The following is a 136,176-nucleotide window of genomic DNA, read 5'->3' on the forward strand; positions in this document are numbered from 1 at the left end:
ACCAGCCTGGAGACAAACAGAGAGGGATGGGGGGGTGGGGGGGGGGGGGGGTGAGAGAGACCTTTGACCTTGCATAAAATCATCAGCCAACATACAGAGCAACAGCAACACCTGGAGCAGACATTCTGTGTTTCAATTCTGTGGAATAAGAAACTGGACTCAGTGGTGATGTCATTAGGCTCGGTGTGGACTGGTGTATTGACACACACTTGACACAGTTTGATAAGGAATTTGTCATTTTAAATGTCTATACCCCATATGAATGCCAGAATAATGAAGAAGACTATATTGTATTGTCTAAAGTTGTTGAACAAATTCTTCTGGAAAGAGTCAATACAGTAATTATTTCTGCAGAAAATTAATTTGGCTTCAAACCTAAGCACAGTACAGATATATGTTTTAATAGGATTATTGAGTAACTACTAAAGAAGAAGTCACTTCATGTTCACGATGATTATCTCAAACCAACAATATGACTCTGCATCTGTGACACAAGACGAGTCTGACCACATGAAAAGAAGAAGAGGAAGAGGAAGGACTGTGGCTCAGAGGAGTGTGTAGGAGTTGGCAGTGGTGCGTTGGAGATGAACTGCGCCTCGTTTGGACGGTTGGTGAGAGCAGGCGGCAGCAGCAGCAGCAGCAGCAGCAGCAGCAGCAGCAGCAGCAGCAGCAGCAGCAGCAGCAGCAGCAGCAGCAGCAGCAGCAGCAGCAGCAGTGGGCGGTGACAGAAAGCTGCAGTCAAGTCTGACAGTTTCCAGCCGCCGTCAATACAAACAGGAAGTCACAGAAGTATATATTTCTTATGCTGTACTGCAATTGTCCAATAAATAACCAATATATTTCTCAGAACAGAAGTTTGATTTTTTAGCAGTACAACATGAGATTCATATAATCTAGCATTATACAACAACACGTAGTGTTTGCAGTCCTAACTAAGAGCCAATCAGCTCGTGATCCGGGGCGTTTCCCATCATGCCCTGGGGCTGCAGGCTGTAGCAGTCGGTGGAGAGCAACTGCGGCGCCTGGCTCTAAAAGCTGCGGCGCCTTGATCTCTGAGGTTATCGTTGCAGGCGCGTGCATGACGTCAGAGCAAGTCGGGATCAAGTCGGACACAAATCTAACCGGCTGCATTGTGCGCTGGTCACGGCGATTGATTCTGCGCACGCCTGGCTCATCTCCAACGCACCTGTTAGGCTGCTGTAGTCGCACTGTGATGACATCATCAGAGTGTGACTGTTTAGCTGCTGTGTGTGGCGCAGCCCAGAGAAGACGAGTCAGCAGCTGATCTACAGTGTGATTATTCAGGTGGTCCATACCATGACATGGTGTCAGAACCTACAGACTGAACGTCCACCGGAGAAGACAAAGTTTGGACACCGGAGCAGTTTGACTGTTCACAGCCGAGCGAGTGGCCGACATGGAGGCGCCGTTTCAACCGCTTCAGAGTAGCCTCCAAGCTCCACAAGGAGAGCAGCCAGATCCAAGTCAACTCCCTCCTTTATGCCATGGGGAGGGAAGCTGAGCTGAAATGGGATCATTGTGGAACTTCTCCTTTTCAAGTTAACAATGGAGTGGAGACAGGGGAGCATCTCCTCTCCTATTTTATTACATTTTTATATGAATAGTTTGTCCAAAGAGTTAAAATGTGAAAACCTGGCTGTCTGGTTGGTCGTAGCTACAGTGGTGAACCATCTCATGTACGATGTGACTGTGTGCTACTTAGTCTGAGCTCAGCTGGTCTGCAGCAGCTCCTTAATGTGTGTTCCTTGTATGAAGAGCAACAGGACGTCAAATAGAATGATGTAAAGAGTGTTATGATATATATGGGGGGGGGGGGGGGGGCATTTAGTGATTACCTTGACTGTTGGTTGTCTTCTCTGATGTCATCATGTTGGTTGTTGTCTGGTCAACAGCTGATGTTGGTGTTGTTGTGTCTCCACCTAAAAGAAGTGAACAAAGACGAAACACGTCATGTTTCCTTCATGAGATAGAAGTGTGTGTGTGGGGGGGGGGGGGGGGGGGGCAGAGCTCATCATCATCTCACCTGTTGATCTCTGAGTCTTGAACTCAAACAGCTTCTCTGTGTTTCCATGGCGATCTCTCACTTTACACCTCAGTGACTTCGTCTTCTGATTAAATTCAGACGTTTTAATCTTGACAGAGTCAGAACAGGAAACCTGAGACGTCTCCATGTTTTTATCTTCATCATCAAACAGCCACTGAACTGAGTGTACACACTGTCCTGCATACGACCTCAGAGAGCAGGTCAACGTCACCTCATCACCACCGACCTTCTGTTCAGTCACTGATGGAGACAATGAGAGAGAAATGAGCTTCATCACTGTAATAATCAGAATGAGTGAGATGATTCAGTGTAAATACTCACTGGTGACGACAGACAGATAAACCCGAGCAGCTTCATATTGTTGTCGTCTCTCTCTGTACTGACTGCAGATGTACTGACCAGCTTCATCTACTGAGACCTTCTCTATAACCAGAGAACATTTCTCTGTGACTCTCAGTCTGTCTGACTTAGATCTGACGGCTGCATCAAATTTCCCATGTTCAAACACTGTTACTGATGAGCTGCTTCCTGAAGCAACAAAGGTCCAGACAGTATCATCACATCTCCTCTGATCACCTGTCCCAGCATAACAAGGTAACGTGACATCAGCTCCGTCTCTGACAGGGACATATGAACGGTTTAGTTGAGCTGCTGCAGCTGAGAAAAGAGAAAAGAGACAAACAGTGAGTTAGAAGACGACTTCCTGTGAGGATCATTTTACATCAAGACAAATCCACTCATTTACTGGTCGTGTTTCTTTAATGTGAGTTTTTACCTGTGAAGTGAAGCAGCAGGAAAATCCACCTGAGCTCAGCCGTCATGTTTCTGTCTCTGTCTCACTCGCTGTCAAAGTGAGTGAAGTCGTTTAGTCTGAGATCAACTCAGCCTCCACTTCCTGTGGAGAGAGAGGTGTGACTTCCTGTTGGTGCCATCACTACAGTTCCTGTTGTCTATTATTAAGTTAAAGCATTAGAAACTTTGAGTCACTTCATGCAGTCAGGCAGACGGCTGTCGACAAACCAACCGGATGTCATTTTACTTGACGAGAGAAAGACGGTAAAACGTAGGTCAGGTAAACAATACCACATCACCATGACAACATATTGTCAGGCCTGTATTGTTTTGCCTCGTGCTGGCGGACCACTTGTTTACATAGACGGTTGTTTATCCTGTTACATGCAGCGTCTGTTGTCTGTCTGACGTCTGCCCCATTTCACCTGAATGCAACAAGGTCAAAAAAATCCTGCCACATCACACCCATACTTGCCACTCTGCACTCGTTACCGCTCCCTTTCAGAATTCAGTTTTACATCTCTAAACTATACTGTATATAAGTTCCAAATGTGTTTTATATTGTTTGTGTGATTGAATGTCTTTTTTCCATACTGTGAAGCACTCTGTGTACGTGTACTATGATGGGTGCTATATAAATATACCAGATAGTTGGACCAGTCCCAGCCTGGTCAGTTGCGTACATGAACTGATGAAGCCTCTTGGATGAGAGGTGAAACGTCTTCCTAGACAAATAACTAAGTCCAGTTGCTTTCGATTTAACCTCCTTTGAAATACTATGACCTGGGCAAATGAGAATATGCACCGGCTATATAAATAAAGTTTTACTTACTTACTTACTAACATCAAGAATACGTTCCGCTATGCAACCACACCGCTATTTGGGGGTAATTCCTACACATTATACCTTTCAGTTAAAGCATGAGAAACTTTCAGTCACTTCATGTTCACGATGCTTATCTCAAACCAACAAGATGACACTGCATCTGTGACACAAGACGAGTCTGATCGCATGAAAAGAAGAAGAAGAGGAAAAAGAGGAAGGGCTGTGGCTCAGAGGAGTGTGTAGGAGTCGGCACCGTTAGGCTGCTGTAGTTGCACTGTGATGACATCATCAGAGTCAAACCTGCTGTGTGTGGAGCAGCCCAGAGCTAAGACGAGTAAGCAGCTGATCTACAGTGTGATTATTCAGGTTGAGTTCAGGATAAACACTGGGGATGACATCACCATGATGTCACAGAGTACATTCAACCACCTGCTGCAGAGACCAGGCTGGTCAGGGCCAGAGGCGGAGCCGTCAGCCCAGGCTGGAAGGTACACTGTGTTGGGAAATACCTTATCTCCAGTCAGTATAAAGGACAGAAGAATGCATTCTGGGTGACTGTGACCAGTGACCATTTGCACAATAACCTGCTGGGGAGAAGTGTTGCTAAGAGACTGGGCCTCGTGATGAGACTTGATGCAGTCAACACTGAGGTGTCCAGTGATGATCCAGTCAAGAGTGAGTTGAAGACAGGCGCTGAGCCATAAGCTCCCCACCGAGTGCCGTTTCCCCTCATGTCCAAAGTGGAAGCTGAGCTGAAACTCATGCTGGCTATGGGCATCATAGAGGAGGGGACAAAGAACAGGAACAAAGTCAGAGTGTGCGTTGATCTCAAACACCTAAATGGAGCAGTGAAGTGTGAAAGATATGCTGCCCACGCTCAAGGACATCACCCCAAGGTTAGCCGGTACTCGAGTGTTTTCTGTCTTGGATGCATCAAGTTTCTTCTGGCAGATCTCCCTTGAAGCCGGCAGCCATAAGACTACATTCATCACACCGATGGGCAGGTTTTGTTTTCGCCACCTGACTTTCGGAATATCTTCAGCTCCAGAAATCTTCCAGAGGCTGATGTCAGACCTGCTCAAGGACCATGACGGGGCCGTTGTTGTGATGGATGACATCCTAGTGTTTGGAGCGACTGGAGGAACATAACCGACACCTGAATGCAGTTTTGAGGACCATTCAGCGGTCAGGCTTGAAACTCAACAAAACAAAATATCACTTTGGAAAGACTGAGCAGCGCTACTTTGGTCACATAATAAGCACAGAGGGGGTCGGACCCGACACCAGCAAGGTGAGTCCAATCACAGAGATGCCAAGCCCGACCAGTGTCAAAGAACTGCTCTGCATGCTGGGACTGCACCAACGGTGCTGCACCAAGTCAGTCAACTGCTCAGGAAAGACAGCATGTGGTCAGGGGGGAAACCCCAAGAACAAGCACTGCAGAAGGCGAAAACCATACTTTCATCAGTACCTGCACTCACCTACTATGACCACAGCCGCCGTACCATAGTCAGCACGCAGTTATGGGTTGGAGGCTGCACTGCTGCAAGAGAATGGTGGAGAGTTGAGACCTGTGGCCTTCTGCTCTCGCACTTTAACTGAGACTGAGAAACGGTACTCGCAAATAGAGACAGAGTGCCTATAGCAGCAGTATGGTCATGTGAGAGGTTCGCCCGCTACCTCCAAGGAATGAAGAGTTTTGTCCTCCAGACAGATCATAAACCGCTCGTACCACTCATCAATGCATGTGACCGGGACAAGAGCACCAGTGAGGTGCCAGAGACTTTTGATGGGCCTCAGGCGGTTCAATGTGACAGCTATTCATGTTCCTGGAAAACAGCTGATCGTGGCTGACACTCTGTCCAGGAGGCCAAAGGGCAATGAAGCCGAGTCAGCCACAGACCGAGATGTTCAAGTTTTGTGGAAACTGTGATTGCAAACAAACCCATCACTCCTGCCAAGCTCAAAGAGATAAAGGATGCCACATACAATGACCTTGACCTCCAAACTGTCATCACCTGCATCAGGAAGGACTGGCCAAAGGGGATGGCTGAGTTCTCACCTGCACGCTCATTATGCTACCAGACGTGATCTCTCTGAGGCAGCTGGACTAGTATTGCTCAGGACCGTATAGTCATCCCTTCACGTTGGAGGGTTGATGTCCTAAAGTGGATTCACGATGGCCACCAGGGGTTGTCCAAGTGCTACAAGCAAGCAAGGATGTCTGTCTGGTGGCCTGGTATCAGTGGTGACATAAAAAAGACTGTGCTGAGCAGTGAATTCTGCATTGAGTAGGAGTATGGCTTCATTCATCTGATCAGCTGAAAGAGCAGTTCAGACTGCTAAACGGATTCTCAGACAGCCCCACCCACTCCTGGCTGTAATGAGTTATTGAATGATGCCCATCGCTGCAACAGGGGCCAGTCCTGCTCAACTGATGTTGGGGCGACAAATCCGCAAATCCCAGTCTAGAGGAGAAACTGCAGGCTGTACCGATTAGCCGCAACCACGTGCTGACAAATGACTCCAAGGCTAAGTCAGCATATGAGCACTTGTACAACTTAAGGAAATGGAGGAGTAAAGTGAAAGAGGGAGAGAGCCGGTGGAGTCTATGTGCTGGACCTGGGGGAATCAAGTGGTCAGTGTGGTGGTCACTGCCTGTTGGAGGCCACTGAAACCAGATGTTTGTGCTGTCGGTGGCCGTTGAAACCAGATGTTTGTGCTGAAACCAGATGTTTGTGCTGTCGGTGGCCGTTGAAACCAGATGTCTGTGCTGAAACCAGATGTCTTTGCTGAAACCAGATGATTGTGCTGAAACCAGATGTTTGTGCTGAAACCAGATGTTTGTGCTGCCAGTCGGCCTCGGACGTGTTTTGTCAGTGCCTGGACTCTATGCTGGACACGGAAAGTTGCTGCATAGCGTATAACTGGAGGAGAGTGGGTGAGTTGTTTTCGTCTGATTTAGCCAATAAGAATCCACCATGAACAAAAATGATAGATGGAGAGATTAATGAACCAGAGGGAACTACCATGAAAACTAAAGAGATGATGTCATGAATCAGGGACTAGTTCTCAGCTGGTGATATTTGCTCTTCAACTGTTTAAGATGTTTGTAGAAGCTTCCAGAAGCTGAATCCCATCATTAGAAATGTTTCCTCTGAACCTGTTTGACTAAAGTAAAACTGTCTCAGCTTGAAAAAGAACCTGTAAACATTAAAGTCACAGCTCAACTTTGCTCCTGAAGTCAATTTAAAGAAGTTCAACACAACATGAATTCATATAAGTTTATTTTGTGTTCAAAAATGTAAACAGGAATTCAGTCCATCAAAGCAAAGAAAAGAAAAAGCTACAGAGCTTCATATTGTTTTATCATCAGTGCAGGTGTGCAGGAGGCCACGCCCACCTCCAGGTAAAGGTCAAGAACTCTAACAAAGTCCAACCAGCTCAGAGAAGCACAGGAACACAAACACAAACACAAACACAAACACTGCATCATACAAACACTGCATCATGATGTGTTTAGAAAATGCTCTATTTCTTCACCCACGTTCAATTTTACTGTAGGTTAACTATATCATTCAACTACTTTTCTACTCTTTGTGCTTTGCTAGGGATGTCATAATATCAGAATATGACATTAGGCTACCTTAATAACAAGCCCATGACATTTATTGCAGTATTGTTAAGCATGTCATGATATCAAAATTTCACTGTATTATAATAGCACAGTACAATAATAATTCCATTATCCATAAGTCAACACAACAACAAGAACATTTGGTCAAAATTAAAATGTCGCGCGGCTCTTCTGCCATTTCACCCAAGCCTAAAGCCCGCAGGAGGGCGGTTGGTTGAGTGAAAATAGCCGAAAGCACACCGCTTACACGCAGATCTGTGTGGCACCGGAGCATGATCTTCAGTGACAACAAGTCTGGTGACAACTTGATTGAAAATTGGCGAAATACGAGATCAAACAATATTGTACCCTTTCCCTTTCCATGGACCAGTCTGCCACGCAGTTCAATGGGGGGAAACCTGGAGCTTCCTGTTGTGGTGTGTGCTACTTGCAGTGTGTGTGTTTGTGTGTTTGTGTTGTGTTGTGTTCACAGTCACTCAGTCGTCCCACGTGTTGGAATCGTCTCTGGACTCACACAGCACCCTCACCTTCCTCTTCATCAGCACCATCATCATCATCACGCACCTGTGGAAACAACAAAGGTCAAAGGTCAAAGGTCGTGGTGACCTCACAAAACATGTTTTAGTTTGAACTCAAGACTTCACACAACAACGATGAACAGATTCACACAGATGGTTCAAGTTCTCTACGACTCTGGATGAAGAGGAAGAAGCTGGAACGAGTCTGAGTGGAAGTTCATCCATTCATCCATCATCTATTCATCCATCCATCCATCCATCCATCCATCCATCCATCCATCCATCCATCCATCCATCCTTCCATCCTTCCAACCATCCATCCATCCATCCATCCATCCATCCATCCATCCATCCATCCATCCATCCATCCATCCATCCATCCATTCATCCTTTATTCATCCATCAAATCCTCCATCCATCCATCCAACCATCCTTTATCCATCCATCCATCCATCCATCCATCCATCCATCCATCCATCTATCCTTCCATCCTTCCAACCATCCATCCATCCATCCATCCATCCATCCATCCATCCATCCATCCATCCATCCATCCATTCATCCTTTATTCATCCATCAAATCCTCAATCCATCCATCCAACCATCCTTTATCCATCCATCCACCATCCATCCATCCATCCATCCATCCATCCATCCATCCATCCATCCATCCATCCATCCATGCATCCATCCAACAAACTGATAAACAGTGGTTCTGTTCTGTAGAGTTGTGTTTTCATAAAGAGCTGATGAACTCACTGTGTTTCCTTCTGTCTGCGTTTGGTTTCCTGAAAAGACACAAAGAGAAAAGAGTGGACTTCAGCTTCAAGAGGAAAACTCCAGCTTCATGGAAACAGCTTGGTCAGTGAGAGTCCTCACCTTTACGTCTCATCCAGATGGCCGCTGTTGTGAGAGCTGCTACAGCTACAACGATGAGACACAGCCACCACCAGCCTGGAGACACAAGAGCAAAGAGCAAAGACCTCACTTTTAGTTGATCTGCGTACCAGAGAAACTCTGTCCTGAGGTGTCATGTTGAACTGTCACAGTGAATAGCAGATACACTGTACTGCTGGCTCTTGTCTGGACAGCAGATTGTCCACTGATTTCGTCTCAGCGATCTCAAGCTGATCTTTCTTTGCCTTTAACTTGCACTCCTCAAGCTCTAATGCCTCTTTCTTTTTCAGGTATGCTGCTTGTGCAAGTAAGGCGGTGTGTTCTGCTTCTTCCTTCTGACGTGTAGATGAGATGGATGATCTAGAAGATCCTAGGATCTGGATGATTTAGAAGTTCTGGACGATGTAGAGGATCTTGGCGGTCTAGGAGATCTAGACGATGTAGAAGATCTGGGCCGTCTAGGAGATCTAGACGATGTAGATCTGGGCGGTCTAGGACATCTAGACGATGTAGAAGATCTTGGTGGTCTAGGAGATCTGGACGATGTAGAAGATCTGGGAGGTCTAGGACATCTAGACGATGTAGATCTGGGCGGTCTAGAATAATGGTCAGTCGCTGTGCTTTGTGCCGCATGGAGCACAGATTCATCCTCCGCTGGTGCAGCAACCACGGGTGCACTGTCATCTGGACTCACAGCGTCTTGATGCTGTTGCTGTGATGCATAGATCCATCCTTCAGTTTCATCAATAAATTGATTGAATCTTTCATTTTTTGGTTTGAACCAAAATGTTTGATCTGCATCTTTTTCTTCATCAGGCAACAGTCTGAGTACACCATCATTTGCATGACCAAACTCTCTGAAAGGTTTTGAGCATTCACGCAAATGTTCATCAACAATGTTTGGATTGTCATTGTCTTTCATTAGTCCAGTCATGTTGTTCATTTTTGCTGTTAACTGTGACAGTTTAGATTTTCTTGTATTTATAAACCTGTTCAGTAGTTCCTCCAGCGCCCTTTCGTGGGCTTTGGTGCCCTCTTGTGGTCACTCTTGCTCCCGCAGCTCTGGGTTCTTGGTCTAGTAGCGACTCCGCTGTCCACCATGTTCGCATACACAACGTCTGATCCATCCATCATCCATCCATCCTTCCATCCTTCCACCAGAAACGGTCTATAACACAAAGCACTGAGCGGCTTTCTTTATCAGTGTTATCTTCTGACGACCAAAACATGCTTGTCGTCTCATTTTTGTCTTTCATGTTCTTGTACTTTCACTTATCTGGAAGCGTATTCTTGTCTCGTTGTGTTGGGCTCTGTGGACTTCATGGTGACGGGCCGTCGTGTTGCTGACGACTGTAGCCACTACAGCTGTTGCTGTAGTGGCTATCTTACGTTCTCTTCTTTGTTCTTCATTTCTTGTTCTGTTAACCACTCATGAGAGATGACAGGAGACCGTTTCTACTCGTCGAGCTGCAGACAACGCTACGACTGTGTCGCTCCGTCTTCACTCATTTACTCAACACGTTCAACACATTCTTTACAACAGCGCTTCACTTCCTGCTCTCGCTACGGAAGCTGCACGAGCCCAAACCGTAACACAGATGGATCAAAACTCAAAGCACATTCAAAATGTATTACTAGTCAATATAAATCAGCGCAAATGACAAAACAATAATAAATGGCGCTTACACAGACTGATGTCAGATCTGAGCAAGAAAGAGAGGGGGGGCATTTAGTGATTACCTTGACTGTTGGTTGTCTTCTCTGATGTCATCATGTAGGTTGTCTGGTCAACAGCTGATGTTGGTGTTGTTGTGTCTCCACCTGAGTGAACAAAGACGAAACACGTCATGTTTCCTTCATGAGATAGAAGTGGGGGGGGGGGGGGGGCAGATCTCATCTCCTCACCTGTTGATCTCTGAGTCTTGAACTCAAACAGCTTCTCTGTGTTTCCATAGCGATCTCTCACTTTACACCTCAGTGACTTCGTCTTCTGATTAAATTCAGACGTTTTAATCTTGACAGAGTCAGAACAGGAAACCTGAGACGTCGCCATGTTTTTATCTTCATCATCAAACAGCCACAGAACTGAGTGATAACACTGTCGTCTAGACAACCTCACAGAGCAGGTCAACGTCACCTCATCATCATCATCACCGACCTTCTGTTCAGTCACTGATGGAGACAATGAGAGAGAAATGAGCTTCATCACTGTAATAATCAGAATGAGTGAGATGATTCAGTGTAAATACTCACTGGTGACGACAGATAGATAAACCAGAGCATCTTCACCTTGTTGTCGTCCCTCTCTGACCTGTATGCAGCCGTACTGACCAGCATCATCTACTGAGACCTTCTCTATAACCAGAGAACATTTCTCTGTGACTCTCAGTCTGTCTGACTTAGATCTGACGGCTGCATCAAACGTTCCATTGATAAACACTGTTACTGGTGAGCGGCTTCCTGAAGCAACAAAGGTCCATTCAGCACCATCACATCTCCTCTGATCACCTGTCCCAACATAACAAGGTAACGTGACATCAGCTCCGTCTCTGTCAGTGACATATGAATCGTTTCCTCCGGCTGCTGCAGCTGAGAAAAGAGAAAAGAGACAAACAGTGAGTTAGAAGACGACTTCCTGTGAGGATCATTTCACATCAAGACAAATCCACTCAAATCCACTCACTGGGTTGAGCAGGCTTCCACCGGTGGCACAGAAACCCGGTGAGAGCGTTGAAAGCTTTGTACATAGTTTGGCTCTGTTTTTAACCCCGAGGTGACCAGACCATGTACATATACTGTAACACAGCACGCTTTCTACAAGACCCTGATAGACCAGATCCAAAATATTCTTACTGTAGAAGCTAAAATATATTTTTGCCTGCCATTTTGCTTTAGGTTTGACGTCATTGCGTTGATGATGTCATTTGCGTTCACACATTGAGGGGGTGTGTGTGTGTGGTGGCGGGAGTTTCGAACACAAAGAGAGAGAGAACTAAGCTCATATATTTTTTGTTGACCGTCAATTCATTTTCACTTTATCATCTCACCAGTATCATTATTATTATTTATTGAAAGGGCACATATTCATTTCCCTTTTGATACAACTGCTTGTTGGCTCTTTTTGATTTTTGTCACAATAAACACTTTAAACTGATCGTGGACCCATCGTGGAGTTTTTGGACGCGTCACAAAAGAGCTTTAAGTTCCTCAGCAGCTGAAGTTTATTGAAAGACAGCCACAACATTAGTCAACAAAAATATCAACGTTGAAATAAAAGACTTTGGATCGCAGAGTTTGTTGGAATTCCGGACCACCTTGGACCTTTGGATTGGATTTTCGTTGGATTGGATTCAGCTCACCGGCATGGAAAAAAGAAATCACAGCGGAGCGCTGCGTAAAACCACGAAGGAGTGAAAGGAGAGACACAGCGGCGGCGCATCACAGCCATCAGAAGCGGTGCAGTGTGTTGAGATTCCTTCTGTGTATTGGATGAAATCTAGAACACAGTGTGGACTTGAATTGGATGCTGCTTGTCCAGATTCAGATTCAAGATTCAGATCCAAAGAGTGTATTGCCATGTCAACATGTAAAATCAAGTTAGAAATAGATGAAATGTGTCTTGGTTTTTGTTCTCACAGAAAAACAATACAGTACTCCCACCACATACACCACAATAAATAATACACACAATACCGTACAATGCAATGTACCCAACCAATCAAGATTAAAGTCACCCATCACAATCATTTCAAAGTCCAAGTATAAGGAAAGTATTTTGGCTAGACAATCAATAGAGCTTGAGTCAGCTGAAGGAGTTCTATATACACCAACAACACAAAAGTTACTATTCTTCCCCAAAGCAACCTTCAGAATGAGAAGCTCAAAACATTTTGGGATGGAGACAGATTTTAGGACTGAAACCTCAAGGTTTGATTTGACATATATTGCCACACCACCTCCTTTGCCATGTTCCCACTGGACTCTCTCTACCTATCTGGACTCTAATCTATCTGGCCTGTCTAGCCTCTACCGGGTCTTTTTATTAAACTTAACCAACTCCTTTCTTCATTGCCTAAACCCAACCAATGGTGGGACCAAAGGGCTGTGGGAACATAGGGCCTAATTTTCAGTGACAACAAAAGTTAGAAATGTGGGAACATAGGGCTGAGGGAACATAGGGCTGTGGGAACATAGGAATGACCCCCTTCGGAAATGTTCAATATACGGAGATTAGATCTCCGTGAGTGGTTCTCGAGGTCATCGCACCGGTCCAGCAGCAACTGGTTCTACTGTTAGCCGCTCAAAGTTATCACCTGCTACAGATTCTACGGAGGCAAGACGTTTCTGGAATGAGGCCACTGTGGTCTGTAGCGAGTCCAGTGAATCTTGTATTGGTCTAATGGCCTCTCGAATCAGGGTGGAAACGTCCTCCTTGAGTGAGGTTCTCTGTTTAGCAAATTGAGCAGACAGTTGGTCCATAGCCACCACCGCAGCTGCAGGTTTTTCGGGTGCCACTAGCTTGCCTGCAGCACGTGTGGCCGGAGTTTGTACGTTCACTGATTTCGCGTGTTTAGACATGCTCATTTCTACGGAATTAGTTAAACTGACTTAAACAGATAAAATGATGTCGAAATCCGTACAGAAAACTCGTTATAAAAGGAAGTTAAGAAAAGGTGAACCGGGAGCCATGTCACAACCAAAAGGATTACTTAGCACCAACAAATCCACTCTTCATCAGTACCAAAACATTGAAATTCGAAGACCTGCTCAATTTAAACACTGCTGTAATAACTTATAAAGCAATAAACAACCTACTTCCACCCTGCATACAAAAGCTGTTCTCAACTAGAGTCCCAGTACGACCTCAGGGGGACCTGCATTTTAAACAAACCAAAAGCAAGGACAAATACTAAAGCCAAATGCATTTCTGTTATTGGAGTAAAATTATGGAATAGCCTTGACAATGAATTAAAATCATGCACAACTATTACCCAATTTAAAAGGATGTTTATGTTTATGTCAATGTATTGAATAAATATTTAACACTAACATAAAGTAAGAAAATTATTATTACTAAATGGTGGTTCTGTTTGTTTCGTTTTGATACTATTCACTTTACTTACTCTCTTCGAGTGTAATTTTCCTACAAATTTTGTTTTGTTTTGTTGTTGTAATTTTTCTTCCTGTAAACAGGGTAGGCATTAATAAGCTTTGCTTCTGCCTTCGCCCTTTCGCCCATATTGATCATGAAATTTTGACTTGTTTGTGTATGTTAATGTTTTGTGGAATGGACGGATAAATCAATCAATCAATCAAAGTCAGTATCTGCCATCCCTGAACTCAGACTGATGTCAGATCTGAGGGGGGGGGGGGGGGCATTTAGTGATTACCTTGACTGTTGGTTGTCTTCTCTGATGTCATGTTGGTTGTTGTCTGGTCAACAGATGATGTTGGTGTTGGTTTTGTTGTGTCTCCACCTGAACAAAGAAGTGAACAAAGATGAAAAACGTCATGTTTCCTTCATGAGATAGAAGGTGTGTGTGGGGGGGGGGGGGCAGAGTTCATCATCATCTCACCTGTTGATCTCTGAGTCTTGAACTCAAACAGCTTCTCTGTGTTTCCATGGCGATCTCTCACTTTACACCTCAGTGACTTCGTCTTCTGATTAAATTCAGACGTTTTAATCTTGACAGAGTCAGAACAGGAAACCTGAGACGTCTCCATGTTTTTATCTTCATCATCAAACAGCCACAGAACTGAGTGATAACACTGTCGTCTAGACAACCTCACAGAGCAGGTCAACGTCACCTCATCACCACCGACCTTCTGTTCAGTCACTGATGGAGACAATGAGAGAGAAATGAGCTTCATCACTCAGTACGTTTACATGACACTTGAAAAAACCGAATTATTGCCTTAATCCGACTAGAACTGGATAACTGAAGTGCAGGTAAACACCTTAGTCCGACTGAAATCGGAGTTGAGAACTCTGATTAAGACACCCAGATAATGTGATTGGAATTAGATTTTCTCTGTCATGTAAACACCTTAGTCGGAGTATAACTGGACAACGCATGTTTGCTGCTCCACAACAGTAGAGACGGCACCAAGTGGAGCAGAGAAGCCGATCGAACCCGGCAAAGTAAAGAAAAAAAAACCAACGTCAGCGCAGATTCAATGCATTTCACACAAACACAGCGCAACCAGCCAGATTGTTTTATTAGAGAGAGAGAGAGAGAGAGAGAGAGAGAGAGAGAGAGAGAGAGGAAAAAGGAAGCCCGTATCCTATTCTCAGCGCGCATCCGGCCCAGACTGGCGCGTCTGGTCGGGAACTGCAGTTGAGAATTTATTATTAAGCTTATAAGTTAAGTATAAGTTGTTTATATTCAGCTTTTTACGAGGTGACAGAGAAGTCAACAGGACAGGCGGCGTATTAACCCGCTGAAACAACAGGTGACGGCGCATGAGGGGGCGATGGACCCCGTCAGTTATTCGATTTTCTCAGTTGCATGTAAATTGAGACAAGGACAGAAGTCCGACTTGACGCCAAAATCGAATTTTGAGCCAAGCTGGATTAAGCTCTGCATGTAAACGTACTGACTGTAATAATCAGAATGAGTGAGATGATTCAGTGTAAATACTCACTGGTGACGACAGACAGATAAACCAGAGCATCTTCACCTTGTCGTCGTCCATCTCTGAACTGTCTGCAGTCGTACACACCAGCATCATCTACTGAGACCTTCTCTATCACCAGAGAACATTTCTCTGTGACTCTCAGTCTGTCTGACTTAGATCTGACGGCTGCATCAAACGTTCCATTGATAAACACTGGTACTGGTGAGCGGCTTCCTGAAGCAACAAAGGTCCATTCAGTATCATCACATCTCCTCTGATCACCTGTCCCAACATAACAAGGTAACGTGACATCAGCTCCATCTCCGTCAGTGACATATGAATCGTTTCCTCCAGCTGCTGCAGCTGAGAAAAGAGAAAAGAGACAAACAGTGAGTTAGAAGACGACTTCCACTCATTTACTGGTCGTGTTTCTTTAATGTGAGTTTTTACCTGTGAAGTGAAGCAGCAGGAAAATCCAGCTGAGCTCAGCCGTCATGTTTCTGTCTGTCTCACTCGCTGTCAAAGTGAGTGAAGTCGTTTAGCGAGGGCCCGATCATCGCCGCTTCCGGCTTTAATTTGTCTTGCTTTTACATAGCATTATCATTTGTGAGATTAAAATGAACTGTTGTACTTCAATTATCAATGGCACAATTTACCCCAGTGTATTCTCTCTAATTGCACTTACACTTACCCCGCACTGGGGGCAAGTTGTGCCACAAAACCACATTTTTTTCTAAAGCTATATTTCTGAAACAGTTTATTTAAGATTCAAAGTGATTGTTCCCAGGGATGCACAACATCCTAAACTATATGTACATATTTTTGTTGGGGGCATTTCTATAAGCCCCTTGCTTTAAAGGCAATTTAAGTAAAAATTGGCACTACTTACCCCACTCTCCCCTACAGGTCCTGTTGTCTATTATTAAGTTAAAGCTTAAGAAACTCACAAACCACAACCAACAAGATGACACTGCATCTGTGACATGGAAAGAAGAACAAGAAAAAGAGGAAGGGCTGTGGCTCAGAGGAGTGTGTAGGAGTTGGCACCGTTAAGCTGCCATAGTCGCATTGTGACACCGCCACAGTGAGGGGGGGGGGGTACTAATCAAAGGCTGGGGTATTGACTATTGTTCATGGTTAATGATGTTATGTGAGCTTGTGTATAATGAAACATACAACAACCTGGTCATCGGGGGTACCATCTTCCCACACTAAAACATCCACAAGCTGACGTGGAAGTCACCTGATGGTCGGACCATCAACCAAATCGAATCATATTATCATCAATGGTAAATGGCGCAGGTCACTACATGACGTCAGAGCATACCGGGGTGCAGATGCCTGTAAGGACCACTATCTCATCGCTGCCACCATCAAACTCAAGCTGAGGAAGACACCCCCCCCACAAGACCATCAGCAGAAGAAACTGCTGCAAAGCAAAGCTCCAGTATCCAAAGAAAACCAAGGAATTTGTGTTGGAACTCAGAAACCGCTTCAGCGCGCTAGAGTCTGCCTCTGAAATGGAAGAAACCACCGTAACACCATAAACAACACATGGGATGCCATCAAGACCATATAGGGGAGAGTGGGGTAAGATGAGCCAGTGGGTAAGTTGACCCACCCCTTGTTTCTAGGAAACTATAGGAAAAAGTTAGCATGTGACCAAATATTAGGGAGGCAGGCATCATTTCATAGAGTCTGTGAAGATTAGAACCACGTGAGTAAAGGGGTTTAACATTTATGACCAAAAAAATCATTTTTCACTCTCGAGAGTGAATTTTGTCGATCATAAGTTTCATGAGAATTGTGTTTAGACCAAAAGAGATGATTGCAAATTTGTTTTATACATGGGTTGTGGTATCTATGAGCTACAACATGAGGTAGTAAACCTAGCATGAAACTGCACCATTTTAGCTGTGAGAGCAATAAACCCAAGCTAAGGTAGCTGTGGGGTAAGTTGATCCATTTAGCCAGGGGTAAGTTGAGCCACCTATCCTATACACTTATGAATGTATTTTGGCTGTATATGTCCAAATGATTAAATCAAGATTCTGTATGTTTGTGATTACAGTAAGTATGTTCCTATAAACAGGAAAAGTTGTTTATAGTGTGCCAAACTTTACTTTCAAAGAAAAATCTCTGGGATTCTTCCAAAGCCACGTAATTGCAAAACTCCCCAAATCTCAGTGAGTTGGTGGCTCAGCAGGAAGTCCCTGCAGTTTGTGTTCACCTGTAACCTGGACAGATGAAATATTAAGTAAAGGGGGAGGGAGGAGATGGATGGAAGGAAAGAAGGGGGGGTTGATCAATTTACCCCACTCCTATGGTCAACTTACCCCATTCATGGGGTAAGTTGAGTCACAAGACCACTTTTTTTGAACATGCTATATTTTAAAAACAGTTATATTTACACTCATCTGTTAATTTGTAGGGATGCAAAACATCCTGAAATATATGCAGATGTGTTAGTTAGCAACACAACTATAATTGTCTTGATGTAGTGATCCTGAATACAAAAAGTGGCTCAACTTACCCCACTCTCCCCTAGACTGAAACAGCACAAAAAGTCCTATAGGCTTCAAACAGAAGGGGGCTAAGGATTGGATATCAGCTAATACCTGGCAAAAAATGGAAAAGGAAGAGAGGAAACAACTGAAGGCAAAGGAACTGAACACCAAGTCCCAACGACCCCTTGAGAAAGTCAAGTCGTCCTATAGGAACAAGGACAAAGAGGTGAAGAGGAGTGCAAGGAGAGACAAGAGGGCCTTCGTAGAAAACCTGGCAAGTGAAGCAGAGAAGGCTGCAGCCTATGGAAATCTGGGTACAGTGTACAAGATCACTAAGCAACTAAATAACTAAATAAAAAGAGCAGTGTCAACTTTGTGGACTTCAGGAAGGCGTTTGACAGCATCCATCGAAACACCCTCTGGAAGATACTGCACTCCTATGGGATACCACCAAAGATCATCAAAATCGTAAAAACATTCTATGAACATTTTGAGTGCAGTGTCATCATGGGCCACACCATCTCAGAGTGGTTCCCTGTACAGTCCGGAGTGAGACTGGGGTGCATCATCGCTCCCATCCTCTTCCTGGTTGCGATAGACTGGATCACAACCAACACTACAGTAGACAGACCCAGAGGTATCTAGTGTACTCCATTCTCACAGCTGGAAGATCTTGACTTCGCTGACGACCTAGCTATCCTATCAACCAATCACAACAACATGCAGGCCAAAACTGATAGACTCAACCACTTTGCCAAACAGGTTGGACTCAACATTAACATCTCCAAAACTCAAGTGATCTGTGCAAACTCCACCCCCACAAGACCCATCCTTGTGAATGCTGAACCACTTGAGTATGTTGAAGACTTCACCTATCTGGGTAGTCTTATCAGTAAGGACAGTGGGACAGCAAAAGACATAAAATCAAGGCTGAGAAAGGCTCAGGGCGCCTTCTCCCAACTCTGTTCCATCTGGAGGTCTAAACAGATGCTTATATATAACAGCAATGTCAAATCTGTCCTGCTTTATGGTTCCGAGAGCTGGCGAGTGGTCAGAACAGACACTAGGAGACTGGAAGGGTTCCACAACACATGCCTCAGACGAATATGCCAGATCTTTTGGCCTAACAAAATCTCCAACAACGAACTATATAAGAAAACAAGGAGCCGGAGCATCACTAAGGAGATTACACACAGACGTCTGAGATGGCTAGGACATGTGCTGAGAATGGAGCAGGACCGCATCCCAAAGATAGCCCTAAGATGGACACCATCAGGCAAAAGAAAACCCGGGAGACCCAAAACTACATGGCACAGAACTGTGACACAAGAGTTGGAACAGATGAAGTAAGCAGTGGAGAGAGCTCATTGAAGCCTTATGCCCCATCGGGGACAAAGAGGAGTAAGTAAGTAAGTAAGTAAGTGTATAATGAAACATAATGTCCTATTGTATATTGAACATGTCCTGCCTTTTCCATTCTCCACTGACGCAAGTCTCAAAGTGAGACGTGTCACTTTTATTATTAAGTTAAAGCTTGAGAAACTTTCACTCAGGATTTCACAAACCAACATGATGACACTGCATCTGTGACACAAGAAGAGTCTGACCACATGTAAAAAGAAGAACAAGAAGAAAAAGAGGAAGGGCCGTGGCTCAGAGGAGTGTGTAGCAGTTGGCACCGTCAGGCCGCCGTAGTCGCATTGTGACACCGCCACAGTGAGGGGGGGGCTGGGGTACTGACTATTGTTCATGGTTAATGATGATATGTGAGCTTGTGTATAATGAAACATAATGTCCTATTGTGTATTGAACATGTCCTGCCTTTTCCATTCTTACTTCTTACTCTTACTTTGACCTTTTGGGGTTTTGATTTTTGATACCTGGTGGATTATTGATCCGTGGAATAGTTTCTTTTGGCTACGGGAAAACTGGGAGGAGACGGGATTCATTTTGCAGAGTGGATTCTTGTGGACAGTGGACTATGGACTCTTTTTTTTTTCTTTAAGTGGACAATGAATCTGACTTATGGGTTACTATTGTTTGTGTGGGTTAAGTGATAACTTACTAAACAACGAAAGTCTGGACCGGGTCAGTCTGGACCGGTCTGGACCAGACTGACCCGGTCCAGTCAGACAGCGGAGATCTATCTATCTATCTATCTATCTATCTATCTATCTATCTATCTATCTATCTATCTATCTATCTATCTATCTATCTATCGTTCTATCGTTCTATCGTTCTATCGTTCTATCTATCTATCTATCTATCTATCTATCTATCTATCTATCTATCTATCTATCTATCTATCTATCTATCTATCTATCTATCTATCTATCTATCTATCTCTATCTGTCACATGACAACAGACACACAACCCAAGTGTGTGTTTATGTTGTGTATGTAGTTACTGTAATGGTGTGTGTGTGTGTGTGTGTGTGTGTGTGTGTGTGTGTGTATTTGCAGGTGTGTGTGCTACAGTGTGTAACCAGCAGGGAGCAGCAGAGACTCACAGATGATCATTCTCATTGATTATGGATCAGACTGACCTCAGAGCAGTTTAAACTAGGGATGTGCACGGTTACCCAAGTACCCGGGTACCCGAGTAGGCAATCTGCTACTCGGTTATGAATTTATTATCCGGTTAACCTAGGATTAAAATAACGTCACGTTAGAGCAACAGTCTAGTGTCGGATCAAACTACATCATCACGCCATGGTTCGGCTTTTTGTAGTGTTAAACAGTTTCGGATCAAGCAACGTGATTTCCTGCTGTGTAAAAGCGTTTTTGGATCGAGCCTCGGACTTTCAAACCTTTTACAATAATCTGTGGTGGTTCCCTCGGAGACGACAGGTGTCATCAAGTCTGTTAGAAAATATACTTTCAGTTTACAAATATTCTGAAACCTCCCCAGTTATTTCCTGAAACGATGCGCGGCAGAGAGGACCGAAGGCACCAAAATGTAGCGTGGACTAATAAATAAGCACCGCTAATGATTTAAAAAAAAAGAAAAAAAAGTTTTCTCCTCCGAGGCAGCCGCGGCATAAATGCGCTGCGCTCAGCGCTCAGAGAGCATGCAGCGCATTTATTCCCTGGCATAAAGATGCACATATGCCCAATATGTGCATCTTAAACTCCAGTCTCTACTCTTATTATCCACCTGATATTTAGTCTGACGACGCTGTGTGTCAGTAATGTGGACTGTCTGACGGACAGAGCGCATTTATGCACCGGCTGCGCTCTGTTCGTCAGACATGACGTAATTTTATTTTTTATTACAGTATTCGGTTACCCGGGTACGACAAGGTTAGGATACTCGGTTAGAAAATTATTCGAAATGCCCATCCCTAGTTTAAACTGTTCCACCAGGTGTAATGACACTGATCAGCTGACAGGAGGCCAGTCACCAGCTGTATTGATTTATAGGTTATTGATCGGTCTGTTTCCATGTTCTCTCAGCAACAGGATCAGTTAGTTCCTTCAGTAACTTCCTCCTCATCATCCCCTTCTTCCTCCTCTTCCGTTTTTTCTCTTTTCTTCTCAACAGCTTTATTTAAAAGGAGTTGACATAAATACAGATAGTAGCTATACAGGGAACAGTAGCCAGGGCTGATGTTCACTATACAACAAGGTTATAGATATTACAAAGGTCTATGGTTTTAACAGCCTTTTCTTTGCTGATTTGGTGATTAGCTTAAAGTAAAGTTCCATTTCTTTTTGAAAAACATCAAAGCAAGGGGGTTTTCTTAGCAAATTTACTCTTATGAATATGAAATTTTGCAAGAAATAAAAACATATTTACTGAAAAGTAACATTTTCCTTCTTTCTTGGGGGTAATTATGGAAACCAAAAACAACACTTTCCCAAAGTAAAATAAAATCTATGGTGAAAGAGTCAATAATAACTTTGCTAAGGTCTGCCCATAGTTTTTTTCGTGTGAGAGCAAAGCCAGAACAAATGAACAACTGTTTCTGGATGTAAATTACAGAAAGAGCAGTTCATATTAATGTCCTTTTTACATTTTTTGCATTCTTCCTCCTCTTCCTCTCACATTTCCTCCTTCCTCCTCCTGTGACCTTTGACCTCAGCTCTGCAGCGTGTTCAATATAAACCTGATCAGACTCTGACGTGACACAAACACAAACACACAATCTTTGTGTTTTGCACCTTTCGCCTTTATTTTCCTGCAACTCTCTTTTTCTCACTCAGATCATCAGAACGTGTGTGTGTGTGTGTGTGTGTGTGTGAAGCAGCAGGAGCTGATCTGAGAGCAGCTGTACAGACAAGACGTCAGTTCTATAGATATTAACACTGAGTGGCTGTCACATGCTACAAGGCTAACAGGCTAACAGGCTCATAAAACTGCCACCGATACCACGACATTGATACCACAACATTGATACCACTTTACAGCACCTGACTGCACGGCGGGCAGCAGCCAGGAGTCATGTCAGCAGAGTGGACATACGTTCAGGTGAATGAGAGCAACAAAAACAAAGCAGAATGCTGCATTTCTCTTTATAATCTCTTCCTGTTTTCTTTCAAACAGACGGTGCTGCAACCTAGAGCTCTGTAACAGAGAGTAAGGACAGCATCGGTCCAATGGAAGCGCCTCCTGGTGGAGGAATATGGGTTTTACAAAAGAACTGACATCTCTGCATTGTTGGTGAATGAGCAGTGTGGTGTTTTCAATAATTTAAGGACATTTATAGATCACCCACGTTAATAGCATCATTGAGGATCCTTTACAGATAAACATTAACACATAGGCGTTACTCTCTTACTCCAGCGCTCTACTGCAACCCAACTACACAGCTGTTAGGTGATTGGCTGTTTGCCTGTCACTCTGAGCGTCCCGCTATGTTTCAGTGTCCCACATCCTTGAGTTTTACAGCTGCATCTCAATAAACTGGAATATCATGGAAAAGTCTATTTCCAGTAGTTCACGTCTAATAACTCCAACCAAGTATTGAGTGCATACATAAGATGCATATAGCTACTTTTTAGGCCAACATTACCACCATATTAAATGCTTTTTTAAAGGGACAACGAGGAGTTTGGGAAAAGCGAAGCGTTTTCACACTACATTTATGAGCCTCCGCGCACACCGCACATTTCTTTGACCGGCGCAAGACAGACTCATGTTTTCATTCATCAATAATTAAAGTCAGAGGTTCAAAGAGGTTCAGTTACCGTCGTAGTTCCGACCATAAACGGCGATTCTGCGGCGTTATTCTCATAACTCGCCACGAAGGAAACGCTGGTCGGCTCGACCAGCATTTCCGCCACCACTAATAATAACAAAATAACGATAGAGACAAATCGATATATTTATCGAAAATGGGCCCATTAACAAGTGCGGGTAGCGGAGATTCATCCACATTAACGTGAGACTTTTTTATAACCGAATAGAAACTCCTCGTTGTCCCTTTAAATTGGTCTTTTTTGTAATATAACCCTCTTCTTTTTGAGATACCGGTAGGCTACTGAATTTTAGATCTTCATTAAATGTAAGCCATAACCCTACTGAGGAACGTTTTTCAAATAACAGACAATATGGAAAAATGTTTTAAAAATTCAAAGTAACTTTATGTGTAATGGTGTAATTTGGTATCGGTATCGGTGAGTACTCAAATGCAAGTAGGTAGGCTACGCTACTCGTTTTGGAAAAAAGTGGTATCGTTGCACCCCTAACACTAATATAAAAAAAAGGCTAACATGCTAATACATTAAAAGTTTAACATGCTAACACATTTTTAAAAAGGCTAACATGCTTACAAGTTTAAAAAAAGGCTTCAGGCTAACACATTAAAAGGCTAATATGCTAACATACTAATACATTAAAAGGCTAACATGCTGACATGCTAACACATTAAAAGGCTAACATGCTAACACGTTTAAAAAAAGGCTTCAGGCTAACACATTAAAAGGCTAATATGCTAACATACTAATACATTAAAAGGCGGACATGCTGACATGCTAACACATTACAGTAAGAGGCTAACATGCTAACACATTAAGAGGCTAACATGCTAGCAGGCTAATGTAAACACTACAGTCCCATCTTATTCCTCTTCTCGTGGATCCATTTGACTTTGACCTTGGAGAAGAACGGAGGGCTCTGATTGGTGGACACATCGAGCAGGCGGTTCTCCTCCACGCTCTTCCTGATGGAGCGAACGTCAGCAGCTGATAGGCCGGTTTTCAGAGACAGCAGCGCCGACACGTGAACGTCACTGAGGAGAGAGGGAACAGAGTTCAATAGGCTACCTGAGTCTCAGCTGGTCACATGACCACGAGGACAGAGAGGGGAGGGGCTTCTGAGCTGGTCACGTGACCACGAGGACAGAGAGGGGAGGGGCTTCTGGAGCTGGTCACGTGACCACGAGGACAGAGAGGGGAGGGGCTTCTGAGCTGGTCACGTGACCACGAGGACAGAGAGGGGAGGGGCTTCTGAGCTGGTCACGTGACCACGAGGACAGAGAGGGGAGGGGCTTCTGAGCTGGTCACGTGACCACGAGGACAGAGAGGGGAGGGGCTTCTGGAGCTGGTCACGTGACCACGAGGACAGAGAGGGGAGGGGCTTCTGGAGCTGGTCACGTGACCACGAGGACAGAGAGGGGAGGGGCTTCAGAGCTGGTCACGTGACCACGAGGACAGAGAGGGGAGGGGCTTCTGGAGCTGGTCACGTGACCACGAGGACAGAGAGGGGAGGGGCTTCTGGAGCTGGTCACATCAGAGACTGTTTTTGAAACCACATACTACCGTACTGCCTACTACTGCGTTAGTATGTACTTGTAAATGACCTTTAATATGAGCATAGTATTTTTATAAATGTGTTTTTATGTTTACTTAGTAACATTCTATAAAGCCAGGCTTTTATTTTTTATACATTAAGCAGACGGATATTCAGTGCTTTTATTTTGAAGGCGTCTCGCCGAGACCTCGTACACATCCGGTGCTTCGGAGTTTACCGGCAGAAGGAAAAGTATGTCTGCAAGGCTAAAGGCTAAAGGCTAAAGGATTCAATGCTAAAAGCAAGCAAAGTGTGCCTAACCCACATGAAACGCCCTAGCACCTGGCTAATAAGGGGCACAAGGTTTGTTTTGTTACCATTTCATGCTATATTTATGTCCGGCTCGAGTTTGGTTGCCGTGGATATTTTCATGCATAAAACGTATTGTGGTTAGCGGTAGCTACTATTAGCATCGGCAAGCTGCCGTGTCGGTCTGTATTGAAGTGAGATGAAGCTATAAGCTAACTTGTTGGTTGTTTTATTAATGCAACAGGACGTAGGCTATTTTGTCTGTTTTATATAAGGTCTGCTAAGGTTAAAAACTGTTTATTGGGTTAAAAACGAACGGTTAAAAATGCTAATTTCATGTTAAATACTGTTTTATATTGCACTCTATGTGAGGTTGTCTTTCAGTTAAAATGTGAATTTTCCCTCATGACTGTAACATCAATCGTAGCAGTTAAAATATATATTTAAATTCATGGAGTAAAACCTGTGAGTCTACAATAAGCTTATTAGATAAAAGGTCAACTTACATGATTGTGATAAAGGCAGTTAAAGGTAATTTCAAGTAAGAGTAAAGGTAACTGTATTTTGTTTTCTTCTTTTCATAGCTCTTACGGTGTGTTTGCATTGAATACGGTCCAAGGAATAAAACACTGTGAACCATCAGTTTGAGAGTCCGACCATCATTTAGCCGGGGATGCTACAGTACTGAATACTGCATACTGGATGTAGGATTCAGTCTGCTACTTCATCAGACCGACACCGTTCTCATCGCAGTAACAGTATACAAGTTTCCCAGAATGCATTTCACAGCAACCGGTAGCAGTAGCTGTAAAACAGGTGTAAAGCTGTTTTATTTCCCGCTCTAGCGCTGTTATTACGTAACTTTATTAAGTTTTAATATGTTTTCATGTGAGAAAGTAACTGTTTAGATCCCAAATCTATGGCCAGTTGATCCAAACGACGGCTGGTTAGAAGTTTGCTCCGATGTTTTTCAGAGAAGTGAAGCTCTGCAGCGACCGGGACATCACAGAGACAGCAGCCGGTCTGCAGAGCTGCTCGGCCGGCCAACCTCCGTCCTCATCCCGGGGGAGAAAACCATCGCTAATTAACTTACCCGCAGGTTTTTAGAGGTTTACCACCGGCTGGTTAAAGTATTTCTAGGAGATAAATGTTGGTCTCAGTGATGAAATCTAACAGCTGTATCAGTAGCATTAGTTAGTGTGAATGTAAAGTGAAGCTTCCTGTGTGTATTGGACAGAAGAGCAGCGCTGCCTCGGGGCTCTGGAGCCTACGGACACAAACCACCACATTTACATCAAGAAATACATGTTTTACTATCAACACATCAGTCTGCAGTAAGGTTTATTTTATTAAACTATAGTTACGGTCCACGGCTACACTACCGTCTTTGGTTACGGTTAGACGTCAGGGGAGCATTGCATTGTGGGATACAGTACAATGTAGACTGGTCAGATACTGGAGAGATTTATGAATCACTACGACATCCGGGAACTTTTTGCATACTGCAGATTTAGCTTTTGTTCGCATACTGCATACTTTATCCTACATACTGCATTTTGGCCAAATCAGTACGTACTAGCAGTATGGTTTAGAATACAGCCAGAGTCCAGGTCCAGTGACTCTGGTTCCAGACCAGGATTCCTCTCAGACCAGGACTCTGCTCAGTGTCAGACATGTTGACACAATAAACTCAGTATTTTTCCGTGTGCGTGTGCGTGACACACCCGTGATACCTGAGCCTCGCCTGGCCACACCCGCCGTCGCCACGGCAACCAGTTTTTTTCTCTTTTCCCTCACAGCGGATCGAGGTCACAGCTCCAGTGAGTGTGTGTGAAGCCGGGGACACACTACAGACTACGAGTACTACACACTAACAGACTGGCTTCAGCAGGTTGCTATGACGAACGACTTCTCCAGATTCAGTTTCAGTTTCATTTATTTGACAAGGGACAATGTACATTAATAAAACAATGTAAAAACAAATGTAAATGCACCCGAGTTAGCTAAGTAAGCTTGTTTTCATGACCAGTCCCTCTGCCTGATGAGAAAATACAACCTTAGATGAGGGAGCGCAGACGACACCATCTGTCAAACCAACTGAAGGCACCTGAACGCACCACACTCTGGCGGGAGAGACCGTTGAAGAGAGTCGTAGTGTGTAGTTGTAGATGTGGTTAGTTGAGTTTTTAACTTGTGAGTCACTTTATTAGAGGAAGTAATTCACAGTTCACACGACCAAACATCAAACATGTCTGAACTGTTGTGACTCAGGTCGGGTGGTGTCTGTTCTCCTCACACACTAACAGAGTTCTGCTCCGACTCACCAGGCCGACTGTCGCCATGCCGACTGTCCCCAACTAGAGCCGACTGGTGCAGACTAGACCCCATCGTGGGTAAAATCAGGCAAAAAAATCGTGTAGTGTGTCTCCAGCTTCAGACAGGTGTGCACAGGTACACACACCTTCAGCTCCGTGTGTGTGTGTGTGTGAGGTCACAGTGACCTTTCATGTTTTACCTCCACAATCTAATCTAATCTAATCTAACTGGTCCAGAGGCAGAGCTGACCACTCACCTGAAACACCTGAATCAGACTAACAAGAACTCATGGTGCCTCTGTCAGTAGCTGTTCTGAACAGGAGCTTAAAATATAATAATAGATATTTTTAGGATCTATTGTGTTCTTTGTAATTCTTATTGTGTGCTCTCTATGGCGTTTTATGTGTATTCGTGTATGTGGTTGATGGGTCTGGCGGCATGGAGCCTCAGTGGGACAATAAAGTATCTATCTATCTATCTATCTATCTCTCTATCTATCTCTCTATCTCCATCTATCTATCTATCTATCTATCTATCTATCTATCTATCTATCTATCTATCTATCTATCTATCTATCTATCTATCTATCTATCTATCTATCTATCTATCTATCTATCTATCCGTACCTGAGGTCTGGGAAGCTCCGGGCCAGACTGACCATCTCCAGCTGGATGCTCCCTGGATCCTGCAGACGGTGAACCTCGACCATGCTGAGCAGAACCTGGCTGGACCACAGAGGCCCGAGGCAGCCCTGAGGACAGAACCGGTCAGAACTGGGTCAGAACCAGTCAGAACCGGTCACAACCAGTGTCGGTACCAGATGTGTCCGGGGCGGCGACTGGCGATGACGTGGCACATGGTGATTGGTCGTGGTGGCGTAATGTGTTACTTGGATGCTACCGCGGATGTTAGCTACGTTAGTCACTTCGCTCCATAGACCAGAGCGGCTTTTTTATGCAAATGAGAATGACTGATGCATCCTGGGTAATTTAGGGGCAGCGCCCGGCATTTTTACATTGCACTCAGTGGCTTTTTGTGTTTTGATGGAGCGTAGACTAACTAACAATCAATTTGAATGTTTTATTTTTTGTTTCTTTTGTAGCACTATGTCTCATAATTATTTTGACACCCTCTTTGAAACCCACCGTTCACGCTATCTTGAAAAACTACAATGAATGAATCTACGGTATGCTCCTTTAGCCTCCCACAGTGATCAATGACTCCACACAGTGGCCAGAAATGTCTGAATGAATCTACGGTATGCTCCTTTAGCCTCCCACAGTGATCAATGACTCCACACAGTGGCCAGAAATGTCTGACCCAGACATCTACACGTATTTGGTGGAATCACCGGGAGGTTTTGGCTCAGTGTTGTCTGTAAACAGCCTGTTAATAGACAACTTTTTGTTAGTTTGTCAAGACAGTTAGGCTGAACTTTTCAATGGAGGGATGCCGGGCGCTGCCCCTAAATTACCCAGGATGCATCAGTCATTCTCATTTGCATAAAAAAGCCGCTCTGGTCTATAGTAAATACTGGACTCATCTGTCACAGACACATCTCTTCTCAACAGTTTGACATGAAAATGAAACAACTTTCAGACACATCAGGAGAAAATGAACTTAGTTCCAGACCTGTCTCTGTCTATGGCTCAACAACACACTCTCTCCAGATTAGGCTCAGATCTCCATGGCAACGTCAAACAAACGTTGGTGAACGCCCGTCTGCGCTAATTACAGTATTTTAATCATTTTGGTCACTGTTAGTTGTGTAAATGTTTAATGTATCATTAGAAAATATAAACAGCTCACTGTCGTCTACTACGACTTGTATAAATCCTCACGACCAATCACGATGCGCCACGTCATCGCCAGTCGCCGCCCCCGGACACATTTGGTACCGACACCGGGTCAGAACCGGGTCAGACTCACCTGGTGGCCACGCCCCCTCTGTGTGTGTGTGTGTGTGTGTGTGTGTGTGTGTGTGTGTGTGTGTGTGTGTGTGTCTGTGTGTGTGTGTGTGTGTGTGTCTCACCATCTCTGTGAAGCAGTCGTCGATGGTCTCCGCGTCCTGCTTCATCCGCTGAGCTCCGCCCACCTGCTGCTCTCTGCTCTTCATCCTGGACTTCATCATCCTCTTCACGTACCGGACGACCAGGTCCTGGTGCAGCTCGCTCAGCACGGCCTGACGGACAGACAGACAGGTGGACAGACAGGTGGACAGACAGACAGGTGGAGAGACAGACAGACAGGTGGACAGGTGTCAGAGAGACAGGTGGAGTTGATTAGAGAATCAAACACTCACTATTCTTTTAAAAGACAGTTAAGGCAGTGGTTAATCAATAATCAATCATGTAATCACTAATCATGTAAATCACTAATCAATCACTACTTGTGCTGTTTCTCAATGCTTGTAATTATATGTCCTGTTTTGTTTTTTTCCTGTTTGTTAGCTTTGGTTTTCTTGCCTAATGCCATTTCATGTCCTGCCTTGTAATGTCTGATATTGTTTGTGCTAATGTCTTAGCTCTGTGTGTTAATGTTTTAGCTATGTGTGTTAATGTTTTAGCTCTGTGTGCTAATGTCTTAGCTCTGTGTGCTACTGTTTTAGCTCTGTGTGCTACTGTTTTAGCTCTGTGTGCTAATGTTTTAGCTCTGTGTGCTAATGTTTTAGCTCTGTGTGCTAATGTCTTAGCTCTGTGTGCTAATGTCTTAGCTCTGTGTGCTACTTGCATGTGTTTCTAGCTACTTTCCTCTCTTGCTTTCTCTCGCTCTTCTTCTCCCTGTCTGCATGTTATGTCTGCTGCCATGAGCTTTTGTTATGTTGTATGTCAGACTTCTTACCTGTTTTACTTGTTATTATTATGAGCTTTTACTAGGTAGATTGTTATGTAAGTTGTGTTTTGAAAGTACTTAATTGTTGCCCCTTTTTTTGTCTTCTAGGTTGCATTTAACATCTGGCCAGGGACAACGGAGGAGAACTAGCCTTGTTGGCTCTAACTCTGGCCCACTGACAGTTTCTCTTTTAACTCTGTTGATTAGTGGTGCACTGAAATAAACTAATAAAAAAATGAAAATGACAGAGACACAGACAGACAGGTGTCAGAGAGACAGACAGGTGGACAGCGTGGTCCTCACCTGAGAGCAGGACGGCTTCAGGTGAGTGAGGACCGGCCTCAGGTGTCGGCTCAGAGCGTCCAGCAGCGAGGGGACGACAGGACGAGAACCGTCCAACCAGGCGCCGGTCCACAGGTCTCTGAAACACACCTGGACACACAGGTGAGCCGTTACCGGGGCGACTACAGTGACATCACTATGACATCACCACAGTGACATCTGTCGTGGACGTTTTTAGCCGTTTGCTGTTGGTGAATAATGAAATACAGACTTCGCCGGCCGACATGATTTCATTTCCTTGCAAAGAAAGGTCAGTCCTCACCCTGATGGTTGTAAAGAAAGGTCAGTCCTCACCGAGTGGTCATGGTAAAGAAAAGACTAAGACGATGGGGAGACCTAAACATTTCTACCTGAGGAACGCCCCCTCAGGTATATTCCACATCCCTTTGTCTGCTGAGGGGTCGGCCCCCGACTCAGGATGTCTGTTCACACTCTGGTCTTTCACAGTATCGGCACCGACATCCTGGAGTGTGATTAAGAGTCTAATCAACGCAATTTAAAATACAAATGGGTTTGAGTTTATCATGAGAAAGTGAGAGGTTGGGTGTCTCTGAAACTTGACCTCTGGCTAAGCCCCGCCCCCTCCACTCACTGGGACAAACAGTCAACATTGGGTGACAGTTGCTATGGCAACAGCTGTCACCGTAGAGACATTTCACAGGAGAGACAGAAAGATTAAATATCATCTGGAAGTCACCAAAACTTCACTTAGCTTTACTGCTATGGCTGTCGGTTGCCACGAAACGCCGATAGCGACGGGCTAATTTCTGTTAGCCTGTCTATGGAGTTTTACATTATACGTTAGCATTAAGCTAGCGGACTTTATGCTTAGTTGTGATGCTGGCTAACATCTAAACATCTCTGACAATATGTTGCCTCAAATACGTTGTTGACTTAACTTAGAACAGATGTAGACATCCTTGTTAAGTTTATCCAGGTTTAGTTGGTGTTGTGGTCTACTGCATAACTTTATCCAGAGCAGACACTTCTCTCCGTTGAGATGTGGCTGGGAAAAGGTTCAAAAAATCCCCCCGTGGCCTCTCAGGATACCTAGTGTCAGAGCTGCATGTACCCCATGAACACCGTTTGACCATTTAAACTTAAAATGTCAAGAAAAAACATATAAAAACGGATGAAAACTGACTAACTGCAATGCATTTCAATGGAGAGAGAATGTCCGAGTGTATGGGCTAGCTATGTGCACTGTGATTGGCTCTTCGTGTTTGGGGGCGGGGCTTAGCCAGAGGTCAATTACAAGGTTTAGACATGAAAATACACAAATGGGTAGTAAACAAAAGGAGATCTGAGACCTTGGAGGGAAAGCAGGGTGACCATCACACATCACTATGACATCACCACAGTGACATCATGTGTACCTTCAGCTCCGTGTGGACGGGACCGGTGAGACACCTGTACCCACAATCCTTCAGGGCGGACAGCGCCTCCAGACAGACGGGTCTCTGCTGCTCAGACAGACTTCCTGTTGGACCGGTGATGTAATCCCTGAGGAGGCAGACACAGCCAATCAGAGCCCGGCCCCGCCCCCAGCAGCAGAGCAGAGTGTAGCTACAGGTGAAGGCCGCCTCACCTGAGCTGCTCCTCACACACCAGCTGAGCTTTGACCACCGAGTGCACGTTGCCATGGTTTCCCTTCACAAACTCCTCCAGACTCTTCCTGTAGCTGATCACAGAGACACAGAGAGGACACGGTGACTCACCTCACATCAATCAGTCAAATCTAAATACACTTTTTTTTTTCATTCTTTCATCCTTGATCCCGGCTGTCCCCTTTTCTTCCTTCTCACCTCCAGAATGAATGCTGTCATCAGTACTGTTATGTTTGCTATATGTTTGCTGTCATAGCTGTTGTCCCTACTACCCTTTGTATCGTTTTTGTTGTTGAGACCTAGGTCACCGTCGTGATTCTTTAATTTCTTTCCTTGTCTTTGCACTATTACACCACCACACTACACTGCACTCAAACTACACACGCACATTTTCTGTATCCATTGCTGTATGTCCGTTATGTTGTTTGTCTTGTTTTTCACAATAAAAAAAATAAATAAACGGTAACACTTTACAATAAGGGTCCCTTAATTAACGTTAGTTAGTACATTATTAAGTATTAATTAACTGTTTACAGATATATTAACAATCATTATTATGTATCACTTAGGATTAGGAAACACATGTAGCCTATTAGTAAGCAGTTAATTAATGTTTACTACTCAAAGTTAGTTAATACATTTAAAAGTTGAATAATGTAATTAGTATGCATTACTCAGCATTAATGAATACATTAGTTCATATATTAATGCTTAATAATGTACTAATTAACGTTAATTAAGGGACCCTTATTGTAAAGTGTTACCAAATAAACTTTAATGTCCCCGGAGGGAAAATTGTCTTGGACAATCAATGCTGTACATCCTGCAAAACAGATTTTAAAACCATTCAACATTTCACACAGCCTCGTAAACCAGCCGCTCCCGGAAACGCATTTCATTTCATTTCATCTCATCTCATTTCTCAGAGAGTCTGGCCTCATCCCCCATGTCAGCGTTTGGAGCTGGGTGGGAGTAGTAGCGTTGACAGACAACCCCATTCAGCCAATCAGCAAGTTGGTATAGTGACGGGGCTTTGCACCAGTCGGTCCCTGATTGGCCAACGTGCTGATTGGCTCTTAGGCCTTCTGAGGGTTTCAGGCCAAACGTTTACAGCGGGGATGAGGCCAGACTCTCCCTCAGAATGAGATGAAATGTATTTCCTGGAGCGGCTGGTTGACGAGGCTACATTTCACATACTCACACACACAACCAACAGAGATCACTTACAGACAGTACCACTAAGTTCATAGTTCATACAAAGTAATAAATCATTATTGCACTTTCTACTGTTGCATCTTGCCTCAGTATTGACACAGTCTCTGGGTCTACATTGCACCATTTTGTATGTGTGGACTGGTGCAATTTAGACCAGAGGGGAGACGGAGCGAGCTACCAGGTGGCGGGGCCTAGCCACCAAGTGGGCGGGGCCTAGCTACCAGTGGGCGGGGCCTAGCCGCCAGGTGGGCGGGGCCTAGCCACCAAGTGGGCGGGGCCTAGCTACCAGTGGGCGGGGCCTAGCCACCAGGTGGGCGGGGCCTATACCTGCTGAGGAAGGCCTCCAGGTGAGCCGTGATCCTCTGACTCTGACTCTGGTCTCTGATCACACAGGTGAACTCAGTCAGGGAGCCGTCCACCACCTGGAGACAAGACACATGACATCATCACCTGATTGATTGATTGATTGATTGATTGATTGATTGATTGATTGATTGATTGATTGATTGATTGATTGATTGATTGATTGATTGATTGATTGAATTTATTTATTTAAAACAGGGACAATGCACAAAAAAAAAACATTAATCTTGTAAAACAAGAAGAGATGCTCTGAGCCAGGTTATAGCAACAATTGCTAATTTCCGCCTGTCGTCCCTGGGCAGGTAAAGTGCTAAACAGATACAATATTAAGATTAATTGAAATAAGACATAATAACCATAATATTTAAAAAATGTACAGAATGCACTAATAAAGCAGGGAAACAGGAGCGCCAAATCATAAAGTGCACAATAGGGACTAACAGCACATACACTCTCTCACTCTCATCACACATTCAAACACATACACATACATACCTGGAGACAAGACACCATCAGCTGACCACAGGCCAGTCAACCTGTACTCACCTGGTTAACTAACCTGTGTCTCACCTGTGTCTGCTGACTGTCTCACCTGGATGACATCGATGGCCAGCGGGCTGAAGTAGTACGTGTCGATGAGCTCAGGTGAGCTGCCCGTCAGCCAGCTCTCCTCCTCCTTCTTCAGAGCCGTGTGCAGCCACAGCTTCACCTTGTCCTGAGGGAGAGACAGGATGATGTCATCTGTGATGTCACCCTGTGATGTCACCTCTGACGCTCTGCACATTCACCACGCTATGAGATAATAACACAACGTTACCACACAGAGTTGTTTTAGAGGGAAATTCATGCAAAACCTCTGATGCACGTTGCCTTCAGGGACAGTTTGTCATCATCAGTCTCTGTATTTCCCTCTAAAACAACTCTGTGTGGTAACGTTGTGTTATTATCTCATAGTGTGGTGAATGTGCAGCTCACAACTTGTCCACCAGAGCGTTGTGGAGTTGTTGGATTGTGTATTTGATGAGTTTGTTGAGGGAAACCAAGAAATCCCATAATGAGCCTCTGTAGCGTAGCTCTGAGCAGCTCACGGCTCTGCTCCGCCGTTCTAAAAACAGCTTGCACCGACAATTAAAGGTAACGAACCTACTGCTGCTATGACTATAGGGATTATGGCAATGGGCCAATTTGACTAAATGTTGAACTGTCCCTTTACGACCAATACTCAGCTCTCTGAGCGGTCTGAATGATGCTGATCAGAATGATCTGTGACGTGACCGGTGTTGGAGCGGTGCTGTGGCGGTGCTGTGGCGGTTCTGACCTCTCGGTGGCTCAGGTACTGGTCCTCCAGTCGGTCCAGATGTTCCTGCAGCAGCAGAGAGCCCAGACAGGCCGTCTTCACCTTCCCCCGCAGCTCCTCATGCTGCAACACGTCGCTGTGGACACACACACACACACACACACACACACACACACACACACACACACACACACACACACACACACACACACACACACACGTTGTGGCTCAAACCAACGCCACCGCCACACTCTGGACTAGAGTCATGATGATGATGATGATGATGATGATGATGATGATGATTACAGTTTAGGTGAAAATAGTGGAAAAATAGTTTGTTGAGGCAGATTGACCTTTGACCTTTGACCATGTGGCCTTTATTTTTTTTTTTAGATCGGCCCAAAACTAGGTCTAAATGAAAGCTAGGATTGTACACTTTAAAACCAAACATTCACTTCAAACATGCTCTCATAACGTATGAGTAAAAGTCTGAAGATTTACATAAGACAGGATTTGCCCCCAGCGTTTAGAGGCCTATTTACTGCAGGGGGCTGATAACTTTATGAGCTGATAACTGTCATAAAGCTGCCACTCAGGATGGGTTATCAGGGTTATCATACCAAAATATCATCTATGGACATGGACCTTTTCAAAAAATGTTTCAAACAGAGACTTCATGTCGTTGTTTTATACGTCGATCACAACTTGGTTTGGTAACTTGACTGTTAAATTAAAAGCACAACTCCTGAATTTGGATTGGACGAGCAGGATAAATACTACTTGACATGTGACACCCATCCTCCCTTCAGGAGGGGGGGGGGGGGGGGGGGGGGGGGGGGGCTGACACCCATCCTCCCTTCGGGGGGGGGGGGGGGGGGGGGGGATGTCAATGAGGACACGGGAGGAAGCACTTGTGACCCAAATCACATCCAAATCACATCCTCCACAGCCAGAACGAGCTGATGTTGTGTGTGTGTGTGTGTGTGTGTGTGTGTGTGTGTGTGTGTGTGTGTGTGTGTGTGTGTGTGTGTGTGTGTGTGTGTGTGTGTGTGTGTGTGTTGTTTTGGAGCCTTTCAGAGGAATTGTGCAACAACAATAAGGATAGAACGGGGAAGTGTAATAGAAGAAGAGAAGTGCAGTAGGACAAAGGAGACAATGTGTGTTTGTGTTTGTGAGGTTTGTGAGATGGAAGGACTGTGGTTATCATTTCTGTGTTTCTGTGTTTCTATGTTTCTGTGTGTTCTGTTATATGTGAACAGACACATTTCTCCCAAATAGACAATGAAGTAACTAAACTAAATTAAACTAAACTAAACTAAACTAAACTAAACTAAACTAAATTAAACTGAACTGAACTAAACTAAACTAAACTAAACAAAATTGAACTGAACTGAACTGAACTAAACTAAACTAAACTAAACTAAACTAAACTAAACTAAACTAAACTAAACTAAACTAAACTAAACTAAACTAAACTCAACTCAACTCAACTCAACTCAACTCAACTCAACTCAACTCAACTCAACTAAAACTAAAACTAAAACTAAAACTAAAACTGAACTCAACTAAACTCAACTAAACTAAACTCAAACCAGAACTGAACAGAACTGAACTAAACTAAACTAAACTAAACTAAACTAAACTAAACTAAACTAAACTAAACCAAACCAAACTAAACTAAACTAAACTGAACCAGTTGGGTAGCTACTGAGTGAGTTTCTGCAGAGTCTCAGATTGAATCCTGTCATTGTGAACTGACTGAACTAACCATCACAACGGATTCAGACTGAGACCCAGACCTGGTTCAGGACCAAGGAGATGTGTTTGGGAGATAGGGCCGGAGCAGAATGCACGGGGTCTATCTTCAGGCCTGTTGGCATGAGAGGGGAGGATGTGGTGCAGGTCAGTGAGTTTAAATATCTTGGCACAACCATAGACAACAACCTCACCTTTCAGGGAAATGCAGACAACATTTACAAAACAGCTAGACACATGCTCTCGTAACATATGAGTAAAGGTCTGAAGATTTGCACAAGACAGGATATGCACTCGTCACTTTAGCAAACAGCACTTTAGCACATAGCTCTTTAACTAGCACTGTAGCTCTTTAACTAGCACTGTAGCACTTTAACTAGCACTGTAGCTCTTTAACTAGCACTGTAGCTCTTTAACTAGCACTGTAGCACTTTAACTAGCACTGTAGCTCTTTAACTAGCACTGTAGCTCTTTAACTAGCACTGTAGCACTTTAACTAGCACATGGCTCTTTAACTAGCACTGTAGCTCTTTAACTAGCACTGTAGCACTTTAACTAGCACTGTAGCTCTTTAACTAGCACTGTAGCTCTTTAACTAGCACTGTAGCACTTTAACTAGCACATAGCTCTTTAACTAGCACTGTAGCTCTTTAACTAGCACTGCTCTTTAACTAGCACTGTAGCTCTTTAACTAGCACATAGCTCTTTAACTAGCACTGTAGCTCTTTAACTAGCACATAGCTCTTTAACTAGCACTGTAGCACTTTAACTAGCACATAGCTCTTTAACTAGCACTGTAGCACTTTAACTAGCACATAGCTCTTTAACTAGCACTGTAGCTCTTTATAACTCCTCAGTAATCTGTTGGTCTCTTACCCACTCTTTTAACCGTTTGTGGTCAGTTAACTGCTGGTTGATGTATGTCTTGTCCTTCATATATGTTTTGTGTAAGATGTCAAGGTGTTTTATTGTCATAGTCCTGCCTCTTGTACTTTTTATCTTTTGTACTTTTTTACAGAAATGCAGATAACATTTACAAAAAAGCTAGACAGCGGCTGCATCTTCACAGACAACTGAAGAGCTTTAAAGGGATAGTTCACCCTAGAATGATATTTCGCTCATTATCTACTCACCCTCATGTTGACTAAGGGCTGGAAGAATTGTCAGAGTCCACCGTCCCTTCTCTGAGTTACAGGGGGTCTCGGCGTAGCAGTGCATTTCAATGCAACGGTTGCAAAGGGACACCAGAGCTCTTCGTAAAAAAACACACACAAAAAAACATCCAAATACCTCCATGATGCTCGTATGTAATGTCCGTCTTGTGCTGAAGCCCCAAATTGCGTAACTGTCCCGAAAAAAATTAAATAAGTCTATATTTTAAGCTTGTTTGTAGCGGAAGCTTCTCGAAGCTCCTCTTCCTGGTCCGTCCAAATCTCGCGTGATTTGCGCCGGCGTCAGTGCGGTTACTGCGAATCACCCTTAGTCAACATGAGGGTGAGTAGATAATGAGCGAAATATCATTCTAGGGTGAACTATCCCTTTAACGCCAGTAAACCAACCCTGACCATGGTCTACCGGTCGAACCTCCCAGTCAGACACAGGAATAAGTTGACCCAGTTAACCAGGCAGGAAATATACAACCCTTCTATGGCCAAAAAAGCCACTCATATTTACAGTGACACCACCCACCCTCTCAACTCCACATTTGTCTTGATGCCATCAGGAAGGAGCTCAGAGTTCCCTCAGCTAAAGAAGCAGGGTACAAAAAGTCCTTTGTGCCGTCTGCAGTGGAGATCCTGAACCAGAGCATCTTCAGGTGAACGTTGAGCTACAGTGAAACCAGCTGTTGTATGATGTTGTAATGTTGTATTTCATGTGTTTATCTATTTACTTGTTACTGTGCTGGATGTGTCCAGCTGTTGTTGTTGGCTGACTACCAAGATGTTAAAGGCAAATTTCCACTGTGTTTTTAAACCACTGGACAAAAAAGTCTTCTTATCTTATCTTGCACTGCAAAAACTCTAAATCTTACCAAGAATATTTGTCTTATTTCTAGTCAAAACAAATCTCATTCTACTTAAAATAAGACTCATCACATAAAAAGCAGCTTGTTTTTAAGACACTTTTTACTTCTTTCAAGCAGATTTTCAATTGAAATAAGTAGAAAAATCTGATAGTGGAGCAAGTTTTTCTTTCTTATTACAAGCACAAATAACTTACTGTGGCAAGGTGAAGAGGGCCCGGGCGGGGATTGAACCCACACCTCCCGGGTAAGAGTCATGCGCGCTTGCCAGTCACCCAAAGGGACATCCCCTTGGCCAAGTAGCCAGGGCACATGATCAATTGGAGGCATAGTGACAGGAACCTCAACTGTCACATTACTTTCACTGGCAGATTTTTCTACTTATTTCAAGTGAAAATTAGTTTGAAACAAGTGAAAATGATCTAAAAACAAGTTCATTTTTAGGTGATGAGTCTTATTTTAAGTGAAAAGAGTTTAGTTTTGACTAGAAATTAGACATTTTGACAAGAAATAAGACAAATATTCTTGGAAAGATGTAGAGTTTTTGCAGTGTGGGACTCACCGTGGGTAGTTCTGGTCCAGGACCAGGACTAGGACCAGGGATGTGGACTCACCGTGGGTAGTGGTGGTCCAGGACCAGGACTAGGACTGGGATGTGGACTCACCGTGGGTAGTGGTGGTCCCGGTCCAGGACCAGGACTCTGAGACTCACCGTGGGTAGTGGTGGTTGACCCAGAACAGCAGGTAGCTGCAGTCGTCCTGGTCCAGTGCGGCCGTGGCGAGCTGCGTGAGCCGGGCGGAGAAGTTCTGGTGGTAGAGCGCCGCGTAGACGTTGAGGACGTCCGACTCTGGAGGGTAGCAGCCAATCACCGTCCTCGCCACCGTCAGCAGGTCGTCCCTCACACGTCGCCCCCGGCAACACACCTGCACAGACCAGAGAGCACTGCAACATCTCTAAATCCTTCCAAGAAGATTTGTCTTATTTCTTGTCAAAACTAATCTCTTTTCACTTAGAATAAGACTCATCACCTAAAAAATTACTTCTAAATAACACATTATCTGCTGCGAAACTCGTTAGTTTCACCAATATTTTGTTATGATAAAAATGGACCCGAATGTCGAAGCGGAATGATTATTATCAGAATGAGCCCGGCAGCGCTCAGAGACGACACACTGCAAAAATCTTTCCAAGAATATTTGTCCTTTTTCTTGTCAAAATGTCTAATTTCTAGTCAAAACTAAGACTCATCCCCCAAAAATGAACTTGTTTTTAGATCATTTTCATTTGTTTCAAACTAATTTTCACTTGAAATAAGTAGAAAAATCTGCCAGTGAAAGCAAGTTTTTTGTGTTTGTAATAAGAAAGAAAAACTTGCTCCACTATCAGATTTTTCTACTTATTTCAAGTGAAAATCTGCTTGAAAGAAGTAAAAAGTGTCTAAAAACAAGCTGCTTTTTAATGTGATGAGTCTTATTTTAATTATAATGAGATTGTTTTGACTAGAAATAAGACAAATATTCTTGGTAAGATGTAGAGTTTTTGCAGTGAACAGAGTGAGGAGGCGGCTGGAGAACTTCCTCTGCTCCTGTTCTGGAGGACTCACCTCCCTCTCTTTAATTTTTTTTATTTACTTTTTATTGGTTTTCTTATGTGCCAACTGGGCACAAAAACACACAACTTAAAACATAACATGACAAGGGGAGGATTTGTTCATTAAGTTAAACAGCGGAGTCGAGCATAACCACATCATACATAAAAGGATGTTTCTTGAGGATATGGAGCAAAACATTTCTTAATCAAGAGTTTAGCCTTGTCTTTGTGATCTATATGAAATCAGGTCTTACAGTCGACACGTAGCTGAGCCATTTCAACCAGTTCTCTTCAAAAATATCAGTTTGGTTTTTGAGTTTGAATGTAATTCTCTCCATAACATATATATTATAAATGATATCAATCCATTCATTAATTGTTGGTTTGTCTTTTTTAAACCACTTTCTGGTCAGAGCCTTTTTACACCCCACTAGCAACACTCTCAGAAGGTATTTGTCTCTCTTTGGAAGATCAAGTCCATCCAGATCACATAGGTATATGACTTTGAAATGTAAAGACTCACCTCCCTCTTGAGGGCGGAGGAGAGTCCGGTTGCACTCAGCTCCTCCTCCTGCACCTCCAGCCGGGACTCCACCATCTTCTGCAGCAGTGCATTGTGGGTGCTGCGCCACCTGAGAGGACGCCACACGGGGACTCTGTCCTCGGCCCGGTCCCGAACCCGGTCGGCCCAGCGCCGGTCCTGCTCCTCCTGCTGCTGGATGGAGGCCACGGCGCTCCTCAGGAGGTGCAGCTGGGAGGAGGAGGAGGAGGAGGTGAAGGTGTCGTGGACGGCCATCCAGATCTGCAGCTTCAGCTCCTCCAGGTCCTTCTGCAGCCGGTCCTCGTCCTCGTCCTGGTCCTCGGCCTCGCTGCTGGGTCTGGGTCTGGGTCGGTCCTGAGAGAAGAGCTGCTCCTCTCTGGAGATCAGCCTCCTGCTTACCTCCTGCAGCGCCTCCTCCTGCTGCTCCTCCTCCTGCTCCTCCTCCTTCTGCTCCTCCTCCCTGTCTGCAGGGACACAGCAGAGGACCGGTTTAAACTTTACTTTACTTTACTTTATTGTTTTATTGTACGTGGACAGTCCCAATTAATCAACTGCATCAAATGACAGTAAAAAGGGCTTTAGCTTTAGCCAGCAGGTTAATATCCTGCTGAAGTCCCCGGCCACATGACAATGGGCATCCTAAACAACAACAATATATTACAACACAATGATTAAAAAGAATCACTAGGGAAAGGATAGAACAGGTAGCATCAGTACAGTCATGCAGAGACAGCACATAGAAACATACAAGAGCAGGTGCATGCAGACATCACGTGGACAGATAGAGACACCAACACCCACGTGGAGAACCTGGACCTGTGAGAGACTAGCAGCCCAGACAGAACCACACGATGAAAGTTCATTATGACCGTATGGAATAATTTAGTTCTTTTTTTCCTTTTTCTGGACAAAGTGTTTTTTTAATTTTCAAAGCCCAGTGGGTAAAACGTTGGAGATATAGGCAACGGATTGTGAAAATGTTCTGGTGTCGATGGCGAAAAGGAATTGAGATCTGCACACATCTCATCTTCTGTTAAAAGACCTTCTGACTTAAAGACTGGAGATGTTGTGTTAATCTACGAGGATAAAATGCCGAAGCACCTCTGGAGAATTGGCCGAATCACAGAAGTTTATTTGTGGAGGGATGGAAAAGTTCGCTCATTGAGAAGACCGGTACAGCTGCTTAATCCCCTTGAACTCTCTTAGTGATGAGCTGACTGGAGTCACTCTCATCGGCCGGGAGTGGGTTGCAGCTCTTCTGGTGTGAAAACCAAGCGCACCTTTACTATGTCCCAGCAGTTGTCAATGGGCTGATTGCCTGCTGGGGGCGTGGCTAAGTTTACAAATGTTTGTCATTCATGTTTGTCTTTGTGTGTGAAAAGCAAGTAAAAAAACCCCAAAAGCAATGGAACTATCTGTCTGTCGTTCTTCACTGAGAAGTTGAATTCTGTTATGCAACTCCTTGTTGACGGTTTCGGCGTTTGTTCCTCCGTCTTCCTCAGAACTGTCACTGTGATGTCAGACGGTGACGTGCTCTATCAGCTGGTGTTACGGGAGCGTGACCTTCCTGTCCAACCGGACAGGAAGCGTGACCTTCCTGTCCGGTTGGACAGGTCGGTCACGCCTCCTGCAGGACGGAGCTCCAGGTGTGAGACAGTGTGGTGGAAAACTGCTGCCATGGGTATTCTCCATGTAATAGCCTAAGTGGTAACATAGTCTTTGAAGTAGTTGTAGTAAGACCAGAAGAAAAAACGCAGAAACCGTCAACAAGGTATGAAAAAACCAAGGGTGAGCCTGTAGGCGTGCATACCTGAAGATGCATCTCTGTAAACTCAGAAGGAGTGAAAAAGGTGAGTCACTAGACCCTTGTTGGGGGGTCTGGGGGCATCATCCCCCCCAGAAAATGTTGTGATTTTAACACATAAATGAAGCATTCTGGGGAACTCTGAGAAGAACATGAAGGGAACAGACAACATTTGCTTCAGATTTATAAAAAAAAAAAAAGGTAACACTTTACAATAAGGGTCCCTTAATTAACGTTAGTTAGTACATTATTAAGCATTAATATATAAGCAAATGTGTTAATTAATGCTGAGTATGCATTCATAATGATAACTAATTACATTATTCAACTTTTATTATTACTTAATAATTTATTAACTAACTTTGAGTAGTAAACATTAATTAACTGCTTACTAATAGGCTATATTAATTAATGTGTTTCCTAACCCTAAGTAATACATAATAATGATTGTTAATATATCTGTAAACAGTTAATTAATGCTTAATAATGCACTAACTAACGTTAATTAAGGGACCCTTATTGTAAAGTGTTACCAAAAAAAAAAAAAAAAGCACATTTAGTTCTGACTGAGGTTCAAGGTGAGAATTAACCTGCCAAGCCAGACTATATATAGTCCAGGCAAAATAGCGTTTTCCAACAGACTAATTGTAACAGAAGGTTTTTCACCATCCATCATTTCTATGAGGTGTCTAGAACAACATACTAAAAGTCCTAAGAAATCCTAGTTGGAGAAATATGTTTAATTCACATCATTATTTACTGTATAAAGTCTATGGTGCCGACAACAATACACCCCAATGGGGCTATTTTTTTCCTTTACTCCTATCACAATGAAACTTTACACAATGAAAGTATCCATGAAATGTAACATTTTTTGTATTACAAGTTTCTTGGAAAATGAATTTGAATATGCAAATGAGCCTTACACTAATCAAATATGCCCAAAATACACCTGAATAGGCTTCTTTTCTTCCTTTACTCCTACCACAATCACACTTCACACAATAAAAGTATACATTAAAAGTAAAATATCTGTATTTCAAGTTTCTTGGAAATTTAATTTTAAATATGTAAATGAGCTCAACACTAATTGGCTTATGGTCACAGCCATACAGAAGCCTATTCCATTAGTGTTTTGCTCATTGGCAAATTAAAATTCATTTTCCAAGAAACTTGTAATACAAGAAATGTTACCTTTCAAGGAAAAAACAGCCCCATTGGGGTGTATTGTATCAGCACCATAGACTTTATACAGTAAATCTAGGGGTCTGGACCAGCTGGTGGTTCAGAGGAACATTAATGTTGTTGTAGGCTACATGAGGTTCTGCAGGTTGGTTGTGTGGTTCTGAAGTGGTTCTAGTTGAGTTCTACGGGGTCTAAGGAGGTTCTAAGGAGGTTCTGACCTTCAGGCTGCTTGTGGTTCTGCTCCCGGCGGTTCTTCCTCCACAGCTTGGCCGGGTTCTTCAGCTTGGGCAGCTTCCTCCTCTGTCCTCCTCGCTTCTCTGCATCTCCTGCTGCTGCTGCTGAACAACATTCAACACAACTTTATTAACAACAGCACCGCTCACACAGCCAAGTGGAACATGTCCTGTGTTCTGTGGAGAAACAAACACGTTCAATTTAATTCATTCATGTTTAAAGGGACAACCAGGAGTTTTGTAAAAGTGAAGTGTTTTCTCACTACATTTATGAGCCTCCGCACCGTGAAATTCTTTGACCGGTGCAAGACAGACTCATGTTTTCATTCATCAAGAATTAAAGTCAGAGGTTGGAAGACGATCACATACCGTCGTAGTTCCCACCATAAACGGAGATTCGGCGGCGTTATTCTCATGACTCGCCACGAAACCGAAAGTAAAGAAACGCTGGTCGGCTCGCCCAGCATTTCCACCACCACTAATAATAACAAAATAACCATAGAGACAAAACCATAGATTTATCTAAAATGGACCATTAACAAGTGGTAACGTAGATTCATCCACATTCATATCAGACTTTTTATAACCAAATACAAACTCCTCGTTGTCCCTTTAATGTTTTCCGTCGTTTCCTAAAGGACCGACAACAATCATTGATTGAACGGTGCCTCAGCTTTTGACCATTTTACCACCACGACCCCCCGTTGCTCCGTGCTCTTTGTTTTAACCTCTGTTGTACTGTGGCAGCTAGGACATTGTTGTATTAAGAGGAATTCTTTGTTTCTCCTTCTTCTTCTTCCGAGGAAGTCATACTTCCCATGGCTGAAAAATCACCAAACTTTGCACAAAGGTGCAGTCCCATGCCAGATTCACTCAACTCCAAGGACATTCCATGCCACAGTGTTGAAACTTCACCACAATGTCGCCTCAATGCTGCTGAAACTTTTGTCCACTTAAACTTATTACAAATTATGAAGTCCATCACTCTGTTTTTTTCAATAACTGTAAAACTTTTTAAATGTATCTCCTCCCACAATTTCTGCTCAATTGACACCAAAGCTACAGAGCATCTCCAGACCGTCCTCCACAAAACTTGTTTCTCAGATTTTTGATTAATCAAAAATTGAGCCTACAGTGCATGAAACGTTTGACTGTAAACACTACTGTAAACATATACCATCAAATTCTTGATAAATACATTTTCAATCTTCCTGAAAAAAAGGACAATATTCTGGAGTCATGGTTGATGAAGTTTGGCAAATATCAGAATTTTATCCCCAAAACTGAATTTTCTAGAACATTTTGAATTCTGCTCTCATGGGAACAACTGCAGTCAATGTGAGAGTGACATTTTTAAACATCAGATTTTCTCTTATGAAGCAAAACACTTAGAGTTAAAAACAAATCACCAACATTTCCATGCTGTCTAGATGCAATTTATGTATTATCAGATTTTTGTTTAGATAACTGAATTTCTGACATTTTGACCATTTTTTTGCTGCCTGGCTTTGACTCCCTGAGTCTATTTGAGAAACCACACACTGTCTCACTTCCAGATAATCAGCTGAGTGAGTTAGGAGCTGAGGATGTGGGTTCAAGGCCCGAGGAGGGAGTTGACTAAAACACCAGATGGTCTTTGAGAAAAAAATGTACAAAATACAATACAGCATACAGCAAAAGTCAATACAGCATTTTACTAATGTTTAATGTATTTAATCTGTGCAACTTCTTAATCTAAATTTTGTAGCTGTGTTTATTTATTCATGATATCTATTCACTGTATTATTCACTGTATTTGTATTATTGCACTTATTGTAACGGTATTCAGTATCTTTTATCCTTCTGTAGGCTGACCAGGGACAAAGACCATTAGCTGCAGCTAGACGTCTTGTATGCATCGCATTTTTCATTCTTTGTGGCAACGTTGTATGTATCGTCCCTGTTAAATAAACATTAAAATAAAAATAAAAAAATAGAAAGAATAGAATAGAATCTTACCTCAAAAACTGTTTTGTTTTTTGTTTTTTTTTACAGTGGTTTCAAATCTGCCTGCGCGACAGTGAATGTCTTACTCAAAGTGTGAAGCCACCGTAGCTCTGCCACTTCCGCTGTCTATCTCAGTGTGATAGACAACGGTCTTTGGTTCCAGAAATTGTGGGTTCAAGCCTCAACTGATGCAAATTGAACATCACAAGGTCAATTGTCTTGTCTTCCTATTCTCCTGTTTGTTGCTCAGAATTTGCCTAAATTTGCCCAAAGGTACCAAAGGTAGCCCGGACCCGGACCGACCCGGACCGACCCGGACCGACCCATCGCTGTGCAGTAATGTATTTGTATCTTATGGATGTTTGTTGACGACCTTCTTGGCCTTGAACATGAGATCTCCATCTCAACTTGTCTGTTTACCTGGTTAAATAAAGGCTGAATAAAAAAGAAAAGAAAACCACAAACACCTGTAAACATCTGTAAATAACAATAAACATGTCTTAAAGGGATAGTTCACCCAAAATTCAAATGTCCCTCATGATCTCCTCCCCCTCATGTGGACTAAGGGCTGGGAGAAGTTTCAGAGTCCTCCGTGGCTTCTCTGAGTTACAGGGGGTCTCGGCGTAGCAGTGCATGTCCATATGACGGTTGCAAATGGATACCAACTGTCTTCATAACAAAAAGACACACCAAAAAACATCCAAATACCTCCATGCTGCTCGTATGTAATGTCCCTCTTGTATTGAAGCCCCGACATGAGAAATTGTTCATAAAATAATGAAATAATGAAATAAGTCTATATTTCAAGCTTGTTTGTAGCAGAAGCTCCCAGTGTCTCAGTTCACTGCTCTTCCTGTGTCCGGCAGAACAATTTCTCATGTCGGGGCTTCAATACCAGAGGGACATTACATACCAGCAGCATGGAGGTATCTGGATGTTTTTTGGTGTGTCTTTTTGTTACGAAGACAGTTGGTATCCATTTGCAACCATATGGACAAATACTGCTACGCCGAGACCCCCTGTAACTCAGAGAAGCCACGGAGGACTCTGAAACTTCTCCCAGCCCTTAGTCCACATGAGGGGGAGGAGATAATGAGGGAAATTTGAATTTTGGGTGAACTATCCCTTTACCAACAATAATCACCTCTAATAAACAACATGACATTAAATGCCTGTTAACAACATGAAACACCTGTAAACAGTGCGTCATCATCAAGTCTGAATGACGTGTCACCTCACGGCAGACTGACGTCACGTCTCCTCTAAGCGGAAGTAAAGTAACGTAACGTAACGTAACGTCCAGAATAAAAAATAAAACAGCCTCTTACTGTAAACACAGTGAAATGTAACTGTAACGCGGTCCGTTCCTACCTTCCATCTCCGCGCGCTGCAGACAGTCACTGATGACGGAGCAGCGGAGCAGCGCGAGGGGGGGGGGGGGGGGGGGGCGGCGGCACGTGACGGTCATGAAACATGCAGAGGAGGCTCGCGCTCCGGTTCTAATGAATGATGTCATCCGATCAGTCTGCAGGGCGCGGCCTGAACCTGATCCACCTGGACTGTGTGTGTGTGTGTGTGTGTGTGTGTGTGTGTGTGTGTGTGTGTGTGTGTGTGTGTGTGTGTGTGTGTGTGTGTGTGTGTGTGTGTGTGTGTGTCTCACCTGTGAGGTTCTGCTGACTCCTGCTGGTCAGACGAGAGATCCACATCATCCTCAGGACCAGAACTAGGACTGGAACCAAGACCAGAATCAAGACCAGGACCAGGACCAGAAGCAACATGAGCTCTGATGGAGACCAGGTCCTGCAGTGTGTGAGTCTGTGTGTGTGTGTGTGTGTGTCTGTGTGTGTGTGTCTGAGCCTCTCCTCCTAACACACTTTCACTTTCTGTTTCCCCCCCTTCTCCCCTCTCCTCAGTGTGATGTCATGGCAACAGGATGAATCAGCTGGAAATTCAGTTCAGTTGATGTGAGGTGGGACAGGACAGAGCATGTTCATGAACCAAGCATAAACATTGTAAACAAGACTGTTCACCACATCTACATCATGGAGAGACTGACATTCTCTCATTCACTCTGTATGAGTGTAACGGCGCTGAAATGACTTTCTATGTTTCTCCCTGATAAAAAAAAAAAAAAAAAAAAAAAATCACAAACAAGCCGGATTGTAGCCACAGGCTGATTTCCATCCGTTGTCCCATTCATAGATGTTCCCTGGTACAAATACAGTAACAATAAATAAAAAAAAAAACATGTTATAAAATAGCAGCATTCAGTTCACAGTACAGTAGAATAATAATAATACAGATTCAGTACCGTATACAACAGTCGTACTAAAGTGCAACGTGTCAGAGGATAAAGAGCTTAGGAAGTCCTGGTAGTGATCTCTAGTAGGGGAGACCGGGGAGACCGGGGAGACCGGGGAGACCGGGGACAGCTGCAACACTTTTTACATCTGGCTCTCTGACTCAGAGACGGTTTGGATTAGACAAACCAAATATTTATACAATAAACTTACATTTGTTTGTTAATAGTCAACACAATTAATAGATGATTACAGAATCCACATTCTTCACAATCCGCATTTGAGTGTAAGGAGTCAGATGTTGCAACTGACCCCCGGCCCGGGGACGGTTGCATCATGTTACAAATACAATATATTTCATGTCTAGTAAAAGGATTATTATCAACAATATAAGTTCTATAGTGTTAAACTTATTTATTCATCAGCTTTGATCAGATGGCAGTTACAGTATAGATTTGTCTAGATGAGGAGGAACTACTGCATGTGCAGATGTCAAATATTCAAATTGAAAAAAAAAAGATTTTCAGTGACATAGGATGAATGGAATAATTTGTGAGGGAATACATTTTATTTTGCCTTTGTCATTTATTCTCTCATCATTTTAATATTAGCAATACAACAGTAAAAAAAAAAATGTAATGTCAAAATACTGTTTTGTGGTCTGTTTTTATGAAACTCCATGTGCTAGCTAAACAAAGTGCTCTTGATACATGCTAATCATATCATCTTAAGTTAACGTGTCACTCCTTTAAACCATAGAAGTTTGAGCAGAATCACAAAAACAGTTTTAACAAAAACAAAGCTCAAGAAAATAATACTTTCATACCTCAAAACCTGTTGTTTTGCAATAAAACCTGGAGCATCTTTTGAATTCAACTGATTTTTCTCTGCAAGGGGGAGGGGGGGGTCCAACTGAGCATGTGCAGTGTGATGTCATCACTCTAGCTTGTTCCTGATTGGAGGAAAATGACATGTTGCAACCATCCCCGGTCTCCCCTAGAAGCTGTGTTACAATGACAGACCTAAAGATATAATATAATATAATATAATATAGATTGATCACTTGCACTGCTATGAACGACTAATAATGGAGCCGGTCTGATCGGGTCCCGGGTCCTGTTGTCCTCCTAGGTCAAGGAAGGAAGGAAGGAAGGAAGGAAGGAAGGAAGGAAGGAAGGAAGGAAGGAAGGAAGGAAGGAAGGAAGGAAGGAAGGACGAAGGGAAAGATGGAAGAAAGTAAGTAAGTAAGTAAGTACTTTATTTCTATAGCAGCCTTCTCAGTACAGATACAGAGTGCTTCACAGTGTAGATAAAAACCATAATACAGTACATAACAATATACGCAATAAAATATAGAAAGTACTGAGCATGTTACACAGGAACAGCAGCACAGAGAACCATCGGGGTACAGAAGGGGGACATTTCTGTACAGAAATGTCCTACTGTAGCCTATAGTAGCCTACTCTAGAGTACATATGTACCTTTTGGGGGTAGAAAAGGCACATAAATGTTCCAGAATTTCTTTGGTTTTCTTTGATGCTGAAGAAATAAAAGCCCTGCAGGGCTGAAACACAATGACACAACAAAACAGAGAAGGAAAGAGAAAAGATGTCAGCTGTGTGTAAACCTGCTCTAATACTTTACATGTATGAATTTGAACAAATATCTTCATTAAAAGTACTACGTCTCTGTATCTGTACATGATAAAATACATAGAAAGTACCCAGTACCCAGTACACAATACTACCCAGTACACAATACACAATACACATCCAGATGAAACTCACATGTTGTGTAGCAGAACGACGGCCTGAAGGCAACACAATGACAATTCATTAGTTCAAGATACACAACCTGTTGTTCTCATAGAAAACCTCACGACAGCGACTAAAGTATTATGGGATGTTGATGTGCCTCCATGTGTCGATGCCTCGCACTCTGACTCTACACTTTGTTTGACAGGAGAGTTGTTGCTGCGTTGTTGTGGTAGTTTCACTGATTAACAACCAGAGAGTGTGTTAGAGAGTTACACACAGTTACACACTCACACTGACTCACACAGAACAGAAACTCAACTCACATCATCTTATTTGTGTTTTGTCAATATATTTTTTGTATTTCTATCAGTGTAGCATATCTGTATGTATGTCTTATGAAGACACAATCACATGACAACCACAGTGTAACAGAAACAACAGTCACACATCTCAGAGTTGAACACAGCTCAGGTGATGACAGCTTGCTGTGTTGAAGGTTGACCAGCAGGTGGCGCCGCCGTGTTGATCCATTTAACACATTTAACCTCTAAGCAATAACTCACTTTCAATGAACACAAACTGCAGCTGCACTTTATCATTTCAACTGTCCATTGCATTTGTTGTGTTTTCACTGTCCTGTCCTGAACTTATTTATGAACACACACACACACACACACACACACACACACACACACACACACACACACACACACACACACACACACACACACACACACGTTCACCACAGAATGTTCCAATTATGTTTAAACATAAAATGGCAAATAAATGAATCTTGAATCTTGAATCTTGAATCTTGAATCTTGAAGCTTCAGGAAGCTTCAGTTTCTCCTTTTTAAAATGAGTCAACGGATGTAATGTTCATTTAAGAAAGGTAAAGGCAGAATGAGCTGATCGATGCTTCAGCCTCCTACAGCTTTTCAGTTGTGTTTTTGTTCTGTTTTGTTTTGTATCTATACTTTTATATTTGTCAATTGTACTATTTGTTTTTACAAAGACTAAAGTAAACTGCTTGACTACAGAGCAGCAGCAGGAAGCTACAACACAAAGAGTTAGTTAGAGTTAGTGGGCAAAGCAACAAACCCAGAGGAGGCTGAAGGAGGTTGGCTTTACTTTACTTTACTTTATGAGTTTATTTAGTGGGGACAATGCATATTAGTGAACAGTGAGTACTAGAGTACCCACAGTAAATACACTGGATTCAGTCCCCAAAACAATACAACAATTAACGATTGACATGATTCATTTTAAATATAAAACTATAAATCTATATGTATATCTACTGGCTGCTGGGCTGCGTTCAGAGCTCCTACACTGTGCTTCACTACACACAAACCTTTGCATCACCATAACACAGAAGAACAAGTTAAAGTAACAGACTTGGACTCAGTGAAGGATAGAAACCAACATCCACAGGAGATGAATCCTCTGTTCCTCAGTGTTTACATCCCTTTTAAAGGGATAGTTCAACATTTAGTCAAACTGGCCCATCACCATAATCCCTATAGTCATAGCAGTAGGTTCGTTACCTTTAATTGTCGGTGCAAGCTGTTTTTAGAACGGCGGAGCAGAGCCGTGAGCTGCTCAGAGCTACGCTACGCTTAAAAAAAAAAAAAATTATGTTCTCATGTCTCTATGTAATTGAGGTGTATGAAATGTGGGAATGTATGTTAATGTATGTAAGTTGCACTTCTCGAGGCCGCTCTGTACGAAATGGTGGAAACAATTTTCCTTGGAAAGGACAAATAAACTCATCCATCTATCTATCATCTATCTATCTATCTATCTATCTATCTATCTATCTATCTATCTATCTATCTATCTATCTATCTATCTATCTATCTATCTATCTATAGAACCCACAACTCCCCCTTGGTATCATGTGTGGATGGAAACATTAGAGACATGGGGGCGTGTCCTGGTTGAGTGACAGAGGCCAAACAGCGCCAGTATTTCCTGCAGCCCCTGAAGGCATCAGTTGTTTCCTGCAGCAACCAGCAATATATTCAAATCACACAGTGGATCTGTGTGTGAGTGTGTGTCTGTGTGTCTGTGTTTGTGTGTCTGTGTTGGGAGCTGTGGTGTCGTTGCGTTGGTATTTTATTCGGGTGCTCGTTATGGGATGTCCTCTGTCTGCAGAGGCCTCGCGACCCTGGCCCGAGGAAGACGAAGGGCGCGATGAAGACCAGGCGCTGCAGGTGAGTCTGAGCCCGCGGAGCCGCCAGGTGATCAGACAGAGCTGGAGGGAGATCCAGAACGACATCAACAGGGTGGGGGTCATCCTCTTCATCAGGTCAGTCTGCAATACATCTATCAATCTATCAATATATCTATCAATCAATATATCTATCAATATATCAATATATCTATCAATATATCAATATATCTATCAATCAATATATCTATCAATATATCAATATACCAATATATCAACCAATCTATCAATATATCAATATATCTATCAATATATCAATATATCGATCAATATATCAATCAACAGGGTGGGGGTCATCCTCTTCATCAGGTCAGTCTGCAATATATCTATCAATCTATCAATATATCTATCAATATATCAATATATCTATCAATATATCAACTAATCTATCAATATATCAATCAATATATCAACTAATCTATCAATATATCAACCAATATATCAACTAATCTATCAATATATCAATATATCTATCAATATATCAATATATCGATCAATATATCAATCAACAGGGTGGGGGTCATCCTCTTCATCAGGTCAGTCTGCAATATATCTATCAATATATCAATATATCTATCAATATATCAACTAATCTATCAATATATCAATCAATATATCAACTAATCTATCAATATATCAACTAATCTATCAATATATCAACCAATATATCAACCAATCTATCAATATATCAATCAATCAATCTGACTGTCAATATCTAATCAGCACATGTCCTGATCGGGGTCATCCCCATGTTTCCCACTTTGTATGTGACTGGGGAACATAGGACCCTTTTTCTAAAAAAATGGTCCTATGTTCCCCACTTTTCCCCTAAAGGACCCAGGAAACATGTAGTTTTTGGTCCCGTACCAGGAAGTGGAGTTGTGACTTTGCAGATTTTTGCCTGTTTCTGAATGAGAAGTTGAGTTGTGACTTTGAGTGAGAAGTGTAATTGTCCCATTGGTTGGGTTTAGGCAATGAAGAAAGGAGTTGGTTAAGTTTAGTACAAAGACCAGGTAGAGGCTAGACAGGCCAGATAGAGAGAGAGAGTCCATCGACCAGCAACAGCGGGGAACGGGGGGAAAAAAACGGGGTTGTGTTCCCCCTTCTTCCCAAAAAGGGTCCTCTGTTCCCCGCTGACCATGAGGTTGTGGGTTCGATTCCTACCTTGGTCAACCATTTGAATGGTGATCACTGCTTGCACTATTTGCTAATTCTGCAACAGCGTTCAGCTGCTTTCAGCATTCACACGCATGTTCCGTTAGGAAATGCTACTTTATCTAGTTTATCATAAACTCCGATCATTTCCTCCCCCAGATAACTTTGGTGTCATTCCAAGTGGTTGTGATGAAATGAGCTCCAGCCGAGAGGCGCGTATAACCGTATAATGGAGTCTACAGGGCAGCAGAATGCAGCCTCTAAATAACACATTATCTGCAGAGAAACTCATTCATTTCACCAAGATTTAGTTGTGATAGGCTAGTGCTATTCCCCTCTGAGTCCGGGGTTAGCTGTTATCAACATCCGGGGTCTGTAGGTTGACCTACTGACCTCTGACCTGGATGATGCACTGCAAAACCTCAAATATCTTACCAAGAACATCTCAAATACTTAAAATAAGACTCATCACATTAAAAGCAGCTTGTTTTTAGACACTTTTTACTTTTTTCAAGCAGATTTTCATTTGAAATAAGTAGAAAAATCTGATAGTGGAGCAAGTTTTTCTTTCTTATTACAAACACAAAAAAACTTGCTTTCACTGGCAGATTTTTCTGCTTATTTCAAGTGAAAATTAGTTTGAAACAAGTGAAAATTATCTGAAAACAAGTTGATTTTGGGGGGATGAGTCTTAGTTTTGACTAGTAGCCTAATTAGACATTTTGACAAGAAAAAGGACAAATATTCTTGGAAAGAGTTTTTGCAGTGTGTCATGTCTGAGCGCCGCGCGGATCATTCTGATAAGGGTTAGGGTTTCTTCAGCATCGGCTCGATTTTTATCTCAACTAGCCGGAGCTTTAGTGAGATGACATCATCCAGGTCAGAGGTCAGTAGGTCAACCTACAGACCCCGGATGTTGATAACAGCTAACCCCGGACTCAGAGGGGAATAGCACTAGCCTATCACAACTAAATATTGGTGAAATGAAGGATAATGTGTTATTTAGAGGCTGCATTCTGCTGCCCTGTAGACTGGGATGTTTTGTATTTACCTCAGTCATATCGCTGCAGTTTTATGCAAAACCTGATGCAAAGTGTTTCCACGGTAACGTCTGACCTGTAACCACTTCCTGGTCTGGGGGCCGGGACCAGAAGAGACCAGTGTTTGTTTTAGTGTTGTTTATGTTTAGGCTTCACATTCTGACATAGATGTAAATAAACAGAGGCCCAGGGGGATTGTGCGTAAAGAGGCCGCGGCCTCGTTACAACTGGTTACACAACTAGTTACTGTCACTGAGGAGCATCGGTTTATCCTCTTCCTCTTTCTCCTCCTCCTTTCTTTCTTTCTTTCTTTCTTTCTTTCTTTCTTTCTTTCTTTCTTTCTTTCTTTCTTTCTTTCTTTCTTTCTTTCTCTTCCTCCTCCTCCTCCTCCTCCTCCTCCTCCTCTTCCTCCTCCTCTTCCTCTCTCAGGTTGTTTGAGACTCATCCTGAGTGTAAAGACGCCTTCCTCAAGTTCAAGGACATGGACGATCCTGAAGATCTGAGGATGAGCAGAGAGCTGAAAGCCCATGGCCTCAGGTCACACACACACACACACACACACACACACACACACACACACACACACACACACACACACACACACACACACACACACACACACACACACACACACACACTACACAACCACACAACCAGTGGTGGACAGTAATAGAGTTAATTTACTTGAGTACTGTACTTAAGTACATATCCAGAGGATTTGTACTTTACTTGAGTATTAGATCTCTTTGGTACTTATTACTCTACTTGAATACATTTCCAAGACAAATATTTGTACTTTTACTGGAGTTAATTAGTAGTACGGCTGAAAAGTACTGGTTACTTTCAGGTCTTTTTCTAAAATCCTATTGGACACAAGCTGTGTTTGTCAGAGAAGGAAACCCTAACCCCTAAAAGCAGCACATCAGTGCAGCTGCTTTCAAAGAGTTCATTCTCACTAACAAGAGTTAAAAGCTCCTTACATTCATTTACAAACTATTAGAGTCATTCATTGATGTGGAGAATAAGACATTTACTCTGACTCTGACTTTTACACTGCAAGGATCATGTCCTTCATGGAGAAGGCCGTTGCCCGGATCGACCAGGACGAGCGTCTGGACCGGCTGATCCTGGATCTGGGCCGGAAGCACTTCGGCTACGAGGCCGCGCCGCGATACTACAAGGTCTGTGTGTGTAGTTTTACTGTAATGAAGCGGGATTATGTCACTACTTTGCTGCGTTGTGTTGTGATGTCAGACTGCAGCGGACCGTGACGCTGCTCTCAGGTGGAACTGACGCCGTCGTCGTCGTCTGTTTGCTTTACAGACTGACGGATGTAGACAATGTTTAGTAATGGTCCATCAGAAACAATAGAAAAGTGCCACCATGGTGCATAAAGCAAAGAACAGATCGTTACCAGAACATTTACACAACTTGTTCAAGCTGGAGGAAGAGGATAAAACAGACTGAAGCAGCTTGGTTTTAAACATACATCTGCAAGGTTAAGCTTAAAACTAATGTGTATTTCTGTTGCAGGTGTAGAACTATGGCATTCACAAAGCAAGGAACTGAAAAGTTGTACAAGTATATCTCAGTTTAAAAAAGAAACGATAGCTAAGTACCTACAAAAAGAAGAAGGAGAAAGAGAAAAGAAGGGAAAAAGAAAAGATATTGTGGTATATTGATGTGTTGATGAAAAGAAGGGATCACCGCTCACACGTCTTCACTTGTATTCAAAAAAGAAGTTTATTAACAAAAAATGCCGAATCCTGGAGCATCTCTGGTGCCAATGTGAGATCTCTCTTTCTCAACTCAAAAACCTTCCTTTTTATATGTTGGCTTATCTCCACCTTCTCCAGACAGAGAGGAACCTCCCGTCCAGGTGGCCAATGACCTCTGACCTCACCTTTTAACTTTTAGGCTAACAGAAAACCATATCCTGTATCCCATGTCTCTTACCCATTAGAGAAGACAATAGGATCAACAATCACCTTAAACCAGACACATTCCATTCAGTCAGATTACTTCTAAACAAAACATGAAGTCCATTAGCAGAGCATCGATTCACACATTCCTTCAGTTCCAGACAAGGCACACATACACAGAAGAACATAAAATAATACAAGATATTAAAGCAAAAGTACAGGTGGATAATACACTACAATATATAGATGAGTCCGTTTGCTTTAGCTCCACCCGTCAGAGCTGCACCTGTGTGTTTATGTGTTGCAGTTTGTGGGGGCCGAGTTCATCGGCGCCGTGCAGCCGGTCCTGAAGGAGCCCTGGTCCTCGGAGCAGGAGGAGGCCTGGCAGGTAAAAACCTCGCAGCTGATTGGTCTGTTCAGCCGGTTTGATCTAAACACCTGGCGGACGCTCACAGCTGATTGCACTGCAAAAACTCAAAATCTTTCCAAGAATATTTGTCTTATTTCTTGTCAAAATGTCTCATTTCTAGTCAAAACTAATCTCTTTCCACTTAAAATAAGACTCATCACCTAAATATTAACTTGTTTTTAGATCATTTTCACTTGTTTCAAACAAATTTTCAATTGAAATAAGTAGAAAAATCTGCCAGTGAAAGCAAGTTTTTTGTGTTTGTAATAAGAAAGAAAAACTTGCTCCACTATCAGATTTGTCTACTTATTTCAAGTGGAAAATTTGCTTGAAAGAAGTAAAAAATGTCTAAAAACAAGCTGCTTTTTAATGTGATGAGTCTTATTTTAAGTAGAATTAGATTGTTTTGACTAGAAATAAGACAAATATTCTTGGTAAGATGTAGAGTTTTTGCAGTGTGGTCCGTTCAGCCGGTTTGATCAGGTGGTTTCTATGAAGCAGAGTGTGTAGTAACAGAGTGAAACACCGCCCCCTGCTGGGGAAAACTAGATTCATCAGAGCTGTTTGATCCAGATGTTTAAACCCCTTTGTTTTTCCCTCCAGGATCAATAATTAATAATCAATAAGTAATAATTAATAATTAATAATACATCTTTACTTTGATCCCAGTTGATTGGACCAGTCTGATCCAGATCCTGAGTGTTAATGTGACTGTGTCAGACTGAAGCTGATAGAATAGAATAGAATAGAATAAACTTTAATGTCCCACAGGGGAAATTTGTTGTGGACTCAGTGCATGGTAAAAAAGCTGCCTTAATATACATAAAATACATAAATGACAGTTGACATGTACACACACACTCATGACACACCCAGTCAAGGGTTTAACAAGATTAAAAAGTAAACAAACAAACAGACAAACAAGCATCAGTTATTGCACATCTCCCAGATAAAAAATAAAAACAAGAGTTATTGCACACCTCCCAGGCCTCAGCGTACACCATCTACAGAGCTGTTTAAAAGTTTGATGGAGGTGGGTACAAAAGAGAATTTAAAACGATTCAGTCTGCATTTAGGGAGTCTATACCTTCTACCGGAAGGCAAGAGCTCGTAGTTTTCCAGAAGGATGTGGGACGGGTCTGACAAAACCCTCCGTGCCTGCCTGACTACAGACTGCTCGTAGATGGACTGGAGGGAGGGTTTGTCAGTCCTCCCCATCACCTTCATAGCCGTATGGACCAGGCGCTGCAGCTTGATAGGTCTCTATGGAGACACTCACACTGGATTAATCTGATGATTATGGGATGTTTGTCTAGTTTTCAGTTTCTTCAGAGTCTTTTAAACATCCAGACCTGATCTGGTCTGATCTGGTCTGGATGTTTAAATAAATAGACATTAGTCAAATATATTGTGAATATTTTTCCATGTGTTTCAAATTCAAACTTCAAATTTCATTTAATTCTCCAGTAGTTTGGTAAAAGTTACTTTAAACCTTAAAACTGTTAGCTCCTCCTACTTTCTGGTTAGCCAACCGATAGTTAAATCAAAAGAGCCGTGAAGCACCAGATTATTGTTTGATTGTGTGTCTGCTTTATGTTTTGTTGTTTCTGTTTGGGACCTAATCTCTTGTTTTATCTATTTCATCTTGTTCTTTCTCTTCAGTGTTGTCGTCTATGTGCCTTAGTGTCTCTCTCCCATGTTTTTAGTCCATGTGTTGTGTGTTTGTCTTCCTTGTTTTAAATCCATGTGTAGCTACTGTCTACCATCAAATAGGACCACAATGGAAACAAGCCTTTTGAGCCTTATTGTGTTTTTTTTTTTATCCCTGTGAACACTTGTCTAATGTCTAATTTATAAAAGGCAGGTGTTCAAGAAGGCCACTTCCATTCAGGAGTGTGTAGATCACCCCCTTCAGACCAAGTTTGAACTGTTACCTTCAGGTCGGAGGTTAAGGGTGCCTTCTATCAGGTCAAATAGATATAGGTCTTCTTTTGTTCCTTCTGCCATTATGATGCTGAACAGTGTTAAATAGCGAGATAATTGACAGCTGTCTTGACCACACAGTCTGTTTTATCCTACCTTGTTTGAATGCACTTGAATGCACTTTGTCTCTGTATGCACTTGGAAATTAACTACTCTGCCCAATATGTGTTCTTATGTGTTGCTCTATGTGCTGTTTCTTTCCTAACAGAGGTTGATTGCTCTGTGTGTGTGTTTTATGTGTATTTATTGGTATTGTATGTTTTTATGTATTTGGACATCTTGGCTGCAAATCAATTTCCCAACTGGGACAATAAAGAGAACTTTTGAACTTTTGAACTTTGAATGTTGTTCAATAAAGTTTTCAATCAATCAATCAATCTGATCTGGTTTTAGTTCAGAAACAACTCCTTATTGATCCAGACTCTCCGGTTTGTTCCTCCAGAATCTGTTCCAGTACATCAGCAGCATCATGAGAAGAGGCTTCCAGCTGGAGCAGAGGAGCCATGGCAACCAGGGGAACCAGGGTAACCGTGGCGACGTCCTCAGACGACCTCCTGCCCGCGTGTCCAGATAAAACAACTGTGACGTCATCGAGTTTAGAGAAGAAGCTTTTTGTAGTTATTGATTATTAGTGATTATCTGTAGAATGTGTCAGTGAAACTCTGGTACAACAACCGCTGCTTTGTCTGTTAGGTGAGTTAGTGAGTTACCAAGGGAACTAAGGTCTAACTGTCCACCAGACTGTTTGGTGTAGGTGTTGTGGTCTAACTGTCCACCAGATGGTTTGGTGTTCAACAGCACTTATTACTGGATGCAGGATAGTGTTGCGACACTGGAAAATTAAACAAGTTTTACAGGTGAAGGAATGGTTCGATGAGATGGCCAAGATTGCTTCCTACGAACGACTTAGGCCCAATCCCATTTCTCTTTTTTACCCCTACCCCTTGCCCCTCGCCCCCTTGAAACGGAGCTACAAGGGGTTTAAAGTCAACCCTACGAATGGGGACACCCCTTCAACAATCAAATACGTCATCACGTAGTCTCGGTAGTCTCCACTGGCTTTTACCTAAGCTGATGCGGGGAGCTTTTGCCAGAAATCCAATCGCCTTGTACCATATAACTTAATAAAATAAAATAAAACTTAATGCAGGCTGATCGGTTCATTGTAAAACATTTATTTATTTTTGTAAATGTGGTGGTTTGTGTCCGTAGGCTCCAGAGCCCCGAGGCAGCGCTGCTCTTCTGTCCAAGAATAGGTACACACTGTAAGCTTCACTTTTCATTCAAACAAACAATGTTACTGCCACAATTGTTAGATTTCATCAATGAGACCAACATTTATCTCCTAAAAATAATTTAACCAGCCGGTGGTAAACCTCTAAAAACCTGCGGGTAAGTTTCTCCCGAGATGAGGACGGAGGTTGGCCGGCCGAGCAGCTCTGTGATGTCCCGTTCGCTGCAGAGCTTCACTTCTCTGAAAAACATCGGAGCAAACTTCTAAACAGCCGTCGTTTGGATCAACTAACCGCACATTTGGGATCTAAACAGTTACTTTCTCACATGAAAAAATATTAAAACTTAATAAAGTGACGTAATAACAGCGCTAGAGCAGGAAATAACCACTTCCCCCTACCCCTACACGTGAACGCGCAAAATGGAGGGGTAGAGGTAAGTGGTAGGGCCAAGGGGGGAAATGGGATTGGGCTTTAGTTATAGGTTGCAAGATGAGGAAGACTTATATATGAAAACATGGGGCCTTTACACGGCAGCATCTTGATAGAATGGTGGGTTGCACCTTTAGGCTAACCTCTGTCACCATAGTAATACTGTTTCTGTTGGACTCCCTCTGTACGTTTGTTGGTCTTGGTTTTTTGTTTTTGTCGAGGCTCTGTTTGGCCTTTGTTTGACTTGTGTTATGGTATATATATGTATGTATTTTTCCTGTTGAAAAACTAATAAAAAGTGAATTACAAAAAAAAAGAAAAAGAGAATGTGTGTGTGAATGCGGCGACGGGGCGACGGTCATCATGACATCATACAGCAGAGTGAATGAAATCAGTTTATTACAAATGAGGTGGTGATACAAATAAAATCCTGTTGTTGGTGATGATGATGAACACATGAGTCCAGCTGCGAATCATTGGAACGGAATAAATAAATAACAGGAAGTTTTATTGTGAAAGGACCTTCACACGACGGATAAATAACAGGAAGTTTTATTGTGAAAGGACCTTCACACGACGGATGCATAAAAAAGTATTTCTGAGAACAGGAAACATCCAGAGTAAATATGAACCACCACGGTCTATTCAGCCTGTTTCTACAGCGTCATGCACGGTAACAAAAGAGACCAATCACCTGTAGCAGCAGCAGTTACATCATCACAGCAACAGCCAATCAGGTGTGAGTGTTGTGTGGGCAGGTGGTCAATAAATAAATAAATCAATAAATAAATACATTCTCGATGGCTGCAGAGCACAAACGCACCATGACTGAAAAAATAAAACTCAGCTTCACCTGTCGACTGCAGGTGAGTCAAATGAAAAAGTGCACATTTGGTGAACTCGCCTCCAACTCGCACCCTCACGCCTCAAGCTACAGGAAACATGCACCTTTCAAAATAAAAGCCTGAAGTATTCTGTTTCTCCAGCTCAACAGCTGAGTGAAGTCCTCCTGTTTCCTGTTTCCAGTCGGCTTAGCAGCTGCACAAAGACAGAGGAGGGCTAATGGGCTAATGCTAACAGTTCCCCTCTGCTCCCAGTCTTTATGCTAAGCTACGCTAAACAACAACACACGGCTCCTAGTTACAGCAGGACTTCAGTCAGTGCAGCTGTTTCCTCCTCACATCTGTACAGCAGCCACACACCCCGCTGCTTCAACACACACACACACACACTTTTTTGGGGTAACTTGGGAAACTGACGACTTGCACAATGTAGTGTGACGCACTTCCGGGTTACAAAGTTACGGTCCGTAACGGTTAGCCTAACGTTACATCTAACACTTAGTTTACACCTAACTCTCTCATTTTACACTCATAGTTATGTTTTTACATGTTGTTACTAGTATAGTCGGTTCAGTTTGTATTTTTTTATATAGTAGTCGAAGCATTTGTGATCATTTAATCATTGATCGCATTTTGCCGTTAGCCGCCCGGCTAACTTAGCATACTGACTCAATGAAAATTAGAGGCTAAATAAAATTACAAACAACACTTTCATTCTTCATTCATGTTTGTACATATTGTTACTAGTATAGTCGGTTCTGTTTGCATTTTTATAGTGGTCGAAGCATTTGTGATCATTAATCATTGATCGCATTTTGCCGTTAGCCGCTCGGCTAGCGAAAAGTCACGGAGAATTAAGACATGAGGAGCAAAGAGAGGCTTAAAGTCCTTCTAAACTCCGTAGAGTTGGTTGCCCTCTTCATAAACATTACGGTGTTTTTTATTTTTATTTTTTAAATAATAATGATCATTTTTAAATAACTTTTTAATATAACTAACTAGCCGTTCGGCTAGCGGCTAACTAGCCGTTAGCGCAATGAGCCGTTAGCAGCCAGTTAGCCACTCGGCTTTTATTTAAAAAATAAAAAACACCGTAATGTTTCTGAAGAGGGCAACCAACTCTACGGAGTTTAGAAGGACTTCTTTAAGCCTCTTTTTGCTCCTCATGTCTTAATTCTCCGTGACTTTTCGCTAGCGGCTAACGACAAAATGCGATCAATGATTAATGATCGCAAAATGCGATCAATAATGATCACAAATGCTTCGACCACTATAAAAATACAAACTGAACCGACTATACTATAACAACATGTAAAAACATAACTATGAATGTAGAATGAGAGAGTTAGCTGTAAGTGTTAATGTAGGCTAATCTAAATACAGCAGCGCTATGGTAACGATGACCGCCGGAAGTGAGCGGACCGTAACTTCTTAAAGTGGAAGTACGTCACACTACGTTGTGCAAGTGGTCCATAGAACCTTTTTTGGGTAACAGGGGAACATAGATACGCTCTCTTTACAGGCCAGTCGCCGTTCGTCAGCAGCAGACGGCGTGTGGCTGAACCTCTGACCAATCACACACAGGAACCGGACTGGTCAGACCTCAGACCGGCGGTGCGTTCAGGGACCGGCGGTGCGTTCAGGGACCAGCGGACAGAAGCCGTGGGTCTTCAGGACAGATAAACAACAATCAGCTGTTGAAGCAGCGACAGATTCTCTAAGCACAGACAGGACGGCGTCGGTGGCGGTGGCGAGCTGCTTCTACACGGTTACAGAGTTCTAGCGGAGCGATGACACGATGGGAGGACGGTCGGGACGGGGCCGGTGCATCCACACAGCCGGGGGGGGGGGGGGGGGGGGGGGGGTCAGGGAGGGAGGGGTTAAAAACGTGACAACATCTGTGCTTTACAAAACCTGGACGCCACCGGAGCCTCAGACCGCCGCCGCCCCGGTGGCGTCCAGTCAGCGGCTGCTGCACTGCAAAAACTCCACATCTTTCCAAGAATATTTGTCTTATTTCTTGTCAAAATGTCTCATTTCTAGTCAAAACTAATCTCTTTCCACTTAGAATAAGACTCATCACCTAAAAATTTACTTGTTTTTAGATCATTTTCATTTGTTTCAAACTAACTTTCATTTGGAATAAGTAGAAAAATCTGCCAGTGAAAGCAGATTTTTTGTGCTTGTAATGAAGAAAAACTTGCTCCACTATCAGATTTTTCTACTTATTTCAAGTGGAAAATTTGATTGAAAAAATTAAAAAGTTTATTTTGACTAGAAATAAGACAAATATTCTTGGTAAGATTTTGAATTTTTGCAGTGTGGTGGCGTCCAGTCAGCGGCCCCGGTGGCGTCCAGTCAGATCGGTCGAACAGATCCTCAGCTGTCCTGACCAATCACAGCAGGGGGGCGGGGCTTCAGCCACTGGCCCCGCCCCCAAAGTCTCAGAGTCAACTTGGTGAGCGAGCGTTGAAACTACTAAGCGCGTGTCACGGCTCAGTGCTGAGGAGGAGAACGGGGGGTTAGGAGGAATCCTCTTCTAACGGACTCTACACACTGACATCAGCTCTGTGGGGGGGGGGGTTGGGGGGGGGTCTATTACCTGGACACAGCTGGAACTAACAGACGACGTACACAAAAAACTACAGTTCTGTGTAGTTTTTACCTGTTGGAGGACCGTGTAGCCGTTTACGTGGCCAGTGCAGCAGCTTCTATCGACCATAATGGACGCGGTCTGCTGCATGAGTGATCAAGACCGTTTACTATCAAGGATTTCAGTATCCAGAGCAGGACTGAAGTAGCCTCGTATACCAGCCTCTCCCGGAAATGCATTTCATTTCATTTCATTTCATTTCATTTCATTTCATTTCTCAGAGAGTCTGGCCTCATCCCCCCTGTCAGCGTTTGTGGTGGGCGGGAGCTGGGTGGGAGTAGTAGCGTTGACAGACAACCCCATTCAGCCAATCAGCAAGTTGGTGTAGTGACGGGGCTTTGCACCAGTCGGTCCCTGATTGGCCAACGTGCTGTGTCAATCACAGAAATCTGAGCGGCGACGCTGATTGGCTCGGCCTTCTGAGGGTTTCAGGCCAAACGTTTACAACGGGGATGAGGCCAGACTCTCCCTCAGAAATGAAATGAAATGCATTTCCGGGAGCAGCTGGTTTACGAGGCTATGACTGAAGCTCATCTCTAGAACATGTTTACTGGGTTGGGGGGGCAGAGTGGGGGGCAAAAAGACGACAAGCCGCTAATGACACATCATGACGCAGTCTGTGGGCGTTGGCGTTGCGCTACATCTCCTAGCTTAGCTCCTAGCTTAGCTCCTAGCTTAGCTCCCCGCTGGTCTGAGTCTCCTCTGCAGGACCGAGGGTAGAGTATGGATGCACAGTCTCTGTCCTCAGCTGCTACGGTGGCCCGCTAAGGTCATGTGGTGGCCCCCGTCAGGCCGTGTGGTGGCCCCCGTCAGGCCGTGCGGTGGCCCCCGTCAGGCCATGTGGTGGCCCCCGTTGGGGCCGCGAGGTGGTGGTCGTTTGGTGCTTTCGTTGGCGTTGGCGCCGCGCGGTTTGGAGGCAGCGGACGGTTTCTTCTCCCGGGACGACGGCGACGGTCTGGTCGGAGTGGACAGAGATGACGACGCCCCCACCACCACGGCTGCAGGCTGGAGACCCCCCCCCGGCTCCACGATGGTGTTGATCACTGCACAGAGGACAAGAAGACAACAGTCAACCCAACAGATATGTGACTATCAGGGGCGATAAAGGGATAGTTCACCCAAAATTGAAATTTCACTCATGATCTCCTCCCCCTCATGTGGACTAAGGGCTGGGAGAAGTTTCAGAGTCCTCCGTGGCTTCTCTGAGTTACAGGGGGTCTCGGCGTAGCAGTGCATGTCCATATAACGGTTGCAAATGGATACCAACTGTCTTCATAACAAAAAGACACACCAAAAAACATCCAAATACCTCCATGCTGCTCGTATGTAATGTCCCTCTTGTATTGAAGCTCCGACATGAGAAATTGTCCCGAAAAAAGTTAAATAAGTCTATATTTCAAGCTTGTTTGTAGCGGAAGCTTCTCTTCCCGGTTCGTCAAATTTGGACGACGAATTGACGATGCTTCGATACAAGACGGACATTACATACGAGCAGCATGGAGGTATTTGGATGTTTTTTGGTGTGTCTTTTTGTTACGAGAAGCCACAGAGGACTCTGAAACTTCTCCCAGCCCTTGGTCCACATGAGGGGGAGGAGATAATGAGAGAAATTTCAATTTTGGGTGAACTATCCCTTTAAGCATCTACTAGATACTGGATTGCATAAACTGGTCTGGTGCAACCGGAATTAGTAAAAAACTAGTTGCAAACTAGCTAGTAACTCCTAAGGGTTTAGTAGCGGTTTAGTAAAGACTAAATCCTGAATTCTGGAGCGTCCGTTACCTTCCAGCTGCCTCTGGACTCTCCTCAGCTCCTTCAGGATGGAGGTGATCTCCTGTAGGACAGAAAACAGCTGGTTCATCTGCTCTCACACCAAACTGACAGTTTACAGAACATCTGGAACATCTGGAGGTGTGAGAGGAACCCACCTTGTTGGAGGTCTTCAGGATGGGAACCTCGTTCTCAGCGTTGATCTTGGCCTCGATCTCCTCCCAGACCTCGGCCTTGTTCTGGAACAGAACCCTGAGACAAACGGACCTGATGAGACTCCAATAATACCTGATACTCTGTGTTAATGAATGACAGCAGAAAGCTCCTCCCACCCCCTCACCGACCAATCAGAGCTCCTGAAGTCTGGGAGACGCTACAGACAGAGTCCCATTGGCCAAGGGAGTCTTTACAAAGTCCTTCATCCCTAATGCAACCCGCCTCCTCAACTTACACCGAGTTAGACCCCCCCTCGAGAGATGTAGTCTGCTAACCGCTAGCTTCTCCAGTTGTAGCAACTTTAGCAATGACAGCACCATAACAAACAGCGCAGTCTATGGATTCACTATCCACCGATCAAAAAGCCACTTACAGCCACAAATAATGCTCAGAACAGCACCAAACGCCATCAACGGTACAAACAGGGTTCAGGGTTTCATTTCGATGGGCGCCACTATCAGTTTGAGACCGAGTTTACTGAAGACGAGCTGAAGGAAATTAAGTAAAGTGAAAGAGGGGCAGCTGCGGTGGAGTCTATGTGCTGGAAATGGGGGAATCAAGTGGTCAGTGTGGTGGTCACTGCCTGTCGGTGGCCGCTGAAACCAGATGATTGTGCTGAAACCAGATGTTTGTGCTGAAACCAGATGTTTGTGCTGAAACCAGATGTTTGTGCTGAAACCAGATGTTTGTTCTGAAACCAGATGTTTGTGCTGAAACCAGATGTTTGTTCTGAAACCAGATGTTTGTGCTGAAACCAGATGTTTGTGCTGAAACCAGATGTTTGTGCTGCCAGTCGGCCTCAGACGTGTGTTGTCAGTGCCTGGACTCTGTGCTGGACACGGAAAGTTGCTGCATAGCGTATAACTGGAGCAGAGTGGGTGAGTTGTTTTCGTCTCTTTTCAATAGAAACCAGGCTAAGCTAACAGATGTTTGATGCCTCGTATTATGGGATGGGACCCTGTTTGTACTGTTGATGACGTTTGGTGCTGTTCTGAGCATTATTTGTGGCTATAAGTGGCTTTTTGATCGGTTGCTAGTGGATCCGTATACTGAGCTGTTTGTTATGTTGTGGTCATTGCTAAAGTTGCTACAACTGGAGAAGCTAGCGGTTAGCAGACTTCATCTCTCGAGGGGGGGTCTAACTCGGTGTTACGGTGCGTTGGACCATGGGTTAAACTTACGCCGGAATATCCCTTTAACTAAGTAGCGCACTAACACTGAACATTTAATTTATTATATTTGTTTAAATGTGTTTTTAACTGTGTTTAATGACATGTGTATCTTTTTATGTTGAGTCAAAGGCAATTTTCCACCTGGTAGACAATTAAGTTTTATTGTATTGTAAAATAAAACAGTGTCCTGATTGGACGGTCGATCCTCATGAACAGACAGCGCTATAGCTGCAACAATTAATTGATTAATCAAAGAATAATCGATTATTAAATTAATCTTCAACTATTTTGATAATCTTTTTATCGGTTTGAGTCGTTTTTTTTAAGAGAAAAGGTCCAGATTCTCTGATTCCAGCTTCTTCAATGTGAATATTTCTGGTTTCTTTGTTCCTTTATGACAATAAACTGAGTCTCTCTTTGGTTTGTGGACAAAACAAGACATTTGAGGACGTCTGGTGGTTTGAGAAACACTGGTTGATGTTTTCAACATTTTTTAACATTTTATTGACCAAACAACTATTTGATGAATCGTTTTAATAATCAATAGATTAATTGATCATGTAAATAATCATTAGTTGCAGCTCTAGACACCACACACACACATCCTTACTTCATCTTCTCCGCCAGCTGCTCTGTGTTCTCGCGGATGGCCTGAGACAGCTGGGACACCGGGTTCAGCATCAGGTTGTCCAGAATCACCTGCAGAGAGACGTGAGAGGGGGGGCGATGACCTCACAGCTCTGTGACATCACACCCACACAATGACATCATCACATCCTGTTTCCCAGCACAACAAAACTAACTGCAGCAGTTTATCGGAGGCTACGTTCACGCTGCGACTCCTCTGGGATCTATAGGTGACGTCCTGTTGGGCGGGGGGGCGGGGCCTAAGGACGAGCACAGACCTGTTACCAAGGTAACCGAATACTGTAATAAAAAATAAAATGACGTCATGTCTGACGGACAGAGCGCAGCCGGTGCATAAATGCGCTCTGTCCGTCAGACAGTCCACATTACTGACACACAGCGTCGTCAGACTAAATATCAGGTGGATAATACACTGCAAAAACTCTACATCTTTCCATTAATATTTGTCTTATTTCTTGTCAAAATGTCTCATTTCTAGTCAAAACTAAACTCTTTCCTCTTAAAATAAGACTCATCACCTAAAAATTAACTTGTTTTTAGATCATTTTCACTTGTTTCAAACTAATTTTCACTTGAAAGTGAAAAGCAAGTGAAAGCAAGTTTTTTGTGTTTGTAATAAGAACGAAAAACTTGCTGCACTATCAGATTTTTCTACTTATTTCAAGTGAAAATCTGCTTGAAAGAAGTAAAAAGTGTCTAAAAACAAGCTGCTTTTTATGTGATGAGTCTGATTTTAAGTAGAATGAGATTGTTTTGACTAGAAATAAGACAAATATTCTTGGTAAGATTTAGAGTTTTTGCAGTGTAAGGGGGCAGATGTGCATCTTTATGCCGCAGCCTCGGAGGAGAAAACCTTTTTTTCTTTTTTTAAAAAAATCATTAGCGGTGCTTATTTATTAGTCCACACTACATGTTGGTGCCTTCGCTCCTCTCTGCCTCGCATCGTCTCAGGAAACAACTGGGAAGGTTTCAGGATGTTTGTAAACTGAAAGCAGCAGATTTTCTACCAGACTTGATGACACCTGTCGTCTCCGAGGGAACCACCACAGATTATTGTAAAAGGTTTGAAAGTCCGAGGCTCGATCCAAAAACACTTTTACACAGCAGAAAATCACGTTGCTGCTTGATCCGAAACTGTTTAACACGACAAAAAGCTGAACCACGGCATGATGATGTAGTTTGATCCGACACTAGACTGTTGTTCTAACGTGCCGTTATTTTAATCCTAGGTTAACACTGCAAAATCTCAAAATCCTTCCAAGAATATTTGTCTTATTTCTTGTCAAAATGTCTCATTTCTAGTCAAAACTAATCTCTTTTCACTTAAAATAAGACTCATCACCTAAAAATTAACTTGTTTCTAGATCATTTTCATTTGTTTCAAACAAATTTTCACTTGAAATAAGTAGAAAAATCTGCCAGTGAAACAAGTTGTTTCTGCTCGTAATAAGAAAGAAAAACTTCATCAGATTCTTCTACTTATTTCAAGTGAAAATCAGCTTGAAAGAAGTAAAAAGTGTTAGTCTTAAGTCTTAAAACAAGCTACTTTTTAATGTGATTAGTCTTATGTTAATTATAATGAGATTAGTTTTGACTAGAAATGAGACATTTTGACTAGAAATAAGACAAATATTCTTGGTAAAATGTAGAGTTTTTGCAGTGAACCGGGTAATAAATTCATAACCGTGCACATCCCTAGTGTGAACATAGCCTCAGAGATTAGACAGTGACCTCTTCGCGGTTCCATGGACGGCGCTGCTTAGAGCCGGTCTCGGGCTCATTCATGTTTGCGTCCAGGTCGGAGGCGGCAGCGCAGCCGGGAGGAACCTTCTGGTAGTTTAAGCTGGCCTCGGGGATACGCTGAACCAGCTGCAAAGAGAGCAGAGTGCTGAGCTCAGACCGGCTGCAGGCCGAGCTGCAGGCCGAGCTGCAGGTCGAGCTGCGTGGACTGAGCTGAACGCATGCAGCAAGGCAACATGCAGCTGCCATGGTGGAGGGCCACAGTGTATATGCAGTGAATTTAGTTCTGCTGGGATACAGCAAAGAAACAACAGTGGTGGTGGTGGTGGGGGGGTGCAGGACGATCCTACTGGTCACCAGCTTCATGAACTGACCCAGAACCAGTTCAAACCACACTGCAAAAACTCTACATCTTTCCAAGAATATTTGTCTTATTTCTTGTCCAAATGTCTCATTTCTAGTCCAAACTAATCTCTTTCCACTTAAAATAAGACTCATCACCTAAAAATGAACTTGTTTTTAGATCATTTTCACTTGTTTCAAACTAATTTTCACTTGAAATAAGTAGAAAAATCTGCCAGTGAAAGCAAGTTTTTTGTGTTTGTAATAAGAAAGAAAAACTTGCTCCACTATCAGATTTTTCTACTTATTTCAAGTGAAAATCTGCTTGAAAGAAGTAAAAAGTGTCTAAAAACAAGCTGCTTTTAATGTATAACTATGTATGTATGTATGTGTATAAATATACATATTTTAAGTAGAATGAGATTTGTTTTGACTAGAAATAAGACAAATATTCTTGGTAAGATTTAGAGTTGTTGCAGTGCGGTTCAGAACCAGAACCAGAACCTGGTCTGTGGTCCAGTTGTTGACCGTCCTCTGTAGCAGACAGTCGGTCAAACACACAGACTAAACTACTCGTTAGCTTCACAGTAATAATCCAACACCGGTGAGAGGGAGTGTTAGGATCAGTGATGGGGGGGTGAGGGGGGGTCAGTCAGGAGAACCAATCACAGTGCAGGAGTTGTGATGAGTCAGAGTTGGACACCTGAGACGGTCGAACCCCAGGTGAGTATGGACAAGATGGCGTCTGTGCAGCGGGACAGAGAGATGGACCATGATGATGAAGAGCTGCTGGGTGTTGCTAGGGTAACGGGGGAGTGTGATCTCTTATCTGATGGTTGTGTGTGTTGTGTTTTGGTGCTGTGTTGTGTTTATATCTGTGATGTTTCTTTGTGACGAGGAACAAGTGATTCTGACAATAAAAGTACTCAATCAATCAATCAATCAATCAATCAATCAAATAGAACCTTTGTTGGATAACAGGGGAACACAGAACCTTTTTTGTTTAAAGGGACAACAAGGAGTTTTGGAAAGCAAAGTGTCTTCATACTAGATTTACCATGAGCCTCCGCGTGCACGGGGAAATTATTGGACCGGCACAAGATGGCCGTCGTGCCAAGAATGATTTCATTCATCAAGAATTAAAGTCAGAGGTTGGAAGACGATCACATACCGTCGTAGTTCCCACCATAAACGGAGATTCGGCGGCGTTATTCTCATGACTCGCCACGAAACCGAAAGTAAAGAAACGCTGGTCGGCTCGCCCAGCATTTCCACCACCACTAATAATAACAAAATAACCATAGAGACAAAACCATAGATTTATCTAAAATGGACCATGAACAAGTGGTAACGGAGATTCATCCACATTAATATCAGACTTTTTATAACCAAATAGAAACTCCTGGTTGTCCCTTTAATTGAACCTTTTTTGCAGGTCTGTCAATCAACATGAAGTTCCTGCTGTCGCCAAGGAAACATCTGCAGCAACAGTGGCCTTCACAGTGGGCGTGGTCTGTGGTCTGTGTTGTGTGATTGGTCAGTGTGTGTGTGTGTGTGTGTGTGTGTGTGTGTGTGTGTGTTCATCACCTCCTCTCTAGCAGAGATGTTTGAGGCCGGCGTGCTGGGCATCGAGCCGGGCGACGGCGAGGAGGCGGCGCCCAGCGCGTCTCCGTCACCGGCCACGTCGTGGATCTCCTTGGCCAGGATGGCCAGGTCCTTGGCCAAGTCCTGACTCAGCCTACACACACACACACACACACACACACACACACACACACACACACACACACACACACACACACACACACACACACACACACACACACAGTCAGTCAGCTGCACTCACCACCTGAACTCTCAACGAGCTACGTCAGTGATTCTCAGACTGTGGTACGTGTACCGCGGCTCCCTCTAGGTGCTACGCAAAGACTCACTCAATTAAACATAAAGAAAATAAAATAAAATTCAGATGCACCAAAAATTGGGCAACCGCATATTTACGGCGGAAAATGCATTTGCAGGATGTTGTGATGATAGTGTAGAATATAGACTGTATAAATACACTGCAAAAACTCTACATCTTACCAAGAATATTTGTCTTATTTCTAGTCAAAACTAATCTCATTCTACTAAAAATAAGACTCATCACATTAAAAGCAGCTTGTTTTTAGACACTTTTTACTTCTTTCAAGCAGATTTTCACTGGAAATAAGTAGAAAAATCTGATAGTGGAGCAAGTTTTTCTTCCTTATTACAAACACAAAACTACCTGCTTTCACTGGCAGATTTTTCTACTTATTTCAAGTGAAAATGATCACAAACAAGTTCATTTTTAGGTGATGAGTCTTATTTTAAGTGGAAAGAGATTAGTTTTGACTAGAAATGAGACATTTTGACAAGAAATGAGACAAATATTCTTGGAAAGATTTAGAGTTTTTGCCGTGTAGCTAGAAGATGAAAGAGCAGCTTGCTTGGTACTTGGTGTAAAAAGTTTGAGAACCACTGATCTAGGTCTCTAAGGGAACGGTTACTTGGCGATCTCGGCGCTGTGCGTGGACCAGTTCTGGTAGGGGTCGAGGTCGTTCTGGTCCTCGTCCTCCTCCGTCTCCAGGGAAACGGACTTGGAGCGCGTGGCGGCGGCGCGGTGCGAGGAGGAGGGGGGGTGGGAGGAGCGCTTGGCTTTAGCGGAGGCAGCGGCCGCTTCGTACTCTTCCTCAGAGGAGGAGGAGAAGTCTGAGCCCTTCACTCTGCGCCGCGACGCTGCTGTGGACACGAAAAACAAAGGTTAAAGGGACAGTTCAACATTTATAGTCAGATCCTCCTCTCACCATAATAACCCCTATAGTCACAGCAGTAGGTTCATCACCTTTAATTATACACAATCCAACAACTCCACAACGCTCTGGTGGACAAGTTGTGACCTGCACATTCACCACGCTATGAGATAATAACGTATAATCATGTAACAGTATGTAACATTACGACACATGAAGCAAATACTCTAACTACTCTAACTACTACTACTTTCTCTTCTGAAATCCCTCCGCCCAGCAGCCGTGTCTGGAATGTAGTTCCGGCTGCATTTCCCTCTAAAACAACTCTGGGCTGAATTTACTAAGATCCTAGATAGCGGGCGCTAAATTGTTTGCGCCCGCTAAAATATTGCGTGTTTGGTTAGTGCACGCAAAACAGCTGATCTACTCAGAGTAACCCGCTAAATGAAAACACGTGCAAACCACAATATGTAAATGAGGGTTTTGCGCGTGGTAATGGTTTCCGCCATGGAGAGAGTGGACAGAGAGCTGGACGGACGAAGGGACAGAATGACATTTGATCCGATGCTACAATGACAGCGTGTGTGTTCATCTCTCTCGCGCTCTGTTTAGATAAATAAACACAAATCGCTACAGGGCCCAACTCGTCATATAGTGACGCAAAAACAGCCACCGCAATCTCACATTGCGCGCGCTAAATACATTTATTTGCATCTACTCCGCCCAGTATTTTGCACGTTCTGGCTGAAACGCCCATATTTACATATTCATCAAGACAAACACGCTAAATGGATCGCACGTGCTATTCTGTCCGTTTGAGAGACGCAATCCTCGGTGCGCCCGGTTAGGCAAGGCAAGGCAAGGCAATTTTATTTGTATAGCCCGTTTTTACAAACAGTTTGTCTCAAAGGGCTTCACATGGCATCGTAACAACATCCTCTGTCCTTAGACCCTCACATCCACTGAGGAAAAACTCCATGGAAAACCCTTTTAACAGGGAAAAATCGGAGAAACCTCAGGGTGAGCAACAGAGGAGGGATCCCTCACCCAGGACGGACAGACGGGACAGAGATGTTGTTACAGACAAGAAACAGTTTACAGTTTGTCGCAGAATGTGCGAAATGTTGCAGAATGTGCGTTAGTTGTGTGTTAGTAGATCAGGTTCCACATGTGTTTGCGCGTGCAATCACGTTTGCACACGTTTTAATACACGCAAACCTTTAGTAGATCTGGCCCTCTGTCTCTAATGTTACATGATTATCTCATAGCGTGGTGAATGTGCAGCTCACAACTAAATGTTGGACTGTCCCTTTAACCTGAATCATCAGGACCAACGAGACACTGAGCTGCAGAGAGTCAGTCAGACTCCCAGAATGCACCGGGGCAGCGCAGACTGTCAGACCGGTGACCTCTGTGATGGTGAGTGGGATGGAACTGATCTTAAACGCGTCTCCATGGCAACAGCAGCCGACACTTCAGCGTGATGAATCCACCGTCATGGTTTGACCCCGCTGTTCAGTCAGGACCGGTGCTGTAGAACCATGCGTTTCCATGGTAACACAGTGATAGTTAAGGGCAAATGTCTCCGCCAGAGGGAGTCTTTGCTGTTGCCACGGTAACAGTCCACCAGCTCGGTTGGTTTCTGATGGTATCAGCTCATCATACACATAAATACAGATGTCATCTCACAGCAAGAAAAACATGTAGAAACATATAAACATATACAACACATATGTTGTTTTGATAAAATGATATTTGATTAAATGTACATGTTGCCTTACATCAATAAACATTAATAGCCTACGTATATAGAATATATAAAATAATATATATCCTAAAAAAAAATATATATATATATACCTATTATATATATACAGGTAATACTCAGAAAATTTGAATATCGTGAAAACGTTCATTCATTTAAGTAATTCAACTTAAAAGGTGAAATGAATATATTATTTAGACTCATAACAGGCATTGCAAGATATTTCAAGCTTTTATTTGTTAGAATTTTGATTATTATGGCTTACAGCTTATGAAAACCCCAAAATCAGAATCTCAAAAAATTTGAATATCGTGAAAAAGTTCAATGTTGTAGCTCAAATTGTCAGCCAATTAATCCAAAACACCTGCAAAGGGTTCCTGAGCCTTTAAAAGCTCTCTGTCTGGTTCAGTACAGTTCGCAATCATGGGGAAGTGAATGAACTTTTTCACGATATTCTAATTTTCTGAGTATTACTTGTATATAATAGGCCTATTGGCAACACGTGTGTGACTGATTATTATCATGATTTCTTATTCTATCTTTAAATGTGATTATGTCGGAGAGGACAGTGAAGACAGACAGAAACTGACGGAATGACATGCAGTAAAGACTGTCACAGTCGGGAGTCGAACAGGCGATCACTGTTAATCTTAATCTTAATCTTAATCTTCAAACTACCGGTACGTCAACATGGGCTGTGCTCTAACCACCTGACCACTGACCGACTGGCCAGTAATGTTTAATACATCTACAGATACTAATTTTACCATGAGAACTTCATATGTGCTGTAAACATCTTCATGTGTCATTGGACATATCACATAGCCTATTATAACGTGTCATATACTGGATTCCTGTGTGGGACACTGGTGAAGTTGTGGAGCTACATGAACCTGGATCTGCTGGGTGTGATACATCATCCAGACCGGATCGACAGCAGCAGAGACGTTGGAGCTGGAGCTTCAGATCCACGAGTCCCACACAGTGAGACGATGTGCTTAACCACGTGTGAATATTACGTGTCCATGAAAACTGAAAACTAAGGAAGAATGGACGGCAATATGGAGGTTTCAATGGATGTGCACCAGCTCGCAAAAGTGGAGGGAATTCGGCTGGAAGAGCCTAATTAGGTACTTTATAACCCCCCCCCCCCCCCCCCAGAAGTCTCACTATGATAATAACTCTCCTGTCTGCTGGAGGAACTGTGGAAATCAAAGTGCAAACCACCACTACCATATTTTTTGGGACTGCTCTGTCCTGAGGGACGACTGGAGAGAAATACACAACGCCTTACAGGATATCTTCAAATGTGAAATACTCCTTGAGAGTAAGACTATGTTCTTTGGACACATACTGTACCTCAGGAATGGCCGAAAAGAGATAAACACTTAGTAAATATTTTGCTGGTGGCCTGTAAAAAGAGTGTTACCAGGAAATGGTTTTCACCGGAGAGCCCAACCTTAAATATATGGATGGATATCACAATGGACATTTATAAAATGGAAAAGATAACAGCTTTTGTTCATCACAAATTGGAGAAATTTACATCATACTGGGAAAACTGGGTCAAATATGTCACGCGTCATAGGCCAGATTTTATTTTCACAAACCAGTAGCTATGATGTATGAGAAAGATCACTCCCTACCAGTACGTGTTTTGTTTGTTTGTTTCAATTGTTGTTATGGTTGTAAGTTTTTCTTCTCATAAATACTATTTGGGCATTTAGGGCAGACAACAGATGCAAGAAGTAGCTCACATGATGTATAGGCTGCGAATGTCTGTTTCTGAATGTCAATAAAAAATAAATTACAAAAAAGAAAAAGAAAACTGAAAGCTGATCAGGACTCACCTGTACTGGGGTACTTGGCTCCACTGGAGCGGGTTCGGGTCAGCGGCTGCTTCCCAGACGCTCCGCTGCCTCTAGTGGCCGTTTGGCGGGCGTCGCCCACCGACGTCTTCCTGGCGGCGGCGGCGGCGGACTCGTTCCGGTTGGAGAACCCCGACCGGCCGGCAGAGGAAGACTCGTTGTCGCTGGGAGTGGTGAAGGAGCCCGTCCTCTTCCTCGGCATGGCTAGGATGTCCAGTCTGGACAGCTTCTTCCCTTCGCTGGACACTTTCACCGGAGCGGTGATCAGAGTGTCGGAGTTCTGGGAAGCCCGGTCCGTCTCCGTACCTCAAAGACAAGTTCAAAATCATTTATTAGTCTCCCATGTCTCTGGGACAGAGAGCAGTGACAGAAACAGCACAAAAGAAGAGCTGCAGGAAAGTAGCTACTAAAAACATACAGTAAAATCATTAAAGGGATAGTATCATTTTTTTTAAAGTGGGGTTGTATGATCTCCAAATAGCCCCTAAGTACTTTAATTGCCATTAGCAACGGCAGCCCATAATAGCAATGCCCAGAGATTTACAACATACAGTGTTGTGAACAGACCCAAAGAAACGGCCTATTTTCACGGCCTAAAAGAGGTTTTACCTGAAAAAAAATACAAAGTTTCATTGTTCACTATAATATAATTTTTTCCAGCCCTTCAAAGTGCAGGAAAAACACAGTTTTTATTTGGACCGAACCAACTCACGTATCCCTCCACCCAGGGTTAGCGCCCACCGACCAGCAGTTGGTTAGGTCCAAATAAAAACTGTGTTTTTCCTGAACTTTGAAGGGCTGGAAAAAATTATATTATAGTGAACAATGAAACTGTGTATTTTTTTTCAGGTAAAACCTCTTTTAGGCCGTGAAAATAGGCCGTTTCTTTGGGTCTGTTCACAACACTGTATGTTGTAAATCTCTGGGCAGGGCTATTATGGGCTGGCGTTGCTAACGGGAGGAGTGCAGAGAGTCTTCTACTGCAATTAAAGTACTTAGGGGCTATTTGGAGATCATACAACCACACTTTAAAAAACGATACTATCCCTTTAAGGAAAGATTAGAAAGGACAGAGTTAAGTTTCACCTTCGTTGTCCGAGGCCTCTCCGAGCCGCGCCCGGCGCAGCATGGAGGCTCTGGTCGGCCGCGGCGCCGAGAGGCTGTTGGAGCGAGTCAGGACCTGCTGAGCTGCTGTTTTAGGCGTCTTCCCGTTGTCTTCTTTCTGCAGAGGAGCGATCAGCTTCTTGCTGCGGCCGGACGGACGGGACGTTTCGTGGTCGGACGACGTGGACTCGGTCCAGTGAGGACCAGAACCAGAAGAACCCTGCTGGCCCTCAGACAGGTCCAGAGAGCCGCGGTTCCCGGCGCTGCGGCGCATCTGCAGGTGTTTCGCTGCCTCGGCTTTACTGGGTTTATCAGCGGCGGTGGTTTGGCTGCGGCGCTTCTCAGACAGGCGCTCGCGGGCGCTGAGCTGCCGGCCCTTCTCCTGGATGGACGGGCTGGACGAGGACTTCTCCTTCTGCAGGCCGCTGATGGCCGGGCGCTTCTTAGAGGCCGCGGTGGGTAACCCGACCACCGGAGCGTTCTTGCTGCTGACCTGGCTGACGGTGCTGGCCGTGTCCACGTCCGACTCCCCGGACAGAGAGTCGTCCATGTGGCTGGACGAGCCGCCTCGCTTGGAGCTGCGGCCCGAGCCCGACGAGGGGAACTTGAGAGCGTCCAGCGAGGACAGCGTCCCCTCGGCGTCCTGCAGGAAGGACTGCGTGTCGTCCTGGACGCTGTCCCGCCGCTGCTCCAGGTCTCTGATGGACGGGTGGCTGGAGATGTGAGGAAGCTTCTTCATCTGCACGGTGTCGCTGGGCTGCTCCTTAGTGAAGCTCTCCTGACGGACGAACGACGACAAGCAGCCGTCTTTAGTCGGGACCGAGTCCTTGTCCTGTCAATGAATGAATGAATTTATATTTATTTACATGTCGTACACCAATTAAGGCGCCCAGCCCATCAGGGCTTACAAGACATTATCATCATATTTACACTGCAAAAACTCAAAATCTTACCAAGAATATTTGTCTTATTTCGAGTCAAAATTTAATTTCTAGTCAAAACAAATCTCATTCTACTTAAAATCAGACTCATCACATAAAAAGCAGCTTGTTTTTAGACACTTTTTACTTCTTTCAAGCAGATTTTCACTTGAAATAAGTAGAAAAATCTGATAGTGGAGCAAGTTTTTCTTTCTTATTACAAACACAAAAAAACTTGCTTTGACTGGCAGATTTTTCTACTTATTTCAAGTGAAAATTAGTTTGAAACAAGTGAAAATGATCTAAAAACAAGTTCATTTTTAGGTGATGAGTCTTATTTTAAGTGGAAAGAGATTAGTTTTGACTAGAAATGAGACATTTTGACAAGAAATAAGACAAATATTCTTGGAAAGATGTAGAGTTTTTGCAGTGTAGACACCAAACAAAATTATCAGAGCACAGACAAAACCAAACAAAAACAGAAACCACATGGAATTCACATCAATAATTCACTTTTTCTTTTTGACCAGGCACTTTTTATGAAAGTAGTTCTAGTAAAGACTTCTTTTCTGAAGAACCATTCCAACTTTACCTCATCATCATCATCATCATCAACCCAAAACAACTCAGGTTTCACATTTAGCATTTTCTGAAACAAAAACTGCCTGTTCTGGCTTCGTCATATAACGGACAATGAAACACAAAATGCAGTTCATCCTCAGTTACATTTAGATACATAATGTGCATAGTCTGAGTTAAACCTTCCTACTTCTACTGCCAGAGGGAGAATCAGCCCTCAACTGGCCACATAAAGATCTCTGGGATCTATCTAATGGCAAAGTCACATCGGGGTCTGAACATTAAACATTTTTCAACTGGCAACAAGTTCTGAGTTCTGGTTTAAACCAGATGTCATTAGCCCATTTTTCTTTATACTCAAGAAATAACTTATGTTTCACAAAATTAACATTACAACGCAAACCATTAGTGAAAATATGTTGTTGATCAGCCTCTAAGCTAACAACAGCTTTCATGTCACGATACCTGAGTCTGCAGGTTTGGAGCGGAGCTGTTGGGCTTCACGCCGGTCCTCCTCGGCTCGTGTCCACTCAGGTGTCGGATGAGGACGGTGGTGGGAGGAGCCTTGGCTGCCGGGGCGTCGCGTGTCCTCTCAGACTGCAACGAGCTCTGGTCTTCAGAACCGATGTAGAAGGAGGTGGATTTGGGGGATGGAGACACCTTTTCCTGACCTGATAGGGGTAGATGATTAGACAAGTTTATACTTCTTCCTACTCCTTTTCACTCATGTAAACTGCGTTGCTTATGAGATGCACTGCAAAAACTCTAAATCTTTCCAAGAATATTTCTCTTATTTCTTGTCAAAACTAATCTCTTTCCACTTAAAATAAGACTCATCACCTAAAAATGAACTTGTTTTCAGATCATTTTCACTTTTTTCAAACAAATTTTCACTTGAAATAAGTAGAAAAATCTGCCAGTGAAAGCAAGTTTTTTTTCTACTTATTTCAAGTGAAAATCTGCTTGAAAGAAGTAAAAAGTGTCTAAAAACAAACTGCTTTTAATATGATGTGTTTTTTTAAGTAGAATGAGATTTGTTTTGACAAAAAATGACATTTTGACTAGAAATAAGACAAATATTCTTGGTAAGATTTTGAGTTTTTGCAGTGTGTTACTTTTTTGTGTATACATTTTTGCTGTTGACTTATTTCCTTATTATTATATTATTATTTTATCTTTTATTTTATTTTATTTTTTTTTACATTCACTGCAAAAACTCAAATATCTTACCAAGAATATTTGTCTTATTTCTTGTCAAAATGTCATTTTTAGTCAAAACAAATCTCATTCTACCTAAAATCAGACTCATCACATAAAAAGCAGCTTGTTTTTAGACACTTTTTACTTCTTTCAAGCAGATTTTCACTTGAAATAAGTAGAAAAATCTGATAGTGGAGCAAGTTTTTCTTTCTTATTATAAGCACAAAAAACTTTCTTTCACTTGCAGATTTTTCTACTTATTTCAAGTGAAAATTAGTTTGAAACAAGTGAAAATGATCTAAAAACAAGTTCATAAGACAACTATTCTTGGGAAGATTTAGAGTTTTTGCCGTGTTGTCGTATACATGATCGAAATAAAGATATCAATCAATCAAACCTTTGAACTGAGGACTCGTGGCCTGACTCTTCTTGGTTTTCTCTGACACCGGTCCGTCGTCGGAGCGGCTGGCGTCACTCAGGCTGTCTGGGTCCACGTCGTCCTGGACGAAGAGGCGCTGAGTGGAGGAGGAGTCGTGTGGCCGGGTGGGAACTCTGTCCAGAGGCTCGGGGCCGTGGTAGGACTCGTGGCGGATCAGGATGCTCGGAGTGACGCTGCTGTCCAGCTTCTCCGGGGGCAGCGGGGGCAGCAGCCGTCTGGTCCGGGAGCTGTGGCTCGACTCGGACTCAGAGTTGTCGTAACTGTAACTTCCCATCGACCGGCTCAGGAGGCGCAAATCTACACAAAACAATTGGTTTCATTACTCAACTTTTATTATTGGTGTCTTCCATGGGTGCAGATCCCGGGGGGGACGGGGGGGACACGTCCCCCCAAATTTCTGTAAAACATGAATTGTCCCCCCCAATAACAGTGGTGTGCAGTCAGGGGCAGCAGGGCCAGCACTGCTAGCCCTGTCAAAAATGAAACAATTATTAATTTAATTAAAAAGTGATTCTGAAATGTGTCTGGAGTCAATTGCAACTTTATCCAGAAAACGATTGGTTTTGTGGAACTCAAATCTCCTATGTCCTATAAACGCATCACAGCTCTGTTCCTCGGCTGGGGCCAGCAGTAGTTGCATTGCTAGCCTTTGGTCGAAGCTGGACGCAGCTATTGGGTTAAAACGTTGAGTGACAGTATCATCAGCCAATCAGATTTGGATGTGTTATTGACAGAACGCCCTAGGGCCAGCGGAGTTTCTAGTGCTGGCCTTGGTGCTGTCATTGAAATTAGCCTGACTGATTGGCCCATGGGCAGCTGCGTGATGACGCACGTAGTCTGTTATTCTGGAAAGGTGATGGCGGGTGATTTAACAGCAAGATGTTGTGATATGACTGCGGACCTTTGCAGAAAAAAACAGATTTTTTGCAAGACAGTCGCCTAAAATGGATGCTAACTCAAACCAACAAGCTTTGTGTGGCATAAGGTGGGAATCTATGGTACGACTGGTTGACAGCTAGCTCGGAGCACAACAAGCTGTTCTGATGGACATGTCTACTCTTCAGTACAAGCCGTGGCGATGGGTGAGTGCTAGTTTTTTTTTCCTTTTTTTTTCCTTTCTCAGATTGGCGCTGCATACTGTTGGGCTAATAGGCTCGTGGCATGAGATCTCGTCCCAGCCCTACCTTCTAGGCTTTCCCCTGGAGGAGGAGTTGAACCGGGTTCATAGCTGTCTGCCAGACTGGCCCATCGGGAAACCCACTTGGGTCCGTCCAGACCTGCAGCCGGAGCAGCCGGGACCTGAGACACAGAGGAAGATGAGCAACATTACCAGATAACAGACGTGTAGAAGCATTGTCTAATAACAGCACAGGTAACAGGAGAAATTGAGGGAAGACCAGTCTGCATGCACTGGGGTCAGAACATACTACAGATGTTCTTCCAGGTTCTGGTACTGTTGTTTGGAGGTGTTTTTTTACCTGTATGGGGCCTGATGGGGGGCCACTGATAGCAGCTGGGATAAAGCCATGCAACGGGTCCACAGTGCTACCATCACTAGGCAGCTTAGCTTGCTCATCTCTGCCATCATTTATTACAGGTCTATAGACTCCTGTGTTCACACCACTGTACTCTGGAGAGTCGAGGACACCAAACACCTGTCGGAGCACAGGGCATGCATGAGGAGGGGCGGCAGCGCCACGGCAACAGGAAGGAGCAAGAAGGACAAGAGGTTTCATGCATCCCTACTGCAAATACAAAGATTCTGTGGTAACACTTTACTTGAATAGGTATTCATCAGATTGACATAAAACTGTCATAACCATGACACAACAGCTGTCATAAACATCAATGAATACTTATGACAGCTGTGGTTAAGTGTCATTCGGTAAGTTATGTCACTTTTGATGCAAAGTTGACATTGTTTGAGATGTTCCTTGTTATGAGAACTTGACATGATTTTTAAAGTTTGGCCACTAGGTCTGCTATGACAGTTTAAATTGTCTTTATGTCAAGTTGTCAGAACAAAAACATCTCAAACAATGTCAACTTTGCATCAAAAGTGACATAACTTACCGAATGACACTTAACCACAGCTGTCAGAAGTATTCATTGGTGTTTATGACAGCTGTTATGTCATGGTATTCATCTTATGATTACCTATTCAAGTAAAGAGTTACCTATTCTGTTTCTATGAACACGTCTGACATGAGGAAAGCTCCAGTTCTGACGCTGAACACCAAGGGCCCATGGATCTGTGCTTAGAGCAGTGTTACTGTGGATGCCCCGGTTAGGGAAGGTGGTGGTGGTGGTGAGGGGGTGGGGGGGTGAGGGGGGTGGGGATGAGGGGGAATGGGCAACACACTCTCTTCTAACTGTGGAAGTTACATCACTCTTATAGTAGGGGTGTACCCGAACCCAAACGTATTCGGAAGTACACGAATAATGCTTTGATCCCGAATAGTTTTTTTCTTCAACAGCACATACAGTAACCCAGTGATTCTGGTTCACACTCCAACACAGTAGGTGGCGCTAATAATGCACCTTAAAGGAGAATTCCGGTCATTTTTGACCCCTAAATCGTTGTCCTGATGGTCACCCAGTGTTGGTTGGAGCAAAAAATGCAACTAAAATTGATGCAGGCAAACCGGAGTTACACCATGGCTAGACGGCGCTAGCGCTAGCGACAACGCTAAAGTATGAGGGCAATTCTTTCAACCACAACAAACACTCAAATATCTATGGTACATGGCTCGAATCCTTATGACACACCACTGAACTCATAAACTGTACGGTTATACTGAGTATAAACAGTAAACTTACAGTATAACTCCGGTCTGCTTGCCCCCGCCTCCGACATTGGGTGACCATCAGGACAACGATTTAGGGGTCAAAAATGACCGGAATTCTACTTTAACATTGGTGCACCCCCCATAGAAGCACAACACGAGTAGAGCGCCAAACACAAGGTTTCATTTCTGTCTAGTTCACGTTAGGGTTGCTAAGAAACAGCAACTCCCAGCATGCATTGCATTACAGTAGACAGGAAGTGCTCACCGTTCAACAATTTAGCATTTTTCTCATAGACAATAATGGGAAAAGAAGCTAGCGGCTATAAAACGGTGGATCATTTTTTTGGGAAGTGTCACAACCCCCGTAGTGAAACGACTCGTTTCTCTACCAGAATTTGATCCATTCAGTCCGATTACATTTGGAAAGTCTAGAAGAGCTGCACGATTAAATTATTTTATTCCCGTTCTAGTTAACTGAGAGCTAAAGCGGAAGTTAGCCGGCTAGCTCGGCGTAGCACTAGCTCGGCTGAAGTCAGTGCGCCCACTTCCGGTGTAGGCACCAAATGTGTCCGGGCTGCCAGATGTGTCCGGGGCGGCGACTGGCGATGACGTGGCACATGGTGATTGGTCGTGGTGGCGTGATGCGTTACTTGGATGCTACCGTGGATGTTAGTGAAGTTAGTCACTTGGCCCCGTAGTAAATATTGGACTCATCTGTCACAGACACATCTCTTCTCAACAGTTTGACACCAACATGACAACTTTCAGACGGACACATCAGGAGAAAATGAACTTAGTTCCAGACCTGTCTCTGTCTCTGTCTCTGGCTCAACAACACACTCTCGCCAGATTTGGCTCAGATCTCCATGGCAACGTCAAACAAACGTTGGTGAACGCCCGCGCTAGTTACAGTATTTTAATCATTTTCGTCACTGTTAGTTGTGTAAATGTTTAATGTTATCATTAGAAAATATAAATAGCTCACTTTCTTCTACCTACAACTTATTTTATAAATCCTCACGACCAATCACGATTTGCCACATCATCGCCAGTCACATTTGGTACCGACACCGGTTTCTTCCCGAATACGAATCCAAATCCAACGTTTTTTTTAAAAGCCCGAATCCGAATAGTGCACTGGCTGTACACCCCTATCTCATAGTAAACCCTCTGATGTCAAACCTGGAGCAGTTTTAACGAGGCAGGAGGTATTTCATGGTCAAGATCTCACTAAGAGCCACTTTACTAACCCTAACCCATGTCCCTCGGGGTGTGTGAGTTCACCTGATCGATCATGTTGCGAGCCTCCTCCACCTCCTTGTCCTGCGACTCCGTCTCGATGGTGTAGGTCCCGGCGTCGCTCAGACTGTCGTCCTCCTCGGTCCTCATCGCCGTCCTCTGGGGAAGCTTCGCGTCTCCCACTGGGACGACGCTCAGCGGCAGCAGCAGCGAGGACGACGGCTGAGGCCCAGCGGAGGAGGAGCAGTGGAGCGGGGAGTCGATCCGGGTCTGGCCAGCAGGGGGCGCAGCAGACGTCGTGGAGGACTTGGAGATCGCTAGCGGCGGTAGAACGGGCGAAGGCGGGTACGAGACTGAAGACAGCGCCGCCGCCGCCGGTGGCTCCTGTGGCAAGGCAAGGCAAGGCAGTTTTATTAGTATAGCCCGTTTTTACCATCAGTTTGTCTCAAAGGGCTTTACATCCCATCATAACAACATCCTCTGTCCTTAGACCCTCACATCCCCTGAGGAAAAACTCCATGGAAAACCCTTTTAACAGGGAAAAATCTGTTAGCTCTGGTGGATCTGCAGAAACACAGAGGGAGTGCGAGACACCAAGGCCAAACTACTAGTCTAAGCCTATAGCAGTGTAGCTATAAATGGTTCAGAGCTACTGTACCTGTGGGGAGGGGATTCGAGCGTGAGCCGGCGACACCATGACGGGCGGCGCCGACATCGGTGGCGGTGACATCTTGTCCCGGGTCGGGGACGAGTCACGCGGACTCGAGTCCTTCAGGAATTCAGCAGCGAAGTCCTGCACGAGTTTGGACTTCTTCCCGACGCTGCCGAAGGGTCTGACGACGACGCCGCCGCCGCCGCCCGAGGACGAGCGAGAGGAGGAGCTCGAGGAGGCCGTCGTCGTCGTCGTCGTCGCCTCGCCCTCGGTCTTCTCCCTCTTCAGGGAGCTGGACCTCTGGGGAACGCCGGGAATGCCGTGGCCGTGGCCCTTCAGCGGGACCGTCGTCTGCTGCGTAGGGGGGATGTGGCCGTGCACCGACGCCGGCCTCTCGCCACCTACAGGTCAGCAATAGAAAGCATTAGGGCTTTGACATTTGCCCAAAAAATTATATTCGAATAACGAAGTTCGATGTCAAATCCCTAGAAAGCATCCTGGCATACAGCATCTCTGTGTGGTTTGCAGGGTGCTCTGCTGCAGACAAGAAGGCTCTGGAGAGAATCACCAAGACAGCAGAGAAGATCATCCCTTTGTTCCCCAGGTCCTATGTTCCCCACTTTGTATGGGACCGGGGAACATAGGACCTTATTTTAGAAAATGGTCCTATGTTCCCCGCTTTTCCCCAAAAGGACCCAGGGAACATGCAGTTTTTGGTCCCATACCAGGAAGTTGAGTTGTGACTTTGCAGATTTTTGCCTATTTCTGAATGAGAAGTTGAGTTGTGACTTTGAGTGAGAAGTGTAATTGTCCCATTGGTTGGGTTTAGGCAATGAAGAAAGGAGTTGGTTAAGTTTAGTAAAAAGACCCGGTAGAGGCTAGACAGGCCAGATAGAGAGAGAGAGTCCATCGACCAGCAACAACGGGGAACCAGTAAGTATTGCGACCGGGGAACATAGGACCCTTTTTCAAAAAGGGAACATAGGTGAACATAGGTACAGTCCCGACAGCAGAGAAAATCATCGGTTGCCCCCTCCCCTCTCTGTCAGACATTGCTTACTCCCGCATTCTCTCCAGAGCAGAAACCATCATCAAGGACAATTCACACCCAGGTCACAACCCATCATCTGTTTGAACTGTTGCCCTCTGGAAGGCGCTACAGGTCCACCACATCCAGAACCACCAGATTTACAAACAGTTTTTCCCCAAATGCCATAACACATTTAAACAAACAGAGATGACAACATCATCTCTACCTTTGCGGCGCTCCAGCTTGGCCTTCAGGGCGGAGTACGAGTCTGCGTGCGCCGGGTTGTGCGTGAAGGACTGCGAGCGTTTTTTCCGAGGGTTGTCGTCGAAGAACTCGATGATGAAGGCGTGCTGCGTGAGGTGCTCGGGCGGCCCCGGCGGCCTCGGCGTCTCCGCGGTGGGGGACGGCGCCCGGGGGGGGGGGCTCTGGGACAGCGGCCGCTCCGGCGCCACCGGCGGCGAGGGCGGGGCCGGTCTGGGGGGAGAGTACTGCAGCGGCTGGTGGTGGAGCGTTGCCGTGGGCGTTGCCGTGGGCGTTGCCGTGGGCGTTGCCGTGGGAGCAGCAGGCGGCGGCGGCTGGCAGTGGACGGACTGACTGGACTGGACCGTCTGCTGCGACGCCTCGGACTGCTCTGATTGGACGGAGTGGTGGGATTTGCTCCGGCCTTGGAGCACCGGGTCCTCGGAGTCGCTCTGGGTCCCGTCCTCGTGATGGTGGCCTGAGGACACATGAAGCAATTCAAAATATTAATAAAAAAGTATTTAGCAAAATAGGAAAACATGGTATATTTCTATGTATAATATGTTGTATATTTTTATAGATATACATGGGTTATTATAATGTGTAAACTGCAGAATGAATCTATATGCTGTTGAATGGATGTATATGCAATATGATATGAAGTGTAAGTTGATTGTGAAATAATGTATTTGTAACCAATGTCATATCTGGCCCTCTGCGTTGTGTTTCTCACGGCCTGCCCTAGGTGGGGTTCGATCCCACGACCTCCCGCACCGGAGGCGACGATGCTAACCTCTTCGCCAAGAGGTTGACAATCACTTGGCAGGTTGGTTAGCACGTGTTTTATGGGTGGAGTGAGTGCACATCCGTTACATATACATATATAAGGCCTTTGACTCCGTCATCCACCCCATCCTCCTACAGAGGCTCTCTAACATCGGTCTATTGCCACACTCCTGCAACTGGTTCGGCAGCTAATTAAACCACAGAGTCCAGCAAGTTAAATCTGAAAACATCAAATCAGCCCCTCTCACCATCACCAAAGGGGTGCCACGGGGTTCTATTCCAAGCCCAACGCTATTCTCCATCTACATTAATGACATAACCAGGAATGCCGGCAACTCCAAGATCCACCTCTACGCTGATGACACCATCCTGTACTCAGAGGGTCCTTCTCTCCACTCTGCTGCGGCCACACTACACCACAGTCTCACTTCTGTTGAACAGCATTTCCATAGCCTTCATCTTCTCCTCAACACCAAAAAAACCAAATGCGTCATCTTTGACCGGAAACACGCTCCCACCTCTGTCCCAAAAATCTTCTGTGCCGACGGCTCTGAACTAGAGTTGGTGTCCTGTTACAAATACCTTGGACTCTGGTTGGATTCGTCCCTCTCCTTCACCACCCACATCAAACACCTACAGTCTAAAGTCAAAGCTCGTCTGAGCTTCCTTTATCGGAACAAGGCCTCCTTCACCCGTGCAGCCAAACATACGCTCGTCAAAATGACCATCCTACCCATATTCGACTATGGTGACTCCATCTACAGAACGGCATCTCACTCCACTCTCAGTAAACTGGACCCATTCCACCATTCCGCCATCCGTTTTGCCACCGGGGCTCCATTCACCACTTACCACTGAGACCTTTATAACCTGGTAGACTGGACTTCCCTTCACACCAGACGGCTCCATCACTGGGTTCTTCTCATTTACAAAACCATTCTCGGCATTACACCTCCCTACCTCTCTTCTCTTCTGCACCTCTTCCACCCTGCCCGCAATCTAAGGTCCAGTGCTTTCATCAACCTCTCCATCCCCAAAGTCCGCACCGTCTTCGGACGCAGTGAAATTCATGTAAAACCACTGATGCGCGTTGCCTTCAGGGACAGTTTTTCATCAACAGCCCTGTATTTCCCTCTAAAACAACTCTGTGTGGTAACGTTGTGTTATTATCTCATAGCGTGGTGAATGTGCAGCTCACAACTTGTCCACCAGAGCGTTGTGGAGTTGTTGGATTGTGTATTTGATGAGTTTGATGAGGGAAACCAAGAAATCCCATAATGAGCCTCCGTAGCGTAGCTCTGAGCAGCTCACGGCTCTGCTCCGCCGTTCTAAAAATAGCTTGCACAGACAATTAAAGGTAACGAACCTACTGCTATGACTATAGGGGTTATGGTGATGGGCCAATTTGACTAAATGTTGAACTGTCCCTTTAAGCACCTTAAGGAGAAGACTTAAAGGACAATTCCAGACAAATTCAACACGTGGCTCTAGTTTCTAATATTTCAGCTCTAACAGAATGAATGTTTAGATTGTTTTATTAATGTTAATCTGTCTGTCCTTGCATCGCCACAGCAACGTAGAATGGGAGCGGACGGATCTTAGGCCGTTTAAACTCTTTACGGAAACACGACATGTTTGTAAACGGCGCTCCCCTCCGATTACAAACCTTTGAGGGTCTTGATGTTCATGGCGAGGTCGCTCTTGGTGCTGTAAACGTCTTCACACGTGGGACGTCTCCTCATGATGCTGACATCACTGTGGACCAGCCAATCGGCCACCTTGCTCTCCGCTGACATCACCTCGGCGGGCGTGGCCGCCATGATGCTGGTCCTGGTGGGCGGGGCCTGGTGCTGCTTCCTCTGGCGCGTGGAGAACTTGGTCACGTGGTCTTTGATCTTGATCTTGCCGGGCATGCAGTCGTCAAACTCGATGGTGAAGGAGGCGTGGCTCTGGACGACGGGCGGCGTGGGCGTGGGCGGGCTCAGCGGCGTGTCCGTGTCCTTGGTGGGGATCTCGTGGAGCTCCGCCCCCAAGGTCTTTGGGTGCTGGAAGTCCTTGGTGGGGATCTCGAAGTAGCTGGGCTCCCGGTGGTACGGGGGGAAGACGGTCTTCGACTGAGGGTCGGACACGGGGAAGTCGGCGTCCACAGACGGGGCGTCTTTGTGCAGCTCTGAAGGAAACACAGACGTCACTTCAGAATAAGAGTGTTCACTAAATAATGTTGATCACAGAGTGCGTATAGAGTTAAACCCTATTAGTCCAGGCAAAATAGCGTTTTACGACAGACTAATTGTAATGTTTTTCACCATCCATCATTTCTATGAGGTGTCCAGAACAACATACTAAAAGTCCTAAGAAATCCTAGTTGGGGAAATATGTTTAATTCTCATCAATCCAACATTGATTTACTGTATAAAGTCTATGGTGCCAATACAATACACACCAATGGGGCAATTTTTTTCCTTTACTCCTATCACAATGAAACTTTACACATTACTTAATGAAAGTATCCATGAAAAGTAAAATTTTTTGTATTACAAGTTTCTTTGAAAATGAATTTGAATATGCAAATGAGCCACGCACTAATGATATATGCCCAAAATACACCCGAATAGTAAAGGAGAAAAAAAAAAAGCCTATGTTGGTGTATCTTGGGCATATTCCATTAGTGTATGGCTCATTTGCATATTCAAATTCATTTTCAAAGAAACTTGTAATACAAAAAATTTTACTTTTCATGGATACTTTCATTGTGTAAAGTTTCATTGTGATAGGAGTAAAGGAAAAGAAAAAAATAGCCCCATTGGGGTGTATTGGGGTCTGGCCTTATTGGCACCATAGACTTTAAATCAATGTTGGATTGATGATAATTAAACATATTTCCCCAACTAGGATTTCTTAGGACTTTTAGTATGTTGTTCTGGACACCTCATATGATGTATGGTGAAAAAAAAAATTCTATTACAATTTTTGGGTCCAAAATGAGCTAGATTGCCTGGACTATAACGCCAAATTAAAACGTTTGTGTTTACCTGGATGTGGCTCATCGCTGGTCTGAGCTTTACTCCCATAATCCTCCTCTCCCCACCAGGACGGCTGGCCGTACAGCGGCGTGGGCCGGCTCACCGGAGCGTCTGGCTGGCTGTGATGTGCTGTCAAAAAGTGTAGCTACAATCAAAATGCTTGCATACTAGAGCGCATGGGCAGAACAGCGTGCACGTTGACTGATAGACGGGCCATCCAACCAAAGTTGTCTGAGTCTAATTTGATTGGTCGGCCAAATTTTAGCCCCTACTCCTTACACAGATGACCAAATTTCATCATTGATTTGTCAAATCACTAATAGCATCAATTACTGTCTAATACTTAACCGATATACTCAGATTTTTATATTTTTAAATAACTGTAGTAGTAGTGGTAATAACAGTAGTAGTATTAGTAGTAGTGGTACCCTGTGTGAGAGTCTTGCTCTGACTCTTCTCCACTCGGCCTCGGTCCTCCAGCTCCACCTTCTTCACCTCTGAGGCCTTCAGGCTCATCTGCAGCTGACTGCTGTACTTCTCATGCTGCAACACACACACACACACACACACACACACACACACACACACACACACACACACACACACACACACACACACACACACACACACACACACACACACACACACACAGAGAGACACACACACACACACACACACACACACACACACACACACACAGAGAGAGACACACACACACACACAGAGAGAGACACACACACACACACTCCTTAGTAGAAGTGACAGGGTGACGCTGCTTCATCATCACATTCAGGTCACACAGGCTTTATTACTGACAGGCCAGGTTGCTATGGTTACGACAGTCACAGTGAGCACAGCCAATCACTGCTGACCACACACACACACACACACACACAGATAGACACACACACACACACACACACACACCTTCAGAGCCTCCTCGGGGACTTTGTGTTGACTCTTCTCCAGAACGTAGACGTGAGAATGTGGAGAAAAGGTTAAGACCAACGGTGACATCATCAGAGAACACACACACACACACACACACACACACACACACACACACACACACACACACACACACACACAGTGAAGGATATCATATCCGAAGCGGATGATGTCAGACAGCTTGAGGGTGATGTAGGTCTGGTCAGGGATCCTCAGGTCGTTGACAAACGTCTGCAACAAAAAGGAAACCATGACAACAGAAGGGTTTGTTGTTGTTGTTGTTGTGTTGTTGTTGTTGTGTTGTTGTTGTGTTGTGTCCTGTCTCACCCCGTTCAGGCTGCCCAGGTCTTTGACCAGGTGTTCGTCCGTTGTTGGGTTGTAGTTGATGACGGCGTGTTGTTTATCCACACTACGGGACTGAGGAGCACAGCATCTTCATCATCATTATCTTCATCATCATCATCATCATCATCATCATCATCATCATCATCATCATCAGCATCATCATCATCATAATCATCATCATCACCATCATCATCATCATCATCATCATCACCATCATCATCATCATCATCATCATCATCATCATCATCATCATCATCATCATCATCATCATCATCATCATCATCATCATCATCATCACCATCATCATCATAGCACAATAGCACGAACATAAAACATATATAAAAACATGTTTCTAAAAATATATGAGAATGAGGAAAAGTAGGTTGGACTAGAAATTGTATTTCCTGAAGGAAATACGTGTGAATGCTGAAAGCAGCTGAGCGCCATGTTGCTGAATTAGCAAACACAATTGGCAAATAGTGCAAGTAGTGATCAACATGCAAAGGTACGACCAAGGGAGGAATAAAACCCACAAGCTCATGGTCAGTAGACCTTTAGGATCATCAGCCCAGTGATCTAACCACTTGACTACAGTTGCATTCAATGAGAGGCAGGTAAAAGAAACCCCTGTGGGGCGGTGCGTGGCACAGTGGTTAAGGCGGCCGCCCCATGTAGAGGCTACAGTCCTCACCGCAGGTGGCCCCGGTTCGAATCCCGCGTCGGGCAGACCTTTCCTGCACGTTATTCCCCGTCTCTCTGCCTCCCCCTTTCCCTATCTCTACTGACCTATCAAATAAAGGCAAAAAAGCCCAAAAAATATATATACTTAAAAAAAAGAAACCCCTGTATAATAGGCTTGCTGACTTCTGCTTAAAATTTAAAAAGTCTCTTAACGAACACCTGTAGCTAATTGAAAGCGGGGGAGGGGAGGGGAATTTTGCCTGTGATGTCCAATAGTGGGCAGCGCAGGACAAGAAATGATGGATACAAATCATTCAAGACTTTTGCTTTTCTCTGCTGCTTTCTTGGTTTTCAAAGTTCCAGTGCATTTAAATCTTAGAGCAGTGGTATAAACAAGAAACATGTTAACACAAACCAAACTAACCTCTCAACCACAGAGGGAGATAAAACATACTGAGTTTTATACCATGATAAAACAAACACTGTCCGATGCAGCTGTAGTTTACACAGTTGAAACAAGGAGCAAGTTATCAGAAATCAACAGAGGAAGACTGGGGGAATGATTCACTACCAAAGTGGTCGGGGCTAGATTTGAACTCACAACCTTCGGATCATCAGCCCAGTGATCTAACCACTTGACCATAGTTAGATTCAATGAGACACAGGTAAAAGAAATCCCTGTATAAGAGGCTCACTGACTTCTGCTTAAAAAAAGGATAGAGTAGAAATGAGCCACATCAGGTAAGTAGAGGACTTTTTTGTGACGTGTGACTATTTTGTGGTGAATTCAAACAAAGTATAATGCCCATTCCAGTGAATTACAAAGTTGAGCTCCTTCTACTCTGCTGTTTAAAAAATTGTACTGGGGTGAATGGCAGAGAGAGAGCACCCAGGCTGCATTTAAAACATATTTCAAATTATTCTCTAAGTGTCTTTGTGTTTTTGACCAGATTGTTAGCCAGAAGACAAGTGTGGCTACAAACTGTGGCAAATCCTTGTGTGTAGAGTGTCATTTGTAGCTTTGGTGGCAGTTTAAGAAGAAAAGTTCCAGTCACTTTTTTGGCTCTCCTGCACTCTAGTGATGATGTCACTCATTCTAGCCTACGCCATACACACCCATTGAAAAGTGTGACTTTTTTTTTTTTTATTTAACCTTTTTGTCAGAAATGCACATGTGCTTTTAAAGGATTTATCTCAAAAACGGTACAAGATATGAAAAAGTTGTACACAGGTTGAATACATTAGAAGTTTGTCTACAGATCAGAATTTGAATGAAGTCTCTAGCAGAAAGTATGTGGAAGCAGATGAGGTTCAAAGGGAAGAAGAACTCGGAATAAGTATCAAGAAAATGGCCGAACTGTCTTCAGCATTCACACTAAATATCATCTTGACTACACAGGTGAGTCTGTGACTGTGTCTTCTTGTCTTCTGTTTATCTGGTCTCATTGATTATGGAATGATGGAGTAGTGATAAAGGGATGAGAACTGAAAAGCTCTTTGTTTATGACTTAAATATGGGACTTGTTTTTTAGGACACTAGAATGTGTTACTGATTGTATATGACTTTTTTTCTCTTTCTTTATCTTTTTTAAAGGATAATTACCGTTTTTTTTTACAATCTGGACCTTATTTCTAGCATAAAATCCGATCATTTCCTCCCCCAGATAACTTTGGTGTCATTAAAGTGGTTGTGATGAAATGAGCTCCAGCCGAGAGGCGCGTATATCCGTATAATGGAGTCTACAGGGCAGCAGAATGCAGCCTCTAAATATCACATTATCTGCAGAGAAACTCCTTCATTTCACCAATATTTAGTTCTGATAGGCTAGTGCTATTCCCCTCTGAGTCCGGGGTTAGCTGTTATCAACATCCGGGGTCTGTAGGTTGACCTACTGACCTCTGACCTGGATGATGTCATCTCTGAGCGCCGCACGGCTCATTCTGATAATAATCATTCTGCTTCGGCATTCGGGTCCATTTTTATCTCAACTAGCCGGAGCTTTAGTGAGTCCAGGTTGAGGAGAGGAAGCCTGTGGAAGCTGAACTTCATCCAGCTGCTCATTTTGTTCTGACAAGTCGGAAACACGCAGAAACTAACTGTAGCGTTAGCGGTAGCAACAAGCTCAGAGATGACATCATCCAGGTCAGAGGTCAGTAGGTCAACCTACAGACCCCGGATGTTGATAACAGCTAACCCCGGACTCAGAGGGGAATAGCACTAGCCTATCAGAACTAAATCTTGGTGAAATGAAGGAGTTTCTCTGCAGATAATGTGTTATTTAGAGGCTGCATTCTGCTGCCCTGTAGACTCCATTATACAGATATACGCGCCTCTCGGCTGCAGCTCATTTCATCACAACCACTTGTAATGACACCAAAGTTATCTGGGGGAGGAAATGATCGGATTTTATGATAGAAATAAGGTCCAGGTTGTAAAAAAACGGTAATTATCCTTTAATATGTTCAAAATAAAGACTAATCAATCGATCCTCTCCGTCTCACCTGCAGCATCAGCTCACAGTCCTCCCGTCCAACGAAGATCATCTCCTTGGGGAGTCGGTGCCGAGTCCCCGAGCTGCTCACCAGGAACCACGATGTCACACTCATCTTCACTGGTCGCCACGGAAACGCCAGAGCATCCTGGGAAATGGAGGCCGGACAGAGAGTCAGAGACCAGAACCAGAACCAGGACCAGGACCAGGAGATCAGCTGTGAGTCTTTTATTGATAACTGATAATTCAGGAAGTTCGTCTCCATGGAGACGCAAAATTGAAATGTCCCTCATTATCTCCTCCCCCTCATGTGGACTAAGGGCTGGGAGAAGTTTCAGAGTCCTCCGTGGCTTCTCTGAGTTACAGGGGGTCTCAGCGTAGCAGTGCATGTCCATATGACGGTTGCAAATGGATACCAACTGTCTTAGTAACAAAAAGACACACCAAAAAACATCCAGATACCTCCATGCTGCTCGTATGTAATGTCCCTCTTGTATTGAAGCCCCGACATGAGAAATTGTCCCGAGGAAAATTAGATAAGTCTATATTTTAAGCTTGTTTGTAGCGGAAGCTTCTCTTCCTGGTCCGTCCAAATTGGACGGACCAGGAATAGGACATTACATACGAGCAGCATGGAGGTATCTGGATGTTTTTTGGTGTGTCTTTTTGTTACGAAGACAGTTGGTATCCATTTGCAACCGTTATATGGACATGCACTGCTACGCCGAGACCCCCTGTAACTCAGAGAAGCCACGGAGGACTCTGAGACTTCTCCCAGCCCTTAGTCCACATGAGGGGGAGGAGATAATGAGAAATTTCAATTTTGGGTGAACTATCCCTTTAATAAATAATCCGTTAATCAATCAAATCTGTGACGTCAGCTGATTTCCGTTTCCCCCTCGTCACTGATCACGTGACGTCACCTGTCACTCTCTCTGAAGCCTCTTTAATCTGACGGTGTCCTTGGAGATCTATGACATCATCACTGTTTCACCTGAACCGAGCCACGCCCATGGTGACACTGACACACACACACACACACACACACACACACACACACACACACACACACACACACACACACACACACACACACACACGCAGAGAGAGAGGATGCTGGATGGATGAACTAGCGGCTCGTCATAGATTTCCCACCGGGCTTCAGCGGCTCCTCCGCGGCTGCAGGCCGGAGGAGAGGCGCCTCCAGCCGGGGAGAGCTGCTGCCATCCTCCGGGGAGAAGCTCCGGAGGAGGAGGATGACGACAGACAGACAGACAGACAGACAGACAGACAGACAGACAGACAGGGACATGGAGACAGTCCGGTCCTCTCCCCTCCTCCACGCCCTGCCCCCCCCCCCCCCCCCTCCTCTACCTCTGCTCCAGATGCTGATGCTGCTCCGCTCCGCTCCGACCGCTCAATCCGGGGCTGACGCGCTGCGAGGCGGACAAAGCATCAGAGTCGAGTCGGTCCCGTTCGGTTCTGTTCAGTTGGAGGAGGATGATGATGCTGATGCTGAGGATGCTGATGATGCTGCTGCTGCTATGGCATCTCTATCTCCCTCTCTCTCTCTCTCTCCGCCGTCTCCTCCTGACGCACCCGCTGCCACCCGCTGCGTCAAGACGCTAAGACGCAGGAAGCGCCCGGACCCAGCCTTCAAAATAAGAGCCAGCCCAACGCGCTTCGCTTTACATTTTTTAGGTTCGGTGCTCTTATTGTGAAGGCAGGATGACTTCCGCTGTCGGTGGATGAACTGATGCTCAGCTGATCGACCTGCTGCAGGTTCACACACACCAAGATGTGGTTGATCAGTGATAAATAAATAAGATCAAGGAAGTATCTTTCAAAATCCACCAAAAGAAAAAACATTAGAAAGATTTAAACTTATTTAACCACCTTTGAAATACTATGACCTGGACTATGACCTGGACAAATGAGAATATGCACAGGCTTGATAATGAATACTCTGTGATTTCTGTGGCTTGTTTGATGCATCTAATGCACATTTATTTTTTCACTGTTTATAATATTGTCAAATGTTTTGGTTGAATGTACAAATTTTATTGAAAATCAATCAATCAATATGATTTTCTTTACATCAATGCATTTTTTTATACATGATACTTCTATACTCTTTGTATATTTATACTTTTTTTTTTTTTCTTCCCCTGGCTCAACAGTTTTGTTCTGTATATAATAGTTAATAAAGTTAAAAAAGCTTCACACAGAGTTCGCTGACCTATCCCTGCTCTAACCTCCACGGAGGGAGGACGTCACCTCGCTGCTTACATGAAATCAAGGTGATGATGATGAAGATGAAGATGATGATGATGGTGATGATGATGATGGTGATGATGATGAAGATGAAGATGAAGGTGGTATCTATCAGGTCTGTGTGTCTTTCCTCAGTCAAACACTGGATGGCGTCGTTTCTTCACTGTGGTCCAGGTTGTCATGACAACGCCCATAAGGTGAACATGATCAGCAGCATAATTAACACACACACACACACACACACACACACACACACACACACACACACACACTGATGATGTAATAATAATAATAATGTTCTGCTTTTATTGTGAAGGAGCTCCACTCTCACTGTGACGTCATAAGTTCAAACAGGAAGGAAACGTTTCAGGTTTTCACAGTAAAACTCAGAGTTGAACCGTCAGCGAACCTTCACCATGACAACCAGACCAGATGCAACGTAAACGTAGTTAAAACAGGACGACAACAAGGCAAAGAAAGGCAGTTTTATTAAATATAACCCGTTAGTGCACATTGTCCCCTGATAAATAAAGTAAAGTAAACCAGCTGCCTGTTGCTGTCAGCTGTTCAGCTCTGAACTAGAAGAGTCATGTGTCCAGTAGCCGATAGCAGCTACATGTTTATACGTGAATTATTTTCATTTATTCTCTTTCTATTTGATCTGATTTTGTTCTGTTCTTATTCTGCTTTTATTTTAGTAATAATATTTCATTTATCTACTTGTACTTTGTGTTGATTTCAGGAGTTTATAATAAATAATAAATATAGTAGTTCTGAAGGTGAAGGTGGTGATGATGTTTCTGACCTCTGGGCTCAGTGACACAAACACACTGTCAACAACAACAACACACCTTTAAAACCACCGACTCTTTATTGTCATGTTTCACATCAAGGACAGACTCAGTCCTGTTGCCGTGGAGACGAGTCCTGGTCCGTCCACCTGGTTCTCCTGGTTCACCTGGTCCACCTGGTTCACCTGGTCCACCTGGTTCACCTGGTTCACCTGGTCCACCTGGTCCACCTGGTTCACCTGGTTCACCTGGTTCACCTGGTTCACCTGGTCCACCTGGTTCACCTGGTCCACCTGGTCCACCTGGTTCACCTGGTCCACCTGGAGCCTCAGTGAGAGACACACCTGGTCCCAGACCTGCTGGCACCTGCAGGAGGAGGAAGCTGATTGGTCAGTTCATCTGCACACACATAGACCACCAGATAGTCAGAGTCTAGACCTCTAGACCTCTAGACCTCTAGACCTCTAGACCTCTAGACCTCTAGCCCTCTAGACCGTACCTGGCTCATGGGTCCTGGACTTGGCCGGTCTGCCTGGACCCGGGTCTGGATCAGCTGTTCTGGGCTGTGATGATGTCGTCTCCTCCTCAGGACCAGAGTGCAGCTCCGGGTCCAGGACTCTGGTCTTCTCGGTCTCCGTGGCGACACCGCCAGTCTTGCCCGACCCGGATCCTGGTCCTGGTCTGGTTCCTTCTGGTGGACCGGTCGGAACCAGGACTGAGTCTGGTTCTGGTTGGTCCACGGCGGCCGACCTCTGCATGACCCCGGGGTGATCTGAGGAGCAGCACAGTCACACTCAGACTCAGAGACCAGCTGGTCTGGGACCATCAAGCGCACTGTGCTGTATAGACGTATGAAAGAATGGAATTCACTGCCTAAAAATATCAAACTAACCACTAACATAAAGTAATTCAAAATATTAATAAAAAAGTATTTAGCAAAATAGCAAAACATGGTATATTTATATGTATAATATGTTGTATATTTTTATAGATATATATATGGGTTATTATAATGTGTAAACTGCTGAATGGATCTATATGCAGTGTTTCCCATGTGCGGTGCGCCCGCACACGAGAGAGGCGGCAGGTTGAGAGGCTGACTGGCAGAGATGAGAGCTACTGAAAACCACCATCTCTGATCTCTGATCTCTGCCTGCACATAGATACACAGACACAGGCGCACGCTAAATGCGCTATATCGCTCCAACTTCACCGCAGCTAATGGGGATCCGAATAATAAACAAACAAACAAAACCAGGGACCAACTGGTCTGGGATCAGGACCAGGACCAGGTGTACTGGGTCCTCACCTGGACCTCGGCCGCCCCCCTCGGATCGCGGTCTGGTCTTCTTCAGGTTGTGGCCCTTCCTGATCTCAGCCAGCAGGTTGTCGATGATGCAGCCGCCGGCGTCCTGGTTGGACACGTCCTTCCTGACTGGAGACAAGAGGACAGAGTCTGGACCAGGTTCCTGTAGACCAGACCAGACCAGACCAGAGTCTGGACCGGCTGCTGGTCCAGATTCTGGTCTATCCACCACTTTATTTTCCCATGATCCATCGCACCTCAACGGAAGTTGGTTTTAGTAGCATTCTAGCGAGAACTGGTAGCGTTAGCAGCTAACTGGTAGCGTTAGCCACCAGTTCTAGCGAGCCGCTAACTGGTAGCGTTAGCAGCTAACTGGTAGCGTTAGCCACCAGTTCTAGCGAGCGGCTAACTGGTAGCGTTAGCGGCTAACTGGTAGCGTTAGCCACCAGTTCTAGCGAGCGGCTAACTGGTAGCGTTAGCGGCTAACTGGTAGCGTTAGCCACCAATTCTAGCGAGTGGCTAACTGGTAGCGTTAGCAGCTAACTGGTAGCGTTAGCCACCAATTCTAGCGAGTGGCTAACTGGTAGCGTTAGCAGCTAACTGGTAGCGTTAGCCACCAGTTCTAGTGAGCGGCTAACTGGTAGCGTTAGCCACCGGTGTAGGTACCAAATGTGGGGGCTCCGGGCTGCCAAAACCGTTTTGACTAAATCTGATGTTTGTTAAGTCTATAAAACGAATTATTGAACAAACATTACTATTTCTGTGTGCACGTTTTTGTAATTAGTCATGGTTAGCGTAGCCGTTAGCTTTGCTGCTGCTGACAGCTAAGCTAACAGCAGCAGTAGCTAAGCTAACAGCAGGACATCAGCTGTTAAAACCCTCCCGTTGTGGGACACGACATGAAACTACTCCAGTTAGCTCAGTCATGTTGGAACTAGGATATCTGCTGGAAAAAAAAGTATTTCATGGGCCGTATTGTTTATTGACACTGCTAACGGCTAAAAGCTAACAGCTAACGGTTAGCCCAGCTAACGTTAATCTAAAATGTTACGTTAATGAATGGAGTGTCATGGCGACACCCAGCGTCGTTCTACGGAAAGTGGTGGATAGGAACCTGGTCCAGACTCTGGTCTACAAGAATCATGTGTTTCCATGTCAACAGCACCTGAGGCTCATGGGTGTTGTAGTTTTTAGATGCATTGGCCAAAATGTAAAGTGTCAGACACACTGTGCTGCTGCACGACGGGTGAGGCTGAGATTTAAGGTGGAATGACAGAGTTGGACTCACTGATCTTCACGTCTCCTCTGAGCTTCCTCTCCTCCTCCTGCTGCTTCCTCCTCCTCTCCTGCTCCCGGCGACTCCCGTTCTCCTGGAAGAGATCAACCACCAACCACTGAGTCTGAGGGAGTTCAGACCTTCAGGCTCTTTGGGAGCGTTTCACCCCAACGAATCGCGCTTGGATGTGGAATAAAACAAGTTGTCTGAGCTCGTTTAGAAGAGCCGGTCTGGTCCCGACTCGTTTCCATTCGTTTGCAGAAACAACGTAATCGACTCAGCAACCGACACAACTGACTCCAAAAAACAAACTAGCCACACAAACTGCTGAAGGTCCATGGTTCTGAACAACCGGACGCGCTGTTTTGAGCCAAAAATACCGAGGATGACTCGAGTCGGCCTCCTTTTTTGGGAGGATTTGATTTGATTTGATTTGATTTGATTTGGATCCCCATTAGCTGATGTAGTTTACATCAACTATTCTTCCTGGGAGGGGGGTGTTCACGTCAAGTTTTGTCCAAAAATAAACACAAATGACTCGGGTTGTGATCGGGCTTCAACAGTTGGTTTGCACATGGCGGTTGTTTACAACTTTGGACCGGTTGGGACTGTTACCATGTGAACACAAACGACTCAAAAGAAGGCTACGTTTATACGGAAACGATCTGAACAGAAAACGCACAAGTCCGCGCAAAGCTTAATTTTTACGACCGCACGGACTCGGTGTCACACAACAGACTGCTCGGTGGGAAATCTTCACACTGACCTGTTATAAATGTGACACCGTTGCGCTCGACTAGACCTAACCTTCACAGTACGCCCGACTATGTGGGGGCCTTGACTCTGCTCTCTGATTGGCTGCTGGCTGTGCCGCCCTGTGATTGGCTGACCTTGATGGCTCGGAGGAACAGGCCTCTGAAGGTCTTGATGGTGTTGAAGAGCTCGTCGAGGGAGAAGTTGGTGCTGTCTTCACACAGGTAGGCGGACAGCTCTGTCCTCCTGTCCTCCACCGAGGACAACAGCTGCTGCAGCTGCTCACAGGACCGAAGGCTCTCCTGAAGGAGGAGGAGAAGACAGAGGACAGAAGACAGAGGACAGAAGACAGAAGACAGAAGACAGAAGACCTCAAGTTCCTGTCACTGTAGTGGCAAGAATGGCTGTGTGCTATAAAACCGGTCAAGTGAGCAAAATCAAAACTAATGTTTTAGAATCTTTTGGCCTGGACCAGCCTTTAGGGTTAGGCTGCTTCCTCTGCTTCACCATGCGCCTCTTTCAGGCCACGCTTTCTTCTTCCACCCCTATTCTCATCTCTATCTTGATAGCTGTATTCACATGCAGCCCAAAAATTGGAGGGGGCGCAGTGAATGTGAATGTCCTATCGTGCGCTAAGTAAAACATTTTTTGGGATGCCCTCAAATCACTTGTTTTGGGCACTAACGCTAGTGCTGGGGACTGAAAAGTTGGTAAACTGAATTTCAGAAATGTTATCTTGGCTAACGATGTGGAACAATAAGGTGGATGCACTTCAAAACACTTATTTCATGCTCCATATATTGATTTTTCGGCAGTTGTAAACAAATGCACATGGCCATGTATAGATGTTTTGCGTCTCACCTGTATGGTGGACAGGTACTGCTGCTTCAGGTCCTCGGTGGAGGAGGAGACTCTGGTCTCAGTGTTCTTCAGCTGTTTGATCAGAGTGTTGGCTTCAGACTGAACCGACTCCACGTGGAACCTGCAACACACGGACAGTCACACAGATTTTTACACCTTTAACTGTTAGTTTAGAGAGCGTCTGCTGACAGAGTTTAGAGGCGGTGGTCTATGTGGTTCGTTGAGGTTGTCTCACCCAGCAGCCGTCTCACAGACCTCCAGGTCGTCTGGCAGGTGGAGCAGGTCGGGGTGGTTCTTCTCCACCTCCTGTTGACACAAAGAACATCAGAACATAGAACTCTCTAGAGTCTAGTGATTCTGTCCCAGGCCTCGTCCACACCAACACGGGTATTTTTGAAACCAAACTTTTCTGGCCCCCGGTTAAAAAATTGTTTGCGTCCACATCACCGGTGTGATAAAAAATATCTCCGTCCACATGAGACCGCAAAATCCGCCTCAAACAATGTCATGCACATGCCAAAGCAGTAGGTGGCGATAGCACTCCTAACAGGAAGGCCATTTTAGCCAATCACAAGGAAAAACAACAATGGCTATGCTAAATGCTAAATGCTAAATAGAAAAAGATGGCATTTCCTGAAGAAAATGCGTGTGAATGCTGAAAGCAGCTGAACGCTATTGCTGAATGAGCTGAAGAAATTGTTAGAACAATGCTGAGTTAGCTGAAGAAACTGCTTAGGCAATGTTGAAAAGGCTAAAGCTAAAATATAAAACTTGAAAACTGAGAGACGAATGATGAATGACGAAAGAAAGAAAGAAGAAAAAAGAGGGAAAAAAGAGACTGAGAGAGGGGGATGATATATAGAAAGAGGTAGATAGAGAAAGAAACAAAGAAAGAAGAAAGGAAGTAAAAAGAAAGAGAAAGAGAGTAGAAAGAAAGAAAGAAAGAAAGAAAGAAAGAAAGAAAGAAAGAAAGAAAGAAAGAAAGAAGTTAAAATACAGATGAAGGGGGTAGAAGAAAGAAAGAAAGAAGAAAAAGAGATAAAAAAGAGACAGAGGGTTTGAAAGAGATAGATACCTTCCTGAACGTGGTGATGTGCATTAAATGTTTGTAGGGCAAAAACTTTTCTCACTATCACAAGTTAGAAAAGGGGGTCATTTATGCTTTTCTCAAAAAAACAGCTCCTACTTTTGAATGGGAGTCAATGAGAGGAAGAGAAGGAACTGGCTGCACTCAGAGGCTCCAAGTTCAAATACTGTAAGTCTCTCTGGTTTTTGGAGCACATGCAGAGAGAGAGGATGAGCTTGTCTACAAAAGTGGAGAAAATAATGTGTGTAGAGTGTAATTTGTGGTCGTGGTGACAGGTTAGAGAGCAAAGTGTCAGAGGATTTTTTGAACCTCTCTCACTCTAGCTGATGATGTCACCCACTCTAGGTCTGAACATTCTGCGCAATACACACTCATTATAAATTTGAATTTTGTCAGACATTTTAATGATTTTAAAACTGCCAAATATCTGAAACTGTTGAAGATATCAATAAGCTGAGAAACAGCTGAATAGTTTAAAGGTTTGTGAACAGTTTAAAAGTTGATTGAAGTATGTAGCTGAAAGTATGCTGAAGCTATAGAGGCTGAAAGAAGCACAAGATTTGAAGAGTTTGAAGACTGTTTCCATTCATTTCCTATGAGAAAAAAATTGCAGAAAAAGTTAAATATTTTAAAAAGTATAAATAGTTGAAAAGAGAAAATATAGCACAATTGTTCCAAAAAAGCTGCACGTTTTGATATATGAATTGTTGAAATAGCACAAAGTATGAAGGACTAGTTAAGTGCAGAAAAAGAGTGGAAGACGTAAGAATAAGTCTAAAGATTTGAATAACAATGTGAATGCTTTCAGCAGCATCTCAGATTTAGTGTGAATGCTTTCAGCATTCACACTAAATAGCACCCGGTAACAGCAACCAGAGACTGGAGGCTCTGCAGCAACTCCGTCAGCTGGTCACGTCTAGAGCTCCACAGGTCTCCATGGACACAACTTACTGTTTACCGTCGCACAGTGTGACGTCGAACAATGTCGTCAAGAAATTGCAGTTTTCCTCGGTTTTCCTGTCCACACGTGACTGCTGAAACCAGACTTTTCAGCCACAACTGCGGTTACGTGTGGATGAAAGAACAAACCGGTTTCAAAAATACCCGTGTTCGTGTGGACGAGGCCCCAGTCAGACCGGTGTGGTTCTGGTGAGGTTCTGGTACCTGCAGGATGTGGTGCAGCAGTGTGATCCTGGACTGGTTCTGGTTGGCCTTGGTCTCCGTCAGTCTGAGCAGCGTGCTGAGCTTAAAGCCCTCGGCGTTCCCCGTGTGGGTTCCCTGACACACACAACACCTGGTGTCATACATTGCTAACACATCAGTAGAACACCAGTAGAATCAGCCTGTGCGTATTCTCATTTGTCCAGGTCATAGTGTCTCAAAGGAGTTTTAAATCAAAAGCATCTGGACTTGGTTATTTGTCTAGGAAGATGTTTCAGACTGGGACTGGTCAGATGCTACATGAACTGATGAAGCCTCTTGGATGAAGGTGAAACGTCTTCTAGACAAACAACCAAGTCCAGTTGCTTTCGATTTAAAGGGACAACGAGGAGTTTCTATCTGGTTATAAAAAAGTCTCATGTTAATGTGGATGAATCTCCGTTACCACTTGTTAATGGTCCATTTTAGATAAATCTATGGTTTTGTCTCTATGGTTATTTTGTTATTATTAGTGGTGGTGGAAATGCTGGGCGAGCCGACCAGCGTTTCTTTACTTTCGGTTTCGTGGCGAGTCATGAGAATAACGCCGCCGTATGAATCTCCGTTTATGGTGGGAACTACGACGGTATGTGATCGTCTTCCAACCTCTGACTTTAATTCTTGATGAATGAAAACATGAGTCTGTCTTGCACCGGTCAAAGAATTTCACGGTGCGGAGGCTCATAAATGTAGTGTGGAAACACTTCACTTTTACAAAACTCCTCATTATCCCTTTAATGTTGAACATCTGTTTGACTCACGTAGTTGAGGAAGTTTCCGACGCTCAGGATGAGTTTACAGAAGCTCGGCAGACGAGTGCTCTCTCTGAGACCTGGAACAACAACAACACAACAGAAGGAGCAGATGAACCAGTGTCAGTTCTGTTGTTATTCATAATACAATACGTTGTGTGTCAGTTGGTCTGTGTGTCTGTGGTTGTGTGTCTGTGGTTGTGTGTCTGTGGTTGTGTGTCTGTGATTGTGTGTCTGTGGTTGTGTATACACACTCTGACAGGCTCGGTCCAGAACTTCAGCTTTGGGCTTCAGAGTCTCCAACACACAACTGCTCTCCTCACACAGCAGCATGCACTGGATCCTCAGGGGGTAGCTACACACACACACACACACACACACACACACACACACACACACACACACACACACACACACACACACACACACACACACACACACACACACAGAGTCAGTGAAGGAGACACTGTCTACTTCACAAAATTATTCATAATGCTTATGCCCCCCCTCTGAAAAAGTCTGTGACACTCTGCTCTGAAAACACAGCACGTCTAACTAGATCTGTTACGAGGGGTGAGTGTAGTGTAGTGTAGTGTAGTGTAGTGTAGGGGGCGGCAGTGGCTCAGGTGGTAGAGCGGGTCGTCCAATGATCAGAGGGTTGGCGGTTCGAACTCTGTCCCGGTTGCTGCCGTAGTGTCCTTGGGCAAGACACCTTACCCACCTTGCTCCTGATGGGTCGTGGTTAGCGCCTTGCATGGCAGCTTCCGCCATCAGTGTGTGAATGTGTGCGTGAATGGGTGAATGTGATGTACTGTAAAGCGCTTTGGGTATCGTTCAGGTATAGTAAAGCGCTATATAAATACAGACCATTTAGACCATTTCTTTTTCATGTGGCCATGAGTCTGAACTTATTCTATGTACAAATCCTCACACATTCTCCTGCTGGTCAAAGCGCTGGTTACTGAGTAAGCAAGTTTGCACACATTGTTGAGTATTATGTGAGTGTGGTTATTAGAGGAGGATGATTGTTATCTGTGTATTGTATGTGTATGTGTTTGAATGTGTGATGAGAGTGAGAGAGAGTGTATGTGCTGTTAGTCCCTATTGTGCACTTTATGATTTGGCGCTCCTGTTTCCCTGCTTTATTAGTGCTTTCTGTCAACTTTTTAAATATTATGGTTATTATGTCTTATTTCAATTAATCTTAATATTGTATCTGTTCCCACTTTACCTGCAGGGACGACAGGCGGAAATTAGCAATTGTTGCTATAACCTGGCTCAGAGCATCTCTTCTTGTTTTACAAGATTAATGTTTTTTATGCATTGTCCCTGTTTTAAATAAATAAATTCATTCATTCATTCAGACAGTCAGTCAGACAGGTGTGTCCTCAGGTGTATCGTCCTCCTACCTGGGGACGTCCAGCAGCTGCAGGTAAAACCGGTCGACTGAGGACAACTGGTCCCGGTCTGTCTGCTGAGACCTCAAGTTCTCTATCTGGGGACGGACAGGTGAGACAAGAGGACAGGTGAAGAGACAGGTGAGACAACAAGAGAACAGGTAAAGACACAGGTGAGACAAGAGGACAAAAGGACAGGTAAAGACACAGGTGAGACAACAAGAGGACAGGTAAAGAGACAGATGAGGGACAGTTAGGACAGGAAAATGAATGTGGAGACAGGTGAGACAGGTGAGACAGGTGAGGGACAGACAGGTGACAGGTGAGGGACAGGTGAGACCTCGTGTTTCTCCGGCAGCAGCTTCATCAGCTGTTTCAGAACCTCGACGTCAAACTTGGACCGGTCTCCGCTCCGGATCAGAGACACAAAGTCCTCGTGGGAACTGGAGGAGACAGACAGGTGAGACAGATGAGACAGGTAGAGACAGGTGAGACAGGTGAGACAGGTGAGACAGACAGGTAGAGACAGGTGAGACAGGTGAGTGTGATGTCATCACAGAGGTGTGTTTCTATTGGCTGATTTGTACCATTTGAACTGTTTGAGGAAGATGTTGAGGTTCATACTCTTCTTGGCATCGATGAAGGAAATCTGTTGGAGGACACAACAGCTGCTGATGATCGGTCGATTGATTGATTGATTGATTGATTGATTGATTGATTGATTGATTGATTGATTGATTGATTGATTGATTGATTGATTGATTGATTGATTGACCTCTTTGGGCTGGGCCCGGGTCCTGGTCCTGGTCTTGGTCTCGGTCGGCGGGAGGCTGAACAGCTGCTCGATGCTGCAGTAGTCTGGCTCCACAGAGTCGGAGCAGGTCGAGGTCCACATGGACTGGTGAGCTGAGAGAGACCACATCATGTTTAAAGGGATATTCCGGCGTAAGTTTAAGCCATGGTCCAACACACCGTAACACCGAGTTAGACCCCCCATCGAGAGATGAAGTCTGTTAACCACTAGCTTCTCCAGTTGTAGCAACTTTAGCAATGACCGCACCATAACAAACAGCGCAGTATACGGATGAACTACCCACCGATCAAAAAGCCACTTACAGCCACAAATAATGCTCAGAACAGCACCAAACGTCATAAACAGTACAAACAGGGTCCCATCCCATAATACGAGGCATCAAACATCTGTTAGCTTAGCCTGGTTTCTATTGAAAAGAGACGAAAACAACTCACCCACTCTCCTCCAGTTATACGCTATGCAGCAACTTTCCGCGTCCAGCACAGAGTCCAGGCACTGACAACACACGTCTGAGGCCGACTGGCAGCACAAACATCTGGTTTCAGCATAAACATCTGGTTTCAGCACAGACATCTGGTTTCAGCGGCCACCGACAGCACAAACATCTGGTTTCAGCACAAACATCTGGTTTCAGCACAAACATCTGGTTTCAGCGGCCACCGACAGCACAAACATCTGGTTTCAGCACAAACATCTGATTTCAGCACAAACATCTGGTTTCATCACAAACATCTGGTTTCAGCACAAACATCTGGTTTCAGCAGCCGACTGGCAGCACAAACATCTGGTTTCAGCACAAACATCTGGTTTCAGCACAAACATCTGGTTTCAGCGGCCACCGACAGGCAGTGACCACCACACTGACCACTTGATTCCCCCAGGTCCAGCACATAGTCTCCACCGCAGCTGCCCCTCTTTCACTTTTCTCCTCCATTTCCTTCAGCTCGTCTTCAGTAAACTCGGTCTCAAACTGATAGCAGCGCCCATCGAAATGAAACCAGTCGTTGTTGTTCTCAAACTCCATAAACTCAGCCGTGTCCGTGATGTTTCCTTCACTAAATTACAGACAGTCTCTTCCTGCAACGAACGGCGTCGGCGTCCTGATCGCGCGTGTTACGTCGCGTCTATAGACCACTTCGGCGTCGATGTCACAGTGACGTACTGGTGGCAGAAAAATACCGGAAGTAAGCAACAAATACACATCCTGACCATAGGTCCTGACTGTATGTCAGGACCTATGCTCAACTTTAAAAAGCAGCGCAGCTGCTTGGCTGCAGCACCACCCTAAGCTGTGATGATGAGCCCACATTAGAGGGTGAATTTTATTTAATTTTCGTAATCGCGGTGCAGAACAGTGAGTTTGGAGCTGACGAAAGGAGAGAAAAAAGAGAGTCGTGCCGCGGCGAGACCGATGAAATGCTGATTAGAGAGGGAGCGATCAGCGGTGACCCCCGCGCTGACGGACCCAGTGGAAATTGGGGTGATACAACGACTGCTGAGGAGGAACTATAAAGAACTCAGCTGTGATTTAAACTAGGACCTAAACCGAGTCGAGTAGAGCCGAGCTGTAACTGTGTAGTGGAGAAGCGGCAACACACGCGCGTCCCCTCAGATGCGGCTGCATCTCCAGGTCACTGGTGTGTGAGTGTGAGAGAAATAAAAGCTCTGACTTGCTTGGGCAGACGTTGTTTGGTGTCACCCGCTGATTTGCACATGTAGGCTACAATATCTAGACCCCGAATATAAGACGACCCGTTTACAACTTTTTTTTCGACGGAAAAAATACTCTTATCAGTCAGTGTATAAAATAGATATTGCGTGCATCGTTTAGGGATTTTTATTAAACATTTACTGTTTAATTCAGTGTAAACGTTAACACGTGTACACGTTCACCCTCTTATTCATTTATTTTGACATTCATTCATTCATTCATTTTTACACACATCGGGTCATGAGCGGTGTCCCTAGCAACGGTCTGTGATATATAGCCTAACAACGGTCTGACTAATACAGAAATAACAGACATGGATCCGTTAAATAAACTGTAATATACAGCCATACAAGTAGGCTACAGTTTGCTGTCAGTATATAGCCTACCGTAGTTGATGGACTTGATGATCGCCCACGCAGCGTTTTGTGTCCCTAGGCAGTACGTCGGTCCGTAACACACAACACACTCCGTTGCTAATCGTTAACTTAGCCTACTCAGGTATGACAACCTGTTTTCTGTTGACAAAACATTAAAATAATCAGAGAAGGCCTCTGTATGATCCATCTTCCTCTGATTTGATCGCTCTTGATGCCGGCTTTCCACTGTTGACACCAGATCAGCTGTCACGTTCTGCCACCAGTGAAGCCCCGCCCACAACATACGTCATCAATGTTTATAAACATAGAAATGGTCTATACTCGCGCTTGTTTACGTGATTCTCTCCGTTCATTTCCCTGTGAACACTCGATAATAACTTTTATAAACTGATGAAGATACATAGGAACTTAGCTGCATTATATGGAGTAATACACACACATTCATCCTTGAGCTGCGGGACTCTACTTCACTCGGTAATCGCCTCCACGCCAGCTGACTACCTGTAACCATGGCTACAACAGCTGACTACCTGTAACCATGGCTACAACAAGCAGACATCACAGATAGGATCTGGGGGAATCAAGTGGTCAGTGTGGTGGTCACTGCCAGTCGGCTGCTGAAACCAGATGTTTGTGCTGAAACCAGATGTTTGTGCTGAAACCAGATGTTTGTGCTGAAACCAGATGTTTGTGCTGAAACCAGATGTTTGTGCTGCCAGTCGGCCTCAGACGTGTGTTGTCAGTGCCTGGACTCTATGCTGGACACGGAAAGTTGCTGCATAGCGTATAACTGGAGCAGAGTGGGTGAGTTGTTTTCGTCTCTTTTCAATAGAAACCAGGCTAAGCTAACAGATGTTTGATGCCTCGTATTATGGGATGGGACCCTGTTTGTACTGTTGATGACGTTCTGAGCATTATTTGTGGCTAGTGGTGGCTTTTTGATTGGTTGCGCGTGGATCCGTATACTGCACTGTTTGTTATGGTGCGGTCATTGCTAAAGTTGCTACAACTGGAGAAGCTAGCGGTTAGCAGACTACATCTCTCGAGGGGGGGTCTAACTCGGTGTAACAGTGCGTTGGACCATGGCTTAAACTTACGCAGGAATATCCCTTTAAAGGGACAGTTCAACATTTAGTCAGATCCTCCCTCTAGCAGTAGGTTTGTTACCTTTAATTGTCGGTGCAAGCTGTTTTTAGAACGGTGGAGCAGAGCCGTGAGCTGCTCAGAGCTACGCTACGGAGGCTCATTATGGGATTTCTTGGTTTCCCTCATCAAACTCATCAAATACACAATCCAACAACTCCACAACGCTCTGGTGGACAAGTTGTGAGCTGCACATTCACCACGCTATGAGATAATAACACAACTTTACCAGACAGAGTTGTTGTAGAGGGAAATGCAGCCGGAATTACATTCCAGACACGGCAGCTGGAGTTGTCGGATTGTGTATTTAGTTTATTTAGCCTCTGTTGCGTTAGCTGAGCAGCTCACGTCTCTGCTCCACCGATCTATAAATAGCTTGCACCAACAATTAAAGTAGAGTAGAGTAGAATATACTTTATTCATCCCTAGGAGGGAAATTCAAATTAGTCCAGTAGCTCACACGACAATGACACAAAAAAGAAAGAAAGATGGAGCAGGGCCGAAAGGTAACAAACCTACTAGGGGTGGGGAAAAATATGGACATGGCAATATATCGTGATATTTTGTATCGCGATACGATCGATATATCGATTTTTTTCAAATAATAAATCATGTTTCAGACGTAAATCCAGTACGACTTCTGCACCTCTGCTCCTCGAGGTGTCGCTGTACTGCTACCTCAGACAGTGTGTTGTTCATGCAGATATGTTGTTGTTATGTAACTTACACTTGTATAGTTACAATAAAATGGCACGGATAATTTAAATAACATTGTTTTGACTCAGTTTGTCCCATGAATTATCACTATCATCTGATGTACATAGCTACAACTCGGATTTTAAGATGCATAATGCCTTTTACATTTTTCAGTGAACTATGTAGAATATCGCAATATAAATATCATATCGTATCGTGACTCACGTATCGTGATGCATCGTATCGTGAGGTCCTTGGCAATGCCCACCCCTAGAACCTACTGCTATGACTATAGAGATTATGTGATGACCTGGTCTAGACCACTTCACTGACCTGTCAGCGCTCGGGTCGGGAGCTTCTGCCAGTTCAGCTTCTTCATGCGCAGGGTGGGGCAGGGGGTGGGGCTTGTGGGGAGGGGGGCGCCGTAACACGACCCCAGACCCTGAACCGCCTGAGCCATGATGATGTCACCTGGAGGAGGGGGAGGGGCTCCCATACCAGGTAAAGGAGGGGGAGGGGGAGGAGCTCCCATACCAGGTAAGGGAGGGGGAGGAGGAGGGGGAGGAGCTCCCATACCAGGTAAGGGAGGGGGAGGAGGAGGGGGAGGAGCTCCCATACCAGGTAAGGGAGGGGGAGGAGGAGGAGCTCCCATACCAGGTAAGGGAGGGGGAGGAGGAGGGGGAGGAGCTCCCATACCAGGTAAAGGAGGGGGAGGGGGAGGAGCTCCCATACCAGGTAAGGGAGGGGGAGGAGCTCCCATACCAGGTAAGGGAGGGGGAGGAGGAGGGGGAGGGGGAGGAGCTCCCATACCAGGTAAGGGAGGGGGAGGAGGGGGAGGGGGCGTGGCCTTGGTCTCAGGTGAGGTGGAAGTGGGAGGAGCTTGAGGCTCGGCTGAAGTGGGAGGAGCTTGGGACTCGGCTGGCCCTGATTGGCCCGTAGGACCGTCGGGCAGCCGGGTCTGCACCGCCCGGTCGACGGTCCGGACCCTGTGATTGGCTGAGAGCGCCTTGTGGGGGAGGAGCCTCTCCAGCACACAGGAGACTGAGTCCAGATCAGCTGCCAGACAGAAACACAGAGACAACCGTCCGCATCATCGATGACATCACTGATCAATCATCAATATAATCAATAATCTATCCACCATTTTCTGGAGAATGCCGCTGGGTGTTGCCATGACGCTCCATTCCACCGTTACTGTATTGTTGATAGCATAGACTGGTTGATAGACATCGGCCGTGACGACTTTATTTATAATCATCACCTAATTTTAATGAGAACAATACGGACGAGGTTTTAGCTTTATGTCACATTTTCACGTCACTATATCACTGTTGTTACTACACTAGTCTATAAAACGAATTGTTGAACAAACATTTTAGATTAGCTGGGCTAACCGTTAGCCTTTAGCTGTTAGCAGTGTCAATAAACAATAACTCAATAAACGGCCCATGAAAAACATATCTTCTCCAGCGGATATCCTAGTTCCAACATGACTGAGCTAACTGGAGTAGTTTCATGTCGTGTCCCACAACGGGAGGGTTTTAACAGCTGACGTCCTGATGTTAGCTTAGCTGCTGCTGTTAGCTGTTAGCAGCAGCAAAGCTAACAACTACGACAACCATGACTAATTACAAAAACGTGCACACAGAAATAGTAATGTTTGTTCAATAATTCGTTTTATAGACTTAACAAACATCAGATTTAGTCAAAACGGTTTTGGCAGCCCGGAGCCCCCACATTTGGTACCTACACCGGTGGCTAACGCTACCAGTTAGCCGCTAACGCTACCAGTTAGCCGCTCGCTAGAATGCTACTAAAACCCACTTCCGTTGTTGTGTGACGCAATGGATCATGGGAAAATAAAGTGGTGGATAGATCTAGAGACTCACGGTCCTGAGCCAGCAGCATGGCCCGGTCCGCCAGCTGCTCCAACGCCGACCAGACGGCCGCTCGGCCCGGATCCACCAGCAGCAGCGCCTGAAGGATGGACAGCAGCTGGACAGAGGAGGGACGGCTGGACACCTGGAGAGGAGGAGGAGGAGGTCAGACAGGAGGAGAAGAGGAGGAGGAGGAGGAGAAGGAGTAACAGGAGGTGCAGAAGGATGAGGAGGAGGAGGAGCAGTGACCTTGGTGAGGACGGAGGTGAAGACCTCCTGGTGGCTGCTCATGTCGACTCCTCCATACAGTCTCTCCATCTCCTCCTCGTCCTCCGCCAGAGACTCCTCGAACCCGTCACACTGGACGTTCAGGTCCTGGTCCTCCGTCTCCCTGGAAACACAGGACAAAAATCAATAACCAATACGAGTACAATAATCAACTAGAAATTGTATTTCCTGAAGGAAATACATGTGAATGCTGAAAGCAGCTGAACGTCATTGCTGAATTAGCAAACGCAATTGACAAGTAGTGATGAACATGCAACGGTATGACCAAGGGAGGAATCGAACCAACAAGCTCATGGTCAGTAGACCTTTACTCTGCCACTAGGCCACAGAGAGCACACAGTCGTCTTAGAGCAGCGGTGGAAACAAGAAACATAAACATGTTAAGACAAACCAAGATAGAAAGAGGTAAAGAGGAAAGGTGGGGGGCATATGCATTATCAAGGTTGCTCATGCATCACATAATATGCAGAGTTTCTCACCGCCATGATTTATAGACTGTGGAATGATAGCTGAATGATATTGCATTGGCATTGAGGGAAGTTTTGAACCTGCAACCTTAGGATCATCAGCCCAGTGATCTAACCACTTGACTATAGTCTCGTGTCTCAGGCTGCATTTAAAAAATATTAAAAATTATTCTCTAAGTGTCTTTGTGTTTTTGACCAGATTGTTAGCCAGAAGACAAGTGTGGCTACAAACTGTGGCCAATCCTTGTGTGTAGAGTGTCATTTGTAGCTTTGGTGGCAGTTTAAGAAGAAAAGTTCCAGTCGCTTTTTTTGGGCTCTTCTGCACTCTAGTGATGATGTCACCACTCTGATCAAACGCAATACACACTCATTGAAAAGTGTGAAATTAGTCAGAAATGCACATGTCCTTTTTAAAGGATTTATCTCAAAAACGGTGCATGATATGAAAAAGTTGTACACAGGTTGAATACATAAGAAGTTTGTCTACAACTCAGAATTTGAATGAAGCCTGTAGGTGAAAGTATGTGGAAGCAAATGAGGTTCAAAGTAGGACCAGTAGTTTCAGAGTTTGAAGACTGTTCCAATGTATTTCTAATGGGACAAAAAAATCAAAACTTTTTGAATATTTTAAAAAGTATAAATAGTTAAAAAGAGAAAAGTCACTCCAATAATGTCCAGAAAGTCCAGTTGCACGATTTGAAATCTGAATTGTTGAAATAGCACAAAGTATGAAGGACTAGTTAAAGACCAAAAAAGGGAAGAAGAACTCGGAATAAGTATAAAGACCCGACCCGAAGAACAATAGTGTGAATGCTGAAAGCAATAACTGATACGAGTCCTCAGTCTCCAGGGAGACGGAGGACTCGTATCATTGATCATTGATTATTGATCGGGGTTGTAGAGGAAGGGGAGCTGTGTGTACCTGAGTCTGGGCAGCAGGTCCAGGAGCTGCAGTCCTGCAACAACAGTGAGAAGATAACATCCCATCATTTCAACATGTCCCATCATTTCAGCACAGAGATGGATGTCGTAGCAACCCCTGTATCGCCGTAGCAACCCTGTGTTGCCGTGGCAGCGTCGTACCGATGAACTCGTGCCTCAGCCGGCTCCTCCTCCTCAGCTCCTCCTCTCCAAACAGCAGCACGTTGATGACGCTCATCAGCGCCACCATGTAGGCCACGTTGTCGGTGGCGTGCAGCTCGTTCATGACCACACTGAAGCGGTACTGCTGCTTCTTCAGGCTCTGAGCAACACAACAACAACACAATCAACAACACAACAACAACACAGACAGTTTATACAGACAGAGAGAAAACTGACGACGCTCTGAGTCGGTGGCGTCTTCTTCCTGGTCTCCTGGTGTATAAACCCTTTAGAAACCTCAACTAACTGACTTCCCTTTGTTCAGGACAGCCTGGGCTTTCAGGATATTCATTCTGTATAGGAATGTAGAATGTGTATTTCTAGTCAAAACAATCTCATTATAATTAAAATAAGACTCATCACATTAAAAAGTAGCTTGTTTTTAGACACTTTTTACTTCTTTCAAGCAGATTTTCACTTTAAGAAAAATCTGATAGTGGAGCAAGTTTTTCCCCGTACATTGTATACATATACTTATGTATTTAAAAGAAATGTACAATAGTGTGTACATAGTACATTTATGTATACAAATTTAGTGCAATATTAGACACACATCTGCATGTGCATCGTGTGTCATGGGCATAGAGCAGTTTAAGTCAATCCTGCACTTTACTGGGGCATCTTGCAATCAGAATAAATTTAATCTTGCACTCGTCACTTTAGCACAAAGCACTTTAATTAGCACTGTAGCACTTTATAACTGTTCTGTAATCTCTTGGTCCCCTTAATACCTTTCTGGCCAATTAATATACGTATGTTGCTCATGTGATATATGTTTGTGTCAGATGTCAAGGTGTTACCATGATGCATTGTTCTATTGTCGTAGTCCTGCCTCTTGTGCTTTTATCTTCATTGTTTTTATGTCTAACATCAACCTGCCAATGGGACTGGGGATGGAAATGAGCCACTTGGCTACAATCCCACATATTTACACAACAATGTTAATCAATATGTACTGTTCCCATTTTAAAAATATAAATATATCTGAATCTGAAATTCAGTTAATGTTTAACCACGTAGCACAATAGAAGTTCAGCCCTGTCAGGGCCACACCCCCACGTGTTCTGGTTCTTATCGGCCGTCACACCCTCATGGTACACACAACACACATCACACAACACACTGACCACATCCTGAGGTGTTGAGGTCCTGAGCTGTTACCACGGGGACTGGGACTGGGACTGGGACAGGGACAGGGACAGGGACAGGGACTGGGACTGGGACTGGGACTGGGACTGGGACTGGGACTGGGATTGCTCATGCAGCTCTGTAGCCACGGCTAAACTCAGGGTTCCTACACATTTGAAATTTCCAAATTCCAGACTTTTTCCAGACCCTAATTTCCAGACTTCTCGGTAAAAAAATCTAATAATTTGTGATATTTAAGTAAATAGATAGATGTGCATAATATAAAAAAAATCATGCAATCCATCATTTATTTTCATTATTCTGAATGGGTCTGCTATTATGCAACCAAATCATTTCCAGGAGATTGTAGCTAGATACAAAATAATTAACCCCAATAACTTCAGATAAGACCAAACCAAGATAAGATTAATAAAATAAAATAAATATATTTCCATACAATAGTTTCCATTTTCCATACTTTTACAGACCTGGAAATGTATAAATTCAAATTCCATACTTGCGTAGGAACCCTGTAAACTTCATCGTGTGACTTCTCTAGAACTTTCCATTGAGACAATTCAATCATGGAGCTCAGGTAGAAGAACCCAACATGGTCCCAACAACAGCAGCTGTGGGGTCGATTCCAACCGGCCCGCTGACCTTCCTGTCTATTTCCTACACTATCGAGTCTAAAGTTTAAACACCCAAAACACAGAACATCCTCCTGACCAATGACCACACTTTTTACACAACCTATAGACGGGTTTCTGTGCAACATCATGGCAGATGTGCAACGTGCAGCCAGACGGCAGAAAGCAGGACATTTCTCATTATTTACAAGCAGAGTCAAGCAGAAAACGAAAAGGACAAGGAGTTGTTGTGGTGTTAACTGCACAAACTGGCAAAAGGATGGATGGAAACTGTATAATAAACCGAGGAGATCTCATCCGTTTGCCAAAAAAAGAAGAAGATTATGGCTCTAGGCCGTTAAAAGGGCAGACTGGGGTCCTGAAGGTCCTGAAGGCAGCGAAAGTCTGTGCAGCACCGGTGTCATAAAACTACAAATAATATACTTTTTTTTTTTAAATTAAAAAGTTTTGCACACACAGACTTATATGCACGCAAATTGTTGTTTGTGTACACACTATGAGATAACTGCTAATGTCGGGCCATATGACAGCTGCCATTTGGACAGAACCAGTAGAACCAGTAGAGCCCAGTAGAGACCGGTACCTTGTAGCAGTCGAAGGCGTCCAGGGCCAGCTGGTGTCCTCGAGGGTGGAACAGAGCCAGAGCCGCCAACAGCTCAAACACCTGCATCTTCACCATCACGTTGGACGTGTCCAGAGCTGAGGACACACGGGGACACGGCTCAGTGACTCCACAACAACCAAGGAGAGGATGGAGACTAGAGGTGGGAATCTTTTACTATCTCACTATTAGATTTGATTCTGAGTTTTGGGGCTACGATTCCATTCAAAGTCGATTTTTGATTCAAAACGATTAGATTCCTAATGATTTCTGCTTCAGTCTGTTGGTGTTAAAGGATCTTCATGATCTACTCCAGTCTGCTTTACAAGACAGAACGACTGAAGTGTCTTTTTCACATTCATTGAGTTTTAAACATTTATCCATGTTTAGATGGAATTGTTGAAACTGTTGAATAAAAGCAATATCACATATTGCTTAAAGGTTGACTATGTAGAAATACAAGAACAACAACAGAAAAAGAATTCCAGCAGTCGATTGCCAGACCGTTGCTAGGTAAAACGGGCCGTTGCTAGGGACTCCGCTCTGATCAGAGGACAGCAGAGGAGGAGGACTAAGCAGGATATTTACCTTATGTTTCATTTTTACCGTCATTAACAGCATAATAAATGACTTGTAGCTTGTTACAGGGAGAGTGGAGGCTCTCTGCCTTCCACACCGCTGCTGCTCAGAGCCTCCGCTGTCACTGCTGGTTACACCCCGCCTTTCCGAAGCCCCGCCTTTCCGACAATAGACTTCCATTCATCGTAATAGCGGGGTTTTCTATTTTTTCTAAAGACCCCGCTACTCCGAAAAGCCTATTGGGGGAAACCCCCAGTGCTCAGTGCGCATTGATCCTTTTTTCCTTTTTGGGGTCAAACGGATCATGTGCATAATTAACTGCAAAACAAGCAAATACTTCATATTAATGACATATAATGTTCATTATGCTTCTAGCCTGTCTAGCCTCTACCTGGTCTTTTTACTAAACTTAACCAACTCCTTTCTTCATTGCCTAAACCCAACCAAAGCATCTCCATCAGTCAGCTGTCAGCACGAGCGGCGGCTTCAGCAGCCTCGCGCCCGTGTGGGCTCAAGCCGGCTTCAGCCGCGCTCGAGCAGAGCAGAGGGGGAGAAAAAGAAAAAAAGTGTATTTCTTTTACTGTGTCGGGGAGAAAGTGATCTGCCCAGTCTCTGAGCAGCACGTTTCACAGACAAGCCACAAAGCAGAATGTAAACAACGTCACGCGGTTCAGCACCTTGGACAGCTGCGGGGGGGAGGAGGGGGTGTCGGAGTAGCGGTGTTTCGAAGTGGGGGTATTTCGTAACAGCGGGGTGTCGAAGTGGAGGTGTGTCGGAGTGGAGAGCTGTCCCCGTCACGGCTCTCGTCAAGTTGGAAAAAAAAAAAAAAAAAAGGAGCTCCGTGGCACCGAAAGTCCGCGACGATAAACGTGTTTATGACAGATAAGACTACACAAATACAGCCATCCTAACAAGTATATGATAATCCATTGATCCACCGATTGATTATTAAAAAGGCTTGGTTGGAAACAAACGCATAGGACCGGGAGGAGGCAGGAAAACAGCGGAGAACTGAGCCACATGTCGGCTACAGGCAGCTACGAATGTAAACAGAACGTTGACAGATAGTCAGTTGTCGAGCCCGTCAAAAAAATTAAAAATAATAATTCAGACTAAAAAAATTTTTTGTGGAAAAGCAATACTTTCATTCTGTACCCCTCTAAAGGCCCCATGGATGTATTATTTTTGAAAAAATATAGCTTTTAATAAATATTCTACATATTCAACCTTTAAGTAACAAAATTAAAAGTGCTTCTTTATTAAAAAAAAATAGTGCAGTTAATTAAACATGCTGCCTTTTAAATTCTAAGGAAATGGAGCCGACAGCAGCAGATGCAATTTTGGGACATTTTATAGAGAGACACTAGGGCTGGGCCGATACGCTTTTGTGCCGATTTGATTCTCTAATGATTTTTGGGTCCCGATTCGATTTAAATTGCGATTCTGATTAAACAAGTATTGCGATTTTATATTTCAATTATTGTGATTTTCTTTCCTTAAACAAGAGCAGGTTGAACCAAACACTTGACAATACATCATAAGTCATATTTACAAAAATCAATACACACATCACATCAGTTTGTCTGTTGTGTTGGTTTGTTCACATAGATATCTGAGAACAAACGAATACAACAGGCCGGTTTGACTTTGTCGAGTGTAATGGCACAGAATACATGATCGTACAATAAAGATTGGTCGTCCCAAAAAAAAAAAAAAACTAACTAATAATAATAATAAAAAATTTAAATGAAATTAAAAAAATGGAGAAAAAAAAATCGATTTTCATATGAGAATCTATTGCCAGAAAAGAATCGTGATTAATATAAAAATGGATGTTTGTCCCGGCCCTCATGGAGAGCAGAGAGCCTCTCACCCTGCAGCAGCGTCCTGACGTAGCCCTCGTGGTCCAGGATGAAGTGCAGTCCGGCCGCTGAGTTCATGACGGCTCGGATGCAGCCGACGCAGGTGAGCTGCAGCAGAGCGTCGGCGATGCGGGCGCCGCCGCGGCCGCGGCCCGACAGCCGCTCCAACGCCTCCATCAGCAGGTCCAGACCTCTCAGCTCCAGGAACTGAAGCATCCAGACCTGGTCGCTGGTCTCCAGCCTCCGCCGCAGACCAGAGTAGTTCACCACGCTGGGGACCTGCAGGGGAGGAGCTCTGGTTGTCTTTAACATCACACTGATCGATGCATGGAAATCCACTGCTATGGAAGCCCGGAGCGGCCAAGTATTTTAATAACTGTATGTTTCTTTCTGATATGAAATATGTCTTGAGTGTTTGTGATGTGTGAGAGGGTGTATTATGTTTAGAACGCTATGTAAATGGATAATTCTTATCTATCTATTGTTCTTATTCACCGGCCCAGGGGCGACGGATGGAAAGTAGCTAGTGAGATAAATCCGCTACAAGGCATCTCTTCTCATTTAGAGACTAATGTTATTTTGTACATTGTCCCTGATACAAATAAACTTATTAAACTAAACTTAAGTAACAACACCAAAAAATGTTCTTCTTTCAAATGTATGATGATAATATTTCTGTTACTTTCATAACATTTCTAAACTCCAGATAAAAATGATTTGGCGAGACATTACAGGCAAAAACAACAATTTTGAGATTTTGAGGGATAGTTCAACATTTTGGCAAACTGGCCCATTATTAGGGGTGTGCATTGGCACTGCACTCACGATTCTATTCGATTACGATTCACCAGGTAACGATTCGATTCGATTCGATTCTATGATCCATTGTGATGCATTGCAATGGATCACAATTCTACTGCACACAACCAAGCACTGGTCGACCAAAAAATCATTAGCCGACCCAAATTTCACTGGTCGATTGGTCGCAGGAAAAAACAAACAAACCTTTGGAGCCGTGTCTTGTCAATATTAACTCAAAATCTATATGACTGAACTAGGCTATATGAAAGACTATGGGGCTTTTATTTTGAAGGGGCCATATACAGGAAGTCGTGACACATTTTTGTTGTTTTTGTTGTGCACAGCAGGTCTCTCTCTATCTCTCTCTCTCTTTTTTGTCAAAAGCGCACGGCCGGACTCATGAGCGTTAATTAATTAAAAATGTTGAACTATCCCTTTAACATGTCTTCTTTCAGACTAGAGGAAAGAAATGGTAGAAATGAAACATAGTGCTAACATAGTGATAGTAACATCCCATAGTTCCTCCCTCTGACCACCAGGGGGCACTCTTCCTACCTGCAGCAGGCGGATGCAGAGCTCGGCGTCGGCGTTCTCCAGATTGGCCTCCAGGGCGTCGGGGTCGAGGGCGGGGCCTCCGGTCAGACGCTCCTTCACCGCCCCCCATTTGTTTCTTGCTGCCATGACGACGACTGAGAGACTACACAGAAGATTAGAGAGAAAGCAAAGTTAGAAATCAGCGCTGCTCTGATTGGCTCAGCTGCCTGGGTTGGCCCCGCCCACCAACATGATGACCTCACACCTCATAAATTCAATTTTAATTTATTTAAAAGGGACAGTGTACAGTTCAAACATAAATGTTGTCATTTGATGCACTGCACCAGATTATAGCTGTAAGCTCATTTGCATCTGTAGTCCGTTGGCAGGTCACATTAAAAATACAACACAATAACAGGACAGATAAAACAGTAGACAGGGATAAAGCAGCGCTTCTCTAACGGTTTTACACCAAAGACCCTAAACTGGCACAAAACTAGACCACGGACCCCGAAGCAAACACCAGAAATACACAAGCATTTGTTCTGAGGCTGAAGAACGTGACTTTTTTAGTCAATGTTCATTCAAATGGCCAATGGAGTGAATTAGTGGAAATATTGTAGAGAAAAAGTGGTATTTTTCCAAAAACTTTTAAACATTTCTAGAAAAAAGTGGTAAAAATTCTCAAAAACAAACGTAAAATAGAAAAAATCTAGAAAAAGTGTGACAGGTGTTTCAGGCTCCGCCCACTTTGTTTATTTCACTCTGATGTTGTTGTTTTCTTCTTACTGGTGGTTTTTATTTCACAACCTGAAGTCAGCACGGTCACTTCCTGTTTGTGAGCGGCTGCTGGTCTCATGTGGATCTGGATTTGCTGAGTCGTGCAGAGTTCATGGTTTCAGTGCTGAGTCACCACAGACTGGGTCCTGTGACCGAGTCTCAGGCCGTCGGTCTGTCGTTGAGTCTCTTCAGTCCACTTCAGTCTGCTCTGCTCCCTAGACCTGGTTCTGACGCGGTCCACTCAGGACCTGGTTCTCACACTGCAAAAACTCAACATCTTACCAAGAATATTTGTCTTATTTCTAGTCAAAACAAATCTCATTCTACTTAAAATCAGACTCATCACATAAAAAGCAGCTTGTTTTTAGACACTTTTTACTTCTTTCAAGCAGATTTTCACTTGGAATAAGTAAAAAAATCTGATAGTGGAGCAAGTTTTTCTTTCTTATTACAAACACAAAAAACTTGTTTCACTGGCAGATTTTTCTACTTATTTCAAGTGAAAATTAGTTTGAAACAAGTGAAAATGATCTAAAAACAAGTTCATTTTTAGGTGAAGAGTCTTATTTTAAGTGGAAAGAGATTAGTTTTGACTAGAAATAAGACAAATATTCTTGGAAAGATGTGGAGTTTCTGCAGTGTACTGAGACCTGGTCCCTGTTCAGTTCCTGACCCCATGGACAGAGTCACTGGAGGTCACATGGACCAAGACTCAGACTCAGACTGAAACTGAAACTGAGAGACCAGAGACCAGAGACCAGTTGTTCATAATAATCTGATCAGATTCTGGATCAAATGTTGAAAATGTGTTGATCAGAACTTTGTAGTGGGATCAGGAAAACTTTGATCCAGAACCTCAGGATGATTCTGATCCAGTTTGGTGGATTCAGGAACAACATGGGATTTAGATTCAAATAAACAACATTTATCATGTCACATATTTATACATTTATTCATTTAATAGCCTATTAATATATATAATATTAATATAATATTAATTAATAAAGGAACTTTAGATTATTACACAGATGGAGAACTTTCACCAAACTACTGGAGAATTAAATGACATTTGAAGTTTGAATTTGAAACAGATGGAAAAATATTCACAATGAAGTGAATGTATTTGATGTGTTTAAAGCTGTTGAACATCTGGTTTCTATCAGCTCCAGGGTGAGATGCAGATCAATGAGAGAACTGATCAGATCAGTCAGTGATCGATAAGAGACAGAACAAACAGGACCAGCACCAGCTGACCTCTGACCTCTGACCTCTGACCTCAGAACAAACACCGTCTGTCTAGTCCTCCAGTCAGCTGATCCCAGGTCAGCTGACCCGCCACAGCCCGACACAGGGACCAGTGTTGGACCGGACTGAGCTCATCCTGACGACAGTCTAGTCACACTATTATAAACTAATAAAACTTTATTGATTTTCTATCGGAACCGATCAGACGGTGAATGAAGCAGCTCAGAAACATCTGTCCGGCTGCAGCTCAGAAACATCTGTCCAGCTGCAGCTGTCTCCAACTACCACTGCAAAAACTCTACATACCAAGAATATTTGTCTCATTTCTAGTCAAAACAAATCTCATTCTACTTAAAATAAGACTCATCATATTAAAAGCAGCTTGTTTTTAGACACTTTTTACTTCTTTCAAGCTGATTTTCACTTGAAATAAGTATAAAAATCTGATAGTGGAGCAAGTTTTTCTTTCTTATTACAAACACAAAAAACTTGCTCCACTGGCAGATTTTTCTACTTATTTCAAGTGAAAATTTGTTTGAAACAAATGAAAATGATCTAAAAACAAGTTCATTTTTAGGTGATGAGTCTTATTTTAAGTGGAAAGAGATTAGTTTTGACTAGAAATGAGACAAATATTCTTGGAAAGATGTGGAGTTTTTGCAGTGCAGACTGTCAGTAGTTGTGTCAGTAGTTGTGTTGTGTTGTGTTGTGTAGTTGTGTGTGTAGTTGTGTTGTGTAGTTGTGTAGTAGTTGTGTGTGTCCTTACCGTAGCCGTGTGGTTCCGTGGAGCGGGAGGACCGGGGAGGACCGGGGAGGACTCTCTCTCTCTCTCTCTCTCCCCGCTGCAGGTCTCTGTCTGTCGGTCACAGTCTGGAGGAACAACCGGCACCGCCCGCCGGAGAGGGGCGGGGTCAGGGCGGCGGTCACCGTGGTTACCGTGGTAACAGAACCATAGCAACCCGTGCCCGTGACACATCTGGCCGCGTGCGGTGCGTTGTCAGCATAGATAGTTACCGAGGCAACCAGGAGAGAACCACCATAGATATATATACGTAGATGCCGCCTCTGACGCTACTGCCCATTGGAACGGATTGTCGCCGCCGCCGCCATCTTGAGCAGGAGCCTCAATATTAGAACGTCTCAGCTATGGTAGAGCACTGGGTTAAGATCAATGATGCTATTAACGTGGGTGATCTATAAATTGAAAACACCACTCTTCCTCATTCACCAACAATGCAGAGACGTCAATTCTTGGGCACTCTTGCAATACCCATATCCCGCCATCGGGAGGCGCTTCCACCACTGTCGTTACTCTCTTATTCCAGTGCTCTAGCTAGAGGCAGAGGTCTATCACTGAATTTTCAACCGATTTTCAAGCCGTTTGTTTTAATATAAATGTCATACATATATTTGTGATAAAACATACACAATAGATCATAGACTGTATGATACACAATTAGGTTTTATTAGACATGTGATTAATGAATAAAACACACACACACACACACACTGTATAAGATCAGGTGGTGTTTAAACAAATATGCAATCAGACAATCATGACACACACACACACACACGGTATAAGATCAGGTGGTGTTTAAACAAATATGCAATCAGACAATCATGATACAAACTTTTTAAAACATTGGGCTACTGTAATGTACAGAGCCATTATAGGATGGAACCCACCCAGAAACATCAAAAATATCAACTCAAAACACATTTTAAAAAAGGTAGTAATTTAAATAAATTATAAATTCAATGAAAAAGAAATAGTACCGTGCAGGGCCAGCCCTAGGATTTTGGTGGCCCTAAACAATACACTGTATAAAGAAATAATTTAGGCCAAATGCTGGAAATTTGAGGTCTGCTTTTTGAAAAAAATTCAAAATCCCTTGTGAAAACACACCTTCAGTCATGAGAATGAACTGTTTTGGTGCTTGAAATAGGATATGAATACAGTAATAGATACAGTAAGTGTAGAAAACAAGTCTAAAATGAAAATAAGTGATTTTTCATATGCTGTTTAATTTGTTTTTATACGAAGTTATTATTGAAGAATATTATTATCTGTTTATTTTTTCTACAATCAGGTCATAAACATGACTTGCATTTTTACCATGGTCCCGTCTCAACCATACCCCATACGTGTACAGTTGAGACGGTACCATGGTACAGTTGAGACACCTATTGAAACCCCATTGATGATGACTGAACATCAATTGTAAATGCAATAAACATACTATACTCACTCCACCCTAACACACAATACTAATTCCCCTGAAACAACACCACTTTGCACATCTTCTTTCGCAAGCTGTTACTCTGCATTTGCAGGGTGTGCAGTTTCGCAACATGGTGTTGCCTCAGCTTATGGAAACAGCTAACAATCAAACACAGGAGGTTGAAGTGATGGTTATCGATACCATCCTGCGTTTCAACAATGTGATGGCCTAGGTTAAACACGTCCTCACAACCTATGTTGGCTCTCACTACATGGTGAACCAAGGACACAGTGCAATGATGAGCTGCAGATGTAATATTAGTGGAGCGTCTGATGCAGTGCTCTGCTGCACGGATCACCTTGACTGTGCCAAGGCTCGGAATTAGCAGGCCTCCATTATTTTTTAAGGTGAGCAGGTGGTAACTCTCACAGAATGATGTTGGTGCAGCCTCACACACTAAACTGCTGCGACATACATCGCAGGAAAGCTGCCCCATGACCTTCCGAACGACAAAACCAGCGATGTAAACCAGGGCATTCTCCGTTAGTTGGCCAAAGCTCGTTGGTAAGTAGCTGTGGTCCAACACCACGCTGGCTACATTTTCAAACGGAGAGGATGCGTCAGGCTCCTCAGCTGGTACCACAGATGACATGTCCACAGCTGAGAGAGAGACAGTGTCATCCTGTGCTCGGACGTTGCCGTTTTTTCCGGGTGATACGCCACAGCGGACCATTAGTCGGCGGAAAACACTTTGAAAATGTACAACAGTCGGATTGTTATTCCATCCACCTGAAATTCATACAAGAGATAGAACTTAGTCATGTGTTTAAAAAGTAGAAGGGAGGGTAAATGCTGTAGAGGCCACAGGGGGAAAAAAGAGTATGTGTGGAGTGGCTCAAGGTGCTCTTTAAGGGAAAAATAATCAAGATAAATTAAGAAAAAACTGACTGTCTGTGGAAGGATGGTGGTGCAGTCAAAAAGAGCTCCCGAGGCACTCTTTTTTTTTTAAATTAAAATCTCTGCTACACCTCAAGAGTGCCTCGGGAGCTCTTTTTGACTGCACCACCATCCTTCCACAGACAGTCAGTTTTTTCTTAATTTAGTCATGTGTTTGTTTGTTTTGTTTTGTTTTATTTTTGTTTGCTTTTCAAATACATATAGATAGTACGTTGCATAGCTATACTGGTATTATTTCCACTGCCATTCCTTCAGCTATTTATTCAGGTAAATGTGAACTGATTTTGTTTTAAAAAGAGTAGAAAAGCCAGCACTCTCTAAATGTCCTTTCAGGTCTGTCTACACTGATATTATTTAGATAAAGATTTCACATTTTAGGATAAGTCAATCATGCATTTTTTTTAAAGTATATCTTCTCTCTTATGTAATAGAATTGTGCTTTTAACATCAGCTCCTACCTGAGGCCCTGATGGAATTGAAGAGGAGCTCCAAATGATCCTGGCTGAAGCGGTATGTACACACATACCGTTGTGACTGCAGCAGCTCCGGTATCATCAGGGTCAATGTGTCAATGTTGATCAAAAAACCAGTCACAGACAGATACCTTTGAAATATAGAAAAATGTTAGTATTCAAATATGTACAACAACTCAGTCTTATGATATTAAACCAGTTCAAAGTAAATATTGTTAAATGATTTAAACTGGAACAGACCAGATGGGTGACAAATTAAAGGAGAAAACAAAGTGTCTTAAGGTAGGCTATAGCTCAACCTTAGTGAGCAGTCTTACAGTCCTGCCATCCACGCCTCAAAAATTTAAAGTTACTTAGACACCTATTTTAGACGCCAGCATATATGTATAATTAAAAAAAAAAAAAGAGTAAGTAGTTTAGATTTTTTTTTTCATCCAATATTAGCGGGCTGTATTTTATATAGTATAAATACTACATGAAAGGAGTGTTGGTGATGATAGTCCAGAAGTTAAATAGTATGAATATAGTACAACAAAAGTGTCAGTGATGATAGTCTAGAGGTTAAGCACTGTACTTGGCATTTAGTTTTACACCATGGGTCGCCGGTTCGCTTCCCGACCCAGGCAGCCTTGCTGCTCAAAGTCCTCAAGTAAGTTTATTGTTTACTGTTGCTGCAACTCATACTATTACTACAAATTGCAGATTGAAACGATAAAAGATGTGTTTTGGGTTGTAGCAACATTAAACAATAAACTTACTTGAGGACTTTGACCATTCATGGTGCCTGATCGTCTGTCTCCCATTCAGTCTCCTTCTTGGGAAAGCATAACACTAACCCAAAGTAGTGCGCCCCCTGGCTTTGACCCTCGGGTGTCACGTACCGATGTTATCATTATCAAAGTATTAGAACGTCTCTGTCATTATCATCATGGCATATTTTTCATTATACCTTCTTAATCACGTATGTTTATCCATCATCTCTTGTTAAACGTTTCAATAAGAGAATCCGCTGGGTACACACATTCTATTACTGTAACAGTTATTAAAAATCACAACATGAAGCAGCAAGGTTGTCTGGGCCGGGAAGCGAACCGGCGACCCACGGAGTAAAAGTAGACAGGTGTCAAAGCGCTTAACCCCTGGACTATCATCACTAATACATAAGTAAAGCTGTATTTATACTAGATAAAATATAGCCCGCTATAGGATAGAAAAAAAAAAATTTAAACTACGACAATTTTTTAAAGGGTTACTTGTAAAATAAATTATACATAAATATTCTGGTATACAAGGGAGTCAATGCACTCTGCATGCATCTTTTTACTTGACTACTGAAAACTTAACAGCCCTCAAATGTCACCATTATGTGCTAATGAATTTTACCTATGGGCTTTTTAATTACTGTGTTGCTTCAGTATGGTTATATTATTATTACTCTTTGAAATTTGTAGTCTCTTACTTTTTAAAATGTCAGTGAAGGTAAACACCTCTAATAAGCCATTCTGTATACTTATTTTTTTGGTCATGTTTTTGATTTCTATTACCATTTATTTGACTGTTTACATAGTCCTGTGAGATGGTTGATGTTTGAAAAATGAAAGATTTGCCAACATGTACAATCAACACAGCAAATATTTTCCCTGGCACCAACTGGTGCTGCTGTTTAAGAAAATCTTTGCAATATAAGATTCTGACCAGCCTAATAGTGGCATTTACCTTACTTTTGAGAGAAAACAAGACAAAAAAAACCTCTTTGAACGATGAAGTGCAGTGCCATCATTCAGTGTGAGCTGGGTCAAATACAACCGGGCTTCAGTCATAAATCCTAAGGTCTCTTCCCAGTTGAGAAAACCTAGTGGAGCCTTAGAGCCTTTGGCACGGGGATTTCTGCTGTTCATTACATCGAATAATCTGTCAATGACCTAAAACACAAATATTCCTTATTGTTACTGATGCTTCTGGTTATGATTTACATCTTGTTTGATAATCAACTTAAAAGATTAATAGATCATCAAAATTGTTGCAGATACAATTCCTGTCAATCAATCAATCAATCAATCAATCAATCAATCAATCAATCAATCAATCAATCAATCAATCAATCAATCAATCAATCAATCAATCAATCGTCACAGCCCTGTTTCCTTAAAAATCAAATTTACACAATACTGAAAAATAGAAGTACTGATGAACTTTTCAAGGATTACCTCAATAAATCCAACTGTTGGAGAGCAATCCTTGAACTGGGGATAGCCAGCTTCCTGCACCATACGAAGAGCCTTTGCTACAGACCGACTCAGTGTCTGGGCTGCTAGGGACACCTTCAGGAGTTAAAGCAAAAAAAAAAATTGTGAGCCTGTGAGGACAAACTATATATATCTATGGAGAACCACGAGATGACGTCACATCTGATCACACTGACATTCCAGAGATAGTGATGACAAGTTTAGAGACAAACAGAAAGTTGTTGTGTTTGATTTCAACTAGAAGAAATAAAGTTTCATATCCGCTCATAAACTAACTGCTTTCTTTATTTTAAAAGTTTTATTTTTATTTTTATTTTTTTTTAAAGTTAAAGACATTGTTTGTGGAGAGGAGGACACTGAATAAACTGTTCTCCATCATGGACAATGAGCAGCACCCTCTCCATCACACAGTGGTCAGACAGCGGAGCACCTTCTCACACAGGCTGCTCCAGCTCCGCTGTCGAAGGGACAGATAGGCCTACAGGAAATCTTTCCTGCCACATGCCATCACACTGTATAATAACAGCTGAAAAACTCTGGTCATAACTTACAGTCACTACGCACTTTATTTTTCTACACACAGTTACACACATTGCACATTTTCTTCTTGCACTAAAATCAACGCTGCCAATTTGTTTTTGTATATAATTTTGTACATCACATTTTATTTTATTTGCTATTGCTATTTTATTATGTATAGTTTGTTCTTTATATTTTACTATTTTATTATGTATAGTTTATATTCTTATTCTTTATATTCTTATACTATATGTTGTTATCGTCAATGTGTGTCTGTGTAATGCTGCTGCTGCACTGTCATTTCCCAGATTGGGATCAATAAAGTATATCTATCTATCTATCTATCTATCTATCTATCTATCTATCTATCTATTGGGCTTTAGGGTGAAGTTTCAGAATGTTCTGACCCTGCAGATGAACTCAGTTTGACCTTCTCTAGATATGTAGCTCTGTATGTATGAGAATAACTGTGTAATAACAGGCTACAAATCAAACTGCCTTGTCTATGTACATTTACATTATAGAGCAGCCGATATAAAGTCCTATATGTAGTGTTGTGTTACACTAATCCTAACCTCCAAGTTAAAGTTTCAAACCAGTTTCATTCATTTGTTTTTGTTTTTTTTGAACCACGATTCAGAAGCAACGTCTGATTTTCATTCACTGAAGAACACAAAAAGAACTTTTGTCAGTTTCAAGTTAATTCAGTGACAGTTGTTTTGTTTTGTTTATCATCAATGAGGCTGAACATGTTTTACAAAACGTCTGAAGCGTTAATGACAGAGACGAACTGCAAACTGCATCTGAACCTCAGAGTTCTCACTGTGTTGTTGAACATGTTAGTCCACACAACAACAGGAAACATCTGGGAATAACACACACACACAGTCTTCAGTATAAAGGCATGCTAAATTGTGTAATGCTTTCAGAAATCTGACTATGTTGTTGGCAGAAGAGACTCTTCATCTGACACCGTGTCTCCTCTTTAACCCGCTCGTCCTCAGGCCTTCATCCCACTTCTGGTTCCTGATGATGTAAAAGACGACGACACATGGAACACACTACAACACAATGACAACACAACCACTGGTCGTCCTGTTGGTGGTTTTAATGTGAACACACACGTCCTCATTCTCATAGAAACTGGTTTATGTACATACATACACACACATACACACACACACACACAGTTATAGAAAGACAGTGCATTGGTTTCTATTTACAACAGATGACATAAATAGCAGGAGAAACGTTACAGGTTCAAACCCTGAGTCAGAACCAGCCACTGAGCTAAAAGAACAACTCACGACACTTATTAAAACCTGCTGAGGAAACACTCGCAGCAGTCCACCATCCATCCCAGAACACTGCAAAATCTCTACATCTATCCAAGAATATTTGTCTTATTTCTTGTCAAAATGTCTCATTTCTAGTCAAAACTAAACTCTTTCCACTTAAAATAAGACTCATCACCTAAAAATGAACTTGTTTCTAGATCATTTTCACTTGTTTCAAACTAATTTTCACTTGAAATAAGTAGAAAAATCTGCCAGTGAAAGCAAGTTTTTTGTGCCACTATCAGATTTTTCTACTTATTTCAAGTGAAAATTAGTTTGAAACAAGTGAAAATGATCTAGAAACAAGTTCATTTTTAGGTGATGAGTCTTATTTTAAGTGGAAAGAGTTTAGTTTTGACTAGAAATGAGACAAATATTCTTGGTAGAGTTAGAGTTTTTGCAGTGTGTCAGGTGTGGACAGGTGAGTCACCAGGTGAAAACACAGAGGAAACTCTGGACTTTCCCTTCACCTTCAAAATAAAAGCATGGGGCAGTTTAGTGGTTGTTTGTGCAGCAGCAGAAGTTAAAGTGGGAGCTGGGGGGGGCATGTCCCTTTAACTGTACACACCATCCAGTAGAAAAACAGACCAGATATTATATATATTATACACAACGAGCCAATCAGCAGGCACAGAAACAGTTGTAATATGGTGCATTTTGTTTTATTCATGTTCTTTTAACTTATAACTTTAACAATCAAATTGCTTTGGTTTTCTTTGGAACTGTTTAGCCAGTCTCCCATCTACTATCTCCAACATTAGCACAAAGTCCTCAGCTGCAGTTGTGAGTGGTAAATGTTGTTCTAGAAGAGCTGAGGGAAGCTGTAGAGATGAACTGCTGCTGGGTTGCATAGCAGCACTAGCTGTATCTCCACTTGGTCCATGGTCATCTGTGTCATCATCAGAGTCTTCTGTATCTGTGAGGGTGAAAAAGGGGGGAATCAAGTTGTGATCTTTGTCGCTCAGTCCTCCCAGATCTCTCTGTCACACTATACACACACACGCAGGCACACATGCACGCGCTTGCACACGCACACACGCGCGCAACGAATCAATCTTCTAATCAATACAATTCAGAGGTGGTTTCCTTTAGCTTCTATTGCATTTCATGTTTAGTCCTATAAACACGGTGGTTTGTCTGATAATATAACTTCAGCGTGTGTGCTTGCTGTCGCGTGTTCTGTGTAGATGATGCTTCACGTTGCTGGTGTGTGGATCGATGTGGGTTTACAGGGGGTCCTGGGCATTGTCCTTGTTGTCATATGTGAAGTGTGTGACCAGATGTCATTTCTTCGTTTCCGTCCTAAACTCAGCGCTGATATTTCCGTGGTGTTCATAACTCATGCTGTCGCGCTCGGAGCGCGTGCACCGCAGGACGCTAACGAGCAAGGCCAGTTTTATTTTGAAACTTTTCATGTGCCGCGGCTGTGGCTCTGCTTCTGGAGAAATCAACATGATTGGACCTCTTCTCCATTCGTCCCTCCCTAACATTTTCGTCTCGTTTTTATTCGTTGACTAAATTGTTTATTAATTTCATCATCGTCTTCGTCATCACAGCTGACTTTTTATTTAGTTTTTATTTAATTTTCGTCCGTGAAAAAGGTTCGTTGACGAATATTTTTCGTCATAGTCTTCGTCAACGAAATTAACACTGATTAATATGAGACTTTTTTATTGTTGTGGAATTTTTTGTTCTGCCGACGGAGAAACTCCTGGTTGTCCCTCTAAATGCTGCTCATTTGTATATTTAAATCAGTGTCAGTATTTGTGTTCTCTTTATTATCTATATATTTATTCCCTGAGAAGAGACAAACTGGGAGCAGTTGGTGAAACAGCGGTACATGAGTCCTACCTGCAGCCTCCCTCTTGATCTTCTGGCTGTACTGACGAGCCAGGTGAAGGACTTTGCTCTTGGTTTTGTCTCCGTCGTCCAGCTGGTCCTCTGAGTCCTCGGCGGTCCTCGGTCCTCCTGCTGCCTCGGCCTTCAGCTGGGCCACGCACGGCGCTGCAGCTCTCAGCACCACGGCCTCATGTCCAAACACCTGGTGAGGTTGAAAACAACAAGACCAATGAAAAGAAAGTTCTGCACCTTTAAAGATCAAGTCAACAACAACCAGATTACATTTGATGTTATTCTGTGTTGGTTTGAACAGATAGAATATCATTATTTGTCATGTTCTTATGTTGTTTCACTCCACCGTGGCTTTATCATTGCTGACTGCCATCATCTGCCTACAAACACTGCAACATGCTCTTTAGCACCACTTAATGGATGAGGGTGTACAAGGCAAAGTGGAGAGTCAGGAGACAAGAGGGAACTATGTATGACCCCTTGTAACACCTGGTGTTTTCCTGAAAGTTGTTATGCTCGTGCAAATCCATTGAATGGCCACCAGGCAACGGCTGAGAAAGGGCTGAGAAAGGGTTGAGAAAGGGTTGAGAAAGGGTTGAGAAAGGGCTGAGAAAGGGCTGAGAAAGGGTTGAGAAAGGGTTGAGAAAGGGCTGAGAAAGGGTTGAGAAAGGGTTGAGAAAGGGCCGAGAAAGGGCCGAGAAAGGGTTGAGAAAGGGCTGAGAAAGGGTTGAGAAAGGGCTGAGAAAGGGCTGAGAAAGGGCTGAGAAAGGGTTGAGAAAGGGTTGAGAAAGGGTTGAGAAAGGGCTGAGAAAGGGCTGAGAAAGGGTTGAGAAAGGGCTGAGAAAGGGCCGAGAAAGGGTTGAGAAAGGGTTGAGAAAGGCTGCTTTCTTGGCTTTCCATACCTTTATGTCCCTCCTTTTCTTCATGTGTTCAATACTTATTCCCTGTGTCATTTCACTTTATTACACATAACTTAATTTATGGACATTAATGTTTGGATTTCTTTGTATGTGTGCATTACTTGGGTTGATGTCGACATCTGGTGAAAATTGCATGTCAATAGCTCTATTAGAAATATATTTTCTGAGAAAAATGTTGACGTGTTCAATACTTATTTTCCCCGCTGTATGTACAAAATCAATTTTCTTTTAAAAATTTAGCTGGTGCGCCTTATATTCAGGTGCGCTTAATAGTCCGGAATTTACTGTAGTTCATTTTTCTTCAGTGCAAAGGAAATCAAGCTAAAGACAGAACAGCGACTACTGTCAACCATATACTATACTGCAGCCACATCAGGTAAAATGAATCACTGACACCAGACTCCACCCATCAGGCTCCTGCAGAGAGGCCTGGAGATGGTCGTCACAATATAAGCACAAGTATGTATTTGTATAGGCAAGACATGTATTTAATAATACGTTTATTTGAAAACAGGGACAGTGCACATAAATAACATTACTGTAAATGCGCCAGAATTAGCCAAGAGGCTATTTTTCATCTGTAGTCCCTAGACAGATGTTAAAAAGTCACCCTAAAAAGAGAATATGAATATGAGAAATAAGATTAATAAGATTATTTATTCAAAACTGTATGTACCGTAAAATTCTGTGTAGGCTATATGTCGCACTTTTTTCCCTTTCCCCACAATGTCGCTTATTGTGAGGACATTTTATCCCTTAGGGGGAAATACTCACCTCATCTTCATCCGCTGCTGTTGTGTTCCTGTTCCTGTTCCTGTTCTGTTTGGTCTCACCCGCAGCTCTGGAGATGCGCTCTCTCATCATGGCGATGATGACGATGAAGATGGTGATGGACACTGTTGCACCCACAGCCACAGCAATTAACCACCAGTCCACTGGAAACAGAAGGGTCACATGATCAGTGTTTCTGACTTTAGAGAGGGACAAACAGAAGGGGTTCCAAACTGGTCCCTTCTCCATCGATACACTGGTCTCCATCATCTTTTAGCTCCTTGGCACCAACTTCTCCATTCTGACCTTCTGACACTGCAGTTGTCCAGAGCCAATCAGATGGACAGTTACAGTTACTGGCACTGGTTGTCACGACAATGGTCACGATACTAACATTTTCAACTCAATATCGATATTCAGAAAGATATTCAATACTCGATACCATCTTCAATACCACAGGGATAAAAAAACAAAAAACAAAAAAACATTCTGCACAGACCAGGAAGGCCTCACTCTGACCCACACCATGACGTGCAAATGAAAACATGAAAACACACTAGGTAAATATAACTTAATATCAGCCACTTCCTACAGAGAAGGAGGACAGAGAAATCATCTGAAGCTGGTAAATGCTCATCAGCTCAACAGGTTCTTACCTGACTTCTCAGGTGAGAGGTCGAAGAAGGAGGTCATCGGCCGTTTGGTTAAATCAGTGACCTCACATGACGGCGAGTCAGGGCTTGATCCATAAATGTGATGAGATGTCTGAAACCTCACATTGGCCACACATCTAGACTGTGATGTCAACACCTCACTGTGATTTCCACCCACAGCTTCACCCTGATACGACCACCTCACTGAGTGTGGACACGGTCCAAACGTCCTAACATGGCAGATTAACGTCACGTTCTCATCGTTCTTCTGTTTTTTCACTGTAAAGAAAGAGACGTTGAGAGAGAAATGAGCTTCATCACTGTAATAATCAGAATGACTGAGATGTTTCTAATCCACCACTTTATTTTCCCATGATCCATTGCGTCACACCACAACGGAATTGGGTTTTAGTAGCATTCTAGCGAGCGGCTAACTGGTAGCGTTAGCGGCTAACTGGTAGTGTTAGCCACCGGTTCTAGCGAGCGGCTAACTGGTAGCCTTAGCCACCGGTTTTAGCGAGCGGCTAACTGGTAGCGTTAGCGGCTAACTGGTAGCGTTAGCCACCGGTTCTAGCGAGCGGCTAACTGGTAGCGTTAGCGGCTAACTGGTAGCGTTAGCCACCGGTGTAGGTACCAAATGTGGGGGCTCCGGGCTGCCAAAACCGTTTTGACTAAATCTGATGTTTGTTAAGTCTATAAAACGAATTATTGTACAAACATTACTATTTCTGTGTGCACGTTTTTGTAATTAGTCAAGGTTATCGTAGTTGTTAACTTTGCTGCTGCTGACAGCTAACAGCAGCTAAGCTAACATCAGGACGTCAGCTGTTAAAACCCTCCCGTTGTGGGACACGACATGAAACTACTCCAGTTAGCTCAGTCATGTTGGAACTAGGATATCCGGTGGAGAAAATATTTTTTTCATGGGCCGTTTATTGAGTTATTGTTTATTGACACTGCTAACGGCTAACGGCTAACAGCTAACGGTTAGCCCAGCTAATCTAAAATGTTTGTTCAACAATTCGTTTTATAGACTTCATAAACATCAGAGTAGTCACAACGGTGATATAGTTACATGAAAATGTGACATAAAGCTAAAACCTCGTCTGTATTGTTCTC

The 136,176-nt window shown here is 43.8% G+C and overlaps 4 protein-coding genes across 4 annotated transcripts; 1 reads left to right on the plus strand and 3 right to left on the minus strand.

Annotated features, from left to right (window-relative positions):
• Positions 1 to 23,909: 23,909 nt before the first annotated feature.
• LOC311007049 (tumor necrosis factor alpha-induced protein 2-like) lies at positions 23,910 to 42,463 on the minus strand (the record flags this gene model as incomplete). The annotated part of the gene is made up of 13 exons (XM_084000131.1): positions 23,910 to 24,093; positions 27,845 to 27,969; positions 29,251 to 29,400; positions 30,354 to 30,471; positions 30,743 to 30,855; positions 31,769 to 31,895; positions 31,981 to 32,073; positions 33,542 to 33,636; positions 34,170 to 34,292; positions 34,896 to 35,010; positions 39,365 to 39,576; positions 40,767 to 41,121; positions 42,348 to 42,463. 13 exons carry the CDS (start codon positions 42,461 to 42,463, stop codon positions 23,910 to 23,912), a joined length of 1,926 nt encoding a protein of 641 aa, XP_083856257.1.
• Positions 42,464 to 52,184: 9,721 nt separating this feature from the next.
• Positions 52,185 to 59,365, plus strand: LOC311007050 (neuroglobin-like; the record flags this gene model as incomplete). Its single annotated transcript, XM_084000132.1, has 5 exons — positions 52,185 to 52,360; positions 54,907 to 55,014; positions 55,538 to 55,658; positions 56,707 to 56,787; positions 59,234 to 59,365. 5 exons carry the CDS (start codon positions 52,185 to 52,187, stop codon positions 59,363 to 59,365), a joined length of 618 nt encoding a protein of 205 aa, XP_083856258.1.
• Positions 59,366 to 64,781: 5,416 nt separating this feature from the next.
• Positions 64,782 to 94,827, minus strand: cep170bb (centrosomal protein 170Bb; the record flags this gene model as incomplete). Its single annotated transcript, XM_084000134.1, has 23 exons — positions 64,782 to 64,993; positions 65,733 to 65,784; positions 65,879 to 65,972; positions 67,719 to 67,807; positions 69,488 to 69,625; positions 71,426 to 71,576; positions 72,370 to 72,598; positions 76,228 to 76,551; positions 77,332 to 78,181; positions 79,314 to 79,519; positions 80,446 to 80,784; positions 81,672 to 81,786; positions 81,966 to 82,142; positions 84,561 to 84,899; positions 85,174 to 85,568; positions 86,424 to 86,915; positions 88,890 to 89,393; positions 90,256 to 90,357; positions 90,675 to 90,789; positions 91,174 to 91,232; positions 91,335 to 91,425; positions 91,522 to 91,611; positions 94,723 to 94,827. 23 exons carry the CDS (start codon positions 94,825 to 94,827, stop codon positions 64,782 to 64,784), a joined length of 5,268 nt encoding a protein of 1,755 aa, XP_083856260.1.
• Positions 94,828 to 97,869: 3,042 nt separating this feature from the next.
• On the minus strand, positions 97,870 to 121,227 carry LOC311007053 (inverted formin-2-like; the record flags this gene model as incomplete). Its single annotated transcript, XM_084000135.1, has 22 exons — positions 97,870 to 98,159; positions 98,277 to 98,549; positions 99,087 to 99,212; positions 100,372 to 100,453; positions 101,250 to 101,414; positions 101,974 to 102,094; positions 102,209 to 102,279; positions 104,225 to 104,338; positions 105,022 to 105,092; positions 105,267 to 105,367; positions 106,422 to 106,507; positions 106,750 to 106,852; positions 106,997 to 107,058; positions 107,185 to 107,315; positions 111,484 to 112,206; positions 113,040 to 113,172; positions 113,277 to 113,418; positions 114,705 to 114,738; positions 114,866 to 115,025; positions 117,287 to 117,402; positions 119,757 to 120,024; positions 121,102 to 121,227. 22 exons carry the CDS (start codon positions 121,225 to 121,227, stop codon positions 97,870 to 97,872), a joined length of 3,498 nt encoding a protein of 1,165 aa, XP_083856261.1.
• Positions 121,228 to 136,176: the final 14,949 nt, after the last annotated feature.

Source organism: Trachurus trachurus (assembly GCF_905171665.1).
Source record: "Trachurus trachurus genome assembly, chromosome: 24".
Lineage (NCBI taxonomy): Eukaryota > Metazoa > Chordata > Actinopteri > Carangiformes > Carangidae > Trachurus > Trachurus trachurus.